The sequence below is a fragment of the Ctenopharyngodon idella genome, chromosome 16, assembly GCF_019924925.1.
Source record: "Ctenopharyngodon idella isolate HZGC_01 chromosome 16, HZGC01, whole genome shotgun sequence".
NCBI classification, from domain to species: Eukaryota; Metazoa; Chordata; class Actinopteri; order Cypriniformes; family Xenocyprididae; genus Ctenopharyngodon; species Ctenopharyngodon idella.
In genome coordinates, this window is record NC_067235.1 from 29,976,082 (window position 1) to 30,120,260 (window position 144,179).

General features: G+C 36.6%; 4 protein-coding genes across 7 annotated transcripts in view; all 4 read left to right on the plus strand.

Moving 5' to 3' along the window:
• otud7b (OTU deubiquitinase 7B) overlaps nucleotides 1–3,531 on the plus strand; it is a 33,128-nt gene extending 29,597 nt beyond the window's left edge. For all 3 annotated transcript variants that reach the window (XM_051865502.1, XM_051865504.1, XM_051865503.1), the window contains one exon: nucleotides 1–3,531. This exon is cut by the window's left edge and continues 3,156 nt beyond it. The gene's annotated coding sequence lies outside the window, so the exon portion shown is untranslated.
• A 5,062-nt stretch (nucleotides 3,532–8,593) lies between these two features.
• mtmr11 (myotubularin related protein 11) lies at nucleotides 8,594–46,676 on the plus strand. The gene is made up of 17 exons (XM_051865815.1): nucleotides 8,594–8,948; nucleotides 17,935–18,004; nucleotides 24,770–24,906; nucleotides 25,096–25,165; nucleotides 25,313–25,452; nucleotides 27,440–27,524; nucleotides 28,447–28,594; nucleotides 29,852–29,939; nucleotides 31,273–31,361; nucleotides 31,458–31,582; nucleotides 36,073–36,151; nucleotides 36,781–36,851; nucleotides 37,846–38,018; nucleotides 40,022–40,192; nucleotides 40,577–40,792; nucleotides 42,272–42,571; nucleotides 43,696–46,676. Exons 1-17 carry the CDS (start codon nucleotides 8,892–8,894, stop codon nucleotides 44,113–44,115), a joined length of 2,439 nt encoding a protein of 812 aa, XP_051721775.1. The 5' UTR covers nucleotides 8,594–8,891; the 3' UTR covers nucleotides 44,116–46,676.
• Nucleotides 46,677–61,581: 14,905 nt separating this feature from the next.
• On the plus strand, nucleotides 61,582–105,849 carry sv2a (synaptic vesicle glycoprotein 2A). 2 transcript variants are annotated; one of them, XM_051865838.1, is made up of 13 exons: nucleotides 61,582–61,749; nucleotides 83,315–84,055; nucleotides 91,015–91,195; nucleotides 91,891–92,042; nucleotides 93,148–93,281; nucleotides 93,401–93,490; nucleotides 94,827–94,937; nucleotides 96,031–96,119; nucleotides 96,202–96,366; nucleotides 98,744–98,877; nucleotides 101,152–101,355; nucleotides 101,466–101,625; nucleotides 102,413–105,849. In XM_051865838.1, the coding sequence occupies exons 2-13, from the start codon at nucleotides 83,458–83,460 to the stop codon at nucleotides 102,594–102,596; spliced, it is 2,202 nt and encodes a 733-aa protein (XP_051721798.1). In that variant the 5' UTR covers nucleotides 61,582–61,749; nucleotides 83,315–83,457; the 3' UTR covers nucleotides 102,597–105,849. The 2 variants fall into 2 exon arrangements, with proteins under 2 accessions (XP_051721798.1, XP_051721799.1); XM_051865839.1 differs by lacking the exon at nucleotides 61,582–61,749 and adding an exon at nucleotides 64,829–64,847.
• A 2,027-nt stretch (nucleotides 105,850–107,876) lies between these two features.
• bola1 (bolA family member 1) lies at nucleotides 107,877–110,456 on the plus strand. Its single transcript, XM_051865840.1, has 2 exons — nucleotides 107,877–108,018; nucleotides 109,815–110,456. Exon 2 carries the CDS (start codon nucleotides 109,832–109,834, stop codon nucleotides 110,282–110,284), a length of 453 nt encoding a protein of 150 aa, XP_051721800.1. The 5' UTR covers nucleotides 107,877–108,018; nucleotides 109,815–109,831; the 3' UTR covers nucleotides 110,285–110,456.
• The last annotated feature ends 33,723 nt before the right edge of the window (nucleotides 110,457–144,179 follow it).

Consider the following 144,179-nt stretch of genomic DNA (forward strand, 5'->3'; position numbering starts at 1 on the left):
AAATGGCATTTGGTTCTTGTGTGTCTTGTAACTAAGCACGACACACCAATGTGAATATGTGAATGAGATTTAGAGAGCTACGTTGGACTGCAAATATGCACTCTGTTATTTCTGAATCTGAGTGTAGATGAGCCAAACCCATGTTACATGTTGGATCATAGTTAAGTTTTTGCTAAATTTGAACTAAATGTTTAGTTAAACTGTTTTGCACAGCAGAGCGCCCCATTCAATTTCATTATATGGAAAAGGGCAGTCTGGACATTCTGCAAACTAGTGTTGAAGTCAAAAGTACCAACGTCGATACCAAGTCGGTACTGAAATTTTAAAAGTGTAATGCTTTGAGCGCTGTTGAGCGGATTCGTAAACACCTCTGATTGGCCATTGTGTTCAGGTGCTCAACAGATATGTCTGTGATTGGCTACAATGATCAACGCACAGGAGCGTTTGAAAGCACACAAAAGTGTTTGAATTTGAAAGCAGGCATCTAACAGCGGACCGGTCTGCTGCTAGATGCCTGCTTTCAAGCTCCTGTGTGTATCTGTGTATGTGCTCGGTGAAGAGTGTCAAAGATGTCTATTTACAACATGTTTTTGAAGCGTTGATCATTGTAGCCAATTACAGACATATCTGATGAGCGTGTGAACACAATGGCCAATCAGGGGTGTTTACTAATCCGCTCAACAGCACTCAAAGCGTCACAGTTTAAAAATTTCAATATCGACTTGGTAGTTTTCAGAAGTCGGTACTTTTGACAGCACTACTGCAAACATCTCATTGTGTTTGACAGCAGAAAGAAAGTCATACAGGTTCATAACGATATGAGAGGGAGAAAGTTTCTGGTAGATTCTTTATTTTGGGGTGAACTATCCCTTTACCCTCTCATTGCTCGTGTTAAATGGGCTCTATAGTTCACTAAGAGGATGTTGCTGATTTGATGTGGGTAAGTGTTCGTGTGCTGCAGATGTAGAGCTGTTGTCATAGCGAACCCCTTCTGCTTCTGAAACACTCAATACCAATGTAATCAGTCGTATGCAAATATTTGTATAACTGTGTCAGCTCAAGGCACCTTGTTTCTCCAATGTTCACACATTTGCATTACTGATTTGCACAATTAAAGGGTTAGTTCATCCAGAAATGAAATTTCTGTCATTAATTACTCACCCTCATGTTGTTCCAAACCCAGTAAGACATTCGTTCATCTTCGGAACACAAATTAAGATATTTTTGAAGAAATCCGAGGGTTTCTGAACCACACATAGGCAGCAATGTTATTGCACCTTTTGAGGTCCAGAAAGGTACTAAAGACATTGTTAAAATAGTCAGCGTGACTACAATGATTCAACGTTAATATTATGAAGCGACAAGAATACTTTTTGTGCACAAAAACAAAATAAAAATAACGACTTTATTCAACAATTTCTTCTCTCCTCTGTTATTCTCCTACAATGTTGACGTTGTATAGACAGTGCAGCACTTCCAGGTTCTACGTCAAAATGCCGACTCATTATTGGCCGGCTTTTGCGTCAGCATCACACGCATGCGTTGTGCTGCTCGCATGTACAGCGTCGGCCAGTACTAAGCAGGCGTTTGGATGTAAACACGGAGGGGCTGCACTGCGTTCACTACGTCAAGAGCGTAGGAGACTGACATAGAAGAGATGATATTGTTGAATAAAGTTATTTTTGTTTTGTTTTTGCACACAAAAAGTATTCTCGTCACTTCATAACATTAAGGTTTAACCACTGTAGTCACATGGACATTAATACCTTTCTGGACCTCAAAAGGTGCAATGACGTTGCTGCCTATGTGTGGTTCAGAAACTCTCGGATTTCTTCAAAAATATCTTAATTTGTGTTCTAAAGATGAACGAAGGTCTTATGGGTGTGGAACGACATGAGGTTGAGTAAATAATGACAGAAATTTCATTTTTGGGTGAACTAACCCTTTAAAAATATGCCAGGCTAGTATCCTAACAATTTCAACATACCTCTTTATATGGTATCTCCCATGTTTTTGAAGTGTAGATTAATTTCATTTTTTAAAGCACTAAATTTCCTAATATTGTCCAGCAAGATAAGAACATAGAGGGTTGATAGTTTCATTTTTTTTCTTCCCAAATGAAAGATATTTTTGACATGTTATTCACTCGTATAACCAATAGATGGCACACTTGTTTAGGTTTCGTTTTCATTATTTCTACATCAGTGCCTCCCTAGTGACCTTTTGAGACTGGCTCACATTTTCAGTGTAAATAAGGGACAAAGAGTACGCTGCTGCTGCTGCTTTATGATTCAGAAAGTTTTTTTTTTTTTTTTTCATTTGGTCAGGCACATTTGAATATAAAATGCAAGCAATTAACTTTTTTTTGGTCTTATGTAAGGTATATACCATTTACCCAGATTTCCACACTGCTAAGTCGCAAAAAGGAATTCAGCGTGTGTGTGTGTGTGTGTGTGTGTGTGTGTGTGTGTGTGTGTGTGTGTGTGTGTGTGCGCGCGTCTGGTAAATTGTGCTTTTGCAAACATATTGCAGCTTTAAGGCACAAACAAGAGGAAATTGTCAGTGAAATGACAGCTACTCTCTCCGTAGGAGTTTGTTCTCCTTCCAGTGTACTTGTAGTTTGCGTTTTAACGGATTCATTTATTTGACAAATGGAATGGTCATTCAGCCACCCAGAGCGTTGGACTTCAATAAGAGTGCAAACATTTTTGTATTAAGAAATAAAAAAAAAAAAATGTATAAATACGTTCAAGTTATTTTTGTAAATCAAAAGCAGTTTTACAGTGTTTTTTAAAGATACGAATGTATGCTGTAGGACCGTACCCTGAGTTGAAGTCAGCTGATTTGGTGGTGGAGTCAGTATTCTGGTGCGTACGGCGCTGTCTTAAATCAGAGAGTTTCTTGTGAACAAACTAATTTCTCCATCAGTGATCTGACAAGGTTTGATTTGAAAATATATATTTGTAGTAAGATTTTTCAAAAGACTGGGATGTTTAGTTTCTGAAACTAGGATGTTCTTTCTTACATGGCTAGTTGTCAAACAGACGGGCCTCCTGAAGTTTCCTAATTTCTATTTTGAAGCGAATTATGCTACTTAATCACATTTTGAGTACATTTTTTAATGATGGTGGTGGCATCCACCATCAGATTTCACACACTAAATTCTCTTATTTAATACAGTGGGCTTTGTTTTGTTATGAAGTAGCTTACTTACTATTTTTATATGGTATGTTTTCATGGATGTGACAGAGCTACAGTCATCAGCATTCTCGAATTTGCATGAGACTGAAACTGTTGCATGTACAGAACTGGCAGATGCAATTTATCTAATCATATTTGTGCATTACTTCTGGCTAATTGGGCAATTTGTGTTTGTTTTCAGCCGTTGTACCTTTCTCCTTGTTTGAGAGGTGACCCCAGGCTGTGTGACAGTGCAATCTAGGTGGAAAGAACATCTGATTTTTATGTTAGTTTTATTTTATTTTTCTTTTCTTTTTGCACCGTTTTAATAAAATTCTCATTGTATTTAAACAGTTGTTTGTATTGATTTTATTTTCCACCCTCACTCTCTACATTTGACTATACATTTGAGTCTTTGTAATAAAACCGAATTTTTACAGTGACACAAGCTTTCAGCTGCATATACAAGGTTCACACAGTCATGGAAGATTTTAATGGGAATTAGTAAGGGCTTAATTTGCAAAATAATAAATAAAGAAATAATGGACATTTCCGAATATACATTTTACTGCTTAGCTCTAAAAAATATAATCCAATAATTTAATGCAATCTCAGTTTTTCCAGTAATCCCAATATCCAGCATATATATATATATATATATATATATATATATATATATATATATATATATATTAAAATTAAAACTCTTATATATAAGTTTTAGTAATTTCGTTGTGTTTTTTTTTTTTATTATTAGTTTTTGTTTTTATATGTGTCTATATCGGTTTTTTTATTTTAGTTTTAGTTCACATCAAGTTAAACTAAATTAAAATTAGAAATATTGCCTTGGCAACTAGCTGGAATAAATACGTTTAAGGTTTTTTTTTTTTTTTTTTTTTTTTTTTTTTAATTAATGTTTATTTTATTTCAAGTAGCAAAAAAATTTGTTATTATGATTTTACTTTTAGTTAATAACCCTGAGGCCTGTTGCATGAAGCTAGCTGAACAAACTCTGAGTTTTAGACAAAACCATACAAATCCAACCTGGTTTAGAACCAGACAGTTGATGGTAGCCATTAAAGGGTTAGTTCACCCAAAAATGAAAATTATGTCATTAATTACTCACCCTCATGTCGTTCCACACCCGTAAGACCTTCATTCATCTTTGGAACACAAATGAACTGAACCACTGTACTCACATGAACTGTTTTAAATATGTTTTTAGTAGCTTTATGGATCTTGAGAGAGGAAATGCCATTGCTTTGAATGTAGGCCTCACTGAGCCATCGGATTTAATCAAAAATATCTTAATTTGTGTTCCGAAGATGAATGAAGGTCTTACGGGTGTGGAACGACATGAGGGTGAGTAATAAATGACATTATTTTCATTTTTGGGTGAACTAACCCTTTAACTTACATAGTAGGAAAAAAGATACTATGGAAGTCAATGACTACCATCAACTGTTTGATTACAGACATTCTTTAATATATCTTTTGTGTTCAACAGAAGAAAGAAACTTATACAGTTTTGGAACAACACGAGGGTAAACGATGACACAATTTTTATTTTATTCTATCCCTTTAAGAGATCATTATGAAAAAATATGAATTTAAATGCATTTGCAAGAATAAACTGCTGCTGCCACAAAAGTTTGAGAAGGCAGCTAAAAGAAAATATCTGAATATATCAATGTATGTGAATCAACTGAATTTAAAGGTTCACAAAGAGCTCAAAAGAAAAGCTTAATCAGTTGAAAAGTTTTATATAATAAAGCTTTTATTTATATGTATATATTTATATTAATTTAAATGCAAAGTTTAATATTAATTGTCAATTAAATGAAGACAATATATAAAAGATGGGCAATTTTGCCTCAAATTTTTTTTCCCACTATAAACTGCTTTCATTTAATAATTTAATCTAATTTAATTTGGAGCGAGAGAAACGGGGTCCAGTTTCGGTTTGCCATCTCTAACCCAGAATAAAAATTGGGCAAAGGTCAGCGTGCAATGTGCGTGGTGCGAATTTCATGATCAGAAGAGTATGCACACTGCCGGATTTTTGTAACCATGTGTATTTGTACACGCAGGTACATGCAGTGTTTAATTTTTTTTTGCAGTTATTAGTTTATCCACAAGGTGGCAACCGTGCCCTGGGGGCGTCGATTCACAAGGTAGTCAATCAAGTCAAAGAAAAACTGAACAGACGGGAACACATGCAAGCTACAGCGACAATAGAGGCCTACATAGACAAGAGATTGTGCAAAGAGGTTAGAAAGTACCCTCATTTGTACAACTCTAACATGAAAGAATAGTATAAGAATAAGAATAAGTTGTTTACATGGGTTGTAACTCATGGTGAGAGATTGTTTAAAACTGCATGCGTCTAAAGCCTGTGTATGCGTACGAGTCAAATTTCCAATATAATTATATTTTTAATTATATTTTCCAAGGCTGTGCATTCGACTGTGTCAACGCTGTGTTACACTAGCGTACGTGTAAAGCGGACTATACCCAGGGCTTTAGTTACCATATGAACACCTCTAAAACCAATCCAATTTCTTCAGCCTGAAAAAAACAGTTTGCTCAAACTAATCTCAAACTTACCTGGGTAGCAACAGGCCTCTTGTATCCAGTCAATGACTGGACACTTAACTCTTATTTAACTCTGAACTAAATTAATGAGAACAAAAACTATAGCCATAAGCAAGCATGCAACTTGCTTCCTCAAAATGCAGCTGACATCTGTCCTTCCAATACTTTCAAAATGTCTGGAAAAGTTACTGGAGGGTCATTTAAATTGAATTCCTAGAAAGCACTGTCTGCCATTTAAGACTGCTAATTGCCCACAGCATGTGATCTTTGCCTTGTGTCAGGACACAGTTAACAGGGTAAAGAATAAATAAAGTTCACTCTCCTTAATTCAGCTGTATATTTGATTACTGAAAGCTATTTGCTTTTACAATGTGAGAATGTATACCTTATATATTAGTAGTTGCTGGATTAGTGCTCAGGACATGTGTCTTATTCATGAGGTATTTTTGTGGGCTATTGCTTGTGAGTTCTTTTGCTCCAATAAATTCAAAGTGAGAGTCTGATGAATTAGTAATAGCAACATTGATATCTTTGGGATCAGTTTTCATTTGTTTTTGCTTTGCAGGTATCCATTTCAAGTGGAAGCCTTTTCCACAGTGCAGACTGCATCAGTTCATATCCGTCTGAACACTGATGCTGCACGCTCATCATAATCTAAACCCGCCTGTCTCAGTCTCTCTGCTGGTTGGAGGTTGCTGTGAAATGGTTCTTTGATTCTGCAGTAACAAGGTAATTAAGTGTCAAAAACTATGGAAATGTCAGGTGTTTGCTCATTTGTGAAGTGCAATATGTATTTGTGCAGATGGGAATTATAGTGCAGCAGTCTGAATTGTTTTTTAAACAAATATGTAAATATTGAATGGCATTTTTCTTGCATTTAGATGCATTGGTAAAGCATAGATTAAAAAAAAAAAAAAAGCTTTCACTACCTAATGTCCATTAATAGGCTTGGCAGAAGTTATTGCAAAACCTTTCCAAGAATTGGAACTGGCGTAATGTTAGCTGGTTTCACATTTAGATTTCTAAACTCCTCTAGTTTAGTATTTTTTTTACTTGTGATAACGCAATGAAACATGCTGAATTGTGCAAACATAATTTTTTGTCCATGGCTGTCATACTTTATTATGAACAAAATAACTGATTATGTTGTATGCATCTGCATAGTAAAATAAAACCTGTATTGTAGTTTGCCAAATAATTTTGTCAGATAAATACCTTAACCAAGTTTAGTGTTTTGTTTTTCTCGTTTAATCAAACTTGTAGGGTTAAAAAAAAAAGAAGAAGCAAATATCCAATTTTTGGCCACTACTGTAGACAAACGGATAGAAAGACAGATGATCGATAGATAGACAGACAGACCGACAAACGTTAGACAAACAGACAGACAGACGATAGACAGACAGACAGACAGACAGACAAACGTTAGACAGGCAGACAGACAGACGATAGACAGACAGACAGACAGACAGACAAACGTTAGACAGGCAGACAGATAGATAGACAGACAGACCGACAAACGTTAGACAAACAGACAGACAGACGATAGACAGACAGACAGACAGACAGACAAACGTTAGACAGGCAGACAGATAGATAGACAGACAGACAGACAAACGTTAGACAAACAGACAAACGATAGACAGACAGACGATAGACAGAAAGACAGACAGACAGATAGACAGACAGACAAACGACAGACAGACAGACAGAGACAGACAGACAAACAGACAAACGATAGACAGACAGACAGACAGACAGATAGACAGACAAAAAACAGACAGAGACAGATAAACAAACAAACGATAGACAGACAGACAGATAGACAGACAAACAGACAGACAGACGATAGATAGATAGATAGACAGACAGACAGACAGACAGATAGATAGATAGATAGATAGATAGATAGACAGACAGACAAACGATAGACAGACAGATGATAGATAGATAGATAGATAGATAGATAGATAGATAGATAGATATGAATGGATGGATGGATGGACGGATGATTAGATAGATGCATGGATGGATGGATATTCTCAAACTGATATATACTCAGTGTTATACACACAAATATTCTATATACCTAATAATTTAATCAAACAAATGTTCAAAATTAAAGATACTGGCTCTGCTTGGAATATCATTATGCCATACTACTGTCAATATTAATATTAATGGGAACTAATAAGGTCTTAATTTGCAATAATAATAATACAAATGGACATTTCTTAATGTTCATTTTTATGCTAGTCTACTATTTAAACATCTACTATCATTATAAAATAATAGCCATACTGAGAGAAAAAAAAGAATATATAGCTAATTTTGAATGGATGTCAATGTAAAAGATGCTTTTCCAAATGATGTATTGTGTTTATGTCTATACCAGCAGAGGCTAACAGGGCTATGCTAACCAACCAAACCTGGCTTAACCCCTTGGAATGACCTTTTATTAGACAAGGACCTATTAGCAGGAGCTGATATTAATGTATCACATTCACACTGTAAATGAAAGTTCAACACGAATGCACTGCATTGTGCAATACATTACCCATTGCATCGAGCTCTGTTGTGTACTGCACAAATATCAGAGGTCATGTGGGTATTTCACTCAGAAAATGTTCATACTATTTACAGTAGGCTGTGTGCATACTATATACAATGTGTAAATAGTAAGAGCACTACGGTAGTGTGCTACTTCGAGGATAGCCACTGATGTCCAAAATGCTGCAGTTCACTAGGTTGAGACCTGATGGAAGCAGCGCACAGAAGCGCATTGAGTATATTGCGCGGGACTGGCCCTTTAAGAGACTCGGTACTGGTTTTTGTTACTCAGTAACACCCGTGTCATTTCACTATGGCGAAGGGGCTGTAAACAAATGCCGTGGAAAAGCTCGTCCTCTGTGTAAAAAATAGGCTAGAGTTGTTTTAGCGATGATTTTGCGTTTAGTTGGATATGTTAACATAGTAAGGACGCAGAAATGTGTGAAAGTGATGCAGACAAAACGCGGACCATCCGAGTAACATGGACATCAACATCAAACCTTCACCACTAAACCTCTCCCAAATACACCATTTATCCCGTTAGTCCGGATCTGTTTTAGGTTGAAATCATGTTGACAGGGTCCAAAACCACCTTTAAAGTCAGACAGATGGTACCGGACATGAAGGTAAGCGTTAAGGTTAAATAATAGATATAATTTATTTAGGAGTTTATAATTGTTTTCTCGTGTCTGTAGTGTCTACGTGTACTGTAAACATTATAATTCGTATTAAAATATGTAAGCAAAATCTTGAGAAAGGGTTTCTGTGTAAAAATTATCTGTTTCATCTGTCAGTAAGTTTGTAAAAGATGAGTAAACGTTTATGTAATGTTTGTGAAACTTTCATGCAAATGTGATTAGTCACTTTCCCAAGAAAACTGCATCCATTAAATTCATTATTTTACCAGAAACACTTTTAATGGATGTGACCACAATCTGCAGTTTTGGTAGGAGTCAGTTTTCCACTTTTCCATGACTTATTTTGTCTGGCGTATGAATTTGAACTCAAGTCTATTTGAAGAGCTGAACTAGCAGGTTTACTGGTTTAACTTTTGGACCTGAACTAATGCTGTGATTGTTAATGATAAAATATATACTTTTCAGTTCTATTCTACTCTATCCTTACCATATTGTATTTAGAAACTGCATTCACATAGATTCAGTTTATCTGAACAGAAACTCTAGTTGAGAATCTCTGGTTTAGGAGTCAGTTTTTCCATTGAGAATAAATATAACTATAAAAATGCTCTTTAAAAGGAACAAGAAAGCATAAATCTGCTTTAGTGGACAAGTTATGTCTGGCTAATTTATATTTGTTACTTTTTTGAAATTTGTACAGTCTAAGTATGTTTGAACAGAGGCTTCTTGGACTTTCAGTTGGGATTACTTTTCCCTTTTTCTTTTTTTTTTTTTTTTGGTGTACCTTTTATCTCAGGGTGTGGTGAGTTTAATTTTTGTGATTTTAATCATGCGTTTAGCATGCTGGGAGTCATACACACATTTATTCATCTATTCATACAGTTACGTACTGTTTTTGGAGATTGCCAGTTTAAATTGCGTTTCATTTTTGTTGTATGGAAAAGAGGAGATCAGGCATTCTGCCTAACATCTTTTGTTTGTCATGGAAGAAAGAAAGTAAAGCATGGTCTGAAAGACACGAGAGTGAGTAAATGATGATTTCTGGATGAACTAATCATCTTTAGTTGTAATGTGCTGGTGTTCACCTCTGCTGCGTAACTTTTTATCCTCTGGCTATTTTAAGCTGCCTCGGGGGAAAAACGCTAGCAGATGCTTCCACCCGCGGATTCTGGAGAGCGTAGAGGCCCTGATGTGCACAACATCTGGCTGTTGCCATGGAAACAGCCTACCCAGAGCTCACTAGGTGTTGGGATCGTGAATATACATCGTGTGCAGTGTCAGACATGTAATGCCAGTGGCTGATCCCTGCACAGAAAATGAATCGGAGTGTGTAGATGGTGTCAGATTTAGAGGATGGAGCCCACCCAAGCTTGTGTGTTTGAGAATGAGCCGACCTATATTTTGGTCCAGTGCTGTAAATGAACAAATGGAAAAGGAATTGTGAATGTAGCAGTTGTGGCGAGACTTTACCACATTGGCGTTTTCATTTAAAAGTCCTTAAACCAGCTCAAACCAGCCATAACAGTCATCTTTCAGAGCAGTGGCGGCTCGTCAGGGGAGGCACGGGGGGGCCACAGCATACCCAAAATTTTGAGGTGGAAAATGGGAGAAGGACAATTTAATGTTAATAAAATTCCCAGTTATTCATTTCATGTCTCAGAATGTGAATTTCTTGTTGTAATTTCACCTTTGTAACAACATAAAATATTACTGAAGTTGGAAGTACCGCTGCTCTTCCCTGAACGTGCCATATCTGCCATTCGGAAAACTGTAATAAGGCGAGTCTGAGAGGACAGAGAAGGCAGATCCATAGCCAAAGGCTGTGTCTGAAAGTGCCCACTGTACCCTTAAATAGGACACTATTTGAGGGGACTGCCATTTGTAGTTGTGCCCGAAACCCCGTGGATATTATTGAGTGCACTCATTCATTTTCATAATGCACCACAATAACGAGTGTACAACTGATATAGGCTGCATCCAAAAGCTTAAAAATACGGAGGACACATTCCAAGGTAGGAAGGCATCAAAGCACATCTGAATCCAATGTTAGCTTCACTTCCTGTCTCCTGAGATACCTTCATCTGATTGATTTTTGAAGGCAGCATAGATGTATTCTTTGCTGCCTTTGATATCCCACAATCCTGTGCTTCCATTCTGTGACAGTTGAGCTAAAAAATAAAGATGGCATCTGAAAGTTGTGATTTCTGGTCAGTTTGTGTGTAAATGTATGTTTTTGACCAACGTTTTCCACTTCTGATGTCATTTCTAGCAAGAAGTTACTACTGTAGTAATTAAATATTCGCTTAGTTCTCACCAAAGCTTGCGTTATTTTGCTGTAGGTCATTAAACTGTTACGCTGCCTCAGAAGTTTGTCCGAAATCTTGTGAGGTACCTTCGTGCGCAAATGCTGCCTACAAAGTCATTGCATGATAAGGCAGCGAGGCAACAAATCAGCTGCTGAAAGCCCAAAGTATACTTCACTTTTTACGCGTACGCGAGGGTCAGCGTACAGTGTGCGTGACGTGAATTTTGTCATCAGCAAAGTACATGCACCGCCTGATTTTTGTAATCGCGCATATTTGTACGCGCAGGTCACACATGCAAATGTAATTTTTTTTGCAGTAATTAGTTTATTATTAGATGGCAGCTGTGCCCTGGGGGCAGTGTTGCCAAGTCTGCGGTTTTCCCATGGAATTGGGCTACTTTAATACCGTTGCCGCGGGTTTGTTTTTCATGTCCACAAGTTGAAGCGACCCCAGATAACATGATATTTAATCCCTGGGATGCGAATTTTACCTGGGAAACCCCGCCCCAGAATGTGATTTTTTTTTTTTTTTTTACCAGGGGATCCCCCCGAAACACCATTGGGCTAGTTTTGAGTAGCAATTGGGCGGGTTTTGGTGTAAAACCTGGCAACCCTGCCTGGGGGCATTGATTTGAAGGTAGTCAAAGAAAAACTGCATAAACAGAACAGCCGGGAACGCATGCAAGCTACAGCGACAATGGAGGCCTACATAGATGAGAGATTGTGTGAAGAGGTTAGAAAGTACCCTCATTTGAACAACTCTAGCATGAAAGAATACAAAGTTGTTTACATGGGTTGTAACTTGTGGCGAGAGATTGCTCAAAACTACGCGTGTGAGTTAAATGAAGTATACTTTCCAAGGCTGTGCATTAGACTGTGCGCGTACACTAGTGTATGCTTAAAAAAAAAAAAAACGAAGTAGGGCTTAAGTTTTCAGATGCAGCCGTACTCAATGGGTAGAGAATTCCCCTAATGCACTGTTGAGGGTCGCACCTAGTGAATTCCCGCATCTCGCCAGAAGATGGCGCCTGCAGCTGAATCATCCAAACCACTGGTCCAAAATGGATACAGCATAATTCCTTTTTAATTGATTGTTTAATTAAGGTTTATAGTTTCCATGATAAATCTTTTCATTACTACTGGAGCTGCCAGTTTGCTAAGTTTCAAATGAGTATTATTAAACAGCAAGCACAAACTATGCAAAAGCTGCTCCCCTGAATTTGCTCGCTTGTTTTCATTCATTCCTTCAAGTGGACTATAGGGATTGTATTGTAGGGAGTATGTAGGGAATGTAGGGAGTATTGGTGCCTCCGTTGGAAAAAAAAACATTAGCTAATTAGCATTGAGTATTTCACTTTTTAGTGGTTAGAGTGTTGAAAAAATACATGGTAGAGGAGACTAGCCTCCCTTACTATATCAACCAGTCATCGCAGAGATATAAATTACATGATATTAGTTTAAACGGCTCCCGCTTATAATCTAGCAACTACCTTAATTGTGGAGAGTAGAGATATTGAATATTTGATCGCCAGCAAATTTACCAAGATAGACTATTCGAGCAGCTACAAATAAAAAAAAAATGAAGTAGACATATAGGCTTCAGAAATCAGCTTCACTAAATGGCCGAACATGCTCTTTTAACACGGACATTTAGTGATTGGCTAGGTGAGTGAAATTATATTTATATTTTCATGCTGTATATGGTTTATTTTTTATTTTTTTTTATTACATTTTATGTCTAAAAGTGACCCAAAAAGCCATTTTAAAGCAGTTTAAAAAAAAAAGAAAAATCCTCTGGAGAGAATCTCCAGACCGCTACAATTAGAGTGCCTCCTCTATTTTAAAATCCACGAGCCGTCACTGCTTCAGAGTTTTAGAGCTCTTCAAATGGGAGTCTTGGGATCAGACTGTCTGGAATGTCGATGGTTTAAAAAAAATAAAACTGTAGCCCTAAATATGACTCGCTGCATGGTTCCCCCATGGGTCAAAATCAAATATACTGCTGTAGGGCAACTTCCTAGATCAGAAATATCTCATTCATTGTTGCTCTGTTTGGTTTGAGCGGAACACGCCATGTGGTGTATATAATTACTGTAGTTTATGTTATTGAAGTGAACGCCGTCATCTGGTTTTGGTGCGAGATGACGGGTTGTTTAAATAAGGGATTTGCTGAAGGTTTGTTTTTAAAAAAATACTTTAAATTATTTAAAAACATGGTGCATAACATAAACAAGACTATGACACACCCTCTAATTGACCTTGGAGCTTTTCCAGCACTGCTTTTTTTTTGTATGAGACATGGGTTTCTTTTACCATCTTAATAAGCTCCATAAAAAGAGCATGACAGCACTGTAAGCTTTGTAAGACAAAAATGGCTAGAATACTGGCTGTTTGTGCATATACAACTAGATTATTTTTGCAGAATAGATTTTTAATAAATGATGTGTTCTGCTGACCTATGGTTTTTAGATATATGGCTTTTGTCCGTTTTGTGAGATTTTTCTTCACCATTTTTCTTTTCTTCAGCAACAGAAGTTACATTATTACGCCATTAGTTGATGGCAAAGACTGTCTTTATGAGTGTGTCAGTCAGTAGCAAAGACTTTTACATTGAAAAGACTGAATTGTTGTGAACACGGAACAAGACACAACTGACAAATGCTTTGACTAGCGCTGTCAGTCACAGGAAACCCCTTAACTGTTAAAAGGACACGATAATACATCGGACATTTAAACAGATTTTTTATGATGAACATAGGACTGACCTGAAGGAAAATGCTAAATCTGAATGCAGGTAATAAAATTGATCTCTTTCTCACAATACTCTTCTACATAATACAGTAAACATCAATGAACAATATCAATTGAGAACATACAGTTTACGTTGCTAAGGGTGTTGTGTAGTGATACACAGAACCGTTGGGTGAGACGGTCATAGTCGTGTTTAATCGTGAAATAAACACAGCTATTGACCAGAATCAAGGACAGGAACTGTTTTATAATTGAATATAATTTAACATGCAATTTATTCCTGTGAAACAACACTGAATTTTCAGCATCAGTACTTCAGTTTTCAGTGTGTCACATGATCCTCTAGAAATCATTTTAATATGCTGATTTACTGCTCAAGAAGAAAAAAATTTTTTCAAAGAAATTATTTTTTCATGGTTTTAGTATTAGTATTTAGTTTTAGCATTCGTATTAGTTTAGTGTTATTTGACCCTTGTAGTAATATTGATTGTTTTCCCACCTCTTTGCACTAATGATGATACAAGGTGTTTAGTTGGGAAATATAGACTAGGAAAGGCAGAGTCATGGCTAGACGGGAATGATTTTTCATTTCAGGTATGTAAGTTTTGGAAGAACAAAGGTGCTATTTTTAAACATCTGAACTGACATGCAGAGAAAGTACTTCAAACGTTTTATGGAAATAGATGCATTGTTCCCATTTGTTGACATTTCTTTGCTGTAGAGAGAATGAGAGATGCACGCATGGAGCGTATGAAAATAATGAGCCGCTGAACAATAGCTCAGCTCTTTAAAGCGTTATGTTTAAGCGTCCCACCGGGCCTCTAGTTGCCTCATTTAGCTCTAGATTGATGCCCAGCACAAAGGCTTATTGTGCCTCTAGGCAATGACTAATAAACTTAACAGTGTGAGGTTTATATGGTGGCTTAGTGCATCCCAACATTCCCATTGGCCGTCCTGTTTCTGCCTGATTCAGGGGAGAAGACGCCTGTATGTTCCCTCAGCTGCATTCTCTGGCCACAGAAACCAGGGGAAGCCATGAGCAATGGAAACTGCAATGAGTGTTGGCTGCCTCTGCCCTCAGAAGCTGAGAGGAGGGAGGGATGTGTTTAATGAAGAAGAAAGAGGCAATGAAAGAGATTACACGATAGTGGTGGCAACCATGTGACTCGAACAACTAACCCCTCAGCAGAAATGTGCTGCTGAGGGTTTTTTCTTCCCCATTTATCTGTCCTGCACTGATTGCACTTTTATTCACTTCCTCTGAGGCGGTCCAGTTCACTGGGATTTGAATGCGTAATGACTTCTGTCTGGAGATCTATATTCCTTTAGGAATGCTACAAGGGGGAATTTTGATTATTGGAGTAAGTTTGAAAAATAAAATCCCCATAAATACAGATGCAAGAGTGTGTTTGTTTGTTTTGTGCTTGTTTTGAACACATTGTTGCTGATCACAGGGAGATAAAAGCTTAAGCCTGAACAAACAAACAGAGTAGCACTTTCTGCATGCCTTTGTTCCTGTCCTAGTTAAAACTTAAAATGTAACCTCTGTTTAGAAACACTTCGTTGTGTTGTTGTTTATCTTCAGGTCTTGGCCCGAACACTAGCCATTAAAAGTTCAAAAACAAAAACTCCACTCCAGATGTTCAAAGGAAACCCGAAATGAAACATTTCATCTTGTTCCGGATGATTTTATTCTGGTGGGCTTCATGCAAATAAATGTTTACAAACTGAACTGAAACTTATGAGCCAGCAATATATGATTCAAAATGTTTCCAAAAATTAGGGATGCACCGTTATGAAAATTTTGACCGATAACAATAACCGATATATTGGCAGATAAATCTAAATCAAAATTTTTGTATAATTTTTGAGAGCCTGATTACAAAAACAAAAGTCTCACCATTAAAAGCCATGTCCAAAGCACACAATTATAATGTTCTCGTTGTAATTTTATGTGGCCTATATGACAGACTTGCGCTGCACATGTTGCACTTAACTGTATTTTCCTTTTTGAAGCCTTTCCAATCATATTTCAAGCAATTCAAAACCATCATGGCAAACAGTGCACATCTGAAGTGTCTCAGCTGAAGGAAATAAACCATTATTTATCGGCTTTAATATATTAGCCAAATATTCTTATCAATAAGAATGTCAATATCGATAAAGGTAACATTAAAAATGAAAATGTATCAGCCGATACCGATATGGTGCTCTATATATCGTGCATCCCTACCAAAAATAATGGAATATCGTCATATACAAAGTTGTCTAGGAAAAACTTTTCCTGATTGTTGAACTGGATTTTTATTTATTTATTTATTTTTATTGTTTGATTGGTTTTAATTTTAATTAATTTATTTATTTATTTGCTAATTGAACTCACTGTAATGTTGGCTATATTAAAAAAATATATATATACAGTATATATTTGCTTTTTTTTTTTTTTACTTTGGTTATTTAAGAAACTAATGTTATTTAGCTGGTTTTATTTATTTATTGTTATTATTTTTTGTTCATTTAACGAAAAAACTTTTCATAGAGAAATGGGTAACACTTTACAATAAGGTTCATTTGTTAGCATTAGTTAATGTATTAACTAACATGAACTAATCATGAGCAATACATTTGTTACTGTATTTGTTATTTTGTTTAATGTTAATTAATAAAAACAGTTGTTCATAGTTTGCTCATGTTAGTTCACAGTGCATTAACTAATGTTAACAAATACAGCTCTTGATTTTAATAATGTATTAGTAAATGTTGAAATTAACATTAACAAAGATTAATAAATGCTGTATAAGTGCAGTTCATCATTAGTTCATGTTAACTAATGTAGTTAACTAATGAACCTTATTGTAAAGTGCTACAGAGAAATGGAAAACAGTGGTAGGATGTGTTAATTAAACTGCCCCTATTATGCTGTTTTAAAGGTTCCAGATTTTGTTTTGGAGGTCTCCTACAATAGGTTTACATGCATCCAAGATCAAATACACTTTATTTTTCTCATAATGTACATTGCACATAACCTAATTTCTCAAAGAGTCTGAAAATGATTCATTCAAAGATTCTGTCTCTCTAAACCTCTCCTTTCTGAGAGCTACTCTGCTCTGATTGGTCAGATGGCCCAGTCTGTTGTGATTGGTCGACCGCTTAGAGCGAGTGTCGGAAACTAAACACCCATTGCCATATATGGGTTTAAGCTCTGGAGGCTTCCTCAGCACTTGTCTTGCAGTGATACGAACAGTGACTATGGTGTCTGTTTTATCTGCATGATGTAGCCAGATGCTTCTGGATCAAACTCTCAATATGGAAAAATTACAGAGATTCTGAAGAGCTTTTCTCCATTGCGGTGTGTTAAGAGCTGTGGGTTCAGACCCCAGGAAGTATGTCACCCCTGTTATACTTCTGTTCTACTCAGTAGTGGATTGCAAATGAAAGACGCTTTGTTTTAAAATGTGTTGATAACATCAATGTGTGCAGTTTTAGCTTCTTGTAAATGAAGCTACTTTTGTGGTTCAGTTGCACTATGAGAAAGGAAATCTGAAAGTCTATTTCAGACAAATAATGTAAATAGCCAGGAAGTGCTTTCTTGCATCTTGGTAAAAACAAACTACCAGTTTGATCAGTGCAGTGCATATGAAGACCCTTTTTCTTGTGTTACAGTAACAGATGGCATATATATATGCTTAATTAGCGTGCATCAACCAGACCAATCAATCGTCCAGTATTTTGACATTTTAAATTTTTTGCATTAACATGTGTCTGCTTAATTAGGTTGCTATTATTCTGAACTTACTGAACCAGATGATTTGAATGAACTTTGAGATAAATATATTGTGTAAATGAATTTCACCAGTTTTGTATTTGACAGCATGTGATAAGCTTCATTTCTTTGTTATCTCTGTGTGTTTGCTGCAGGAGAGGATGATGAGCCACAGTAGCCTTCATGCACGGGGCAGAGATGTGCTTGGCCTCTGCTGTTTACCAGGTGAAGTCCCACAATGCAAGCTTATTTTTATAGTATATTGAAATTTATTTTCCATGTTTTTATCTATGGGTTTTATGATAGGGACCCAAGCAGTCACAAGGAGAATCACACCATGATGTAAAAACAGAAGCGATTTTGTAGACCAGCAAGATGTTTATTAAAGCAGATGTGCAAAATGTGCAAATGAATATGGTTAAGAGAAGTAAAACAGCTTATCAATAAAATCAGTCTAAAACTAGAACTGTTATGTTTAAAACAGTACAAACTCTGCTCTTCATCTGAGGACAGAGTTTCAGTAGCTTAAGCAGCGTTTCTATAACCTAGTTCACATTCTCTCAAAAACCATGATAGGGTCAATGACGTGACGGGTCATTTTTTTGTCCGAAGGCCTTAATAATAATAAAAAACAAAGCTATGACATCCAAAGTATGTAAGGTAGTACAACTAGATCTCTCTTATTGAATCCCAAAGGTTTTAATTATATTTTGCTACATATAAAGGTATTTTAAAGATTTTGAAGTGTCAAAAGGTCATTCGGTTTAACCGTCCAAAGGCCAATACAGCCATTTAATTTGTGATTAAAATATCTTAAAATATAATAAATGTATATATTTTTTATTCTGGCATTATTTAATAACATCATATATCAACATTGTGCAAAATGGTATTAAAATTATGTGTAGAAGTTGTTGCTGTGTTATGAGAAAGAATGTCCGGAAAAATTATTTTCATTGATGTCATTCGGAGTAACCAATATAAAGGGACCATTTTGGATCAAGTCATGCAGTAAATATCATGTGACAGGATGTGACATCACTCAGACGCCTGCAAAGGACCACATGGTCATGAAGCAAAGTAACTAACTCTCTTTTAACTGTTTGAAACATTCATGTTTTCACTCATACGCATGTCCCAAAACATCAGGTCATACGGTACAACCACTATAAAACATGGAAAATGTTGTAATATTTTAAAAACTAAATATAAAATGTTTAATTGTCCTTTTGTTAGCTAGATAGCAAGCTAACTAGCTAGCTAGCTAGATATCAGCCTGTTAACAATATCGTCATTCGGTATAACCAAAAGTGTCATTCCGTAAAACCGAAATTTTGGTTAAACCGAATGACTTTTTTGGTGACAAATTTTGTAAAAAATGAAAAAAGCAGTGTTAATTGATTATAAAAACCACATAATCTCATTGTTAACACTTAATAAAACTTCAAAATTAATTATATCTCCATTATGTTTTTTTACACTTTTAAAAACCTTATTCGTCAATGACCCGATCTGTCCTTCAATTCCCCCTTCCACTAATGACGGCTGCCTTAAATACACATTTTCCCGCTTACTAACTGAACTGGAGTGTACAATTTTTTTTAAATGAACTCTTGCTTCACCATTAATAAAATACACAAGATGATTAAGAACAAGAGTTAAAACAAATCAATAAATACAATAAATAGGATGAATAAAACCAACATAAATTTCCATAAATTGCTAAAATGAACCGACACCCACTCAGCTAAAACAGGAAATATAATACAGCAAACCCCATGTAAATATTATTATAAAATGCACAGGAACAGTAAGAACATGAGAGAAGGGAATATTCTAGGAGAGTGTGTTTATTTAGTATAGTGTGACATACAAAAACAGTGATGTAGTGTTTTGGCATGTGACTCCGCTCTTTGTTGGAAAAGTTACACTGTTTTGAAAACCCTACTGAAAAACGTGGTCACATTAGTAGCTTCGCTGCTTTTACTCTAGGTAGTTGATCCTAAAAGGAAAGCGCCAAGTCTGGATGGTTGTGGTCTGTGCGGGAGAATAACAGTCTGTCTATGTGGGTGTGAATGGACTCAGAAAACAATCACTTAGTGTGCTGAGTGCGTGTTGAACCCCAGCAGCCCCTCATCATAATCTCAGCGTCAGCAGTGTGTTTAAGCAGCAGCTTTACTCAGGAATGTTTGCCGGCCGTAAGTCCGACCCGGACAACCTAATCTGTAACGCTTCATATCAGCACTTACACTCTCCGGCCCTTTGGGAGCGCAGAGCATTTCTCACCGAGTCAACATTTAATAGAGCCGCCAACCTCAACGCTGTACTCGCACACAGCTCAGTCTTTGTTGTTATTCAGCTTTCATATTCTCTTACTGTTTGGACTCCAAACACACACACCTGTCTGTGTTTCTACTTTTCACTGTTTAAATTTGTGAATTCTATAACATTCTCAAGGACATTTAATACAGTGGCCCCCAAAACATTGGACACTTAATTCACTTGAAATGTCTAAATATCTAAAGCTATTGCAGCATTTTTATATTTTATTTTCTCAGAACTAATTTCACTTTTTTAAACAATATTAAAGGGTTAGTTCACCCAAAAATGAAAATTCTGTCATTAATTACTCACCCTCATGTCGTTCCAAACCCATAAGACTTTTGATTATCTTCGGAACACAAATGAAGATATTTTTAATGAAATCTGAGAGCTTTCTGTCCCTCCATTTACAGCCTGCAACTACCACTTTCAAGCCCCAGAAAGGTAGTAAAAGACATCATTAAAATAATCCATGTGACTCCAGTGGTTTAACCTCAATTTTATAAAGCGGCGCGAGTGCTTTGTTTGCTCAAAAAAATAATCATTTACCGCTTTATTTACAAAATATTAATCTCCGACGCACGTTTACGAGAACACCATGGCGCATGCGTGTTGTGTTGACATGAGAGCAGACGTTGTTGCATAAACGCGGGTTCGTTTTATTGACACCTGCAGATGTACTGTTAGTGCTGAAAACATTCATTTGAAGTGTCATATTACTTTTATGTCTTCAGTTTGAACAGTATGTACTACAGTTGAAATGTTTGGAGTCAGTACTGTTTTTTTATTAATATTTTTTTGTTCAGCAAGAATGCATTTGATTTGATAATTTGATTGTTAATTAATTTTTTAATTTTTTGATTGTTAATTTGTCAAAAGTGACAGTAAAATTTATAATCTTACAAAATATTTGTATATTAAATTAATCTATTCATTAAAGAATTCTGAGAAAAAAAGTTTCAGTTTCTAAAAAAATATGAAGCAGCACAACTGTTTTCAACATTGATAATAATAAGAAATGTTTTTTGAGCAGCAAATCAGCATATTTTAATGATTTCTTTGGAAGCTTGTTTCCGCCATGAAATAAAAAACAAAAAAGGTAATAAAGGTAAAAAAAAAAAATTTATGACTGTTTTTTTCTCAGAATTGCGAGATATAAAGTAAAACTGGAGTTTATATCTCTCAATTCTGACTTTTTTTCTCGCAATTTTGGCTTTTTTCCTCAGAATTGTGAGATATAAAACTCGCAATTGTGTGTTATAATGTCCAATTATGAGGGGAAAAGACTGATGTTTTGCAATTGCATGTTATAAAGTCAGAATTTCAATATATAAACTGATATAAATTAAAATGTCACTTTATAAGACACAATTATGAGTTTATATCTTGCAATTATAAGAAAAAAAGTCAGAATTGTGACTTACAAAGTCATAATTGCGAGGAAAAAAGTCAGAATTGTGAGATAAGTCGCAATTACCTTTTTTATTTTTTTATTTAGTGGCGGAAACAAGCTTCCATAGATTTATGAAGAATTTTGTGACACTCAAAATTCTGCTTTGCATCACAGGAATAAATTACATTTAGAAAATATATTCAAATAGAAAACAGTTATTTTACATTTTAATAATATTTCACAATATTACTGTTTTTACTGTATTTTAATCGAATAAAGCATAAGAGACTTCTATTAGATACTTCAAAAAATTGTCCGACTTTAAACTTTTGAGTGGTAGTGTATAGACTAGTACAGTATAGGCATAAATACAGTAGTAAAATACAGACAGTATAGATAATTCTTGAGTCTGAAGCAGCACATGTCATGACTGCGCTTTTGTTTTGGGATCTCATTCATTTGAATCTTGGAGGCCTAAGCTTATAGATATCACAAGCGTCATCCATCCACAGTGGTTTGAATATGGAGCGCACAAACACAGATTAACCATTCGGAGTGAAAGGGCTCACAAAGGGACACGCGCGCGGTCTCATCGTCAGTACGGTCGTGTGTAAGACTCGACCTCCATCTGCACCATCTCTGATAACCCTCCAACGCAAGACAGAGGAAACTGAATCAGTCCCTGGGGGTGAAGAGGTCAGAGGATTTTGAAAGAGTAGATTATACTGTATATACTGCTGACAGCCTACTGTTTAAAAGAAATGTATGTAATGCAATGATAAATTATTCAAACATGTAGTACACTGCATTGTTGTAACATGACCTCATTATGTTTAATTCAGAGAATGCATTTTGCACTTTTTATACCAAGTGCACTACATTGTGTGATGCAGCATTTTTGTGGGGTGCTCTGGTTGTACTGCTCATTTCGTCAGATGCATACAGAAAAATCACATGGTGCACATACTGCATATTGTAAAAAATAGTATGGGTAGTATAGTAGTATGCAATTTTAAACATCATATCCCATGAGATGCTGTTCAGTGTTTAATTGTTATATAGCATTAGCGTGTTCTTATTGGTGTTGTGGGGTGGGTGAAAAGAAAGGAATTTGTTTTTTGGCAGTTTCTGCAACAGATGTTATTATTTAGCTGTGTTAGTGTATTTTTTATTTCATTTTGTGGTTTATTCCTGTAACTGGGACAAAACCCCAGTGAGTTCTGAGTTTTAGCAGCAAACCAGCTCAAAATGACTGACAGGCAGAGAAGTTTTGTTATTGGCTAAACGATTAGCATACCACATATTTATGTAATGTATGTATTTATGTATTTATTTATTATTTTTTTTTTTACATTTTATTTATTTATTGTTGTTTTATTTTTATCATTTATTTATTATTTTATTTTTATTATTTATTTATTTTTATTTATTCATTACTTATTTTTTCATTTATTACATATTTATTTTTATTTATTACCTATTATTTTTATTTATTACTTATTTATTATTTAATTTATTATTTACTTTTTATATTTTTATTATTTATTTATATATTTATTTATTTTTTACATTTTATTTATTGTTGTTTTATTTCATTATTTTTATAATTTATTTTTTCATTTATTATTTATTTATTTTTATTTATTACTTAGTCTGATTTCTCCAGAAGTCCAATTATGTGATATCTATCAGAAAGTAGGGAAATTTTCTGTGCTTTTCTATAAAAAAAATCATTGACCGTACCTTTAAGGGAAGTGGTCAGAGCTGTCCTTTTTTATCTGGTTTAAAGTAACTTACCCAGTCCTACTAGTCACACCTTGCTGGCAATGTTTTAAACAGAAGCTTATGAAATAATAAGATGGATGTTTGCTCTGTTTTCATTGGGAATGTAAGATGTGACCATGCTTGATGGTTTCTTATTCACGTGACGTCATGCAGTAGCCTAAAACCTGGAAAAAATCAGACTGATGTGAATCTGAGAGATATGATCAGCATGGCATGGCTCTGGTAGCTCACGCTACTCTTGCCTGTAAGTGAAGAACAAATGGAAAACAAATGCTGACAAAAACAAATTAAATTGGATGTGTGGTTCAAATTAGCACAGCAGCAAATCTTGAACACGAGCCAGGTGATATGAATTAGTGTTATTCATTATGATTGAAACTGTTTAATTTTGAGCTAAACTGAGAAATGAAAGACTGGTGGCTGCTACATTACGTTGTCGCTAACAATGGTTTGAACAATGTAAGGCTGAACACCGTTACTGACAATCATCATTTTGGCTGTGTGAGATTCTCCAGCTTTGTTGTTGTTGAGCAACCGAAGCATGATCTGTTAAAGCTCCACCCTCTTCTGGAAAGGGGGCCGGGAGCAGCAGCTCATTTACATTTAAAGGAACACACACAAAAACGGCATGTTTTTGCTCACACCCAAATAGGGCCAAATTTGACAAGCTATAATAAATGATCTGTGGGGTATTTTGAGTGAAACTTCACAGACACATTCTGGGGACACCAGAGGCTTATATTACATCTTGTAAAAGGGGCATTATAGGTCCCCTTTAATATGCCATCCCGTCATACATATATATATATATATATATATATACTGAAAACAATGAACAACAATGAAACAGTTATAAGTCTTGTGAAACTGAATGCATTTTCATTCCTCATGAAACTGGCCAGTGAATCCTAAACGCTCTGTTTTTCTAATAGTCCAGTAATCACCGTGACAGTCCGATCTCTCTGCCTCCGTCCTGTTCTCTCTGACATCTGGGTTCATGATGCCTCAGGAATGAGCTTTAAGGTCCAGCGCACCCTTGAGAGTCATAAAATTAAGAAACTCGCTTTTGAGAAGTGACCATAAGAGCAACCCGACTCATTTCATGTGTTGAGAGCGTGTTCATACCTGACTCTGGCGGCTTTAAGAGGCTTTACCAACATTAAACTTCTGTCCTATGTCTTTATTTTTTATGATTGTGTGAGCTTTATGTCAACAGAGTCACAATTTCCCTCAAACTATTTTTGAAATACCACATATCCTTTATATATGTGGCCTACAGAGCCTTTGAAGATTTCCTTTGAATTAAAAACCAGATGTTTGTGCAGTTCCTCCCACAGATATTAGTTCACAGTTTTATTTCCACATTTTAGTCACATTTTCCTGTTGCTATAGTAAACTTTAAGTAGTATAGATGGCTCCAAGCTAACAAATATGGACTAAAAGCCACAAAAGTCCAGTTTTCATCATGTGTGATGTGTTTGTGTCTTCAGGAGAGTGTGTGCTGCAGCGGGCCGTGCTGGTGAGGAAGAAGCTGTCGGCTAAGGAAGGAGGAGGCTGGTTGTCTGGGACTCTGTTCTGCACTCATTTCAGAGTAGCCTTTGTGCCTCAGGACAGCCAGAAACCTGACGTAAGTGCCACAGATTGCTGAGATGTTTCCGGGATGAGAATCCCAGCACTGTTTTCCGTGTAAAGTTGAGCGTTACTGTGAATTGTGAAGTGCTTTTGGCGTGCTGAGGTTTATAAAGACTCTGGCAGTCTAGTGTAACATCCTCTGCAGACATATTCATCTTGATGGCTTCTTTTTCTCCTTATTCAGGATAATGCAGATCCCGTGCTGCTTGGAGATCATGACGTAGCCCTCGCCTCTATTGACAAAGTTGTGGCAGGTGAGGCAATCTTTACTGATAGATAGATAGATAGACGATCAGTCAGTCAGTCGGTTTTCATGAAATCTGTCAAGAACATATCCAGGTCACATTTTAACCCAAAGGTTTTTTTTTTTTTTTTTTTTATACATATAATGTCTGTTGTAGTGGGACCATCTCGCACCAAACTCGTGACCCCTACCTGCTCTCTGAAGTTCACCCCGGAGGAACTGGTGTTGTACTGCCGAGACTTGCGTGTTCTCTGCTTCCTGTTCGACAGACTCACACCTGATACTCAAGCTGTGGAGGTTTGTCTTAATATAATATCAGACATACACTACTGTTAAAAAGTTTGGGGTCAGTACGATTTTTTGGAAAGAAGTCTCTTATGCTCACCAAGGCTGCATTTATTTGATCAAAAATACAGTAAAAACAGTAACATTGTAAAGTATTATTACAATCCAAAATAGCGGTTTTCTTTTTGAATATATGAATTAAAATGTCATGTATTCCTGTGATTAAAGCTTTTTCAGCATAATCATTACTCCACTCTTCACTGTCACATGATCCTTCAGAAATCATTCTAATATGCTGATTTGCTGCTCAAGAAACATTTCTTCTTCTTATTATTATTATTATTATTATCGATGTTGAAAACAGTTGCTGCTTAATATTTTTGTTGAAACTGTGATACATTTTTTGGGGATTCTTTGATGAATAGAAAGTTCAAGAGAACAGCATTTATGTAACATTATAAATGTTTTACTGTCACTTTTGATCAGTTTAATGCATCCTTGCTGAATAAAAATTTTAAAAAATCTTAATGACCCCAAACTTTTGAACGATACTATGCTTTACCCAAATGCGCAAATGCAGACGTGAATTTTTTGCCAACTTGTGCCTATCCTGAGCTGAGTCGTCAAAGGCAGCAGGCTGGAAAAATAGATGTCCATTTCATCCAAAAAAGAATGTACATAGGCAAAATATCTTCTATTCTTAAAGGGGTGGTTGATTATCCACTAACCATTCAGAAACGTTCAATTGCATTTTAAAAGTTGTAACTTCTTCCTGAGTCCCTCCATCAGTGTCGACTCCGGTTTGAACAATGTAAGGCTGAACACCGTTACTGAAAATCCTCATTTTGGCTGCGTGAGATTCTCCAGCTTTGTTGTTGAAAGCTCTACCCTCTTCTGGAAAGTGGGCTGGGAGCAGCAGCTCATTTGCATTTAAAGGGACACACATAAAAACGGTGTGTTTTTGCTCACACCCAAATAGGGGCAAATTTGACAAGTTATAATAAATGATCTGTGGGGTATTTTGAGCTGAAACTTCACAGACACATCTGGGGACACCAGAGGCTTATATTACATCTTGTGAAAGGGGCATTATAGGTCCCCTTTAAATTAAATAAAATTAAAAAAACGTAATTCAATGTCAATTAATTTCATTTAAAATATTTTATTAAAACTTTTATCCCTTAAAACTCATCTTTGATCACCAAAATGACATATTTGAATGTTTTTTTTTTCCTGTGAAAATAATTTCTTCATGTCTTTAAATAGCTTGAATGTAACTCTACACCCTTGCCTCATTTATTATACGTGGAGCCATAATTATCTAAATTGGTCCCCACCTACACTCAATCACACCAGCTTCTTTCAGTTTCAGCCTTACTGTAGTAAATGCTGCACAATGGCAAGTGGAAATACTGGTTTAATTCACCCATATAACATTGTAATATACATCATATACATAATTCACCCACTATATTGCTACATAAATCTGATTTTTCATATCAACAGAAAAATATACCGGGATAACCTGGATTCTCTTAATGACATATTAAAACCCACCCGCACATTGACGGGATTGGTTACAACATATTTGTTATGTAGAGAACAAGGGCGATTTCAAACCGCATTTTTGAGACAGTCTTTGGTTCACTGCAGTTTTACGGAGAAAATTCTAAGTAATGGTGTCGACTGATGAATTTGCACATGGTTTGTCTTAAAGCATATTAGAAACACCACATAGACATATAAACAACATTTTAAAAAATGATTTTCACCACAAGTGGTCTTTAAAAAGTTATTTCATCAGAATACATGGCTGTTTTTGAATGGCTGTCAATAAAAAAGTTGCTTTTTTAAACTAGATTGTGTAGTTACAGCATCATCCACCAGGGCCATACTAACCATCCCAACTGCTAAACTTGAGCTTGAAGTATTTGCACTTATGTTTCAAGCCTTTATTGTTGATGAACATAGTAATGACGCTACTTTAACTTGCTTTCAGATTACGTATACGATTGCTAAGACCTACCAGCCACTGAAACCTGGGACCATCCTCTCCTTCCAGAATGCTGCTTTGGGTAGTATTGGTGAGTTGTTAATAATTATAATGCAACAGATAGAAGCGAGGGAGGAGAGAAAATCCTGTGTTTATAGATAAAATTATAGACATAATTTTTCCTTATCTGCAGTACGACTCCTAAATGTTCCCTGAGGGTTGTCAGCAGATGTTTTGCAATGTTTATAATTTTGAATAATATGAATATGAACTTTTTAAGATGTTTATCTGATGTTTGTACATAGTTAGAATGTGACATTTTCCAGATGATGCCCTCATTAACAGATTAAAAATTGAAAGTAGAAATGCACAAATGTGTAGGAATTTCTTGTACATTTCAGTTGTTTTTGTCAGGTTTTTAAGCATCAGCAAGTGAGGAAATGAGTTTCAGATCTGTATTATAAGAGTGAGCAATATTGTATTAATAAAAGTATGTGTATGTGTATGAATTAAAAGTCTTAATAAATAAACAGCGATAATGAGCTACATGTAATTTACTAAGTATTATTTTACAGATGAATATAAATGAAATGATGGTTCTTTTAAAAAGAATTCCATTCATTTTTTCAAGCGATTTCAGAGCGAATACATAAATACTGTGATTTATATCTTCAAAAATTTTGAAATATAATTGTTTTCGCCCAGTCCTAGCTTTGTGACCCACGCATATTTGATATTCAAACGAATCATAGCAGGAAATGTGAGCTAAGCCACATCTCCGAGAAGGAAAGTGACTGTCAACCAGATGAATAATGGAAAGTAATCTGAAACAGGTCACCTTCTAGCCCTTTTTCAACCTTGTCAAGGTTTGTTTGTAGTCAGTTCATGTTCATTGCACTAGTCCGCTTGCTCTCTAGCAAACAAATTGAGTTTGGAGCTCTCGGGAGGTTTTGCACATAAGTCGAATTTTTTAACCAATCCAAGCGTTCAATACCTCTCATTGCTGTCTATAGAAATGAAGCAGTTTCTAAGCAACAGGCGGCGTGACCCTACCATGAACTGGTTCGAGAGTTCGTTGGGTTGGGAGCAGGAGCTGGAGAGGACAGGTGCCACCGGCTGGAGGGTCAGCTCTGTCAATGACCGCTTTGAGATGTCCACCAGGTAGAGATCCTCTTTCAGACCTCCTGTGCTCAGATTAGTTTTGACTTTAGTGGCTGTTTTTAAACACGACTGATGTTCAGGGTTCCATAACATTTTACTAAATACTTTTCCCACACATACTTCCTAATGAATAACCATTGGTGTGTTCAAAACAGTATATTAACATCCTATTTTTGCTGTGTGCAAATTGACCAAATGAACCAAAGGTAACATCAACTGAAGACATTTTGCACAAAATTAGATGGGAAAAAAAGCAAAATAATAATAGTTATCATTTCAACATTACTGGCCACACTTGCTGATTTATGCATGCAAAGAAGTAAAGTTATATAACAGCTATGTATTTACAGTAGTGGCCAAAAGTGATGTCCAGCATAAATTTACTAAAAATTAGTTAAAGATAGTGTAGTTGTGCTTGGAGTCAATTGTTTTAGTTGTGATAACGCAATGAAATTATGCGGACGTAATTTTTGGCCAGGCTGTCATTCAAAGAAATTATGTTTTTTTTTTTGTTTGTTTTTTTTGGCATAGTAAAATAAAACCTGTCGCTGTAGTTTACACATTTTTTGCCAAATAATTTAGTCAGATAAAACCAAGATTAACCAAGTTCCCTCATATTTAAAATATTTAAAAATATAAAATATTTGCCTCATATTTTTTAATGGTTCATTTGAACTTGTAGGGTCATTAAAAACAAATCCCCTCCGGACATCACTTTTGGCCACTGCTGTAGTTGCATATTACATGCTTATTCAAATGTTTTATACACTTAAGTTGAAGTTTGGGGTCAGTAATTAATTTTTTTGTAAAGAAATAAATAATTTTATTAAGCGAGGATGCATTCAATTGATCAGAAGTGACAGTAAAGACACTTATAAAGTTACAAAAGCTTATATTCATCAAAGTATCCTGAAAAAAATGTATCAGTTTCCACAAAAATATGAAACAGCACAACTGTTTTCAACATCGATAACAGAAAATCAGCATATTAGAATAAGGATCATGTGACACTGAAGACTGGAGTAATGATGCTGAAAATTCAGCTTTGCATCACAGGAATAAATCACATTTTTAAATATATTAAAGTAGACAACAGTTATTATCTTCTAGTGTAGAAACTTAAGTCTATATCTATTTGTGCCTGCAAGTACAGCAAGCTCACCACATAATATCATGTTTGCACAAGCGTATCCAATCATAATGTTCCATGTTCCATGTGGAAACTGCTCACACTTTTTTACTTCTGTGTTCTTGTAGTCTGCCCAGATTCAATGTGGTTCCTCAGAGGGTCTTAGACACAGAGCTCAAGAAAACATTTGCTCACTTCAACGAGGGACGCATCCCAGTGAGTTCATTCTGACATCCCGACCCTTTTAAACACAACATGAAATTAAATGTGACATTATTTACTTCTTCGAATTGAATGTTCCAAAATGGAATGTTCCTAGCTTTTGTTTTCATAATACTTTATATTGTTATCATAATCAGAATGTAAATACTTTCTATCAAGGCCGCAGAGCAGGGCAAAATTACATTAACTTAATATAAAAGCCCATGCTGTTAATTTTTCTTGGAACACAAACGGGGAATGTTTGAAGAATTAAAAAAAAAAAGCTCTTTTCTGTACTTTGACAGTTTATAAAAAGTCTGTCAAGCTTAAAAAAAAAAAAAAAAAACATCACCATAAAAGTAGTACATATGATTTAAAGGCACAATATGTAAATTTTTGCTAGAGGTCGCTTATTCAAAACAAAGGCGTAGCTTGATGACGCCTTGATTTCGTGGGAATCATGGGAGGTGTTGTCTACAGCCGGTGGAAAAGAATCGGGACGGGACGGGACGCAGAAATCATGTTCATGGATGAGATGATTAACGTTACTATAGTATGAAGCCGAGCAGGGCCGAGTGCTGTGCGAGCAGAAATGAGGCCGCTGGAGTGATTGCTAATGAGAAACGAGCATGACACATGTCTCGAAGCTTTTATTATGCCATAGTCGCTTCTTCCGGTCAAGCGTATGTGGGGTAACGCAGCACTGTTTTATCATGTTAGATACATTTGTGTGTTGAAAGTTGTTATAGTGCTACTCTGCGTTCGCTCGGCGACTACTACGAGACTCTAGAGCTAGATCGATATTAGGCATGGTAAAACATGGTACTTGCGGTAAATCAAGAAAACGAGATTTAGACTTACTGTGTTGAGCTATATAACAATGATTCGTTTTCTGTCGATGAATGTATCCCAACAGTTGCTCACCTGTCTAATAAAACACATAATATATTAAAGCGTCTTTGGTGTTTCCGTGGTTTCTACAAAAATAAAACCAAACATCAACGTGGGTATGATGTCATTGATAGGCGACGCACGTACGCGGTCCGTGTCCTGGTTAAAATTGCTTATTTCTCTGGATTTAAACATTCTTGGAAACATTTGGGATAATGTAAGTGCACAAGTCAACAAAATATATAACATTGTTCTAGTGGTTTTTGGATATTTTAATCCAAAAATCTTACATATTGTGCCTTTAAGTCTTCTAAAGTCATACTATAGCTTTGTGCGTGAACATTTATCTTCAGGGTGAGCTGTTTAATATGGCACAGCTTGGTCTACTGAATGTCAAATGTTTTTTAATATTGAAGCCTATTTTACCATTTATAATAAATAATTGAACTCCTTTCAGCGATGGTGCTGGCGACATCCACATGGCAGCGACTTACTACGAATGGCCAGCTTCCAAAATAACATCTACCATGAGAAGGACGACATCAGGTTTGTCATTTTATTTTTTCTAGATAAATTAGACATCCCTTAGCAGCAGTCAAGCATTCATCGATAAACAGAGCCCTTGTTGTCTGTGATCTTCAGGAACCTGGAGTTGGTGCTCTTTGGCGGACAGCAGCTGTGTGTGATTGTGGATCTGGGAGAGGAAATGCCGTCACCTGCAGATATCCAACTGGCTCACACGAGACTCCGGACTCTTTGTCTAGGCGGTCAGTACTTTTAGTTGATTTTTGAAGGCCAGATTTAATTTCCAGACTGGTTTATGCTGGTTGTTGCTGTTCGACCTTGGTGATGCTGGCCAGGCAGGCTTGATGGGTGCAGCAGCACATCAGCATCTAAAACAGATTCCTGTTTTAGTGATTCCTGCTGCACTACATATGATTCTGCAGCTCATGTTGGATGAGCTGGATGGGATTGAAGCGATCTTTATTTCTATAAAAAGCAAAACGACAGTGGAGGTGTATTGTAAACATAGCGGTGGCATTTGCTATTCTAATTAATGTAAACGTAGCGGTGGCATATTCTATCCAAATTTCACCGTCACACTCTGTCATGGCAATATCGCGAGACAGCTTTTCACCTCGATGAAAAATCTCATCACATTTTAATCTTGCGGCATGAGATCTCGTAACACCCCTAGTTAGCAGTGTGTTCAAACTCGCAGTTATGGTAAGGGGTGTGACTTTTCACCCTTGAAGCAGTTTGACCAATCACAACACACTGGTCCAGCCGACCAATCAGAACACATTGCGCTTTTCAGAAGGAGAGGCTTCATAGAGACAGGAACTACACAGAGCGTTACTGACAGACTGGGAAGAGAGGAGCCGCAACAATGTAAAATATGGGAAAAATAATGTTTTTTTTGTTTTTTACATAAAGCATGAAAACCTATTCTAGAAGATACCAAAAACAAAATCAAGACTTTGTAAAAGGGCATAATATGACCTCTTTTAAAGGATTTGCAGCGTGGGTGGTTTCCACCGCGACCTCATAACTCTATTTTAGTCACAAGCCACTTCCTCTGTTCTACTCAACTCCTGTAAAAGGTTTACCTTTAAAGATTCAGGAGGAGTCAGGTAGGTGTATAATATGCTATTCTTCCATTATATTATCTCAGTGTCTACTCTGGTCACCACCTTTAACCTATGGTCGAGATAACAGCCACACCTTCCGTTCAGTGCACCACAGCTGGCTCTTCACCCTCAGTTATGACAGCTATGACCTTCTTATGCACTCCCATAACCCACTCTGTTGCAACTGGTTGGCAACTTTGACCGACTTTGTAAAATCTGTCAGGATATCGCTATAAAAATCTATCTTTTTTAGACATTCATCTCATGATGAATGAGCAATGAACAGACTGGGACAATACTATCAGAGCTTGAGGGCAGTCATCATTCTTATTTTATTATTTCTTGTAGAGGCAAAAGCTAAATACACCACTCTGTGCCAGCTAAGCTGGAAGTTCCATGGGCCAGAATACACAATTACATCTTAAATCTTACCTTTTCCTTTACTCAGTATATGTAGAGTTCAGATCATATGCAAAAGCCGCTAAACGCCACCTCAGTCAAAAATGAGATAATGATATTGAGCAAATGCTCTCTGTATATGAGAACATAGTATATGTTCATCAAATACTTTTGCTTCAAATCCACTAAATCTCAGCCTCAGCCCATTCAGAAATACAAGTTAATTGGCAGAAACCGCTAAACGCCACTTCCCTTTGTCAGCAAAAGCCTCTAAGTCCACAGAAGAACCAATCGGAAGACGCAAATCGAATCATATGATTTCAAGATGAATGACGGTGTGTATGAGCATGATTTTATCATGTTTTGTCCATCGTTATAGTGGCAATGACAAGATTTTGTGAGTAGCACGTAAACACAACAGTGTTCCTTTTGCTGCTGTTAAACTGACAGAAACTGACGTTTTACTATGTCTTGTTGTCCAAAGAGGTGGACTTAGAGGTTTTTGCAAAAAAAAATAAAAAATTGTCAAAAACCAATCTATTGATTAAAGTGAAATTTTTTTAAAATAAGGCATTTCAATGACTGACTAATAACTTTTCACTGCCATTAAAGTGAAATTACTGAACCTAAACATAGGAGCCTGGTAAAAAATGTCCATTTAAAGCTGCAGTCCATAACTTTTTTTGGTTAAAAATTATCTAAAATCAATTTTTGAGAAAGTACATCATAACCAGCCAGAGTTTAAAACTAGCCCCTTATCTTAGCTCGATTCACAATGGTAAGCTTGTAATAATGTTTTCTAATTCGAGTGGTACTGGTGGATTTCCACGGGAAATGCCGACGTTCATCTGTGTGTCGTTACATCACGTCTGTTTACATAAAGAAGGAGTCCCAGCTAGTAGGCTATATCACGTCAGGATGCTGCAGGTGGCGGATCATTTATAGCCTTTTCTCACAGCAGCTGGAATAATTAAACTTATCATTTTGATGGCGGATTGTACGGTATGACAAATTAACGTTAGAGATTAGACTGTACAGAAATTGAAACCTACAGGTAATTTGAGAACAGAGTATAACAATAATAATAATTTGCACGGTTTGATGTGATATGAGCTAAGCAATCGTTAGATTTAATCATTATTGGCAGCGCGATTTATTGTAATGCTTTTTTTCTCAGTTGGTCAGAACAAGTGGCAGACATGTTACTTACTTGTTCAGATGACATTTTCTGGTGAAAATTCTTATTTTAGCCATACTTCCGAGACTACAATCTGTGATTCCGAAGTACAGTATCCACCGGTGTGGTGACTGACAGCCACACATTCCCCTCAAAACATTAAATTCATGCCGATGCACAACCCACGTAAAGATAATTCCGCAATTTACTGCAATTGCAGGTTTCAAACAGAGATGGCGAGAAAGAGGCAAAAATTACAGACTGCAGCTTTAAAAGAAAACATGTCAGACAGACATAAAGGTTTTTGCATCTGAACTCTTCATATGTCAGGTGTCTTCTGTGATCTTCTGATGTTGTGGTCTGTGGCTGGCTTCTGCTTGCCACTTACTTAAATGCTCTCTCTCTCTCCAAAAGATCATCCACACAGAGAGCTCTAAAGGCCCCCCTTTTATAATAATCACTATTGATGCACACTATTTCTACATTTACGCACGTTGCTTCTACATAACAATTTGTACATTACATATACATTAACATATTTCCTGCTTACGTTGTTACATTACTCGCATCAATTGCTCTGTTTACCAGCATCAACACATTTCTTGCTTGTGTCAGTGGCATTAGCAATACACACATTTTTTTTATTGTGCATTTTATCAGATTTCTACCTTTCTAGACATTTCATTCCTAACTGTCTTCATATTTGGCAGTTACACACAACAATGCTCTTGTCCCCCAGAGCCCATGTTCACCCACACAAATAATGCGACGTACGTCATCTTTACAGGATGTGGTATACACGTGTGTGTTTTTGTCACCCTATGTAAACTTCATCATGGCCCCTAGAGAATCTCCAAGATCTTTGATCAATCTAATTGTTTGGAAGAGAATGCTCCATTTCTTTTGACAAGGAATAATCCACCCAAAAATTTATATTTCTTCATTTACTCACCATGCTTTTCCAAACTGAGACGATTAGTTTTTTCTAAAATGTCTTTTGTCATTTGTGGTTAAATGTTGTGACTTTGTGCAACAGCTGTTTTGAGACTCGGAGAATTGGGTACAGATCTGAAGATTTTGTGTACAAAGGTCAAGAGCTTCTATTGTTTGAAAAGATAAATTTTAGTCTTAGAGAGATACAGTCTTGTTGTTTTGTCTGGCTTCACATTCCTCCTGCGGTTGAACCCACACTGGCCCGCAACATTCCTCATAGTGGTGCGAGTTCAAAGAGCAGCTCGCCCAGTCCCACCACAGACTTTTGTTTCTCCACATTTTTCTTGAATGCGCTGCATTTTTGCATAGTCTGTTGCATGATACCATAGAATGCTGGAAAATTCCAATTGGTTCAGAGTAGAAGGTAGTGAAATGATAGACTGATATTTCAGTCAGGCTGATATTTGGCCATTGCGAGATTATTGGCATAGACTGTGCAAGAAGGACATTCTAGTTGCTCATTGAGTTAAAAAAATATTGGCCAGTGTTTTCATTTTTTTTTTTCCAGTTTCGAATACCTAATGTGTGGTAAATAAGTGTTTAATTTAATTTCAGCAATTTTATATACGCGTTGTTAATTAACTTTTGTTATGTGAATTGTGCATTTTATGTTTCTATTTATTTATTCTACACATTTGTTGCTTTTTTGTTTTGTTGGATTTGTTTGATATAATTAAATTTTACTATGTAAAATGTGCATTTTATATTGAGATTTATTACATATAATATTATTTATGTTTATATATTTGTTTATTTATTGGCCGCATTTTTGTTTTGTTGGATTTGTTTGATATAATTACATTTTATTATGTAAAATGTGCATTTTATATTTATAATTATTATTTACGTTTATTTATTAGCCATATTTGTTACATTTCTTTGTTAGATTTGTTTGATATAATTTACTAATTTTTACATCATAAAATTTAATGATATTTCTATTTATATATTAGCCGTTGACCAGTTGTTGACTATTGTTGTTGAGCCATTGACTAATGTTGTTAAGTTTTACAATGTGTCAGTCAATAAAATTTACTTTTTTCTCTCTGCCCTGCAGACATTTCGTCATCTGTATCGGTACCTGATGACAAGTGGCTCTCCACACTTGAAAGCACTCGTTGGCTCGACTATACCAGGTATATATATATGTGACCCTGGACCACAAAACCAGTCATAAGGGTCACTTTTTTGAAATTAAGATTTATACATCATCTGAATAAATAAGCTTTTCATTGATGTATGGTTTGTTAGGATAAGACAATATTTGACCAAGATACAACTATTTTAAAAATGAAAGTTGAAAGTTTAGGTTTCAAAGTTTAAGTCCAAATGAAGTCCTTAACAATGCATATCCGATGCATATCCAATTGTTTGATATATTTACAGTAGGAAATATCTTCATGGAACATGATCTTTAGTTAATATCCTAATGATTTTTGGCATAAAACTTTGGGTGCATCATGAAGAAATGTTCTCTCATCTATTCTTGACAGCGGTTGTTCTATGACTATCATATCACTATTACTATTTCTGCACTGTATAGTATGCATACTATGGACAGCATGTGAATCTCGTCTATGCTAGAAGACCTACACTTCATTTGCTAAAATGCGCAGTATGCAAAAGAGCATACTGCATCCCACAGTGCAATGCACTAAATTTGAACTTTATTTCCAGTGTGATGTATTTGATGTTGCGTTTATCGGTGAAACACACTGTCTGTGTGCTTTAACCCGCTGTGTTTGATGTGATTGTGTTTCCACAGGTGCTGTCTGAGAAAAGCCGCAGAGGTCGCTTGTTTGCTCAGAGGAGGTCACATGACTGTTGTTCTCCAAGGTTAGTCACACTGATCATTAACGGTCATCTGACCCGACTCTGAACTTTGCACCCCACTAGCACACAATGACTTGTGTGTCTTTACTGTTTACACACATACAGCAAAATCCAATATGTGCTGAATATCAGTGAGAAAAACAGAAATTAATATAACCTTTGGCCTTTGAGTGTGCACTACTGTTCAAACGTGTTTTAAAGAGGCCATATTATGCCCTTTTTCAAAGTCTTGATTTTGTTTTTGGGGTCTACTAGAATAGGTTTTCATGCTTGAATGTTCAATAAACATGATTTTTCTCATATTTTACAGTGTTGCTGCACCTCTATTCTGAGTCTGTCAGTAACGCTCTGTTTAGTTCCTGTCTCTATGAAGCCTCTCCTTCCAAAAAAAAGCAATGTGCTCTGTCTAAAATCTGTCAGTCTTGGGTTTTTTTCAAAATGCACTCAATTGCAAATAGTTTTTTTCAAAGCCAATTTTGATGCTACTTGAAATCTGACCACTAAGTGCATTTCCAAAAATCAAGAAATATTACAGTTAGTAACAATAGGATTTCATCTCTTTTTAACGACACACTCTTAGCAGAAGTTAAAACATACCATACAGTTGTGATTTATTCTTTTTCCTAACCCATAAACCAACAAACAGTGACATCTGGCAGTGCCCTTCCATTCTTTAAATTCTCATTTCATTTTACAGTCTTCTAAAATGTTTGTTTTTCTCCACGTGACCCGCAGCTGCCCTCCAATGAACATCAATATTCTGTGTGTCTTGACAACCAGTGAATAACTTCAGGAATGAGTTTCTCAGATGAGACTGACGCACCCATCTATCACTGTAAAAACCTGTTCACCACATGTGTGCTGAGCAGAGGCACTGAGAAACTGCCACAAGAGGGCGATGAAACCCCCTCATCCACTGTTTATATTTTAGGTTCAAAGCTGGAGTGTATTGCGAATCATCAGATGATGCATTGGTTTTTGCTGTGTGTTTCCTCAGAGCCAGAGGATCGAGACATGAACTGTGTGGTCTGCAGTCTGGTGCAGGTGATGTGTGACCCTCACTGCAGGACTGTGGCTGGATTCCAGGGCCTGGTTCAGAAAGAATGGATCACGGCCGGACACAAATTCCTCAGCCGGATTAACTACCACCGTGAAAGTGATAAAGAGGAGGTAAAAGAAAGAGAGACAACAAGTTCTGTTCTGAAACGTAGTGATCTACCCACATACATTCAGACTATTCATATAACAGTGTGAGACAATAGCCCCTTTCACACAGAACGATGATCCCAGAAAATTGCCTTCTGTGTGAAAGCAAACACGTCCCAGGGTCGATCTCGGGATGGGGACCTAGTAACATTGCTGTGATCAGTCCCGGAACATGCCCTGTGTGAACAAAAGGCAGGACCAATGCCGTAAGAGGTGTATTGTAGTGATGACGCTGAAGCTGAGATCATTCGCCAGCTTAGTGGAAAGGTACGCAATGCGCTAGTTTATGTTCGATTCAGAAAAAAAATGCACAAGCATGGTTTCTCAAGAGAGAAATCACAGATCATAAGCAAACTTAAGATGCTGCGGGGACATTACATGTCACATCCTGATGTCACATGTCTTTACGGGATGTGTAAGAATGCATGGAAAGATTCCAGAAAATCACTGGCATTGTGAATAAACCAAATTTAAACGATCCTGGGACAAATCCCGGGACACATTATCCATGTATTTTCCAGAATCTCTGTAAAAGGGGCTTATGTAGACAACTGTTCAAAAAATTTGGGGTCGGTAAGATTTTTTAATGTTTTTGAATGAAGTCTCTTATGCTCGCCAAGGCTGCAAATAATAGAAGGGGGAAAAAAACAGTAATATTGTGAAATATCATTACAGTTTAAGATAACTGTTTTCTATTTGAATATATTTTAAAGCTTAATTTATTCCTGTGATGTCAAAGCTGAATTTTCAGCATCATTACTCCAGTCTTCAGTGTCACATGATCCTTCAGAAATCTGATTTGCTGCTCAATAAACATTTCAATGTTGAAAACAGTTGTGCTGCTTAATATTTTTGTATGCAAACCGTGATACATTTTTTCAGGATTTCTTGACGAATAGAAAGTTCAAAAGAACAACATTTATTTGAAATATGAATCTTTTGAAACATTATAAATGTCTTTACTGTCACTTTTAATCAATTTAATGCATCCTTGTTGGAAAAAGTATTAATTTCTTTCAACAAAATATTTTACCGACCCCAAACTTTTGAACAGTAATTTACAGGGTGTTCCAAATCGAATATCACATATACATTTCAGTTCCATTTTTAGAATGCTGTCTTAAAAGGCAGCTGCCTATGTAGGCAGAAAGACAGAAAGGCAGATCACTAGGTTTTGGACAGAGCCAGAAGATCTGTTGTTTCAGCAAATCAGTTTGTCGTCACATTCCTTCCTTTCAATGTTTTGGCCCAAATGAAACCTCATAACAATAAAACACAGTTCAACAAACTGGTGAAATATGATGCAAAATTAATGATAGTGTACTAAGCACAAAAAAATACACTACACACCCAAATATAATTCTCTGTTGATACTTGAGTACTGAAAAAAATATATATTTCCCTCAAATCCATCTACCTTCTTGAATGGTACTGCCTTATCTACAAAGCATGCATGTGATTTTGATAACAGTTAATAATAAAAGGTCCATTAGTTAATACATTAACTAACAATAAACAATACATTTGTTACAGTATTTATTCATCTTTTATAACAATAGTTAAAACTTTTACAACTGTTCATTGTTTATTCATATTAACTCATGTCTAATAATTAATATAAACAGATACAAATTTAGATTTTAATCATATATTAATAAATTATGAATTTAACATTAAGATTAATAAATGGTTTAGAAGTATTCCATTTGTTTTATTTCATTGTTAGTTCATGTTAACTGTGTGTATGTTTTGACAATTCTCATTTATTTATGGAAAATTGCAGTATTTATTATAAATTATTTATCTGTGCACATCTTCTTCTTTTTTTAATTCATGTGGTCTTTTATCAAAATAACTTCCCCTCCCTCTCTCAGTGATATCTCTGATGACGTGCTTACTGATGTGAGGGCGGGGCAACCTGTGGGTAACCTAAATGGGTTGTATAATGTACCTTTTCCCTTCGGCAGGCCCCTGTATTCCTGCTGTTTCTGGACTGTGTGTGGCAGCTGTGGGCGCAGTATCCCGCACGCTTCCAGCTTACTGAAGACTACCTGCTGGCGCTGCATGACAGCGTGCACCTTCCACTCTTCAGCAGCTTCCTGGCCAACAGTCAGAGGGAGAGATGCCGCCGTTCACAGGTATTTGCGCAGATAGTTTCACAACACATGTCAAAAAGCTGCAAATTACATTAGATCTATTAAAAGCAGCAATATCTTTGCTTGTTATGCCTTGCATCACCCTTAATGGGTTAATTTTACAATAAAGCATCTTACGTTTGTACATTATCCTCCTTTTGCATGGCTACTTGCCAAATACATACACTACCATTAAAAAGTTTGTATATTTGCAATATTTATCTAGTTATTATTTTAGAATTTGAGAGAAAGAAAGAAAACATTGAGTGATGCAAAGACTGAACTAGCTATTAGAAAACAGTTGCCCCTGTAAAGCCTAACTATTTTCTGTTTATTAGATGCTCTTTTAATCACATTTCTATGCTGTATTACAATATTTCCTCGCAGCATCTTCCCCAGAGTTACACCCCAGTAAACGGCCTAAGGGAATTGCCCATGGGTGCCCCGGAGGAGCCGGTAGACCCACCTTTCCCCCCGGTGTGGGACTGGGCCCTGCAGTACAGCAGCCAGAGACGAGCCCGCTTCACCCAACCCGTGTCACAGCCCGCCTGTCCTCCACCCGTCCTTAACGGAAACCTCAACACCAACCTGGACCGCAGCTGGGTAAGATTTATCTGCCGCGAGGACAACGTTAACAGTCACATTTCATGAATGATACATTACTCATGTGTAGGAATAGGGATGTTGTTGCACAGTGGTTAAAGGTCTGGGCTGTTAACCAAAAGGTTGTAGGTTTGAATCCTTCTAGAGGCAATCTTAACTTAACTAAAGGCAGTTAAAAGCATAGTTCACCCCAAAATGAAAATGTTGTCTTCATTTATTCACCCTGATGCCATTTGGATCCTGTTTTATTTTCTGTGAAACAAATAAGGTGATCTGTTTTCCATACAAAAAAGTCAATGATTATTTATGCCGCCAATCGTCAAAAGGCTTATGAACTACAGTGTATTCCATTTCTTAAAGAAAATCACATGATAGCTGTGTGCAAGTAACAGGCTGGTTTAACTCTCAAATCTCATTTGCAGTCACGTATAGCCTAGTGCACAGCATATAAAGACACTTTAAAAAAAAAAAAAAAAAACACAAATGAGATTTAAGTGCCATGTTGGAAATGCAATATCATTCAAAAAAAAAAAAAATAAATTTTTTTTTTGCTGAATCATGCTTTTATTCAGCAATTGATAAATTAGTCAGATGTGACAGTAAATATATTTATAATGTTACCAAAAAAATAAATAATAGATAGCAATAAGTAATGTATCTGGAGCAGCAAATCAGCATATTAGAATGATTTCTGAAGGATCATGTGACACTGAAGACTGGAGTAATGATGCTGAAAATTCAGCTTTGCATAACTATATTTTAAAATATATTCAAATAGAAGACAGCTATTTAAAATTGTAATAATATTTCACAATGTTACTGTTTTTACTGTATTTTTAATACAAATAAATAAAAATAAAATTATTCAAATAAAAATATGGAAGACTTGGTGAGCATAAGAGACTTCTTTCTAAAACATTAATGAATATTAATGACCCCAAACATTTGAATGTGTTTCACAGAAGACAATAATACATAATAAAACAGGGTCAGAATCACATGATCACTGTAAAGCTGCTTTGAAACAATCTGCATTAAATATAAATCGCTATAAAAATAAAGGTGACTTGACTTGACATGAAGGTGAGAAAACGATGACAGACTTTTCATATTTAGTTAGAATTATTCCTTTTAATCTCAGGTTTTCCCAGAGGGATTGTCCCTGTAATAAGTGCACTGTAAAAGTCTCTGATATGATTACTCTCTTCCTCCTTCCTTTATATAGAGGAGCAATATTGAATAGGGAATTGATAGTACAGGACAGAGAAATTAATTATCACATAATAGGCATTGCTTGTGTCAAGTTAATGATCATTGATTCATGTTTTCTGGGCTGCCCTAGATGGCTGGAAATCAAAAGGGAGGTTCTTTAAAAAGGAGGCCAACTAATAAACCTGTGCCAAAATTAGTTCATTTTTCTAATTGGGCTGTCAACTGAGTGTACCGCTTCATTATCCCCTCTCTCTCTTTCTTTCTCAGCACAACGACGGACTGCCAGGTTCTGTGTTCCTGCTGTCCCGTAGCACATTCTCCCATCCCTCCAATCTGCTTCCCTGGAGGAGCGGCAACTCTGGCTCTTACTGGAAGAGCCACCGCAGGGCTCCTTCCTCTGAGAGTCTGTCTGGTCTCGAACGTCTCATCAGAGCCTGTTCGCTGTCTGAACCCTCGGAGAACAGCACAACCCTCCACGATCCATACGAGCCCCTGCTGCCCCTGCTCTTAGGGCCCTGTGTCAGACTATGGAGGGGCTGTTATTTACGGGGCGCGCTACACGCTCAGGTACACTGTGAGGGTGTTCATTTTTGGGATGTGACCAGACAAAGTTATTCGTTGGAATGTGAATTTAATGTACACAAATAATGAAAATACAGTGAAAAGATATAGTTGGATAGATAGATAGATAGATAGATAGACAGACAGACAGACAGACAGACAGACAGACAGACAGACAGACGGATATATGGATGGATGGATGGATGGATGGACGGACGGATAGATAGACAAACAAACCGATAGATAGACGGATGGATAGACAGACAGACAGACAGTTGGATAGATAGACGGACAGACGGATGGACAGATAGATAGACATACAGATAGATAAATAGATAGATAGACAGACAGATAGATAGATGGATGGATAGATAGACAGACAGACGGATGGACAGATATATGGATGGATGGACAGAAAGACAAACAGATAGATAGATAGATAGATAGATAGATAGATAGATAGACAGACAGACGGAGGGACAGACAGATAGACGGATGGATAGATGGACAGACAGATAGACGGATGGACAGATATATGTATGGATGGATGGATGGAAGGATGGATGGACTGACAGAAAGACAGACAGATAGATAGACTGACAGATAGACGGATGCATAGATGGACAGACGGATGGATGGACTAACAGATAGACGAACAGACAGACGGACGGACGGACGGACGGACAGATGGATGGATGGACAAACCAATAGACAGATGGATAGACAGACAGACAGATAGATAGATGGACGGACGGACGGACAGACAGACAGACAGATAGATAGATAGATAGATAGATATATGGACGGACGGACGGACGGACAGATAGATGGACGGACGGATGAAAGATGGATGGATGGATGGATGGACGGACAGATAGACAGATGGACCAACAGATAGATAGATAGATAGACAGACAGACAGATAGATGGATGAAATGGATGAAAGATGGATGGACGGACAGACAGAAAGATGGACGGACGGATGGATGGACTGAAAGACAGACAGACAGACCGATAGATAGATAGATAGATAGATAGATAGATAGATAGATAGATAGAGACTCAGGTTGTTAATGGCTTGTGATTATGAGTGAGTTTTGGTAACATCTGTCTCTCTCCACTTCCTGTAGGCTTTCTCACACCCCATGTCTTCCTGCAGTCAGCATCCTTTAGAGCAGCTTTCCTGGGAAGTGCAGCAGCTCCGAGAGAAACTGGCTCAGGCTTCTGACAGACGCCCCGAAAACCAGACTAAACGACAGGAGCCACGCCGACTGGAGTCCAACCTCAACCAGAATGCCAACAATGGGACCTTCCTCTTCTCCTCTTCCTCTAGAACGTCTCAACAACAGCCGTCACCCAGCCGAAGTCCGGCCCACCCCTCCGTCCCCCCCAGAGCACAGCGGGCAGCATCTGATCCGCCCAGGCCTGCACAGAGGAATAACGGCAAGCACACGTTTCTATTCGGCCACCAACAAGAGCCGCAATCAGGGCAGCGTTACATTCCGTCCTCCAGTGCCAAACTTCCCAAACGCCCAGGAAACACACACTGATCTGTAGGGAGGAAGGAAAGGGCACCCTCTGGTGTTTGTGTTAATAAAGCAAAATAATACGGTACAAACAGAAACTCCTCGAGAAACATGAAATTTATTTACACTACCATTCAAAAGTTTGGTGTCAGGAAGATTTATTCATGTTTTTGAAAGTCTCTTGTACTCACCAAGGCTGCATTTATTTGATTAAAAAGACCGTAATATTGTGAAATAATAATACTAAAACAACTGTTTTCTATTTTAATATATTTTAAAATGTAACTTATTTCTGTGATGCAAAGCTGAATTTTCAGCATCATTACTCCAGTCTTCAGTGTCACATGATCCTTCAGAAATCATTCTAATATGCTGATTTGCTGCTCAAGAAACATTTCTTATTATTAACAATATTGAAAACAGTTGTGCTGCTTCATATTTTTGTGGAAACTGTGACACATTTTTTCAGGATTCTTTGATGAATAAAAGAACAGTATTTATTTGAAACAGTCAAACAGAAACCTTTTGTAATATCATAAATGTCTTTACTTTTGCTTTTAATCAATTTAATGCAACCTTGATGAATAAAAGTATTAATTTCTTTAAAAAAAAAAAAAACTTTTGAATGGTAGTGTATGTGCATTTGAAAAATGACACTTTTTGAATGAGCAGCTATGTAAGATTTAGCACAAAAAAAAACGCCTAGCAAAAAAGACGTGAAATTCTTCCTCTACTGTTTTTTTTTTTTTATGATTTAACTTAAGTTTGGCCAGTGTTTTAAAAGAAAAGTTCACTAAAAATGAAGTCTTTCATTTACTCACATTGTTCTGATCATATAACGACAGAATTTTCTCTTTTATTACATTAACTATTCCTTTAGGTAAAACTGAAAAACAGAAGTAGATTGCGATAGTAAGCATGTCTGCATGTTGTGTCTGAGGTTCTTGCCAAAATATTGATCTGATGACTGTGTGGGTCAAGAAACATTTCTAGCTTTAAGTAGTTTATGCGCTTCATGTAGCAGTAGTTCGTGGTACGGTAGGCTAGAAAAATAGTGATTTGTGTTTCCTCAACCAGTGGGAAAATGGCTGCTATCACGCTAATAATATAACAAAGGAGGTTTGGCAGTTCCCTGAACGGCCACAAGATGGACACAAAATAATCTTCAGCCTCAGTTTTGAATGCAAATGAAGCATTTGGACAGAAACAAAATGCTGTATTGCCTCAATATTCACAAGCAAGGCACAGTGCTGTCCGGTGTGTTATGCATTTTTGTATTTTATTAAGTATTAATACAAAATAGGAAAGAAATGGATTAGATGCAACGTTGTTGACATTTCAAACATTATTTATATGCTGCCTCTGCCGATTTAGTAGATATGTACTGTGTGTTACTTCATCATGAATGTATGGTGATGTGTTTTTATAATCATTTTTTCATGAGTGAACTCATTTCGTGTAAAAAGGAAGGGCAAAAAAGTAGTGATCACATGCCCATGTTGAAGGACATTTTATATTCTCATTTTTATATTTTTATCTTCTGCACAATACACTCTCTCTCCATTCTGAGTCACTGTGGATTTCCAGCACTTCCTTCAACATGGTTTTTCATTTCCTGTGGTTTATTTACATGATTTCTTTTGTAAGATTGATGGATATTCTCCAAATTACAGTGTTCAGAACTGCTCTTAAAAGAATAGTTCACCCAAAAATGAAAACTCTGTCATTATTTACTAATTTTTCTTAAAAATTCTTTGTGTTCTAAGGAAAAAACATGAATGTGACTGTTTTCATTTTTAGGATAACTATTCCTTTCAGGTTTAATGGAAAGAACTCGCACACCTCTGTGATGTGGGTTACAAGACAGACCGGTTCTTTGTGAGACTTTTTCCTGAAGAAGCGTTACGCCACAGTGACAACAGTGACGTTCCGAAATTGAGAGAGTAGCTCCAGAGGTTTGTGTCCTACTTTTATTTCCCCTACGGGGAAAAGGTGCTGGTAACATTAAAGGGATAGTTCACCCAAAAATGAAAATTTTGTCATCATTTAATCACCCTCAAGTTGTTCCAAACCTGTATGAATTTCTTTCTTCTGCTGAACACAAAAGAAGATATTTTGAAGAATGTCGGTAACCAAACAGGTGATGGGCCCCACTGACTTGGAAAAAACAAAAGAAAATACTATCAAAGTCAATGGGGTCCATCAACTTGAGGGTGAGTAAATGATGACAGAATTTCCATTTTTGAACTAACCCTTTAACATATGGTACCGTGTTGAGATTTCACCTTATTGTTTCACTCGCATATCAGTGATTCAAGAGTTTCAGTAGAAGTGGACTTGAAATATATTGCATCAACATATTTCACAAGACTGAATTTGAGCAAAACTGTATTTGATGGCACAAGAATTGCTTGCATTTAATGAAATGATCCAATGCTTGTGCCTTAAAACTGATTTCTGTTTGTTTTGTACTTTTCATGACAGGGATGAATCATTACTACTTGTCATTTTTTTCATTCCTTATTCTTTTATAACAACCTTTATTGGCGCATTTTAGATAAATAAATGCATCTTATAGTTCTTAACTACAATTTTTGATGTTTTTTCTTAATAATGGTTATTCTGGCTTATTAAAAATATATATGACAAATGAGCCCAATAGTTCTGACATACTCAGATCTTATCAAAATATAGTATTTACAACATGACCACTTTACAACAAGCATTACAACATTTAAAATTCATGAATTGACTTAATAAATAATTGTTTACATCAATGGCACTCATTACAAAAATACTTGTATAGGCCTACAGATAACACTAGAGCTGCACGATTAATCATTAAAGATCGCGATCTTGAACACCCACGTGACCTTATTCCTAAATGACAATTTGTGTCTATTAAACCTTTGACAAAATCTCACCGGAACATTCAAACCGTCTTTTCAACCACACAGTATCATTATTTCTGTGTTACAGATATTCAGATAATCACAGAAGTACTGAGATAAAAGTTTATATTTCCGATATAAACACTGATGTCATTGGTAGCGCTTCAAATAACGATTATATCATTGCATTTTTACGCCAGTAGGTGGCGACAAGTGACTTAAAAATGTATTTGTCACTTAATCATTCAAGAAATTCATTTAAAAACACAGACTCATCATGAAACAAGTGAAATATTTATGAGTAAGTCATTGAATCATTCATTCAAACAGATTTTTAAAAAAAATTATGAATTCATATTAATGAAACATTTTTAAATAGACTGCAGTAATTATTCTGTCAGAACCTCTAGTAAATTACATGTTTGTTTAGTTTTCTGTTCAGAATCATGGGAGAATCGTGATCTCTATTTGAAACCAAAAAATCGTGATTCTCAATTTACCCAAAATCGTATAGCTCTAATACACACGTAGGTAAGCTTCACTAGTGTATATCATCTGGCATTAAAAACACAAAATACAAATTGAATCTAATATATGAACAGCCAGTAGTTTGTGTAATAACTTCCACCACTAATGGAATAAAACACTATTACTTTTCCTCAATTATGGCATTGGAGAGCATATGAAACCTATTAAACGATTCACTTACGATGCAGGTCTCACTTAACAAAGTATTCTCATGTTACAGATAATAGATTCAGAATATTGAACCACGATATGAAGCCCAGTCCCTTTAAAGCAGTAGATCTCAACTGGCGCATTACGACCTGAAAATGAGTTATTGTGTATACGGTTAGAAAAGCAAGCATATAAACTTTATAAGAGAGGAGAAAATGTTTCCAATATCTTTTGTTGTTGGCATCTTTTGGTACAGGTTTTGTTTCTCAACATGATGTCCAATGTAAAATCTGGGTCCTGTTGAGAACCACTGCATTAAAAGACACAATCATTCCCACAGGCCTCCTTTCTCTTCAACTAGCTGCTGCTTTTGATTTTCGAAGGGCGAACAGTGGGTCATGCCATGGTAGCTGTGGGCTGGAACGAAGCCTCCCAGGTGACGGAGGGTTTTGCACATTGGGCAGGGATATTCGGCCAGGCCTTCTATGTCCTCAAAAGCCAGGTTGACGATCTGATCGGAGCAGGGGTCGCAGTAGAGATGGCCGCAGGAGAGACGCTTCAGCCTGGCCTCGTAGGTGATGCAGCACTGGCAGTGAGGAACATCAGAGCCCAGAGACAGACTACCGGTCAGAGAACTGCTCTCCATGCTGGCGGCCTGACTCGAGCCGAGCTTTGTGGATGACCTGCAGGAACACGGGAAAGAAAAACACAGATGAGATCTTTTAGTATTTGAATGGTTTCTCTGTTGCTAAAGCATGAGGCAAAATGTATAGCTTGAAACATACACAACTGCCAAAATTTCTGTATATATACAAAGTTCCGTCATGAAACTCTAGATGGCGCAGGCTAATAGGTCCTTTAATTCAACCTGCTCGTAATCACATCATTATCTATAGAGCACAGCTGATTGGCTCCTGCTGCTCAGCCTTCAAATACCTGGGTAGCATTTGACTTAGAAGTTGTAGCACGCTTCAGAAACCCTCCACCTTCCCCAGCTCCACCTGTATAGATCTGCTGCGGGTAATTCGTGTACGCTATATTGTCCAGCAGCAGCATGTCTTACTTGCTCACTGTAGCGTGTCATGTATGTATTGGTAGTAGCAAGTCCCGAACTTGCTCCGAGAGTTGTCATGACAGAAATTGTAATTATTATGATCACGTCTTGTAACAATTGCTTTAATGAGCTCATTGTTTCTGCCTAAATTAATACATGTTGACTAACTGCATGGTTTGAATTATCTTAGAACTGTACATTTCTGACAAATGGACATTACTTGGACACAGTCACTTCTGATAACAGATTACTCTAAATTGTAATGTAGTGAATGTGAAAGCTTTTTAAAGGGTTAGTTCACCCGAAAATGAAAATTCTGTCATTAAGTACTCATGTTGTTCCACACCCGTAAGACCTTCGTTCATCTTCGGAACACAAATTAAGATATTTTTGATGAAATCTGAGGGTCTCCCATAGAAAGCAAAATAATTACCACATTCAAGGTCCAGAAAAGCAGTAAAGACATCGTTAAAATAGTCAAACAGACTACAGTGGTTCAACCTTAATGTTATGAAGCGACGAGAATACTTTTTGCGTGCAAAAACAAAGCAAAAATAATGACTTTATTCAACAGTTTCCTCTCTACCCTGTCAGTCTGTTACGCAGTTGGCGCAGTGCAGTGCTTCCAGATTCTATGTCCGAATGCAGAGTCATTATTGGCCGACTCCTGCATCAGCATCACACGCATGCATCGCGTGATGATGCTCATGTGAACATCGTCGGCCAATACTGAGCTGGCGTTCGGACGTAAACACAGAAGCGCTGCACTGCGTCAACTGCGTAGGAGACTGACAGAGTAGAGAAGAAATTGTTGAATAAAGTTTATTTTTGTTTTGTTTTTGCGCACAAAAAGTATTCTCGTCGCTTCATAACATTAAGTTTGAACCACTGTAGTCACATGAACTGTTTTAACGATGTCTTTACTGCTTTTCTGGACCTTGAATGTGGTAATTTTGTTGCTTTCTATGGGAGATAAAAAAAAAAATAAAAAAAACTCGGATTTCATCAAAAATATCTTAATTTGTGTTCCAAAGATGAACGAAGGTCTTGCGGGTTTGGAACGACATGAGGGTAAGTAATTAATGACAGAATTTTCATTTTTGGGTGAACTAACCTTTTAAATTACCATATTTTTATCATTTAAATGCCAGAGCAATTGCTTGTTTGTTTGTTGTTGTTTTTTCGTTTGTTTTTTTGTCCCCAGAGATTTCAACATAAATTCAGAACTTTCTCATTAAAAACTAGGGTCCAAAAGTCTGAGACCGCACTGAAAATATGGCATTCAAATTTCAATTTAAAATGTATTTCAATAAAACAAATTTATTTCAAATTCTAAATAACATTCAACATTCTTTAATCTTCATTTTAATTTTTAAATGACATTTTTAAATGGATTTTTCTTTCTTTTCTTTATTTTTTTAAGTCAGTAATTTCAATATAAAATCAAATACAGTGGGGCCAAAAAGTCTGAGACCACAATTTAAAAAAAAAAAAAAGGCTTTCAAAATTCAATTTAAATCTGGAATAAATGTATTTATTGTACATTAAGAAACATTCGTAAATATTACTTTTTAAAAGTTTTCCCTCAAATTATGCTGATTGTAAATATAACTTTAGATCCCCATATTCCAATATACTACAATATACCCATACTGTGTGTATGTCTAATTTATATCTTTTTTATTTTAGGAGACAAAGCTGAAAGTGACAACTGTCTCTTTCCCCTCCATTTAGGAGGAATATGACATGCTCACAATGGATGGTAGTGTTACATAACCTGTAATGTGACTCTGGCATGAATCTTACCTTTATCAAATACTTCATCATTTCAGTATCTACTATCAGCTTAGACCAGCCTAACACGGTTTGTTGGTCTAGTTTAAGCCAGTCTAACAGCCCGATCAAGCTAAAAGTGCCCCCAAACAGCCAGACAACTAGATCATCAAAACATCTTAGTCTATGATTAAGGTAGATGATTATTGTTTTGTTTTAGCAGGGCATGTATGTCATGCATTGGGTTTTTGATAAATCATGCATCATGTACATGCATCCTACTGTGACAATGCACAATCTCTGTAAAGATGATGTTCGGAGCAAGTATTGCCATAGCAACCCATTTATAGTCTGCCATTGTTCAGTCCGCCAACACGAATCCTGCATATGCATGCAAACACATTCATACAAAAATAATGCGCAACACTGACACAGTTTTTGAGACATGACGTACCTGTGCGAAGAGGACGGAGAACCTTTAAAACAGTCCAAGCTCAGTGTCGCAATAATCTTCCAACACATGTTCAATCCTCTCATGGTAAATGACTGGAGTGATGTGACATCTGTGCAACCGACTCATAGTTTTTAAACATGTTTATGCACGCAATCAGACACCCAGAGCTCCGCGCGCGGCCAGTAAATAGGTCATTAAAACGCAGTTCACGACGCGATAGGCGGTTTATCGTTCTCGAGGTGGGAAGCAGGTCGATAAATCAATAGGAGACGATTGCTCTCGATGGTCAGCGCGAATGAGATGCAGATAGAAACTGAGCGAGAGAAAGAAAGGGAAAATCTGCTCGTCGCGCGAGCGGTAGGCGCGAGATTCTCTAGCGAGCAGCGCTGCGCGAGCGTCTCTACAGGATTCTGTTTTCAGAAAGTTTCAGTCAAAACACGCAAATGAAATCATAATTCGATCCCTGTGTACTTAAAGATGTTTTATGGCAAGATGTTTTAACATTTGTTAATTCAAACTAGCATCTTTTTATGTTACTACTAGGCTCTTTATTAATTATTGCTATTAAGTAATCGAGTTGCTGGTACCTATTACCATTTTACACTTGCTCCAATTATTCATTAGGTACTAGTACTTTTTTGTAGTTACTAGTAACTATTTTAATACTAAATCGTATATATATTCCTAGTATTAATCTAAATAGTATTTCAAATAATACTTGATGTGAATTCCTATTATAGTAACATATTTAAGTGCTATTCTGTCTAGTCATTACGACAATTGTCTTATTTAATATTATCATAAACTGCATAACAATATGCAAATATGCTGACCTGGAAAATGAACAATTTGAAGTTAATGTTTAGATTACAATGTTTATCCTCACTGTAGGTCTGCCTACACCTTTTTAATACGGTCTGGATCATATCTTCTCTTTTACCTTATTTAGTTTGGTTTTTGTTTTATAACCTGTCCATGTTTACATCTGTTTTATTTGACTAGCTGCTACCAAATGATAGATGAATTTGCATCAAAATGCTGAGTTTGATTGAAGTCAACACCTCAAACTGGTTGTTGTGCTCCTCAAACCATTCATGAACTATTTTTTCTTTGTGACAGGGCACATTATCCTGCTGAAAGAGGCCACAGCCACCAGGGAATACCATTTCCATGAAAGGGTGTACATGGTCTGCAACAATGCTTAGGTAGGTGGTACGTGTCAAAGTAACATCCACATGGATGGCAGGACCCAAGGCTTCCCAGCAGAACATTGCCCAAAGCATCACACTCCCTCCGCCGGCTTGCCTTCTTCCCATAGTGCATCCTGGTGCCATGTGTTCCCCAGGTAACGTAAACGTGATGCATCAGACCAGGCCACCTTCTTCCATTGCTCCGTGGTCCAGTTCTGATGCTCATGTGCCCACTGTTGGTGCTTTTGGCGGTGGACAGGGGTCAGCATGGGCAAAATGTTCACTTGCTTCCTAATGTATCCAATCCACTAACAGATGCCGTGATGAAGAGACAATCAGTGTTATTCACTTCACCTGTCAGCGGTCATAATGTTATACCTAATCGGTGTATATACATACACACACACACACACACACACTCACCGGCCACTTTATTAGGTACACCTATTCAACTGCTCGTTAATGCTGCCAATCACAAGGGAGCAACTCAATGCATTTAGGCACATAGACATGGGGTGCATCTCAATCAGCTCCCTAGTTCAGTAGTCAGGGCACTGATCAGGGAGTCGGCCATTTTAAGGGCGGTCTTAATCACAGAATCCTTCCAGTGCACTGAAACATTCGCTCCCTAAAAAGTCCCACAATGCACTGTGAAAACCAGGGAGCATCGATGCTCACTATGCTCCCTTAACCCAAGTTCTGAAGCGCGAAACTTAAATCACGTGAGCCAACTCACTACACATAACGATGCTCAATAGATGTTTTTAAAAATACAAACCATTATATTATTATATTTCAGCATAAACCTACATCGCTAGACAGGTAATGAACATAATTTAGCTAACATTTATAATTTATTTACGGCTAAAATGTTGCATGTATATGTAACAAGCAAAGAATTTATCATAATGTACTTTAAATAACATTACAAGTAATGTCAGAAAGATATCAGCTCTGCTTTTGTTCATAATACCAGTATTGATGTTGTACAATGAGGACGTTGTCACGTCGCCGGAAATAGAGTCATAAGTGTCCCAATGTGTAGTGAACCAGCATCCTTTACTGTCCTTACCAATGCCTGATTTCACAAGCTCGGCAGCTGGGGAGCTGATTGAGACACACCCATGATCAAGACGATTTGCTGAAGTTCAAACTGAGCATCAGAATGGGGAAGAAAGGTGATTTAAGCGACTTTGAATGTGGTTGTTGGTGCCAGACAGGCTGGTCTGAGTGTTTCAGAAACTGCTGATCTACTGGGATTTTCACACACAACCATCTCTAGGGTTTACAGAGAATGGTCCAAAAAAGAGAACATATCCAGTGAGCAGCAGTTCTGTGGGTAAAAATGTCTTGTTGATCCCGGAAGTCACAGGAGAATGACCAGACTGGTTCGAGCTGATAGAAAGGTAATAGTAACTCAAATCATTACAACCGAGGTGCAGAAGAGCATCTTTGAATGCACGACACGTCGAACAAGATGGGCTACAGCAGCAGAAGACACACCGGTGCCACTCCTGTCAGCTAAGAACAGGAAACTGAGGCTATAATTTGTATGGGCTCACCAAAATTGGACAATAGAAGATTGAAATAAACGTTTCCTAGTCTGATGAGTCTCGATTTCTGCTGCGACATTCAGATGCTAGGGTCAGAATTTGCTGTAATCAACATTAAAAAGCATGGCTCTATCCTGCCTTGTATAAATATTTCAGGCTACTGGTGGTGTAATGGTGTGGAGGATATTTTCTTGGCACACTTTGGGCCCCTTAGTACCAATTAAGCATCGTTTAAATGCCACAGCCTTCCTGAGTATTGTTGCTGACCATATCCATCATTTTATATCCACAGTGTACTCATCTTCTAATGGCCAGCAGGATAATGCACCATGTCACAAAGCTCAGATCATCTCAAATTGGTTTCAGTGAGTTCACTAGACTCAAATGGCCTCCACAGTCACCAGATCTCCAATAGAGCAGCTCTGGGATGTGGTGGAACGAGAGATTCGCATGATGGATGTGCAGCTGACAAATCTGCAGCAACTGCGTGATATTATCATGTCAAAATGGACCAAAATCTCTGAGGAATGTTTCCAGCACCTTGTTGAATCTATGCCATGAAGAAATTAGGCAGTTCTGAAGGCAAAAGGGGGTTCAGCATGGTACGTGCATGTGTGTGTGTGTGTGTGTGTGTGTGTGTTTGTCTCATACAGTATATGATGAGAATTACTATTAAATGTGTAAATATTAAGTGGAAGCTTTAATAAACAACATGCCATCACTGTTAAAGTTTTAAAAGGATTTGCCTTTTCTGAATAAGTATCAGTATAGGTGCTTACATTGAGACTGCAGATTCTGCAAATTAGATGCTATGCAAGTCTAAACTGAAGACTTCCATCTGTTTAATGTTTAGGGCTGTCCTGTGCAGCTGGAACAGCTCTGATATGGTCTGTTTGTTTTATAGCTGGTGTTCATTTAGACATACAGCGTGTTTTGTTGTATTTTGCTGATACTGTAGGTAGACCGGTCTAAAAAAAGGATAATAATATGACATGCCAACAGGCCCCTCGGCAACTGGGACCAAAGAAACTTAAATAGTTGTTTTCCTTGTGCTCATTGAGATTTCAGAGACATTTTACTTCTTTTCACGGCGGTGTGGCACTTTTAGGGCACTAAAAAGCCAGTCTGCAGGGAGCAGTTAACAATAGTTAGTAGTACATCCTCTATCTTTATACACTGGTGGCATGAATGAAACCCAGAGCACAAATTAAGATGTTGAGTCAGAAGCATCTGCTGGAGCTTTCCTGCTTTAATAGCTGAAAGGTGCTGTATCCTCATGAGGCGCAGAGGGGTAATTTAGCATTAATGAAGTAATCCATTGTTGTGACAAGGTTTCGAGGAATTAAATAGAACAAATAATTTGGTAGGACAAATAATTTACTCATCTAATGGCTTGTTACAGCTTGATGATGATTACCCTATAAGGATGTAGCAGCATATGGGTGATTTAGTTTCTTCATTTCCCTAACATTCGGATGAGGCGGAATCATGTAAAACACAATGTTCTTGATTAAATTGTTTACTCGCTCACAAAATTTCAGCCACTTCTAAAGGACCACAACATAATTGAGTGCTTTTCATACTGTTAAAGTCATCATAAAATACAGTTTGCAACCCATTTTTTAATTTGGAGTAGTGTGCACCAATAAATTATGCACAATATGGCCAGAAACATGCATTAAAAATTAAAATTATCCCATAACGGGTCAGAGGTCACTCTTCCACCAGAACTTGACATGCGTATGACCATTATCGTAAGCGAATGATTATAGTTTTTATAAAGTTATAAATATGGATATTTTTCTTACAAAAACGCATCGCTTCACTTCAGAAGGCATTTATTAACCTCCTGGAGCCATAAAGATTACTTCTATGATGGATGGATGCACTTTTTTGGGCTTCAAAATCTAGGGTACCATTCACTCCCATTATAAAGCTTGGAAGAGCCAGGATATTTTTTAATATAACTCTGATTGTGTTCGTCTGAAAGAAGATAGTCATATACACCTATGGCTTGAGGGTGAGTAAATCATTGGATAATTTTTAGTTCATTTTTGGGTGAACTAAAATTCATGCTGACTTTAAAGAAGAATTGTCACAAAAAAAAGTTGGTAACACTTTACATTAAGGTTTCCGTTGTAAAGGGTTTATAAAGGTGTTTGTTAATGACTAATATTTACTAATGCATTATAAGTCGTTGATAAGCAGTTATAACTGCATGAATAACTTTAATGTAATACCTGCCAAATAGTGAGCCATTTTTAACTTGCATGTTATAAATGCTTAATAGATGTATTTATTCACACATATTTTACTCAGAACCAGATTTCTGGTTATTTCATGATGCAGCAAAAATATACTGTTATGGTGAGACTGAAGGATGATTTATTTGTGGTTTTCTCTATAATATCTCATGACTTGTGAATAAATACATTTATTAAGCATTTATAACATATAGCAGATATTACGTTAAAGTCACCCTTTTTATTCATGCAGTTATAACTCCTTACCAACGACTTATAATGCATTTGTAAATAAGTTATTAGTCATAAACAAACACCTTTATAAACCCTTTACAAAGGGAACCTTAAAGTGTTAGCAAAAAAGTTCTGCGCAATCCAATATTGCTTGGCCCATAGCTGTTAGATGGAGATTTTAGGAGATTTGTTGGCAAAATAAGATGGACTAAGAGCAAACGCAGATGGCTGAGCAGCATTACAGTTATTTCTGTAAAGCAAATTTATGAGGCCTCTAAATTATCAACATGATCAAATATTTGCTGTTGCACAAAATCTACTATATGCCTTCTGTCAGCAAGTAAGTCATTTTATATAATTCTAAAAATGTCCACCTTCGAGTCTGTGTTCACGTTCACAAAATCTTTACAGATTTTTATATTGTAAACATAAGAATTACTTTTATATTGTTAGTATTTCAAGATGAACACTTACTGAAGCAACTTATGTTTACTTAATTATCAATACATACTTTTTTAAGAAAAATCATGTTAAAATATATTATACCATGCTTTTGAAGAACGTTTATTTGTTCATGGCTCAGTCATCATTGTATTTCATTGCATTATTTTTTGCCCCTACAATAAACTACAACAAACTACAGATCTTTGCTCATGAACTAAGCATTTAAATATCATCTTACTAAGACATATTATTGGCAGATATACAGTGACGACTGATATTTATAGGCATTTATTGTTAGTATTGTAAGTTATACTGTTATAAATCTCATTGATTTACATTACAAACCATCAGAATTTCTTACTTTTTGTCCATATAAATATCAGCAACTGCACCAAATTGAATATTTTTGCTCAGTTTGGGCCTAGTTTTTTCTTTCCATATGAGCTCCATATTATTATTATCCATAAAATGTGTTAAATATGATACTCAACAAAAAACACACATGCAAACTTTTTTTTTCTTTTCTTTTTTTAGATTTTGTCTAAAGGTTCAATAAACTGTTCCATTAAAAAAAAAACAAATTATTTCATGTCAGGCTTTACAAGGTTAAGAAAAGTGAACCGTTTTGTCTGTCTCTGTTTCATCCAGCCATTGAGATTTTAGAAAAGGTTTGCAAGAATGAATTAATTTCCTGTTGTTTTGATGTGGTACTGTGATGCATTAGCTGCTTGAGAATCCTGGACGCCAGCAGATGTTCCTGTTGTCAGCAGGAGAATGGTGACTTGCAGTCTTATTTGAAAACCAGTCACATCGTCATACTGCCTGTTGCTAAGCACTGCATTAGCCTATTATGTCCAATAATACTGGCACTTCTGAAACTATGTCTGACAGTCACAGGTTTTGCAGCACAGGCTTCATTGCAGATACCTAGCAATTCCACAACAGATTGCAACAAATAACCCAAAATGATGTGGAACCAGATTTTTCCAGTTTTGCGGAGCTCGTGTTTCATCTTTACAGGCAGATGTTATGATTCATACGAGGTGTACTGCAAAACAGCTTTTAAATAATGCTGAAGGAATCAGCAGCTGTGTGGCTAATACAACCAAAGCACCTCATCATCTAAAACTGGGCATTAGGAATCTGCTGCCAATTATGTGCCAGTTACAGATATGTTTGTTTTACAATAATTACACTAAAAAATAAACTGTTGTTCATAATATCCAGTTTTTAAACTGATAGTTCTGACTCTAAGTTCTGATTGGATGAGATTGTTGTAAAATGCATATTCTACATTAATATGATAAGCTGCTACATTGCTTTCATTCGCATACGGCCTACAGTTAGACTTATATACAGCGATCAGGCATAACATTATGACTGCAGACAGGTGAAGTGAATAACACTGATTGTCTCTTCATCACGGCACCTGTTAGTGGATTGGATATATTAGGCAGCAAGTGAACATTTTGTCCTCAAAGTTGATGTGTTAGAAGCAGGAAAAATGGGCAAGCTTAAGGATTTGAGCGAGTTTGACAAGGACCAAATTGTGATGGCTAGACGACTGGGTCAGAGCATCTCCAAAACTGCAGCTCTTGTGGGGTGTTCCCGGTCTGCAGTGGTCAGAATCTATCAAAAGTGGTCCTAAGGAAGGAACGGTGGTGAACTGGCGACAGGGTCATGGGCGGCCAAGGCTCACTGATGCACGTGAGGAGCGAAGGCTGGCCCGTGTGGTCCGATCCAAACAGACAGAGCTACTGTAGCTCAAATTGCTCAAGAAGTTAATGCTGGTTCTGATAGAAAGGTGTCAGAATACACAGTGCATCGCAGTTTGTTGCGTATGGGGCTGCATAGCTGCAGACCAGTCAGGGTGACCATGCTGACCCCTGTCCACCACCGAAAGCTCCAATGTGAGCATCAGAACTGGACCACGGGAGCAATGGAAGAAGGTGGCCTGGCCTGATGGATCATGCCTACCTGGGGAACACATGGCACCAGGATGTACTATGGGAAGAAGATACACACATATATACTATACTGATTAATCACAATTAATCGATTTGGCAGCACTAATTTAAATAACACGTGCTGTAAAATAGCCTACTGGTGAGTAGAAAAAAGTAACATAATAGAAACTAAATATTTTCCAAATATATTTTACATTTATAATATATGATTCACACAGTATAAATTGAGTCTTTATACATGAACATAAAGGTTAGCTGCATTTTAGCCTACTAGTGAGTAGAAAAAAAATGTAACGGCCTGATAGAATCTAAATATTTTCCAAATATATTTTACACACATAATATATAATTCTTATGGTATAAATTGAGCCTTCTTATGGGTCATTGATCACTCAAAAAAATGATTTTTTGATGCTGTTCACTTTATTTAACAACTTATTTTGATTCAACACCATTGTATTAGGTTTCTGGTTCAAATTGAACTGCTTCATGTTAAACTGATTTGAAATGATTACTTTTTGACTTAACAATGTTTTCATATTAAAAATAACATGTTTCAATCAAGTAAACTCAACCAGGACTCAATCAAACAGGACTTTCACTTCCCATCATGCTTTGCAAAGGGGCTGATCTGGGAGAGTAGATGTTGAAATAAAGTGTTATTTTAAGCAGTTTTTAGCAAGATGAGAAAATGGAGAGACTTTTTAATGTTTACTGTTCTATTATGTTGGTATTTAAAAGTTTCTCTTATGTTAATAGTTGGTTACCATTGTGGTGAAGTGTAGAACATGTGCTTGGGTTGAGGACCTGCTTGTTAGCAGTTAAAGTTGTTTTAATAATAAAAACAACTATTTTGGGCACCATCTTCTGGCTGACACCTAACAATAAGAGTCTTTATAGAGTAAAGATTTTGTAAAAGTTGTGGAAATTGTTCTTGAACGCATCCACTAAATAAACTCTAAAATTAAACTGGATTACTTGTTTCAGTTTTTGTTTGATATTAATTTTAGGATAATTAAACTTTTGGACAAAATTAAGAATGTTAACCTGATTCAACTAAGTGGCATTGAGTTAACCTTATGTAATAAATTTAAGTTAACTGAAATAAATAATGTTAATTAAATGCAACATAACCAAATTACATGGAACTACCTGTTGACATAAAAAAATTAAGTAAATCCAATGTATCATTTTTTTTGAGTGATGTATAAGGTTTTTAAAAGTGTAAAAAAAAACATAATGGAGATATAATTAATTTTGTATAAGTTAACAATGAGATTATGTGGTTTTTATAATCAATTAACACTGCTTTTGTCATTTTGTACAAGATGGACACAATTTGTCACCAAAAAAGTCATTCGGTTTAACCAAAATTTCAGTTTTACCGAATGACACTTTTGGTTATACCGAATGACAATATTTTCAAACATTGCTAAGAGGCTGATATCTAGCTAGCTAGCAAAAGGACAATCAAACATTTTATATTTAGTACAAGTTTTTAAAATATTTCAACATTTTCCATGTTTTATAGTGGTTGTGCCGAATGACCTGATGTTTCGGGACATGCGTATGAGCAAGTGAAAACATGAATTTTTCAAATAGTCAAGAGAGAGTTAGTTTGCTTCACAACCTTGCAGGTGTCTGAATGATGTCACATCCTGTCACATGATATTGACCTAATGACTTGAACCAAAATGGTCCCTTTATATTGGTTACTCCAAATGACATCAATGAAATTCATTTTTCTGACTTCTACACATAATTTTAGTACCATGTTGCATTATGTTTGTATATGATGTTATAAATGCCAGAATAAAAAATATATACATTTATTACATTTTAAGATATTTTAATCACAAATGAAATGGCTGTATTGGCCTTTGGATGATTAAACCGAATGACCCTTTTGACACTTCAAAATCTTTAAAATACCTTTATATGTAGCAAAATATAATTAAAACCTTTTGGATTCAATAAAAGAGATCATGTTGTACTACCTTACATACTTTGGAGGTAATATCTTGGTATTTTATTATTATTATTAAAGCCAAAAAAATTACCCATCACGTAACTGACCCATACATGAAAATAAATAGGCTAGCTTCATTTTATGATGTGGTGGTCCTTTGCACGAAGATGATCATATTTGGGGGTCAGTGGCATCTATGAGATTGCAAACTCCTGCACTTACCTCTAGCAGTCAGTTATTAATTGGCAAGAGTATTTTAACCTTTGATAAAGGCAGGTTATGTCGAATTTACATTAATAACAGTCGATGGAGATGGAGAAAAAAAAGCGCATCACGGTTCCGTCCTTTTGGCCAATTATGTGCACGAGTTAGAGCACGTGCAATCATGCACAGACCAGTGATTTCAGATTCAGTGCATGTTCTTAAAAGGCATATATGTTAAACACAGACAACATATGACATTCGTCTATAAAGAATCACGACTATTTCCACAATCAATTGCTCGACTGGCGTTTTAAAACCTGCAGCTTGGATTAAACATTTGACGTTTTTTAAAAAAAAAAATCATAATAGAAACTCGTTTTAATTATATCATTGCTGATGCTGATAGCAGATTAATTTCGGATCACTCGCACATTGGAGAATGCTGTTCTCGAGACTAGGGATGAAGGGATCGCTCCAGGATGCTAATTAGCTAATCCTACTATGGCGACGGCTTGGCTTATGAATATTAATTACGTAACAACGCGTTCGCCCAAATAAACCTAAATGATTGGCCCGAAGGCAGAGAGTGCGAAGAGTGCAAGTCTTATGAATATTAATTACGTAACGTGACGTTCGCCCAACCGTTTGGCTGATAGACAGTTGAGCGAGCGATAGTAGGTTGGCCTAACAACGGATTTTACACACAGAAGGCTCGGTTAAGAATACTAACTAGATTACGTAACCGGACGCTCCAGGAAGGTTACCATGCAACGTCAGCGTGCTGATTAATATTAATAAGTCAAGCGTTCGCCATAGTAGGAATCGTTAATTTTGGCTGTGTGGAAGGGTTGCACCCCGGTGCACGTCACACGCGCCTTCGTTACAGGGTGAAGATACAGGCAATGTCACACAGCCCTCCTCATCATCACGACTAAAAATTCACCGTATCTTATATACAGTTATTCTCGACAGCATCTGGAAAAAATAATAACCGAATCGCACTGGTAAGTGAGGTTTATTGCTAATTAATTAGTGTTTTGGAGCTGATTTATAATTAGCGTGTCTATATAAATAGGCTATTATTTAATGCTCATTCATGTTTTAAATTGCACATTTATATATACACACGTGTTTTATGTTATATGTTGCAGTTTTAAGCTTCTATAGGCTGTTTTAGGGAGGAGATGAATTAATTTGAAAAATAATGTGAGCTCATCAATGATGGATGCAAACGTAATCTTCATCAAAAATACATCTTTATGATTACAACACCGTACATAAATGATATACAAATCTGTTTTAAGGCAATGTTTTATCATTTTACACGGCTCATGCATCATCTCAAAACATTAAAATTCATTTTTTACGGCGAGCAGATTTTTTTGTGCTGCATTTTGCACTCAATACGACATATTGTTACTTATTTACTGTATTTATGTTCATCTTTATTAAAGAGCAATTGATAAAAGCCATATTCCCATAGAGACATAAGGCACCTTAAGCCTCGCCCCTTCACCTAATATATCTATCCATCAGAATAACACTGAAAGGGCTTTCACTGGCTGATTTTAGGCTGGTATCGGGTTTCATATTTTCTACAATTGATTAATCACGATAAATGTAGATTAAAATGAGATGTGTAGCTCGTGATATCTTGAAGCATCAAAATGACCTTGCAGCAGACATGAAGAATGGAAACCTGGTACATGTGTGCGCGTGTGTGAGTGTGAATCTCCTCGATGATTTATTCCATTGCTGATTGCATTCAGTCTTGTCACGACAGCATGTGCCATTTGGTTTGACTGCATTCACAGTAATGATGCTCTATGGATCTACATGTGTCCGTATTGCTGCTCCTCTTTTAGTGAAATAATGCCTTTGAGCTGGAAATAACCAACCATCACTGGTGAATGCATGCAAATAATGATAAGTGCGCTGTTTACCGTTTCCTTGTGTAGAGCTGATGGAATATGCAAAAATGGTAGTATTTCTAGAGCTTTATGTTGTATGATTTACGTTGTCATTACTGCATTGATAGTAGCATATATAGCTTATTTGTTGGTATTGATTGTACATTCCTATATGCAGATCTTTGTTTATTAGATTGAGTTTTTCAAAGGGATAGTTCGCCCAAAAATGAACATTCTGTCATCATTTACTCACCCTTTGTTGTTCCAAACCTGCATGAGTTTCGTTCTTCTGTTGAACTAAAAAGAAGATATTTTGAAAAATGTTGGTAACCAGACAGTTGATGGTAGCCATTGACGTCCATAGTCATTAAATATCTTCTTTTGTGTTCAACACAAGGTTTGGAACAACAAAGGGTGAGTAAATGATGACAGAATGTTCATTTTTTGGGTGAAAAATCCCTTTAATTAGTTAGTTTAGTTAGTATTACATGCAGAGCTGTATATTTGATAGTATTTCTAGTATGTAGAGCTTTGTGTTTGTGTTTAAAAATAAATTAAAAAAGCCAGTAATTCATTTAAATTAGGCATGGTAGCAGTATTTGTGATGTTTTCTCAGTTGGAATAATCACTTCTGCTTTTTTTTATTTATAAATGTTTGAGGCATTTTGGATAAAAGTGTCTGCTAAGTGAAGACTGTAAATCCAGATCCTTTTTTTTACATTGTGACTATATTCATAAGCACACAATAAAAAATACTTTATCACAATCTAATGAGAATTATCATTATCTTTAATTGCCCAAAAAGCATCACAATGCAAAAAAATATTAAAGGATTTGTTCATGTCAGAATTTAAATTTCCTGATAATTTACTCACCCCCTTGTCATCCAAGATGGTTATGTCTTCCTTTCTTCAGTCGAAAAGAAATTAAGGTTTTTGAGGAAAACATTCCGGAATTTTTCTTCATATAGTGGACTTCAACAGTTACCAACGGGTTGAAGGTCCAAATTGCAGTTTCAGTGCAGCTTCAAAGGGCTCTACATGATCCCAGATGAGGAATAAGGGTCTTATCTAGCAAAATGATCTGTCATTTTCTAAAAAATAATAAAATTATATACTTTTTAACCACAAATGTTCACCTTGCACTAGCTCTGCGATGCGGCACGCATTACGTAATCACGTTGGAAAGGTCACGCGAGACAAGTACCGCGGTAGGGCGGTATTTTCTCCTCCAACTTCAAAATCATCCAACATCGTTGTTTTACCTTTTTGTGTAAAGGGCGTTTGACTTAGTCTTTGCACGTTCGCTTTGTAAACACTTGTTTGGTACTTCTGCCTACGTCACGCGTGACCTTTCCAACGTGATTGCGTAATGCATGGCGCATCGCAGAGCTAGTGCAAGACGAGCATTTGTGGTTAGAAAGAATATCATTTTTATTTAATTTTTTTAGAAAATGACTGATGGTTTCGCTAGATAATTTCCTCATCTGGGATTGTGTAGAGCCCTTTGAAGCTGCAATGAAACTGCAATTTGGACCTTCAACCCGTTGGTAATTGTTGAATTCCACTATATGGAGAAAAATCCTGGAGTGTTATCCTCAAAAACCTTATTTTCTTTTCGACTGAAGAAAGAAAGACATAAACATCTTGGATGACATGGGGGTGAGTAAATTATCAGGAAATTTGAATTCTGAAGTGAACTGATCCTTTAATAGTACTTGTGGCTTAGTGATACGCAAAAGTCTGAAAGTTTGATGTGCAACGACACAGGTCATTGGTAGGATGAGCGACTGTTATCATAACTTTGATCTGTTTGAAAGTGGCCAAGCTCATGTCAAGGACTTTGCGAGAAGCTGTTTCTCCTAATGTGAATTGATTTGCAGGCTGTTTGTGGTACGCAGCTTCAGCTCCGCTCCTCCGGTGACTCCGTCAGTGGAGCTGCTGCTCAGGATTGCAGTTGTTCCTCAATCATTGTGTGCTTTCTGCGCTGCAGTGCTCTTTTCAGAGTAACCTTGAGAGGAATCCTCAGAGGAGTGATGTGGCAAAGGAGGAAGAGAGAGAACAGGGTCAGAAAAAGGGTTTAACGGCACAGCTGGAGCGTTAGTCTCTGATGTCTGCTGGTGCTGATGTCTTATCTGACTGGGCCATCATTCAGAACTCATTCAGGAATCAGGAATAGGATTATCACTTGAGGTTGGTGCAGCACATTTTCACGGCCATGTATTGGATAACATTTTTAAGGTTGGAAATCATGTTAGTTAGTTTTCTTTTATTACAATATTGCAATTTTCACAATATTTCCATATCCCCCGGTGCTGCTCTGATTTTTAATATATATGCAATTTGTTAAAGTCGTCATGAAACGGAATTTGCGATAGTATTTTCTTCATAATTGTTATGTATATCTGAGTGAAACGGCTTCTCGAATTAGAAAAAAATTGGGGTGGGACTTGATTTTGTCCATTGGAAATAGAGATGACCTCAGGGATGACGTGTTTTTGTATGCAAAACCCGGAAGCGAGTTATCATTTTGGGACTTCTGGTTCCATCGCACTAAAGTCTATGGGTTTTTAGAATGGGTTTTTGCTAAATCGCCTGAAATAAGGTCTGTGGTTAACAAAGCCTCTAAATATTTTCACGTTTTGATCTATGACATAAAACACACCAGTTATAACTCGCTTGTGATTTTTTAAACCTTTATTGTGTCTTAAAAATGGCGGTTGCTAGCAAGTTGCTAAAAAGGAGTACTTCCTTTGGCGGGGACTTTAGACGTCATCATGACAAACAGGACATTTGGACAGCATTTCTCATGAAAAAGTGGATAAGTATTCATACACATCGCAGATCATAATCAGCGAGCATGTTTTTAAATAAAGTTGTTTTCTAAATAAAGTTTGAGGAAGCTTGGTGGTGGTGACGTTGATCCGCGACCATGGTGTGCTGTAGTCCGTTTATAGCCTACTGTTAGCTTTTTATATCTGACGACTTTATTTAGGCTTCAAAATGTATAAATGTTGTGTTAACTTGTAAAGATTATCTTGATAGACAAAACGTGTAAGTGTCATAACCCTTTGTTAAACACAGAGCTTATTTTTTGCGATTTTCCAAAAGTCTATGGGAAAAATGCATAGGCTTTCGATCGAGGGAACCCGTGCGCCGCTAACTTCTGGGTTGGCCTACAAAAAACACGTCATCTCTGAGGTACTCTATTGATTGGATGGTTGTGGTATGCTATTGGTGGATCTCGTGTGAGTGACAGGTTGCCCCGCCCTCACGCCAGTAAACATCATCAGAGAAAAGAAGAGAGAGGGAGGGGAAGTTATTCAGATTAAAGATTACGAGAGCACATTAATAATAAAATAATGATAAATCATTTATAATAAACTGCAATATTCCATAAAAAACAAAAATGGTCAATTTTGATTTCATGGTGACTTTAAGAAATATTCCAGGTGATTCTTCCTTTTTTCTTTTCTCTATTCAAAATGTTTCAAACAAAACATGTTTTCTTAGGATTGTTGTTGTAATCGGTGATTAGTTTATAGGTTTTTTTGTCTTTGCGTCTTGAATATCACTATCCATTTTATTAGTCTTCAAAATATACTTGCATAACAGCAATTACCCATGTGGCCAATAAAGTTGAATAAATGTTGAAGGCATGTCAATTTTTAGAGTGAAATCAAAAATTGAAGCAGAACCTCAGAAAATTTATCTTTACACACCGAGGTGGAGCCGTGTGTAAGTATATGATTCCCATTCACTCGTGTTTGAAGCAAAATCTATACATTACTCTCCCAGCATGTGTTCGCAGAGAGAAGGGTAAAGGCCAACCTCTTTGAAGTGTAACAAATACAGTGACATCACAGTCCTTTCCTCGATAGATATGTGATGTATTTAGAATGTTTTTCAAGGTTAGATCTGAATGTCCTCAGTTTCACGATGCTGTAATTCAGGGTGAGGGGTTTCTTTGAAACTGCACTATGCTTAGGTTTAGTATACTGCATGAGTCTGCATATAGCTGAATCATACTGTAATCTCACCCAATAATCCCTGCGGTAAAATATGAGCTCTTACAAAGGGAATTCTCATTTCCCCTGGACTTCACTATATACACCATGCAGAATGTGACATGACTACTTCTGCTGTTTAAACCTGTTGAGTTGCGTTTACCACTTTAAAGGGATAGTTCACCCAAAAATGAAAATTTTGTCATCATTTACTCACCCTCAAGTTGTTCCAAACCTGTATGAGTTTCTTTCTTCTGCTGAACACAAAGGAAGATATTTTAAAGAAGGATGGTAACCAGACAGTTGACTGTAGCCATAGACATATTTTTTCTCGAAATTGCGAGTTTATATCTCACAATTCTGACTTTTTTTTCTCAAAATTCTGACTTTATATCACACAATTCTGAGAATAAAAGTCAGAATTGCGAGATAAAAAGTTGCAATTACCTTTTTTATTTTTTTATTTAGTGGCGGAAACAAGCTTCCATAGTTTTGTTCATCGCAACAAGAAGTTATCGCATTCACATCTGTCAACTCCAGTGCAATCCGGAGATATTGAACTCATTTCTTTCTTTTGATATATTGCATGTTCAGATATTCATACAACAAAATATTCTGGGGGCCATGCAAATTTTGTGGAAAATGATCAAAAATGCTGGCAGTGGCTGGCAACTTAAAAAAAAAAAACACTGGCCGGGAAAGAGTTAATTTTCATTTTTAAGTGAACTATCCCTTTAAAGCCATTTGCGACCCATTTTCCGTATATGTGACATATTTCCAAGTGCAACAGGATATTCATCAAGAAATGGCTTGGAGCTTGGTTTTATCAATCTGGAATTGACTGGATTGTGAAAAAGTGAATATATCTAGACCAAAAGCTGTATGAATGGATTTTTGGGGGGAAGAGGAAGAGCAAATCATTAAATTTGAATGAAATTATTTTTCCCCCTCTGGAATTGCATGCACCAAAGAATTGTTCACAATAAGACAAGGAACATGCAATCAGAAAGTAAATAGGGTCAATTTTTAATTCATATTGACCTCATTGTGCTCAGTGGTGAATGTGATTTTACCAAGTACAACATGTTCCAGGATCAACATCCTTCATTCATGATCCAACATTCAAATCAACCAATCAGATATGAGGGACAAGTTTACAGTTTATGTCAAGTTTAGGCTTACAACCATCATTTCCCTCTGATCTTAGAGATTACTTATGGGTAGGGTTAGATTTAGGGGTAGGACTAAATTTTCGGACAAGAATGTTATTCCAGAATCAACAAAATATGTTGATCCAGGAGCATGTCTTACTTGGAAAAATCACAGTGACATATGACCAGTAATGTCATGGAGACATTTCACTGATTTTTGCTTTCTAATACTTCATTTTAAAATGTGAAAATAAAATAATGAATAATGAAATTTGGCATGTTTTCTCATTAGAATAATGTGTGCTAATGAGTCATGCAAAATATGACCAGAAACATATTAAAGAGAGAGTCCACCCAAAAATGAAAATACTGTCATCATTTACTCACCCTCATGTTATTCCAAACCCACAAGACTTCTGTTCATCTTCGAAACACAAATGAAGATATTTCTAATAACTTGTTTACAGTTAGTATCTAGTATATACTTGTAATAGTAAGTTCTATGTATATTGCATGTTGATCGAAGTTCACATGAGAATAAAAGCCTAAATTAATCTGTTCATCATATAAAGTGATCGTATCACTTCATAAGACTTGGATGAAGCTGCTCGATTTATTTTACAATCACTTTATGAACATTTTGAAGCGTCAGTTTTGAGTGAATTGACCTTTAATAGAGGGACAGAAATCTCTCAGATTTCATTAAAAGATTAGTTTTTCGAAGATGAACAAAAGTCTTATGTGTTCAGAGTGACACAAGGGTGAGAAATTAATGACAGAATTTTCATTTTTGGGTGAACTATCCTTTTAAGAAAGTAAATAAGGTCAATTTTAATTTCATGTTGACTTTAAGGATGATGATTTCTTTGCATATTATATATTTCATTTTTCAGTGTTCATTCAAATTTGTACTAGTGGCAGAAGAAGCACTTCCTGTTTTTAATGAAATGTTGCGTTGACAACACCCATCCAAATGTGGCTCAGTCCAGTTTGCGCTGGAATATTTTGGGCTAAAATGGAGGCAGGGCAGAGAGGCTGCTGGTGGTGCTGATGTAGCAGAGGGCAGGAGTGACTGTGGCCATGGTGACAGCGCACACTGAGAGAACGTGACTCACAGCGCCTCTGTCCTTTCCTGGGAGACCGCTGTTGAGATGCTTCTAACCATTCGCTAGCATCCTCCTCTCCTCCATCTATTCCACCGCACTCATTCCCAGAACCATTAACTCAAGGCTTCTGCTGTCACTCTCGCTCTTTGAAATACACCAGATGCTTTGAGCTTTGGCCTTGTTAGCAATACTTTATCTTGCCGAGCGCATGTGTCAAAGAAAGCTAGTTCAAATTGTGTTCGATTTATTACTCTTTGTAAGATTAGACTTCAAACAAATAAAATAGATGGACAGAAGGTGAAGCAAAAATGTTGTAAGAGGCTGGAGCGTAATAATAATTTTTTTTTAATTTTAATATAATTATACAATGTATGTATTATGTAATACAAAATACAATGACGCAATACAATTTGTCCCCCCAGAGATTAAACATTAGTACAACTGTGCAAATACTGTTATGATATATATAAATACTTTACCTAAAATTTTGTGTTGTATATTATACAAATTATATTTTAATTTATTGCTAATACACTGCATTTATTTGATCAATACAGTAGTATTTTGCAACGTTATTACAATTAAAAAAAAAATTCAAATGTTCTATTTAAATATATATTAAAAATCAAAGCTGAATTTTCAGCATCATTACTCCAGTCTTCAGTGATCCTTCAGAAATTATTCTAATATGCTGATTTGCTACTCAAGAAACATGTATTATCAATGTTGAAAATAGTTGTTCTGCTTCATTTTTTTGTAGAAACTGATGCATTTTTCAGGATTCTTAGTTGAATAGAAAGTTCAAAGGAACAGCATTTATTTTTTGAAATAAAAATCTTTTGTAACAGTAAAAATGTCTGCTGTCACTTCTGATCAATTTAATGAATCCTTGCATCCAAAATTAAAACAAAAATTACTTGCTGATTTCAAACTTTTGAACGGTGTACTAGTGTATATTATTAGATCCTTAAAAGTGGTCCTTAAAGCTGAAATGGCAAACCACCTAATGAAATGGCAGGTTTTTCCGAACACTCCACCTGTTTTCCATTGGTTGAACAAACAGATAGTCCCTCCCCAAACTCACTCCATTGGCTGAATTATGCCTTGAACATGTTCTTAACAGGTTTGGTTGATTAAATTCACTCCTGTTTCTATCAAGCTGACTTCATCTCGTTATAGTCCTTGTTATGCCGGGGATGTTGGTATTCTCATGTTTGTCCTCTGGGAAGCCCCTGGGCTGTCTATGTGATCACCATACACATATTCCATCTGCCTGGTGGATAATGGATAACTTAGTTTTAAATTTTGTACAAATAATCATTCACAATGATGAAAATGGCTTCAATACCCTGATAAAACAAGTGACTCAGCTTAGCATGTATTGTTCCTGAAGGGTGCACAGTTAAGGCTTAAATTGCTTTTTATATGAATAATTAATTAGCCTGTTAGGTGTATTAATAGGGATATTATGTGGGATGACATGTAAAGGATTTATAATGCCTTGTGTGAAATGTTGTTAGTAATTTTAAGTCTTTAATTTAGTCACAAGTATAGGTTAATGGCTTACTGTAGGAATAATGTATGCATTATTTTGAATATTTCATTATTCAAATTAGTTTGAAGTGTTTCTTCTCTTCTCAAATCTGCATATTTGTAATAACAAATGCTTTTGCATAGTGATAATTATTTACCCCTCTTTATTTCCTCAATAGACACACGTCCAAGCATATGACTTTTATTTTTTGGTGAAATTCCAAAGTCTGTTTGTTTGTTTTTTTGTCCATGCAATGAAAGTCAATTGGGTACAACATTATTCCGACCCCACCTTTCCTCAAAATATCTTCTTTTGTATTTCACAGAAGGAAATGTTGAAAATGATCCATAGGTGGTAGATAAACAGTCACAGTTCCAGTGTTTGTTTTTGTGTTTTTTGTCTCAGGTGCGTTTGCATGGCTGTCATTAGTCATGATGACGCTCTGGCACTGAGTACAGACTCCTCCTCTCTCTCGACATGTGCTGCAGCTCTGTTCGTCACTGTTGTTGAGCAGGTCTCTCCTCTCTTTGCCAACCTTTGACTGCTGACATTTAACTGGCTTGAGTCATCCACCAAAGTGACCCTTTAAAGAGGCCATATTATGCCCTTTTACAAAGTCTTGATTTTGTTTTTAGGGTCTACTAGAATAGGTTTTCATGCTTGAATGTTCAAAAACACATTATTTTTCACATATTTGACATTGTTGCAGCACCTCTTTTCCCAGTCTGTTAGTAACACTCTGTTTAGTTCCTGTCTCTTCCGAAAAGCACAGTGTTCTCAGATTGGTCGACTGGACCAGTGTGTTGTGATTGGTCAACCGTTTTGAGCGTGTTTTGGAAATGTCACACCCCTTACCATAACCACAAGTTTCACATGGCAGCCACATACTAATGCAACTCAACCAGACCCTGTCCCTCAAGACTGAAAATGGAGGCGTTTCAGGGAGTTCAGAAACATTGCGCACTGATATAGAGAATAACTCCATTTGGAGTTAGGTTTAGGGGACTTTGCAGACCTTTTCCATGCTTAAACAGCAACATCACAAACTAAGTTGAATATGTAAAAAAGCATAATCTTCTTTAAAGCAGCTCATGGTGGCCAAATGTCCTTCTTTAGAAAAAGTATTTTTCAGTCTCAGCTCAACAGTTGATTTTAGTACAGTTTGGCATTAGCCTGTTGCTGTTAGTGGCACAATACTTTAAAGCTGTACTTTGTAATAGGAGTGAACCGTCTTTCTATAGTCTTCGGCTGCATCCGAAAACTTAAAAATGCTGCCTTCGGAGGACACATTCCACAGTAGGAAGTCATCAAAGCGAATCACCGTTAGCTTCACTTCCTGGACCTCCTTTATAAAATGTTGAGCAGAAACCATCCTAAATTTGATCTTACGATCATTTCTCAGATGTGCGAACGTGTGATTCATAGAATGAATGTACACATAGAAAACGAGCGTACGCCTCTCTTTCGCAAATGATCTTGAACTTGCTGAATGGTTTCAGTTCTCTGCGTTGTAAACGACACCTAATTAATGTCAGTTACATATAAAAGATCAACAGTCATCATCCAAATCCTTTAATTTAGAATGGCGAGCTGTAAGAATAGCTTAGATTTCCAAAAACCTGCAGTAAACTAACACGGAAAAAGACAGAGTGGATTAAAGCGTACGCACACTCTAAGATCAAATCTGTGCGTATGCACGCTTTATAAACGAGGCCCCCTGTCTCCTAAAATACCTTCATCTGATCGATTTTTGAAGACAGCACAGATGTATCCTTCGCTGCCTTTGATATCCCACAATCCTGTGCTTTCCATTCTGTGACAGTTGAGCTAAAAAATAAAGATGGCTTCTGAAAGTTGCAGTTGGTGGTCAGTTTGTGTGTAATTGTACGTTTTTGACCATTGTTTTCCACGTTTGATGTTATTTCTAGCGAGAAATTACTATTGTAGTACTTAAATATTTACTTAATCACCAAAGTTTGCGCTATTTTGTTGTAGATCATTAAACTGTTATGCTGCCTCATCGACAGCTCTCTATTGAAATGAATGGGATCGTGTCGCTGGTAGTGTGAATAAGCATAATAAGCATAAAAATACAAAGCACATACTTAAATTTTTATTTATAATCAACATTTCTCTCGCTTTGTCTGCCCTATTGGATTTTTTTTACTAAGCTCTTCATAGGGCATTATGGGATTGCCTTCTCTGGAAAGGATGCATGAGATGCTGCTTTAGAATTTGGTCAGAATAAGGTATTTTAGAAAACAGCATAATCATTTTCTTTAAATGCTAAATGGGCACCCGTGTGTTTATTTTGTTGAGAGGAACATGCCGTGGGTTGATGTTTTTTGGGAATATAGTCATGGGTGCAGATGATCCTTAATGAGACTATACATTTATGTTTTCTTTTTTTTTTTTTGTAAAGCGGTTGACAAACCCTGTTTATCTCAATGAATGTCAACATTCTGTCAAAGCAATTTGATGTGACTCGGCAAACCATCAGCGCTCTGATCCTAAACATCTGCTTTAGGGATTTTCATTGGCATTAGCCACTTGATGGAATTAGTGTAACATGATATCAGATCACCAGAATATACACCCAAACAAGATGACTTTATAATCCCTGATGGTGTTTCTCCATACAAGCAGCTTAAAGGGATAGTTCACCCTGTCATCTTTTACTCACCCTCAAGTTGTTCCAAACCTTAATGAGTTTCTTTCTTCTGTTGAACATAAAAGAAAATATTTTGAAGAATGTGGGTAACCAAACAGTTGATGAGCCCCATTGTTCCATAGTATGGAAAAAATACCATGGAAGTCTATGGTTTCCATCAACTGTTTGGTTACCAATATTCTTTAAAATATATTCTTTTGTGTTCAGCAGAAGAAAGAAACTCATACAGGTTTGGAATGACATGAGGGTCAGTAAATGATGGCAGAATTTAAGATATATATGATGGGGACAGTAGTCATTATAAGGGTGCTTGTGTCAAAATGATTAATGACTTTGACCTCTTGACCTTTGACATACGATATTTACCCTCAGGATATTTCACCTCCCCCCATGGTTGACCACTGTATTACCCCTGACCTTGGGGTTATGGATATGACAATTAAAATAATGGTTGCTCTATGGTCCCCATTAGGGTGTCTTTTTTGGGAATGAAATGGTGATGGATGATTTTTGGGAATGAAATGGTGATGGATGATTTTTGAACTTTGACAGCATATTTGAAGTCCTGAGGGTCATTTTTGAACTCTGGCATCCGCATTCCAGCTCATGGGCACTCCCATCTCATTCTCTCTGTGCAAGTTTTATGAAGTAGATTACACACACTCACACACACACGCACACACACGCACACACACACACAAACACACACACACACACACACACACACACACAAGATACATTTAGCTATAATGTAAACATAATACAGAAAACCTCTTTTCTGATCTATTGCAAAAGATTGTAAATGCCATTTTTTTCCACTATCAGACTATCACCCTGTTTACAAAGGTCAAGAGGTCAAAGTCATTAATCATTTTGACACAAGCTCCCTCATAATGACTACTGGGGACATTAAATTTGTACAACCCGAATTTCAGAAATGTTGGGACATTTTTTAAATTTGAATAAAATTAAAACTAAAAGACTTTTAAATCACATTAGCCAATATTTTATTCACAATAGAACATAGATAACATAACAAATGTTTAAACTGAAAAATCTTACACTTTTATCCACTAAATGAGCTCATTTCAAATTTGATGCCTGCTCAAAATAGTTGGGACGGGGGCATGTTTACCATGGTGTAGCATCTCCTCTTCTTTTCAAAACAGTGTGAAGATGTCTGGGCATCGAGGTTATGAGTTTCTGGAGTTTTGGTGTTGAAATTTGGTCCCATTCTTGCCTGATATAGGTTTCCAGCTGCTGAAGAGTTCGTGGTCGTCTCTCGTTTAATGATGCGCCAAATGTTCTCTATAGGTGAAAGATCAGGACTGCAGGCAGGCCAATTCAGCACCCGGACTCTTCTACGACAAAGCCATGCTGTTGTAATAGCTGCAGTATGCGGTTTTGTATTGTCCTGCTGAAATACACAAGGCCTTCCTGAAATAGATGTCGTCTGGAGGGGAGCATATGTTGCTCTAAAATGCACTTATGCACCCCCATACCATCAGAGATGCTGGCTTTTGAACTGAACGCTGATAACACGCTGGAAGGTCTCCCTCCTCTTTAGCACGGAGGACACGGCGTCCGTGATTTCCAACAAGAATGTCAAATTTGGACTCGTCTGACCATAGAACACTTTTCAACTTTGAAACAGTCCATTTTAAATGAGCCTTGGCCCACAGAACACGATGGCACTTCTGGACCATGTTCACATATGGCTTCCTTTTTGCATGATAGAGCTTTAGTTGGCATCTGCAGATGGCACGGCGGATTGTGTTTACCGACAGTGGTTTCTGGAAGTATTCCTGGGCCCATTTAGTAATGTCATTGACACAATCATGCCGATGAGTGATGCAGTGTCATCTGAGGGCCCGAAGACCACGGGCATCCAATAAATTTCTTCGGCCTTGTCCCTTATGCACAGAGATTTCTCCAGCTTCTCTGAATCTTTTGATGATGTTATGCACTGTAGATGATGAGATTTGCAAAGCCTTTGCAATTTGACGTTGAGGAACATTGTTTTTAAAGTACTCCACAATCTTTTTACGCACTCTTTCACAGCTCATCTTTACTTCTGAGAGACTCTGCCTTTTACAGCTAATCATGTTACAAACCTGATATCAATTAACTTAATTAGTTGCTAGATGTTCTCCCAGCTGAATCTTTTCAAAATATCTTGCTTTTTCAACCATTTGTTGCCCCCGTGCCAACTTTTTTGAGACCTATAGCATCAAATTTGAAATGAGCTCATTTAGTGGATAAAAGTGTAAAATTTCTCTGTTTAAACATTTGTTATGTTATCTATGTTCTATTGTGAATAAAATAATGGCTCATGTGATTTGAAAGTCTTTTAGTTTTCATTTTATTCAAATTTAAAAAAACGTCCCAACATTTCCGGAATTCGGGTTGTACTCCAAAACAGAAATGAGCCCCTCAGGGCTGTCAGAGGTTTGTGTTTTCATTGGCAGTTTGTATTCACTAACACTGAGATTCTCCACTGTAGTCCCACGAGCCTCTTCACACTCTAGCTGATGCGCTGCTTTCCTGTCGTCTCTCGTTGAAAATGATGATCTACACTCCCGCTGGCATCGTCTCTGCTTCAAAAACTGAATTACATAATTGGGTCTTTCATCACTGGTGAACAAGAGGCAAGGCCGTTGCCTACCCCTTATATCAGAGTTAATTCACAACCAGCTTGATCCTAAAGAGATGTTAAGAATAACAATGCAAGCTCTTTTACTGATATGTTGCAACTTCTGAGAAACGACAAATTAACAGCTACAACATGAAACGTGTTTCACAGCCCATTTTACTTTGATTATCTGACATATTTCCAAGTGCAACAAGATTTTCAATGAGAAAAACTGTCAGATGGGACTCATTAGAATTTGTTTGGTTATATAGTATATAGTGTACACTACCGTTCAAAGGTTTGGGGTCAGTATGCTCACCAAGGCTGCATTTTATTTTCATTAAAAATGCAGTAAAATTGTGAAATTGTATTATGAATTTAAATAACCTTGTTCTATTTGAATATATTTTAAAATTTAATTTTCTCCTGTGATGTCAAAGCTGAATTTTCAGCATCATTACTCCAGTCTGCAGTGTCACATGAATATATGAGTTTACATAATATATAAAGTGTGCCATCTCTCTTGATTCATAGCAGATCTAGAGGAAATCCAATTTTTATTACATTTAAGAAGGGCACTGTGTGTTTTACTCCATTTTTGATCTACTGCAGTACTAAATCACGTCTAAATGGCCTATAATCTCATATAGTTATTAGGGCAGTGTATCAGAGAGTAGATATGACAGCTCTGGGCTAGGCTTTGGTTCACAGAGCTTTTAGGCCCTGTTCTTTAGCGCTGACATATGTTCCTGTACAAGTCTAATTAAAATGCAAGTGTTCCACCAAGAGAAGGACTGTTGTTCCCAGCAGAGACATCTCACACATGCCGCCACTATTGCTGTTCTGTCTGCAGACCTGAATAGAGATAAGATGTATTTGGGAACTGTGGGGTGAGACAGTTACCATGGCACCGTACTGCAATGGAGTCTGTGTGCTCTGCCTGCGCAGGACTAGTTACACAGGTTGTTTACAGGTTTAATGGTTTGACATTGAATGTCACTGAGAGCTCTTAAAAGGTTTAGTTAACCCGGAATTTCTGTTGTCATAGACTCACCTGCCTTTGAAGAATGTTTATAATAGATTTGTGTGAGGATCGGACTGACATTTAAAGTCTTATTTTCAATTATTACTCTCAAATCTCTTTGAAGGTGCTATGCCAGAATAGCAGAGCGAATTACAACTTAAATATCAGTTTGTTTCTCACTTAAAGCTATTGTATGGTTTCAGACAACTCGAAATGTAGCGTACAAGTTGTGTTGACTGCTTTAGTGATCTTTTTGTTTCTTTTTTCTTTCTTTGTTTTGTAATCACATTTGCAGTGTACTTTCATTGTGTGGAAGTTTCATTGTATGTAATGTTTTGTGTTCCACTAAATTATATATGAAGGTGAGTACATGACAGTGTTATTTTAGTATTATTTATGCTATTATAGTTATTATTAATATTCTGAATTAGGTTTTTTTTATTTTATTTTAATTTTAGTTACATTTTTAGCAATTTTGTTATGTGCCTTTGTCATTTTATTATTGTTTTTTTTTTTTCACTATTAGGTTTAATTTATTTTTATTTCAGTTTTAGTTCATTTATTTCTATTTAGTAAATTTAGTTCTTTAACTTAAACTTATTTCAGTTAGTTGCCAAGGCAACGTTTTTATGAAACATTTTCAAAATATCTTTTGTGTTCCATAAAAGCCATACAGGTTTGGAACGACATGAGGGTGAGTAAATGAAGACAGGATTTTCTTTTTTAGGTGAACTATCCCTTTAAACTTTTATGGGGATCATCCCTTGAAATCGTCTCTCAATTAACTATCAGTTAATGATTATACTAATGTATTACTTATGTATATAGTGCATAATAGAACAAATGGTAACACTTTAGTATAGGGAACACATATAAACTATTAACTACGTCTTTTCCCTTAATAAACTCCTAATTTACTGCTTATTAACAGTTAGTAAGGTAGTTGTTAAGTTTAGGTATTGGGTAGGATTAAGAATTTAGAATAAGGTCATGCAGAATAAGGCATTAATATGTGCTTAATAATTACTAATAAACAGCCAATATTCTAGTAATATGCATGCTAATAAGCAACTAGTTAAAAGACCCTAAAATAAAGTGTTACAGAATAAATTTAACATAATTTCTTTCACTTGATAAACTGTTAATTAATTAAAAGTAATAATAATAATAATAATAATATGAAATGAATAATTCGACATCACATTGTTCTTTTTATAACTGAAATTTTTGAACATTTAACATTTAATTTAACACGTAATTACATTAAAGATGATTGTGAACACATAAGTGCAAATGCGTAATGTCTAAACTAAGCTATCAGGCTAATTTGGTATCTCTATGCTATGCTTGTGCATATAAGTTAACTAAAACAGACATTAATGATCATTATAATGCAGTTCAAACAACATTTATAAATTGTAATCAGGCGCTAAAGAGAGTACCTAAAAGCAATTTGAGCCAATGGGATCGCTTGGGGTCCTAATGGAGACCCAATTTCGAGGGATGACCAGATTTGTCAGCACACCTGTCCAAGGAACAAAAACAAACACCAGAAACAAACTAAATTTTAACCTTAAAAAACGAAATCAAGTTTAAACGTTCTGAACAGAAATGCTTCTTAGAAATTACCTCTAATCAGTTTTATAACATTATCTTATCATTCTGTTTAAAGGCACAATATGTAAGATTTTTGGATTAAAATATCCAAAAACCACTAGAACAATGTTATATATTTTGTTGACTTGTGTACTTACATTATCCCAAATGCTTCCAAGAATGTTTAAATCCAGAGAAATAAGCAATTTTAACCAGGACACAGACCATGTCCATGCGTCACCTATCAATGACAACATACCTGTGTTACCATCGGTTTCCGGTTTTATTTTGTAGAAACATTGGAAACACCAAAGACGCTTTAATATATTATGTGTTTTATTAGACAAGTGAGCAACTTGGATACATTCAGCAACAGAAAACTAATCATGTTACGTATATAGCTCAACACAGTAAGTCTTATTGTTTAAATCTAGTTTTCTTGATTTACAGCGAGTACCATGTTTTACCATGCCTAATATCGATCTAGCTTACTGCAGTGTGCAACAAGTGTCTTATAGCAGCTGCCGAGCGAACGCAGAGTAGCATTATAACTTTTAACACACAAATGTATCTAATTTAATAAACAGCACTGCTTTACCCCACATACTCTTGACCGGAGGAAGCAGAAGCGGCGACATAATAAAAGTTCCACTGCTCTCGAGCCGTGTGTCCCACTCGTCTCTCATTAGCAATCGCTCCAGCGGCCTCGTTTCTGCTCGCACAGCACTCGGCCCTGCTCTGCTTCATACTACAGTAACGTTAATAATCTCATCCATGAACATGATTTCTGCCCGAGTCCCATCCCGATTCTTTTCCACCGGCTGTAGACGTGAAGACAACACCTCCCATGATTCCGCAAAATCAAGGCGTCATCAAGCTACGCCTTTGTTTGGAATAAGCGACCTCTAGCAGCAAAAAATTACATATTGTGCCTTTAAAATACTGCTTCTGCTCGGAGTGAACCGATTGATTTTTTTCCTTTTTTAAGCCTTGGTTCAGTGAAAGCAACTTTGTTATTTGTGTTGTTTTGAATGAAATCTCACTTCCCTGAGCTTAGCCATAATGTTGGTGATGCATTTTCATCATGTCTCTGCACTTTATCGTTTAAATACTCATCAAAACCCACTTATGCATAGCTTTTTCTATATCAAACACTATCTAACCAGCCCTGAAAGCAATCAGTATTAGAAATGATTTCCCCAATAGCAGTGCGGGCCACTGTATATTGGCAGACATCCAGAGAACATGCAAGGATTGTATGAGAGAGAGTGAAACGACTACAGAGGACAGCATATTGCAGATCCCTGCCTGTTGCCGCCAACTGGGCCATTTCTCCCTTGGACCAATCGCAAGTGCTGATGAGCTCATAGCGCTCCAGATTCACCTTTACAGACATTTATAGTTTTACAACCGTCTCCTCTATTGCCCAGTGTTTACTTTGAGTAACAAGGGAAGCACGTCAATTTGTTTTATTGGCATTTATGGCTCTACAATCCACATGGCTGTTCTGTGTCTGTGTATTCACTTATCAGTGCCGCGATAACGTAATAGGACTTGTGCCGAGGTGTTTAGAGCAGCTGCTGACAGATATCCGAGATTGCCCTTTTTTTGTCTGTCACTCAGAAAGCCGAATGTCTGACCGGCTCATTATCTTCACAGACACAGGGTGATGTGGATGCTGAAAGATGGGCGTCTGGATGATGAGTTCTATTCAGAGAGGAAAACACAGCAAGAGAGAGAGAGAAAAGAACAGGCAAATTAGATGAGAATGCTAAATATATATGTGTGTATGTGTGTGTGTGTGTGTGTGTGTGGTGTGTATATAGATTTATTTTACATTGTGGGGACCAGCCAGCAGTCCCAATGGGGGAAATGGATTAATAAACATACTAAATGATGGTTTTTTGAAAAAGTAAAAATGCTGAAAGTTTTCAGTAGGTTTAGGGGTAGCGTTAAGGGATAGAATATACAGTTTATACAGTATAAAAACAGTATAAAAACCATTACGTCTATGGAGAGTCCCTACAAGAATAGTGAACCAGACGTGTGTGTGTGTTTGTGAGTGTGTATATATATGTGTGTATGTGTGTGCGCGAAATTAAGTAATTATATTATTTATTAATTAAATAATAATAGTGTTATTCCAGTAAAATGGAATGTTCAGAATGATTATTTTATTTTATATGGACATGAGCATGACAAATTTGGTACTATTTGCCTATTTTATATACAGGATATATTAGTGTTGTCAAATCGATTAATCGGATGTGATTAATCGCGATTAATTGATTTGACAGCACTTAGGAATATATATATATATATATATATATATATATTCCTGAGTTGTACATGATAAAAGTAATGACTTGTGGTTTAGTGAGTGAGTCAAGATCCACTCTGAATGATTCAGTGAGTCAAAAAACTCATATTCTTATTGACTCACTCATTTTGATTAAAAAGAACCAGCTCGTTCCAAAAATCATACTACTGCTGTGGTGAGGACAACTTGAGATGAAAGAGGTGTTGTTTTCATCAGTTCCAGTTCTTGATTCCAAACCTTAAATATGATTCTTTTCAGGTTTGCGCAGTGAAAGATTTCTGTACAGATCAGTGTTGTAGAGCTCCTAAGTACCCTCTGAGATATTATTAATATGGCTCAATTACATATATTAGATTATTAATGCAATAACTGGATCCAGACCAATTTCAACAGATTGTACGAAGCAACACAGACTGATGGTTTCATGAATTTCCCTCGGGAACATTTTAATCAGCCTTTTTTCAGGGAAGGCTCAATTGGTTTCTTAAAGTGTTTTCTCCCAGAATGTAAACTGGAGGAAACGAGGTCACTGTGAGAGTCGCTGCACCTATTTACATGCTGTCAGTGTTATCCATGTAGTCATTTGTAAGCTTGCAAGAATTTAAATATTATATGTTTTTTTGCTGTTATCACAAGAGTGATTAATGATAATCAAGATTATACAGGTAATGTTTCAGCTGGAAAATCCTGCTGAAGCCAAGCTAAGTGTAGTAGCTGGTTTTACATGATTTCTAGTTGGTCCAAGCAGGTCATTATCTGATCCAAGCTAGTTTAGATGGTTGATCAGCTAGAGTAGCAACCTGGTTTTTACATGGTTGACCATTTTTTAAACTAGTTTGGGTTAAGCTGGTATGACCGGTTGCATAAACTAGACTAGTCTTAAAAGTTAGTCATCTATTTTTTTTCTTTAAGACATGTCCTAGCTTTTTAAAGTCAGCTATATAAAAAGGTAGATCGGTTTAATTTGAATTAGAAAAATAAGACTGATTACCTCTTGTCTAACTAATAGTTGCTTAAACAGAGTCTTAACATAGAGGAAGTTTATGCAACTGTCAGCTGTGTTTCTTCTAGCAGGGATATAATTTATTTGACATTGTATATGCATTGTTTTAAGCAGGTAAACTGTGTACAGAGCAGTCATCTATATAGTTCAAGAGTACAAATAATGTCTTTTGCAAGTCAATATGAAAAAAATAAGTCAGCCAATATTGGTATATTGTTTGCTTTCTTTGTATATCATCAAAATATACAGATTACCTGTAGGATTCAGCAAAGAGTAAGATTTAAATGAGCAAATCATGTAACAATGTAACAAATAACACAACATTTTATTTACAGAAATTACATTTAGCAAGACAATAAAGCCTTTTTGGAGTTTTTGCATTTTTATTAAATTTTGCATTTTCACAATTTTTACACTAAAATTTTTTATAATAATAATAATAACTGTAATATAATTGATGGCAATGATTGCTTTATATTTAAATGAGCATAAATGCAGCACAATGAAACCACTACAACCATTATGTAAAAATACTTTTAAATATTTAATACATTTTATACATTTATTTTATTATTTTATAAATGATTTTGAAATAAAGAAAAAATATTTAATTTTATTTTATTATTTTATTTTATTTTATTTTAAACTGGACATGATCATGATGATTTGCCAATAATTTCATATTATACATATTATCCATTATATTGAAAATGGACAAACCCAGTGATGGGTTGTTTTAACCCAGCGGTTGGGTTAAATGTTTGCCCAACCTGCTGGGTAGTTTTATTTAATCCAACTATTGTTACTGTATTGCTTGCTTAAAATGAACCCAAAATAGGTTGGAACACTTGGGAATTAAAAATCAGACACATAATTACTAAGAGGCAACAATAATTAAAAGGTGAACATTTATTAATAAACAATTTAATAAATGTTTATTGTTTAATTATTATTATTAAACTTATTAATAAATATTAATTTATTAAACATATTGTCACAGTCACCCTCAGGTTCTGTTTGTTTTGGTTCTGTCGTCACACGTGCTTCCTTGTTCCATGTTCCCGCCACTCATCAATCACCATGGACACTAACCACCATCACAGCTGCACGTCATTAGTTAATCTCCCTTTGTGTATATCAGTTCCTGTTTGTGTTCAGTTCTTTGTCCGATCACTGTTCGATTATGTTGTGTTGTTCCTGCCTGTCTGCCTGCCTGCCGGATTAAACTTGGAGTATTTTGTAGTTGACCTGTTCGTCTTCGTCTTCCTTCTACACAACCTGACACATATTAATAAATGTTAATTTCCAACATATTTTGGGTTCATTTTAAGCAAGCAATACAGTAATTTTTAAACAATAGATGGGTTAAATAAAACTACCCAGCAGGTTGGACAAACATTTAACCCAACCGCTAAGTTTGTCTATTTTCAACCCAACTTGGGTTGTTTTTAACCCAGCATTTTTTTAGAGTGTTGACTATTTCACCATCATTTCACCATAAATGATAACAATGCACCTTATGCTACATATGATGCATATATTTGTAAATTCCAGTATTGCTGGAATACCTCAGTGTGTCGTCTTGAATAACAGCATGTGTTCTTCTATATTTTCAGGCTGTCGTTTAGAGCTCTGTGCTCCAGTAGGTGCTGTCCAAGGTCCTGAACTTCTCTAGCCCAGTTTCACTCTACTACATGCTAACAGGCAGCTCCTGACACCCGGTTCCAGCACTCTTTACATCAACGCACAACTTTCAACCATGGATGAGGGTTACAGAGACCGTTCAGCCTTCATTAAAGGCGCTAAGGACATTGCCAAAGAAGTCAAAAGGCATGCAGGTAAAAAGGTGGGCCGCCACGTGGACAAGGTGGCTGATGAGTACACCAAACGCTCTTATACTCGCTTCGAAGAGGAAGACGATGACGACGACTACCCCGTACAGGCCCAGGATGGCAGCTACTACCGCAGCAATAGCAGAGCCAATGACGACGAAGGGGCTCACAGCGACTCTACAGAAGGCCACGATGAGGATGATGAGATCTATGAGGGCGAGTACCAGGGCATCCCCAGAAACGACTCCGTGGAAAAGGCTGACAGACAGGTGGGCGGAGTGGGACAATCTCAGTTCCGGGACCCGGCGCAGTTAGAGGGCGAGAGGAGGAAGGACCAGGAGGAGCTGGCGCAGCAGTACGAGACCATCCTTCAGGAGTGTGGCCACGGCCGCTTCCAGTGGACCCTCTACTTTGTGCTGGGTCTGGCTCTCATGGCTGACGGCGTGGAGATCTTCGTGGTGGGTTTCGTCCTGCCCAGTGCTGAGAAAGACATGTGTTTGTCTGAGCCCAACAAAGGGATGCTGGGTAAGTCAAGAACAGCTTATTAGCTTTTATTAGTGGTTTCTGCTATGGAGCGCAGCAGTACCCCTCCACTTTTTCAGCGATCTTGGTTCTGGAAGTATTGTTCTCATTCATATTTCCAGTAGAGATTTTAAGAAAGTCTTTGCTTAAAGAGTTGAACCAAACCAAACAGTTACGATGTGAATTAAAATACTACAAACCTGAAGGGATAGTTCACCCAAAAATGAAAATTATCCCATGATTTACTCACCCTCAAGCCATCCTAGGTGTATATGACTATCTTCTTTCAGGCAAACACAATCGGAGATATATTTAAAAATATCCTGGCTCTTCCAAGCTTTATAATGGTAGTGAACGGGGGGCGTTAAGCCCAAAAAATGCATTCATCCATCATAAATATAATCCATACGGCTCCAGAGGGGTTAATAAAGCCCTCTGAAGCGAAGCGATGGGTTAAAGTAAAATAACTAGCTTCCGCCAGGTGATCGTACACATACTGCGCATGTTGACTTGCACCAAATGAGTAACCCCTGACACGATGTATGATGTAGGATGTAGGAGTACCGTAGACGGCTTTCGCGGTTTAAACAAATACAGCTATGCAACAAACTCAAGCTCCTCTTCTCTTATATTGAAATCCTCCAACATTTCTTTTTAAAATTTCTCATTTTAGACTTATAAAACGAGAAATTTTCCCCCTGTTCACTACCATTATAAAACTTGGAAGAGCCATATTTCCGATTGTCTAATAGAAGTTAGTCATATACACCTGGGATGGCTTGAGGGTGAGTAAATCATGGGATAATTTTCATTTTCGGGTTAACTATCCCTTTAAAAAACTTAACAGCTTTAATGAGGAAAAGATTACTATATTACAATTATTGTTGGCTCTTGATAAATTGCTTTTGTCAAAGTCATTTTGGATTAAAAACTTTGGATAAAAACCTCCAGCCAAACAGGCTGACCAGGCTGGGAGACCAACTAATACCAGCAAAGATAAGATGTAAGATGTTTTTTTCAGTAGGGATGTATCAGACCATGCCCAATGGTCACTTTTGCTTACAGAAAAATGGTTTTCTGTGACATATAAATAATATTTATCTTAAGGCTAGTTTCCACTGTCATCTTGTGCCCAATTCACCATCTGTCAGTCCATCCAGCAAGGACACTCGACCATCCTGGTCGAACCCAAAGCAGCATTGACGCAGTTTGAGCTATAATTAACTGACAATAGACTGCTGAACAGCACAGTGTGCTTTCATTCCTGTGGTGTATGACACTAATGTTCTAGTAGTCCGTTTGCATGGATAGAGTCCTTGAATACCGTGTTACATCTCCCCCCCACCAAAAAAAAAAAAAAAAGCCCAAGGTATTATCATTAGATCATGTCCACAAACAGTTTTTTGCTGCACTCATCAATGCACATAAGTGTTGCTGCTGTTAGACCATATTCATTATGTTTTTTATGTTGTCTCTTTGTTAACTGATCTTTATATGATTATTGTGACATCATTATTTATCTTAAAGTTCACGGTGTCATGCTATTGGGTTACAATGTGAGCTAGTATGGTCATGTCACTCAGTGCTTGTTCATTGATATATTCTGCCTGGGTCCCAGCTTGAGCGTGTGTATGTTCAGAGCGCCATTGGGGAGCAGGGCCCTTGGTCTCTCCCCTGTTACAAAACAGCCCTGACTCACGCAGGAGTGCCGTCTGCAGCTCTGCTGGGTCCTAGTGCCGAAAGTTTCCATGCATGCGCAGCTGCAGCTCTGCAGCAAAAATGCTTCAGCCTCTGTCACATGACATGCTCCAATCAAATCCAACAGCGTGGATGTGTGGGATGAAATGGCCCGCGGAGGGTTTTTTTCTGCTCGCTGCACCCAGCAGTCAACCTACTGATGGCTTTAAATGCAATAAATGAGACCTACTACAGAAGAGACAGTGTAATTTGTTTGTGTAATATGAAAATAATATGAATAAAACACTATTATTATTTATTACGGCGCTGAAAGTAAATTAAATGTTAATGCAAATCAGCTGTCAGGGAGATTTTATGGTTTGATAGATTTATAATCATCATTTGGATGGATGGATGGATGGATGGATGGATGGATGGAAGGATGGACAGACATGGATAGATAGATAGATAGATAGATAGATAGATAGATAGACGGGCAGACAAGGATGAATGGATGGATGGATGGATGGATAGACAGACTGACAGACATACATAGATAGATAGATAGATAGATAGATAGGCAGACAGGCAGACATGGATGAATGGATGGATGGATAGACAGACTGACAGACAGACAAGATAGATAGATAGATAGATAGATAGATAGATAGATAGATAGACAGGCAGACATGGATGAATGGATGGATAGACAGACTGACAGACATAGATAGATAGATAGATAGAAAGACAGACAGATGGATGGATGGGTGGATAGAGAGAGAGAGAGAGAGAGAGAGAGAGCTCTAGATGACAGCAGCTTCTATGTCAGAGTTTCTCTTTTGCCTTGTCTTTTGTGTGTTACTGTGAGAATGGTGAGGGTGAAAGGTGACGCCGCTTTACTGTTGACAGAGAGCGTTTAGTCTGCTTCTCACCAGAACACCGGGTGCCAAACGGCACATTAGTCCGGGTGAAACTGAAGAACAGAATACACAAACCTGCCACAGTCCATTGCGCTCCCCTCATCTGTGACGCAGAGAGACACTCGCAGAAAGAAAAAAATTGCACTAAAAATAGTGTCCCAGCCCCTCCCCCGCTTTCTGTCTCTCTTTTTTCCTCACTTCCTCAACCCTGGAGCCTGTGTGCTTTCCTGTCAGTGTGCGGAAGAATCACAGCCTCCTCTCTCGCCCTTCCCCCTCTGCTCTTTCTCTCTATCTCTCTCTCTGAGGAGGCGGAGGTCAGCTATCTCCAGGCATTTGCCCCACCCCTTCCCTCTTCTGCATCTCTGAGACCCCTCTGACATAATGCAGTGGGCCCCGCCCACTCAACCATCACTGAGCCCTAATTGGCTGGGTCGTACTTTCCTGCCCATCCATGCAGCATCAGTGCAGCAGCAGTAGCGTAGAACACACACCTTCCCTTTCAAATACAAGGCATGTGGTTAACCGCAAACACAGCTGTGTTTATTAATGCTGTCAGCTGAGCAAGTTGTGTAAAATCGCACAACACGTGTTTAGTGTTGTCATCTCCATTGTACAGATCTTCCTTGCAAATGTGCTTTGCATCACTGGCTTTGAAGGTCATAAACAGGCCTGCGTGAGAGCAGAATTCAGCAGAAAGCTCTGCAGATTTCCACAGAAAGCAAACGCTACACACATATACAGTACAAATGTTTGTTTATGGAATATTATTGAGAAAATGATCATGCTTTTATCTAGTCTGCAGTTTTTTAACAATTAAAATAGCAATTAACACAACAGAACTCTTTTGTGCACTGCAAAAAATACGTTTTTGTCATGTTTTCCAGGAAACTATATATATTTCTATAGTGTATTTAAAAGTTTTAGATAGACAACAGACAGATAGATACAGTAGATAGATAGATAGATAGATAGATAGATAGACAGACAGATAGATAAATAGCATTCACCCAAAATGTTTAAGATTAAAAATGAATTTTCTTGATATATTTTGGCATTTTAAGGAATAGATGTGTATTTTAAATTTGAAAAATATACTATATCATGTATTTCAATGTAATTCTACATGTATATTGGCCAGAAAAATCATGGCACTGAAAGTAAATCGCCTCAATCAACGTTATGACATATTACACACACATTTATTGGGTAAAACAGACAATTTTTAACTACTTTTATCAATACTGTACTTTTCTTTATTAAATTAATTGAGTTTATAAACATTTCTCTTGCTTCGTTTCACCATCAGAACCAACAGCTATATTCTGGTGACCATCTGTGCTGGTGTTTTCTGCAGGATCTGCAGGTGTTTGAAGTGGTGCTGCAAATGTTTGACTTTGTGTGGCGAGGCAGCTGTCAGCACTACTTTTCCCTCACCTTGGCCTCATAATAGGCCGCTATGGCAGACAGCCGTGATGATGGGCCTTGATAGGCATCACTGCAATGCAGCATAGGGGTCTGTTATCTCAACCCCTCCTCTCCTGGGCCCATCGGCTTACACTGCACAAACCCTGCTCAGGACCACAGCTCTCAACACCTTCTGAGTGTGCCAATGAAGCGCTGTGTCCGCTGGGCAATGCAGTGGCAGTCAGGAGTATGTAGTAAAATGGGACACTGGGATTTAAAAATGACAAGTCCATACTCTTACTAGCAGCTGAAAGTTGTGTATGCACTATGGGTTGAATTTGAGGACATAAAAGAAACACAAAAACAACATGAACACCATAAAAACAAAATAAATTGATGAAATGTTTTTTCATATACTGTTTTGTATATATATATATATTTGGGGTGTAATGGTACACAAACATGACGGTTCAGTACATATCTTGGTATTAAAGTGTCACGGAACTAACATGCTGTGGACACTAATTGACTTGCCTGAGGTAAATGTAATGCTACATGAGATATTATTCTCAAGCTATTTTATTGATGTCTTTCCGCGGTTGAAACACTGGTTGACAGATTACAAGTAAACATACACCTATCAGGTATAACATTATGAGCACTGACAGGTGAAGTGAATCACACTGATTATCTCTTCATCACAGCACAAGTTAGTGAGTGGGATATATTAGGCAGCAAGTGAACATTTTGTCCTCAAAGTTGATGTGTTAGAAGCAGGAAAAATGGGCAAGTGTAAGGATTTGAGCGAGTTTGACAAGGGCCAAATTGTGATGGCTAGACGACTGGGTCAGAGCATCTCCAAAACTGCAGCTCTTGTGGGGTGTTCCCGGTCTGCAGTGGTCAGTATCTATCAAAAGTGGTCTAAGGAAGGAACGGTGGTGAACCGGCGACAGGGTCATTGGCGACCAAGGCTCATTGATGCACGTGGGGAGCGAAAGCTGGCCCGTATGATTCGACCCAACAGACGAGCTACTGTAGCTCAGATTGCTCAAGAAGTTAATGCTGGTTCTGATAGAAAGGTGTCAGAATACACAGTGCATCGCAGTTTGTTGCGTATGGGGCTGCATAGCTGCAGACCAGTCAGGGTGCCCATGCTGACCCCTGTCCACCACCAAAAGCTCCAACTGTGGGCATGTGAGAATCAGAACTGGATCACGGAGCAATGGAAGAAGGTGGCCTGGTCTGATGGATCGCGTTTTCTTTTACATCACGTGGATGGCTGGGTGCGTGTGCATCGCCTACCTGGGGAACACATGGCACCAGGATGCAGTATGGGAAGAAGGCAAGCCGGCGGAGGCAGTGCGATGCTTTGGGCAATGTTCTGCTGGGAAACCTTCCTGCCATCCATGTGGATGTTACTTTGACACGTACCACCTACCTAAGCATTGTTGCAGACCATGTACACTCTTTCATGGAAACGGTATTCCCTGGTGGCTGTGGCCTCTTTCAGCAGGATAATGCGCCCTGTCACAAAGAAAAAATGGTTCAGGAATGGTTTGAGGAGCATAACAACCAATTTGAGGTGTTGACTTGGCCTCTAAATTCCCCAGATCTCAATCCAATTGAGCATCTGTGGGATGTGCTGAACAAACAAGTCCGATCCATGGAGGCCCCACCTCGCAACTTACAGGACTTAAAGGATCTGCTGCTAACATCTTTGTGCCAGATACCACAGCACACCTTCAGGGGTCTAGTGGAGTCCATGCCTCGACGGGTGTTTTGGCAGCAAAAGGGGGACCAACACAATATTAGGAAGGTGGTCATAATGTTATGCCTGATCGATGTATGTATGCATAGATTGTCTGTCCTTTATCTTCTGCACTTTTTTACTTTTGTGGCGGTTAGCATACAGTGTTGCATTACCACGCGTGCCCCCTTCTGGATTGGAGTGTGGATTGCCTGTGACTGACTGTATTCATCGTTTGACTGCATGCACCGAACTGCGACATCCGTACCGTGACCGTTTGGGCCGAATACATGTACCTTTACACCCCTAATATATATATAATATAAGAGACTTCTTTCAAAAACATAAAAAAAATGTCAGTGATTCCAAACTTTTGACTGGTAGTCTATAGAGAGAGAGATATGAATCATATAAGGAGTAGAATTTGTATAACCCAGAGTAGTCGTCTATGTAGTGGTTTCCATTTCAGATAGGATGCTTCCTATATAGTCTGCAAACAGTAAGACAGCTCACTTTAGATTTTGTAACAGAGCCATTGTGTTTTGGATGATGGTGTGCTGCTTAAATAGCTTAGCCAACAAGACCCACGGTGTAAAAAGATGTTAATCTATAGTTAAATGTAGCGTGAAAAACATAACTGAAATCTCAATTAAGTCTCCTCAGATGTGAAGGAGCAACATCTGAGGAATATCATTTTCCATGGGTGATTTATGTTGTATCAACGGACAATTCATGCACTGCTTTATCATTGGTGTGGCAGCACATCTATGCCAGCGGTGCGAGCAGTCTGCTGTGGTGCTGCCGGGTGCCGCCTGTCTGCGTTCACACTCTCAGTCACATGACCAGCTGCTGGTGGAGCTGTGAAAGAGTCGTCATTCAGCAGTCTGTGTGAATTCTCTAAACCAAAGAAAACCTCTGAAATGAACAAAAGACAAAATGAATTTGAGCTGTCAGACACAAAACAACGAAAGCATTACATTCTACTAAAGAAGCAAAACTTTGACATTTTAATCATATTTTAGCTCCTGTAGCTCTAGCAACAAGCAGCAGTTCCAGAAATGTAATTTTACCCAAAATACTGCTCTATTGGTCACTTTGATTTACTGTCTGTATGGAGTCATCTTGATCTGATGCTATATGATATGGACAGGATGTTGGTATGGATATTGATCTCTCTCTCTCTCTCTCTCTCTCTCTCTGTCTTTCTCTCACAGGTCTAATTGTGTATCTGGGTATGATGGTGGGTGCCTTTGTGTGGGGCGGTCTGGCTGACAGAATCGGCCGCAGACAGACCCTTCTTATATCTCTCTCCATCAACAGTGTCTTTGCTTTCTTCTCCTCCTTTGTCCAAGGATACAGCTCTTTCCTGTTCTGTCGTCTGCTCTCCGGAGTGGGGTAAATGCACATTTCACACCACCACTGTCTCTTTTATATTTATTATTAAAATGAGTGTTTAGATATGAGGGTAGAACAAAATTCAAACTTGGGTCCCTTTTAGATAACTTTATAAAAAATAAATATGACATCAAAATAGCATATATATATATATATATATATATATATATATAGTATATTTTTGCAGATTTTGAATTTGCTTATTTTTATAAATAAAATATATTTATATATTTTATTTTATATTTTTAGTGTAAGTTTGAGTGATTTTATGTGCTTTTGTCATTTTATTAGTTTTTTTATATATATATATATATTTAGCTTTAATTTATTTTTAAATTTTAGTAATATCAGTAGTATTTGTACTTGACAATATATATATATATATATATATAAAGTTTAAGTCAATTTTTAAAAAATTTTAAACAAATTATTTATAGAAATATCTTCTAATAATTCTGGAAATACCCCATATACTGTGTGTATGAGCATGTTTATAATAGTACTAAAATTAGTTTAATTTAAAAAAAAAAAAAAATTCATTTTAACTTACTGAAATGTTTTACTGGCTCAATTCAAATTTAGAAATTTATTTGATGTTTGAGTTTTTGATGTTTAATATTAATTGAGATATTTTAATTTTAAAAAATTATGCACAATATCCTAATATTGGAGTGCCACTCTGTTTCATGCTGTAGGATCGGTGGCTCTATTCCCATTGTGTTCTCATATTACTCTGAGTTTCTGGCTCAAGAGAAGCGTGGTGAACACTTGAGCTGGCTCTGCATGTTCTGGATGATTGGAGGCATCTACGCTGCTGCCATGGCCTGGGCCATCATTCCTCACTACGGTAACCATCACTCTTACATCGTTGGGGTGGTGTACTGTAGCTTAATGGGTAATTGATCTCAGCTGGTAGCTGAAAGGTTGTAGATCCATTAACTCACCACTGTGCCCTTGAGCAAGACACTTAACCTCAGGTTACTCCAGAGAGGACTGAACCGGTAACTTAAGATGGAGATGTCACAGAAAGTAAATCCACTAATTATCGTGTCGTGTGGTGATCAATAAAGGTTGTATGGATGTAAGAACAATCCAAAAAGAGGTTATAAATCTCATCAACTTCTCTTCGCAAATAGACTGATTTTGAATGCCAAAAAAAATTGGTGTAAGTAAATTGATAGTAAATTTCACAATTACAAAGAAACGGTAAGTAACACATTGACATTTCGAAGTCTAAAATAGTAGGGGTGTAACGATAAACATATTCGTACCGCAAACAATGTCAGTTTTGGCTTGGGTCATGCATATTAATTATAGTATATGTGAATATTAATATTGTAAATTAAGTGGTACTTTTAGCATTAGCCTTTTAAAAAGTTTACAAGGATTAGAGGAATTATAGATGTATCTTTGGTGGATACATTTTGATATCTTGAATTATTTTTGACATTTATGACTTTTAAATGTGCATTCAGTTCTGTCATGAAACTCTAGATGGCGCAGGCTGATAGGTCCTTAACTCAATCTGCTTGCAATCACATCATTCTCTATAGGGCACAGCTGATTGGTTCCTGCTGTATCAGAAGCTAATGAGCTCACTGCTCAACCTTCAAATCCTGTTCAGCATTTTCTGTAGCAGATGTAGCGCACTTTCAGAAACCCTCTACCTGTATATATCTGCTATGGGTAATTCATGTATGCTATTTTGTACAGCAGCAGCATGTCTTACTTGCTCACAGCAGCGTGTCGTGTATGAATTGGCAGTAGAAAGTCCTGTACTTGATCTGCAGAAGCAGCAATAACCAACAGTAGCAGTAGCAGCAGCAGTGTAGCAGATCTATTCCACCGAGACCAAACATATTAACATTGTCATATCCATTACCATGCCAAACACTTGAGAGTTATAATGACAGAAATTAGTTCACTAATATGTGGCCTTTTCTTTAAACCAGGCTGGAGCTTCCAGATGGGATCAGCCTACCAGTTTCATAGCTGGCGAGTGTTTGTGCTGGTGTGTGCGTTTCCCTCTGTCGCGGCTATAGCAGCGCTGACCACCATGCCAGAGAGCCCACGCTTCTTCTTGGAGGTTAGTGACGTCCTGCATCCCAGCTTTGACCAGTGTTTTTTGGTTAACTCTGTAGGTGAAACATGCAGAATAAGCTACTAATCAAAGATGACATTAATGCAATGTGTGTGTTTTAACAGAACGGGAAGCATGATGAAGCTTGGATGATTCTGAAGCAGGTCCATGACACCAACATGAGGGCTAAGGGCTACCCAGAGAGGGTTTTCTCTGTGAGTACAGCCCTCATTCCTTCAGAAAGAACAATAACATTAGGACAGAAGTGATTTGTGGGGATTTTAATTTCTCAATATGAATTAGAAATGAAGTACGCAGTCACGATAATAGGTTTCCATTTATATGACTTAACTGGGAGTCAAATTGGCTTTCATGCACATTTAATGAAGTTATTATTTACATGTAAATTATGCAAACATGTTTCATTTAAATATTTTGGGACATTCTATAACTATAATTAGCATTGTAAATTAGCATCGTATTACTTAATTAGACCCTGCTCTTGGGGGAAAAAATAGGCCAAGCCAAAAATGGCTAAATATTTAGTGGTCTTTTAATGGTCTTAACCATTTTAATCACAAATCACTGGTCAGGAAATTAGCAAGAATTGCACAAATACTGTAGATTAAGTAATTTGGCATAGAATAGCCTTCCCCAACTTGCAGACCGCTTTTTACAGGAAGAAGTGTCAGTGTTGTTCCACTCAAGGTTAATGGCTTCAAACAGTCCGTGAGTAGTTGAAAAATGTCTCCAAGTTCTTTTGAGTTTAATGTGAGACCAAATATTCACTATAGGGTTCAAATCTGGACTCTGTCCAGGCCAAAACATGGGCCTGATGGACTCGTTCTCAAGCCACTTCTTAGTTTTCTTTGCAGTTTGGGCAGCAGCATTGTCTTGTTGAAAAATAACATCTGACCATTCCTCTTTACATATCAACTTTTCATTAGTGGGAGCCAAGCCATTCTGCATTATTCTCCTGTACTCCAAAGCATTAAATGACTTTTCACAGTGAAGCAGCTCACCAACACGAGCAGCTAAAAAGACACCTCTTCCTCCATGCTTCGCTGTGGTAGAGATGCATTTATTATTATATTTCTCAGCAGATTTTTTAAGGCCCCGCTCTGGAGCATCACTGTGCAACTCGTGTTTCACTGTGATTCATCACTCCATACACAACTTCCCATATTCTAACAAAAACTTAATTCTGTATTTGATGTTTTTCTGAGACAGCAATGGCTTTTTGAGTCATGCATTTCCTTAAATTTTGCTAATTTCCTGACCAATAATTTGTGGTTAAGACAATTAAAAGCTTACTGTTTTGCCTTTTTTTTTTCTTTGCCCAGGACAGGAGTGTGTATATATATATAAACACTCCTGTCCTGGGCAAAAAAAAAAAAAAAGGCTAAACCTATATTTAGCCTATATTAGTATATATATATATAGGGTAAATATAGGCTATTCATGAGTAGATTCCTATTAATTAACCATGCAAAACTGAGAATATTAGTAAAGTATCAAGGCACTTTCTCAAGCATGCTGTGAAACCCCCAGGTCACCACCATTAAGACGGTGAAACAGATGGATGAGTTGGTTGACATGGGTGGAGAGGCCACAGCCTGGCACCAGCGCTGGAGGATCAAGCTGACCAACCTTTTCCATCAGGTAGAGTACGAAAAACACAACCAAAGTCACGAAAAAGACTACCACCATACAAAATTTCAGTTTGAAATGGTCTTCAGGGGACATATTCTACACTTTTGTACCATTTTATTTTATATCTGTCAAGGTTTCTTGCACCAAAAAGTCATAACCACTTTTAACCCTTTCTCTGACCCTAACCTTTAACAGGCTGGACTCTATTGTTCAAAAGTTTTTTTGAATGAAATTCATATTTTTATTCAGCAAGGAAGCATTAAATTGATCAAAAGTGACAGTAAAGACATTTATGATGTTACAAAAGATTTCTATTTTAAATAAATCCCGTTCTTTTGAATTCAAGAATTCTGAAGAAAATGAAAAGATTTAAGTTGAAGCACTAAAATTACTAACTGTAAATAAATAAAAACTAAAGCAACTAAAATTAAACCCAATAAATAAATAATAAATATAAATAAATTAAGTGTAAATAGAAATATTTGAAAAGAACAAAAACTAATAAAAATGACAAAAGCACTTAACAAAATTGACTAAAAAATTAACTAAAATTAAAATGAAATATATTGAAATAGAAAACTGTTATTTTAAATTGTAACAATATTTCAGAAGATTACTGTTTTACTGATCAAATAAATGCAGCCTTGGTGAGCATAAGAGACTTGTGCATTATGTACATTATGGTAATGATTGTTGTTATGATTGGCTAACCTCTTTGCAGGAAATAAATAACAATGTCCTCACTGATTTCCTGAATACCGAACAGGCATTGATTTATGAATGTGGATGGTCATATATTAACTTGCTTATGTATTAGTGACATTGTTACCATGGTGATTCTGATTGACATATATTTGCAGCTTAGTTTCCATCAGTTGTAAACGCTGAAGTGTGTCTACATACAGTGAAAATTTTCACTCTGAAATTTCACAAATAACTACAAAGAAATGGCAAGTAACACATTGAATTAAACATGAAATTTTGAAGTAGAAAGACTGAAAATGTATTTTCTTGTAAAACATACTCCAGTAATCTTTGTTTTACATTTTTTTTTTTTACAGTGTAATACATCGAACTCTATTTTTTTATGTTGTGTTTCCAGGTGTGGGGCAACTTCCTGACGGTGTTTAATCCAGAGTACCGGAGGATCACCTACATGATGATGGCCGTGTGGTTTTCCATGTCCTTCAGGTAAACTACACCGAACTTTTCCAGACCATCCAATGACCTGTCCCTCTGCATTGTTTCATGGCTTGTTTCTCTCTGCCTCCAGCTACTATGGGTTGACCGTTTGGTTCCCTGACATGATCAAATACCTGCAGAAACAAGAGTACTCCGCACGCACAAAGGTCTTCATCAAAGAGAAAGTGGAGCATGTGACCTTTAACTTCACCCTGGAGAACCAGATCCACCGGAATGGAGAGTACTTCAACAACAAGTATGAGCTGCTCACAAACATATTTCAGTAAATAGAGATGACCTTTCTATGAAAGGTGAATTGTGTTGTGACATTCCGCTTGCTTCTTAAAGGAATATTCCAGATTAAATGCAGTGTGATAAAACAACCTTGAGTGTCTATTAAACATGCCTCTGTTTTTGTTAATTTTTTTTTTTTTTTTTTTGTCTTTTTTGGAAGAATGTAACTTGGACAAAGTAAATTTGATTGCTATTGTGTAGTTTTATAGTAAAGAAAATTTTAAAATGTCCCACACAATATTATCTCTGTTCCAAGTCAGCTGACTACCAAGACAGCATTTTAAGGCATCATATGTGTGAAGACAGCTTCTTTTTTATTTATTTATATACTATTATTGTATTTATTAATATTTTGAAATAAAGGGTTCACCCAAAAATGAAAATTCTGTCATTAATTACTCACCCTTATGTTGTTCCAAAACTGTAAGACATATGTTCATCTATCGGGAAAAAAAGGAAGATCATTTTGATGAAATCTGAGCTTTCTGTCCCTCCATTGACAGCAAAGCAACTACCATTTTCAAGGCCCAGAAAGGTAGTAAAGACATCCTTAAAGTAATCCATGTGACTCCAGTGGTTTAAACTCAGTTTTATGAAGCGATGCGACGCGTCAACACAACACAAATACGTTAGTAAATGGTAAAGTGGTAAATTGTTTTTGTTTTTTTGCGCAAACAAAGCACTCGCGTCACTTCATGAAATTGAGGTTAAAACGCTGGAGTCACATGGATTATTTTAATGATGTCTTTACTACCTTTCTGGGGCTTGAAAATGGTAGTTGCAAAGTCTGTCAATGGAGGGAGAGAAAGCTCTCAGATTTCATTAAAAATATCTTCATTTGTGTTCAGAAGATGAACGAAAGTCTTACAGGTGTGGAACGACATGAGGGTGAGTAATTAATGACAGAATTTTCATTTTTGGTCGAACTAACCCTTAAAAATTTTATTTTTATATTTCCAGTTATTTTGATTTTAGTTTCGGAATTTTTAGGTGCTTTTGTCGTTTTTTTTTTTTTGTTATTATTTAAGTTTTAGTAATTGTAGTACTTTAACTTAAACTAACTTATTTCAGTTAGTTACCAAGGCAGCATTTTAAATTTAATTTAGTTTTAATTTAGTTTAAAACTATTTTTAGTATTTTTTTTTAGCAGAATGTATTTCTAAAAATCTTCAGATGGCAGACAGTTTGAGAGAAATATGGTTATAAATATACTTCTATTTCATTAATTTCAGTTCAGTCTATGTAAACAGTAAGGCGACTGACTGGAGTTCAGAACAGAGCTACTGTCCCTCAGACGCTTTCATGTGAAGCCTGTGATAGTGTGATCACCCTCGAGCTCTGTTATGGAACCATTAATCAGTCAGTGTCCTACAGTTTTGTTCAAATAATGTGTCCCAATTATTAGCAGCTGTTCCACTTCAGCTAGATTTGTGGGAAAGACTTAATCTAGTTTATTTAGCTAATCAGCTAGGCAGTATGTTCTATGTACATCTAATCTTTTTTATCATGTATGTATGTAACATGCAGTTTTAATGACTTTTAAAAAAGTACAATAAGGTCTCATTTATTAATATTAGTTAATGAATTAACTAACATGAATTAACAATGAGCAATATATTTTTACAGCATTTAATTTTTGGTAATGGTAGCTTAAAAAAGAATTTTGTTCATGTTAGTTCACAGTACATTAACTAATATTAACAGATACAACTTTTGATTTTAATAATGCATTAGTAAATGTTGAGATGAACATTAACTAAGATTAATAGATGCTCTAGAAGTGTTGTTCATTGTCATTTCATGTTAACAAATGAAACCTTATTGTAAAGTGTTTCCAAACATGCACAACATATCCCATAGAAATGGGACAAAGAACATTTATTAACATCTATTTAATATCCTAATTGTTTCTCCTAGAGAGCGCTGAGATTAAATAGAGACCTGATGGAGACTTTTACTTTGGCTTCTCATTTTTCTCCTGAATCAAAAGACCCCAGTAGTCTTTAACTCTATTTTCTTATTGCACGTCAAATTGGTCGTCTCATCTGTTTATATTTTTATTTTTCCTATAGAATTTGAGGAGAAACATTTAACATTTCTCAAAACATATATTACTTTATGTCCCTTTATTTATTTTTTGGCACTTAATATTTTTTATGTATATGTTTACCATCAGGCAAAAAAAAAAAAAAAAAAAAAAAAAAATTGTGTTTTAGTGATTGCACCAGTTTTATCCTTTATACAGTTATCTTTATATTTTGTATTTGGACCACTTTGTGAAAGCTAAATGAAATCTGAAAACCTCTAAGCAATAAAAAAATTTTTCTTTGCCATTAAAGGTTCTTGAATCTGAAGATGAAGTCTATGGTATTTGAAGACTCCCTGTTTGAGGAATGCTACTTTGAGGATATCACGTCAAGCAACACCTTCTTCAGAAACTGCACCTTTATCTCTACCCTTTTCTACAACACTGGTGAGAAAACCACAGGTTTCGCCCTCCTGGCTATAAATAAATATAGCACTGCTGTTGAATGTATTTGAATGTGATCGACGCATTCAGATGTATAAAATATTTGGGTTCAAGGCATAGTCACTCAAAGCTATGGTCCTTTATAAGACACTCATGTGGCATGTTTTGCTATGGTTAAAATGGCCACAGTTTCTAGAGCTATTGAATGCATTAAAAATATGTTTCAGGTATCCTAGCAACACCAGCTCAGATTCTTCCTCTGCCTGTCTATGACAATCTGATTTTCCTGATTCAGTTGTACTGGGCGTTTATGATCGTTTCTCTGAGCAGCTTGCAGATGAATGATGAAACTAAGAAACAAAAGCTATGTTCCAAAATCTAGTAATCTGCCTACCTAGACAGCATTTTAACTTCCACATTTACTTTAATTGCAACTTTTATTGCATTTAAGGTGTATTTTATCAGTTCGTGCATTCCCTGACATGCATCATATTGCTGTTTCAAAAGGTAGACAAATCCCAGAATGTATTGCAGTGAGCTTAATGAATAAATTAAATCAAGATGGCAATGAAGTGAGAGACTATGGCCTGGTTTCACAGACAGGGCTTAGATTAAGCTAGGAGTGTGCATTAGTTAAATAAGGATATTTAAGTAGCTTTTACAAACATGCCTTAGAAAATCACATTACTGGTGTGCATCTTGAGACAAAGCAGTGGCACTGAAGATATGTCAGTGCAAGTTGTTTTCAGTTATGACAGCTCAAACATGTATTTTAGGCCCTGTTTACACCTAGTATTAAGATGCGTTTTGGTTGATTGGATCACAAGTAGACGAGGGAGACACATACCTGTTTTAATTCATCTGTTTTGTCCACTTTCAACCACTTCTGTCCTGATTTCTTCTAGGAGAGGGTCTATGGGTGGGTAAATGTATGGGCTTTTTCAGATCTAATTGACAAAATAAGCTTGCGCAATTTACATACAAACACGACCGGAGATGATGGAAAAACATACAGAGGGCTTTTGTTTCTGCTCGGATATCCGCAAAACCACGCTGAACGCTGCGAGTGTGTGTTAGAATCAGGTACATGTTTCTTCTCCAAAACAAACTTGGGTCTTCAGCCGACAAAGTTTAAATCTTGTCTGTCTAGAGTGCTTTCCATAATGTTTATGCTTTAGCTCAGTAGGAGAGTAGGCGGTCTTTTGTGGTGGTTTGAAAGCATTCGACCACATGAGCATTTCCACTACGAAAAAATCCCGTTTACACCTGTGTTTAGCATCGTCCACTTGTGATCCGATCAACCAAAACGCATCTTAATACCAGGTGGAAACAGGGCCTTAGGGACTATAGGCTTAAATGATTAGTTCACTTCAAAATTCAAATTTCCTGGTAATTTACTCATCTCCATGTCATCCAAGATGTTTATGTCTTTCTTCAGTCGAAAAGAAATTCAGGTTTTTGAGGAAAACATTCCAGGATTTTTCTCCATATAGTGGACTTCAATGGCTACCAATGGGTTGAAGGTCCAATACAGCCTCAAAGGGCTCTACACATCACGCGTGACGTAAGGGTAAGTACCGCGGTAGGAAGAAAAACTCCATCTCATTTTCTCCTCCAACTTCAAAATCATCTGACATTGTTGTTTTACCTTTTTGTAAAGGGCGTTTGACTAAGTTTTTGCACGTTCGCTTTGTAAACACTTGCTCGGTTCTTCCACCTATGTAACACATGACCTTTCCAACGTGATTACGTAATACGTGGCGCATCACAGAGCAGAGCAAGACCCTTATTCCTCGTCTGGGATCGTGTAGAGCCCTTTGAAGCTGCATTTAAACTGCAACTTAGACCTTCAACCCGTTGGTAGCCATTGAAGTCCACTATATGGAGAAAAATCCTGGAATGTTTTCCTCAAAAACCATAATTACTTTTCAACTGAAGAAAGAAAGACATAAACATCTTGGATGACATGGGGGTGAGTAAATTATCAGGAAATTCTTTCTGAATCCTTTAAGCCTTGTCTGTGAAACCGGGCATATATCCATATCCTGTGTGAATGGCCCTTTGAAAGAGGCTCACAAGGTTTAAGTGCAGAGCCAAAATGTCAGAAATGCTGTTGTCTTCTAAGCCTTCTAAGTAGCTCAATGCTTTAAAACACATGCATAAATATGTTATCTATCTACTGATTCTTATAGCAGTCTGACCTAGTGTTTACTTGCATTAACTGTTGTGGAGGGATAGTTGCTGTGTTGGTTAACAAGAGCCCTCATCTGTTTCTAGACCTGTTCAAGTACCGGCTGATCAACAGCAAACTCATCAACAGCACCTTTCTGCATAACAAAGAGGGCTGTATGCTGGATTTCAGCGATGAGAACAACGCCTACATGATCTATTTCGTCAGCTTCCTTGGCACACTTGCTGTCCTGCCTGGGAACATTGTGTCTGCTTTGCTCATGGATAAGATCGGACGTCTAAGAATGCTGGGTAAAAAAAACCAAAAAAAGTTGCATCAGAGATGAACAAATTTTGGAGCATTGAATATGAGGCAAAAAAAAATAATACACATTTGTTCTCACTCTCCTCCTCTGGTGCAGCGGGTTCCAGTGTGATTTCCTGCGTCAGCTGCTTCTTCCTGTCGTTTGGAAACAGTGAATCCGCTATGATCGCCTTGCTCTGTCTATTTGGGGGCATCAGCATTGCATCATGGAATGCCCTGGATGTACTAACGGTGGAGCTGTACCCCTCGGACAAGAGGTGGGCCAAGTTCATATTTCTGTGATTACTGCATCTACCAAAATTGCCTCCTTTTCTCTCTGCATTGTATTAAAACAATGACCTCAGTAAGTATTCGGACACTTGCGTGTTGCACCACACTTTAAAATATAATTGTCATGGAATTAAATAAAAAAAAGATTCTCTTCTCCTTTTATATTTTTTTTATATACTGAATGAAAATGATTAGAATGATTAATAGATCAAACGTATGTCAGCAATTTTGTGCTGCATTGCCACTGCAGTGCAGATCAAATACATCATATTTTAGGGGATATCTAAAAATTCTCAGTCAAAATGAATGAAGTCTCAGTGGTTCTGCCACAGAGTCCTATGCATTATTTCTAAGAAAATATGTTGACAGTGCCTGCTTAACAATGTGTGCTCTTTAGCACCCCTAAGAGGACATTTGATTTCAGAAATGTTTTGACAGATTTGAGCAGCAAATCAGCATATTAGAATGATTTCTGAAGGATCATGTGACTGAAGACTGGAGTAATGATGCTGAAAATTCAGCTTTGCATCACAGGAATAAATGACATTTTAATAATATTTCACAATATTAATGTTTATACTGTATTTGGATCAAATAAATGCAGCCTTGGTAAGCATAAGAGACTTATTTCAAAAACATTACACAATAGTACTGTGCCCAAACTTTAGTACAGTAGTGTAGATATATAGATAGATAGAAGGCCGGATGGATGCATAGATGGATAAACAGATCCCTTTTATGTAATTTTTAATCTTTTTCTCCTTTTTTTTCCAGAACTACAGCCTTTGGGTTTCTGAACGCCCTGTGTAAGTTAGCTGCAGTTCTGGGCATCAGCATCTTTCAGTCGTTCGTGGGCATCACTAAAGCGGTGCCCATCCTCTTCGCGTCGGGGGCTTTGGCTGTCGGAAGCTTCTTGGCTCTCAAGCTCCCTGAGACTCGCGGTCAGGTGCTTCAATAGTGCGGTATCCCAGCCAGCAGTTGGCAGCGTTTGAGTAGGGAATGCCCGACTTTGTCGCCCCCAAACCCTGTCCGTGAGTGAGCAATGCTGGAAGCAGCCGAAAACAAATCCCACATTTACCGTTATCTTCATTCCTCCGATATGTGCAACTGCATTATTATTTCATTTTAATTTGATTTCATTCAAATATGTTCCCTGCTGATATCTCATTGTCTCACAGGGATATTGAAGACCGTGTGTGTGTGTGTGCGTGTGTAGAAAAACTGCCATGTTAAACACATTCCAGATTTGCGTTATGGTACAAATGTGAAATTTAACGTTCATTTTGACTTTCCCTTTAATCTTCATCCAAGCAATCATGCGGTTTGAAAACCATCACTGAGGACCAGTGAAATCAGTAGATAGACATATTTGAATGGACAGTGTTGATCTCGTGGTGCTGGTGATGGTTATTGTTGTTGATTTACTCTAGTCCTTTGTGTCCCAAGAACTCATTTTAAAAAGTGTGCGATGCCGCAATTGTCTGCTATATCGGCTCAAGCACTCCTCACTTTCTAGATGTTTTATGGCATTAATGCTAACATCACATTACTATAGACAGTGTATCATTGGTTCACTCATTTTTTGTTGTACGCCAACTGACGGATTCGGTTGTTTTTTCAAAATGTCTGAATTTTGACAGTGTTGTGCATGCAATGAAGCGCGACAACTCGTAAGAATATGCTTGAAGATAACTGATGACAGTGCTCTGTATTACGCTACTCTACCCATGATTCTTTGAACATGATGTAAAATATGAGATGAGTGACATGATAGGTTGTCATTTGTATGGTTTAGTATGCCATTATTCATATTTTGCATTATTGTTTTATGCTATCAACATGTGTTTCCAGAGAGTTTGCAGTAGTTTCAGTTGCGTCCCTTTTGAATGTGCACAAACATTGAGACGAACGTTACATTCGCCCTGTTTTCTCATTCAAAAAATCCATTGAACACGTGAAAAAAATCAAAGGAAAAAAAATAAATGAAGCACAATGTGATTTGATTAAAAACAATAGGTTTATTTTGATGATTATGTAAATTATGTATTGAATATAAATATATAAAAATTAGCTGTAATTCAAGTCTGTCTGTTTGAACACTCAAACTATTATTAAATATACAAACATATATATAAAAGAAAAATATTTACATGTTTTGAACTAGTATCAACATAATGTCTTAGATAGATTCCATTTGATGTATGTATATACAGTTTTTCTGTTCATTAAGGGATTTAATTTTTTATCAAAGCAAATATATTAAAAATATCTGAATAAGTCCACTGATTTGCAGCACACACAAATGCCCTCCTTCATGTTTTCTCTTGTGTTCTTGTAAAGAAACAGAGGTATCGTCTGTATGTGGGTATGTGTGTAAGTATGGAAGTACGTGTGCTTGCATGTGAAATGTTGAGTGTTCTCTGAATATTTGTATTTATTTATATAACTGTTTATGAGAGTTTGATTTTATAGTATTTTTTACTTTGAGTATCTGTAGAAACAGATGTAGTGCCACATGCAGGGTGAATTTTTTGCTGTATCATTGTTGACCTGATGTTCAATTTTTTGGTGACTTGGTAGCAGTAACTGAATATAGCATCAAAAAGAAGCGAAAGTCAAAACTCAATGGATTTTAAAAACGGTGTGTTGTAACGTTTGATGGGAAACAAAAACCATGGATATCCCATTGGGACAAGCACTGAGCTGTGCAACTTGTCCAATTCTGCTATATTTTACCAAGCACAATTAATACAAGTTCCATGGAGTATCATGGAAAACTGGTTTAATAACCAGATATTAAAGCAAAAAAAAAAAAAAAAAAAGTCAGAGAACACATAACCCCACCCGGCTGGAAGCTATATTTCAGTCCCGTCTCTTTTAAACACAGCCAGCGCTTACACAACAACAGTTTTTGGTGTCATTTAACGTTCTTTACTGCCATTTTGTAGGATAGCAGCCATATTATGTGCTCAGAGTAGTAACACAATACAACCAACCATTTTTAGATTTAAAAATACTTCAACCAAAGTGGTTACCAAACACAAACTATTAATTTTAGGCATAAATGTAACTTTTAAGCGCTTAAAATGTTTATAACAGCCTTACATATTATTATTTCAATTGGAGAAAACGGCATTGCGCAGTGCCACGCGTCACGTATATTTAAAATGACCTGTCGTAGAAACTGCCATCCCTGCCGTGACCTTCGGTCACCAGTAGTGTCACAGATGCTGTAGTGACAATCTGTATGTGTGCCATGTGTGACCGTGTGCATCTTTAATTGCCAAATATTTTCTACTTCCTCGGTTTGTACTGGCAGATCTCTCATCACGGCAGAAAAAAAAAAACATGATTTGTAATACACTGACGTTCTAGCAGGGTGTGGTGATCCAAGCAAGCGAATAAAGAAAAAGTTTTAAGGCTTATAGACATATCTCTCAATCAGGTGTTTTACGCACTTAACGCTCTTGCAAACGGTTAAAATAAGCCGAAAGCTGGTTACAATTAGAGAACGCTTGAAAAAGATAACTATTAAAGATTTGGTTTGTCATTGAACTCTTTGTACGCACAACCAATCATTCGTTAATATAGAACTTATTTGATGTCACCATTGAAATCATTTCCAAACAGTCCTGCAGTTTGTAGCCCTTCATATGGTCACATCTCTTAATGTGTCGCTGTTGTTCCCTTACGTCATAATTGCTGTTGTATGCTGTGAATTACAGTAACTAATCTCAGTGAAGCTATGACTTATCTCTGTGTACAAGCAGTCCTGGATTTGGTGCACGTCAACACTTAAGATTGTGTACTGGTTGTAAGACATTTGGGTTTTGTTACAGGGTCTTTTGTATTTCTAAACGTGCTCACTTAGCAACAATCAATCTTGTGTGCAAAAAGAAATCAAAGCAATAAGTGGTAAACATGTTCGCTCTGCCCCCAAACTATTGGGCAAGAAAGGACCTTAAAATGTCCGCTGGCCATATTTGATGAAACAGCAGTTGAAAGAAAAACAGGCCAACATCCGTGTACTCTACAAATATACCATAGGTCTTCTGATGCTTTTGTCAGTTTCAATGTATTGCCATAATTTAAATGTGACAGAGAGTTTATCACCTTATCATTGTACTGTGCTGTAGAGATTGTAGATGTTTGTATGTAAATGAATAAATATGTGGAATAATAAAACAAAAAGATAAAAATGTTCAACATGAGACATAGAGTACTACTGTATGTTGTTCATTTTGTGATTTGTTTTTTGTACATGAGAATGGAAATGTTGACATTATCGCTGAATATAGAGACTATTCCGTCCTTACCAAAATGGTTCTGTATTACAGTTTGTGAGAGATTTACTTTTCGTTTTTTGATTCAGGGGGTTGGACTGCGCTTGTGCAGTTAAAACTGTCCCTCGGTGGATTTAAAACATACATACAAATAATAAACAAATGGTATAATGCTTGAATAGATTATTTGAGTTCTTGATGCACCACTCAGACAAACTAGGTGTGTCCTAATTCACGTACTTAGGCACTATTCCACATTTTGTAGTATAAATAGTGCGAGTAGTGTTCACACTGAAAATTACAAATAGAAAAAGTACAATTTAAATACCTGGATGATGCACTTAATTAACCGTAAAAACAATGTCTGCGTCCGAAAGCTTAGACAGCTCACTTGTTGCCTCATTGCCCTATAACGGTTTAATGATCTACAGCTAAATAGAGAGAGCTTTGGTGAAAACTAAGCGAATATTTGATTACTACAATAGTAATTTCTCGCTTGAAATGACATCAAATGTGGAAAACGTTGGTCAGGAACATACTGTACATTTACACACAAACTGACCACCAACTGTAACTTTCAGATGCTATCTTCTTATTTTTTAGCTCAGCTGTCACAGAATGGAAGCACAGGATTGTGGGATATCAAAGGCAGCGAAGGATACATCTGTGCTGCCTTCAAAAATCGATCAGATGAAGGTATCTCAGAAGACGGAAAGTGAAGCTTACTTTGGATTCGGACGTGCCTTGATGCCTTCCTACCTTTGAATGTGTCCTCCGAAGGCAGCATTTTCAAGCTTTCAGATGCAGCTGAAGTGTGGAATATTGGACACTTCGGCTGTGTCCGAAATCACATACTCTCTTGAGTACGTACTTATTTTGAGTAAGTAATTACTTCTCGACCGCTAAAAAGTATGTTCTATATAGTATGAATGTAATCTGGACGTACTAGATTTGTCATGTTGTCATTATCAAGTAAACTACCAGCGGCAGTTGCGTCACTTCACTGCCAATCACAAATCCTCTTCCATGGCCTCATGGGATAGTAAAGTGTTCATCATGTGATGAACGTAGTAGGTCATCCATGTACTTTTTGTCTACTTTTATATGAGATACTGTGAATTCGGACATACTTCTTTTACTGTTTTTCACCTACTATAGGCAAGTATGCGATTTTGGATGCAGCCTTCATGAACTCAACTGTCGAGGGGGAGGGGCTATCAGACTTCAATGTTGAATAACAAAATAACCTTATAAAATTCATACACTACATGGTTGAGTACATACATAGTGCATAAGTACATAGTGTATAAGAGCATATAGAGTGTCATTTGGGACAAATTTTATTTGCATACTGAAAAAAAATATGTTTGTTCACTCTTTTGTGAAACACAAACATACGCAGAAGGTCCAAAGCCCTATTTCAATATGAATGAAAATATAGCCATGCTCAATAAAAGGGTGGGAAAACAGCATAAAAGTATGACATATCTGCTATATTCCACGTCTTCTGTATACTAAATAAAATAAATAAACTGAGTGAAGATCAGACATTTATATAGGTAAAATAATATGGTAATTTTTCAGACACAATCAATGTTACGTCTTGTCAGCGTTTGGTTACGTTACGCCAACTTTGAATGGAATCGCTATTTAAACAAACGGTTTTGTGTATACAGTATGTACTTTTAACAACCAAACAACTGCGTATTTTAGTATACTTGTGATATTATACAATGTAGTAGCGATAAACAGCAACCTACCGTCTGATATCATGTTGTTGCTATGGTAACCTCAGGCAAATTGGCGCCAGATTCAAATACGCGGTATCACCAACTTGTAACTGAATTGTGAGATGAGGCGTTTTCTGAAAACGATGTTATTTATGTATACATATATATAAAACCAAAACGGATTAGTATTGTAACTAAAAGAAATGAAGAACAGTGCCATCAATCTCATAAATTTGACGCAACTCTCTTTCTAGCCGCTAGACGGCAGTAGAGTCAATTCTGCCGCCCTGCATCTAAAACAGTGAAGGAGGATCTGAATGAATCGCTTCCTGTTTGTTATACAAAAACAACACGTTGAAGGCGAAAGGTGAGTGAAATCATTTTGGCCATGTATTTTATCGGTCACTTGTCATTTGCTTAAATAAACCTGTGCTAGAAATTTTATTTTAAACAGCAACTGTGTCGGCAAATCTAGAACATATAAATTCTAACCATTTCTGCTGGGTGTCATATGAAGCTGCATGAACTTTGCGACATCAGTATATACATTTTATAGAGCATGACATTTATTTATGAGATTGAGACGAGCATGAGATTTCAACCACATGTAAACAAGCATAAACATACAGGGTTTCTCAGTTCTGCTGTAGGAATTACGGGTGTTTAAACCGTTTCAGTTCCCTTTTATACATATTTCGACAGAGTTTTGAGCAAGTTAGTCCGTATTGGATTGGCACGTGCAAGATTAGGTTACTATAGCAACAGCTCGAGCTGTAAATGACTTGGCATTTGGGTCATCATGGCTACTATGTAGGCCTACTAAATTTTCATGTCCCCAGTCAAATAAAATAAACTCACAGGGTTTATATATATATATATATATATATATATATATATATATATATATATGATGATAATATTTATTTGTTTTCTTTAACAATTAATAGAGCAAACTGGCGAATTTTAAATAATTTTATTGATTTTCTTTGTTCTGAGTATATGTCTTTTTTGCCAGTTTCCTCTCAGGTGGTGCACATTAAACTTGTGACACGAATAACTGTCAGTTTATTGTTCAAGTGTTTCTTCGTTGTTTTCGTTTCCATAATCAAAAAGTTTTAAACACAGCAGGTTGGAAATATTGGGAAAATTATGGTAATTCTTCTTCATCCTCAATATCTCAAAAGAGTTACCATCTTTAGTAAAATCTCTAACAAAAGCTGACAAAGTAAATTATCTCTAAATTATTTATATATAATATTCTCTCTGTATGAGGCTTAGATTCTTGGATTTATTGCGTTTAACAATGATAATGCTTATTTGAAGAGGTTCAATAAAGGTAAAAAAAACAGTATTTATGATTAATTCTGTGATATTTTGATGTCTTAGTTTGTCTCAATCTAAAACATCCAACCTTTTTTGATAAAATTTTTATAATATATACTATAAACTCCTCACTGATGACTAGCTTTAGCTCTTTATTTTATTCCTGCTCATTTTTCTTTCCATTTTGTTAATAATCACATTTAAACGTTTGAGCTTGAACAGTATATTTCTGAAGGTCTGGTATAGCTTTTTAAAGAAATACTTCCTTAAAATTACAAAATGGTTGTGAACCAGATGGAAAAGATATCTCTTTATTTTAGACTTGCATATCACAAGTATGTTACAGATTGCTTAAGTTTCTATCTCTAGTTTTTAAGTCCTTAAAGTCGGCATGAAATGGAAGTTGCGATCGTATTTCTTCCCTATTGAGATGTACATCTGAGTAAAACAGCTTTTTGAACAAGAAAAATGTAGGGTGGGACTTGATTTTGACCATGGGAAATTGATTGGATGGTCGTGGTTTGCTATTGGTGGATCTTATGTGAGTGACAGGTTGCCCCGCCCTCGTGCCAGTAAACGCATCATCAGAGAAGAGATGTCACTGCAAAGGGAGGGGAAGTTATTTTGATTGAAGAATATGAGGCCACATAAATTAAAAAAGAAAAAATGACGTGAACAGATAAAACATTTATAATAAATACTGCAATATTCCATAAAAATAAGAATTGTCAGTTTTGATTTCATGGGGACTTTAAGAAGGCAAATTGTGCTTGGGGTGCCAAATGACAATCTGGGTTCAACAACAGAAGTCTTTCATTGATCCGTCATGTTTTCCTGCAGGTGGTCTCCTGTGCCTGATGCTGTCCAGTGCTCTCCGCTGCCTGCGTCCCTCATCCTGCACCCTTGCCTTATCCAGACAGCTGGCTCATCACCGGCCCCACATGGATCCCAGTAGTCCCCGTCCTGTAGAGACCACCATACGGACCAAACTGACCCAGGCCCTCGCACCTGAGCACCTGGAGGTCATAAATGAGAGTCACATGCACGCTGTGCCCCCTGGTTCAGAGTCCCACTTCAGAGTTCTGGTGGTGAGTCCTCAGTTTGAGGGTCTTTCCCTCTTACAGCGTCATCGGCTTGTAAACGAGACCCTGCGGGAGGAGCTCAGCACCTGCGTTCATGCCCTCGCCATCCAGGCTAAGACGCCCCAGCAGTGGAGCAGCAACCCTAGCCTGGCCAAAAGCCCCCCGTGCATGGGAGGATCCAAACATGATGACACAATGACTGAGAAACTGAAGGCGGGTCGAGACTGACTGTGTTTCAGTTCAGAAACAAGAACTGTTTAGGGGTATTATAATACTTGGATATGAAGTGAGTTAATTAGTTGCGCATGCATATCTTTCATGTGGAGCTGACCGACACTAATGCTCAATATTTAAATGACTTCAATACAAATATTAATAAATGAAAGTTGTTTTTATTGGCTTGGACGTGTTAAGTACTTTATTTATTTATAATTTACATCAAAAGGAAATGCTTATTTCGTTTTATAACTTGGAATTCAAAGAAGCACCAAAGTGTAATTTTTGGTTTAAATTTGAAAAAATTATGAAAACTTAAGGAATTATGTGACAATTATTTCCAACTTGTTATATGGTTACTTATCAAGTTGATACAGTATCGGTCAATCTATCTATCTATATGGATATTAATCAGTATTAATATGGATGCACAATGCATTAAATTGGTCAAAACTGACTGTAAAGACTTTTATTTTATAAAAAAAATAAAATATTACAAAAGATTTTTATTTCAAATAAATGCTGTTTTTTTTTTTGTTTTTTTTACTTTGTTCAACAACAAAAAAATTTTTTTTTTAAAAATGTGTCACGGTTTCCACAAAAATGTGAAGCAGTACAACTGTTTTCAGTATTGATAATAATAATAATAATAATAATAATCAGAAATGTTTCTTGAGCAGCAAATCATCATATTAGAATGATTTCTGAAGGATCATGTGACACTGAAGACTGGGGTAATGATGCTGACAATTCAGCTTTGATCACAGGAATAAATGATATTTTAAAAATCTATTCAAATAGAACAGATCTTTTAATTTGTATTTATATTTTGCAATATTACTGTTTTACTGTGTTTTTGATCAAATAAATGAAGCCTTGGTGAGCATAAGAGACTTTTTTCAAAAACATAACAAATTTTAATTATTCCAATCTTTTGATATATAATATTTATTTGTGTTGAAACTGTTTTATTAAATTGCTTATAGAGACCACATAGAAACAGAAGACGGGCACGACCGGCTATACAGTTTTGCTATGGACAATGGTCATTATTCAGAAATATTTGACTGCTGAATACTGCAATTGACCAGTCAGAATCAAGTATACTAGAGAGTCACCTAACAAAAGCAGGTAATTTTATCCTTATGGCTTCTAAAACTGGATGGAATTATCTCAAATCTATACAGTAGCTGGCAGAAATTGTACCACCAGAGGGCAACAGAACATCAGCGTGCAGCAGTCATGTGTATAACATGATATCTTTGGAGTGGTGCCTCCTTCACTTAAAAATGACTGGTTATGTAATTCAATTTAAGCAGAGCTTAATTGGTAGCAAAACAATCTCGATCTGTGTCTGACACCTCCAGAATTGATCTGGCCCACCTCAAACACATCTGAAAGAAGTTTATTTATTTAGATAAACAGTGTTAAAAATGATTCATTATAGCTACAAATATACTATGTAGGCTCACATTCCTTAGGTCAACTTTCATAATATAATACATAATACAAAGATCAACAAGTTATAGATGATGGTGATGAAAATGTGTTAGACAACCTGCAGAGAAACACTAATCTGTCTGGGGGGGGGGTAAATATACATTTAAGTACACTCAGTCATTCATTATGGCAAAATTAACATCCACTTTGTGTGGGGGTCATGCTTGTTTTGTAATAATAATGGGCTAACTGCATCCCTTACTTATTTTCTCTCAGTGATACTTAGTAAGTTCTGACGATGAGGAGATTTTGTTATGAACGTGCATAAAGCAACACCTAGAGAATAATCTACAGTAGATGTAGAATTTAGTATTAAATGTACGCTACCTTTCAAAAGTTTGGGGTCAGTAATTAAAAAAAAAAAAAAAAAATTCTTATGCCTATCAAGGCTGAATACGTTTTATCAAAAATACAGTAAAAACAGCAATATTGCAAAATTTAAATACAAATTAAAAGATCTGTTCTATTTGAATATATTTTAAAATGTCATTTATTCCTGTGATGCAACGCTGAATTTTCAGCATCATTACTCCAGTTTTCAGTGTCACATGATCCTTCAGAAATCATCCTAATATGCTGATATGCTGCTCAAGAAACATTTCTTCTTATTATCAATGTCTTTTTGAGGATTTTTTGATGAACAAAGTTAAAAAAAACAGAATTTATTTGAAATTCAAATCTTTTGTAACATTATAAAAGTCTTTACTGTCACTTTTGATAAATTTAATGCATCCTTGCTGAATAAAAGTATTAATAATAAAAAAAAAAATTACTGACGCCCAAACTTTTGCACAGTATATACTTGTTCGCTGACAGTGACAGTGTAAGTAGATTACTTACAATATGTAATCCATTACAGATTACAAATTACACGATGAAAATTATAATGTAATGTATTACGTTACGCGTTTTTGGTAATGTAATCTGATCATTTTTTGACCTAACTAATTTATCACATTGATTTCAATAGAATAATCTTGTAGCATATTGATATAAAAATGTGAAGAGAAAGAAAATTAATTCCACTCTTTATCAACAACACAAAATGTATTAAACATACATCAGACTTTCTCAAACTGGAGTTTGTGTAGAACCTGCAGGGGGTTTGGAAATTGTAGTTTAAAATAAAGCAATCAAAATAAGACACTTACTAAAAATATTTTACCTGTTTATGTTGTGTGGCCTCTCAATTTTCCATGTAATTATAGCTGCCTAAGTAGTGGCCATTCTTGTGTGTGCAATTCCACAAAACTAGAAGACTTTCTGAACATTTAAAAGCAAAAGGCTTTTTTAGAAAGGAAAATTTAAACCATAAGTTTAACCAAGATTTTTAAAAATGAGAAGAATTGGGGAGAATCAGTGCCATTTATAATCATAATTGTCCTTTTGTGAATATTAAGTAGTCATGTAATGAATAAAAAAGCAACTGTAGTCTGATTACGAGTATTTTAAAATGTAATATAATCTAGTTACAAGTATTTAATTTTGGGAATCTGATTACGTAATCCAGATTACATGTACTTCTAGACAAAATAACCTCATAATTTGGTTACATGTCGTTTTTGCCAAAATAACTTGTGAGATGTATGATATTCCATTATGTAAGCAAAGTCAACAGCGATTACATGGTGTTTGGTTTAATTTCTTTGACATGTTCTATGCTATTTGCTAAAATTCATTGTATAGTTTTTGGCCAGGCAGCACATGAGATATCCCATCATGTTTGCAATGTCAATAATATCTACAAGATGCAAGTCATGGTTGATCTGTAGTCACGATTTAGCTATTAACCGGCTATTAGACAGCTATTAGATGCAAAATTGCTTGCTGGGATCAGTTACTAGCCAGCGCTGTTCACTGAATTTAACCTGCATTATTGACATTTTGGCTTCCTGAGACATGTAGATGGTTTGTTGTCAGTCACTGCTGAGGAGTGGACCAAACTGTGCTTCATCACTGGAGTATGGAGTCAACGGAAGGTAAAATAGGTTTCCCTCCCGAGTTCCTCCATGTGGAACAGATGACTCCGATCACAAAGCCAACAACTGGTGTCGTCGTTTGGCTGGAAAAACAGCAACACGATCATTTTATGGCTCTGTCCATTAGAGAGAGCCCTGGGGTGATCCCACACAGGTCAAACCAAAGCGTGTTTAACGTTCACCATCTCAGGAGTGCACAGACGTTCCTGAAAGTGTGATTTGTGTGCTTGAGTTCCAGGTGCGGCGGTGCCTGAAAGATACATGATTGTGATGCAAGCCAGAACAGGAAGCTCTGTAACGCAGGTGGGGCCTGGGAGGGTTATATGGCCGAACGTTTTCCATCCACAGAGTGGCCGAAGGCTGATGTATCCCGAACGGGGTCACGAGGGCTGCCAGGGTGGCATGGTTCAGTGGGAACCGGCCTGGTAGTGCGTCACAGCGGGGAGAGTGATGGTGCCAGGCCTGGCTGGGACCCGGGACGGTGCGCCGTTCCCGCCAGCGCTTGATTTACAGGCTTGTGCTCGATCTGGGCTCCCTGACACAGCTGACCTCTCTAGGTTGAGGGTCAATAGGTTAGGGATGGGAGCACCAAATGGTCGTCTGAAAAAGCTCCTATAGGGGCTGGCTGTCTCTATGGAATAGTCGTCTGTACCATTCCTCCGTCTGATGCAGTGTTTGTGTACTGTGGGGGGTGACGCGTACACCATTTGCTGGGAAATGTTCACATTTAATGTGAGAAAATCTCACTAAGTCTGTCGTGCTCAAAGGTATAGATCACTCAGAAATTCTCATTCTCTCATGCTTATGTAGTTCCAACCCTGAAATGAGAAAAAAAGTACAATAAAACAATTTTATAAGTAGTACTTTCGTGCTATATACTTCTTAATAATATTGTTATTTGCTGATGATCTTCTCCCTCATCTTATCTCTCAAATCTCATTCATGATCTGGCATGCATACTGTAATACAGCAAATTTCTTATACATCTGTAATGAAATACAGTTACATTTTAAATGGGTGGTAATCAAACTACAGTTACATCCGAAAAGTATTTTAGATTACCAAAGTGATTACTTTAAATTTTAATGTCATGTAAACATTAATGTAAACTGTGACGAGCAATTAATGTAAAGAGCAATTGGTGATTCTCCAACTCTTGACAGTCTGCAAAAGCATCCTAAGCTACAGGTCTGCTACATTTCTGCTCATAAGTTTCATACCCCATGCAGAATATGCAACATTTTTAATAATTTTAACAAAAAATCATGAGGGATCATAAAAATTGCATGTTATTTTTATCTAGTACTGTCCTTAATAAGCTATTTCACATAACAGACGTTTACATATACTTTGCAAGAAAAAATTAATTTATAAAAATTTACATAGGGATTTACATACCCTTGAATCTTAACTGTCCTGTCATTACCTGGATGATCCACGACTGTTTTCATGTTTTGCGATAGTTGTTTGTGAGTCCTTTGTAATTGTAAAAAAAAAAAAAAAAAGTAATTGCGACTTATCTCGCAATTGCATTTGCATCTCACAATTCTGACTTTTTTTCTCAGAATTGGAAGATTGTTTTATAAAGTCAGAATTGGGAGATATAAACTCACAATTGCAAGTTCTGAAGTCAGAATTGCGTGATAAAAACGTGCAATTCTGACTTTTTTTATCACAACTCTGACTTTTCTCTGGAAAATTGCTAGTTTATATCAGAATTCTAACTTCTTTTCTCAATATTGTGAGTTTTGCGTTTGCATCTCACAATTCTGACTTTTTTCTCAGAATTGGATGATATAAAGTTGCAATTGCGAGTTATAAAGTCAAAATTGTGAGATAAAAACTCAAAATTACCTTTTTTTTTTGTTACATACTTAGTATTCCAAAGTATTCTAAAGTATTTAGATTAAGTTACAAAACTTGGGTAATCTAACAAAATATGTTACAAATTACTTTTTAAAGCATGTATTTTGTAATCTGTAGTGAAATACATTTTAAAGTAACCTACCCAGCCCTGTTTGTGTATATATACACACGTCTTACTGACCTTAAAAAAGTTTAAGATTTTATTCAGAAAGGACACATTAAATTAATTAAAAGTGTCAGTAAAGACATTTAGAATGATTTGATTTTAAATATTTCAAATACATGCCGTTCTTTGGAACCTTCTATATTTATCAAATAATCCTGAAAAAAATGTCCAAAAAAAAATATGAAGCAGCACAACTGTTTTCAACATTGTATTAATAATAAGAAATGTTTGTTGAGCATCAAATCAGCATATTAGAATGATTTCTGGAGGATCATGTGACACTGAAGACTGGAGTAATGATGCTGAAAATTCAGCTTTGATCACAGGAATTAATTAAGTTTTAAAATATATTCAAAGAGACAACAGTTATTTTAAATTGTAATAATATTTCACAATTTTGCTGTTTTTTTTTATTTATTTATTTTTTTTTTATAAAATATCTTACCGACTCCAAACTTCTAAACAAGGGTGTATACACACATAATATAATACATGAGTGATACTATTTTTATGATGATTTTTTTTCTTCTTTTTTTTCATTTTAGAGCTGGACTATTTAAATCATCATCCACTTCACTGCATGGCAAAGAACAGTTGGGACATCTGCATAACATCTAATTTTATGTTTTACAGAAGAAAGAAAGTCATACAGGTTTGAAACAACATGAGGGTGAGTAAATCATGACAGTTTTCATTTTTGGGTGAACTATTCCTTTAAAAAGAATGTAGATGCTTTGTATCGCATTTTCCCATCATGATCATGTGTATCTTTGCTCAAAGCAAAGTTTGCATTGTTTTCAGATTTCAAACAAAGAGTTGAAACAGTGCATTCAGAGAGGATATTCTCCGCACTGATTGTTGTTTTGGAGGCAAAGTAGACAATTAGATTTAGGTGAGGGTAATAGCTCATTAAGTCTTTTTAATTTAAAGGATTTTTTTTTGTCCGGCTGCTCGGCAAACGAATGAGACTAGTGAAAGAGAGGAAAGACAAAGCTGAAATGGGGAGGACAATATCCTTGTGTGGGAGAATTAGTTACACTCAGTAGTCCAAGTATTCAAAGCAGAGAGGAGATCAGCAGGGATTAAGACAAAGTCTACACAGGTGGGTGATGGGGGTCACATGACAGGACATTACCTCGTTTGGGACATTAGCGAGTAAGACAGGATGATATTTGAGTGTTATTTAATGACATGGCTCATGGTGAAACTCAATCTGAAGCATACCACACTAATAAAAACAACAAAAGACTTGTAAATCTTTCCCTAAAATGTAGTTAAAATACAATACCTCTTTTAAAGTCTACACAACCCATAGGAAGAGTTCATAAAAATGTGAATGTGTATGGAAAATTTGCATTTGCATTCAAAATGCACTCAAATTGAATTAAATTTTACTACATTTTTACTTATTTTATAAGTGTGAGTGATGCTTGTTTCCTATGCAAAAGTCACATCAGAGTTAGGGGTTAATAGTTAACCTTAAATATGAGAAATAGTTTATCAGTCTAATTACTTAAAACTCTCCACGTTGTAAAGAAATACATCTATTTGAACTCTGGGTCAAAGTAACACAGCCTAGTCAAATGCCCTTTAAATACCACCATTTTAACGAAATCTCGTTATACAAGCACACTTCATAAGAACACAAAAGCTAAGCGATGACCCCTATTTGAATAAAGAGCACACAAACGGTGACTGTCCAGAATTGTGAGGGAAAAAATTGCAACACATTAGTGATGGTTTCTAATTCCCCTCATTAACTTTGACCCGAAAGAGCCCGGGATAATGTTCTTCACCTGGAAATCTCCCACTCAGGGTCTAATTGTGTGGACGCAGTCAGCAAAGGACAGACGCGGAGGTCATCTGGCAAAAACAGGCCAGTGAATGGAGGGTTAATCTGCGGCGGTCCAGATGCGTGGCCCGTTGAAAAGAGTCAAAAGCGCCTCGCACCAGCTTAGACAAAAAACGTGATCTATTGTTGGCGTGTCAGCCCCGCGTGATATATTTTATCCTACACGCATGGACAAAACGGATCTGTGATTATACAAGCGCCGCACTCTCTCCCCAACTGCGTCCGCTGAAGAAGTTCTGGACACCAGGCCATTTGACCTCTGGGTCTTCTGGTCTTTGTTCCAGATGCCCTCTGTTTTTCACCCCGCTCTGAACCCAAGGCTCCAGTGTTCCCTCTCAAAATAAAGAGACGGGGGCCCTGCGGTTTATTTTCATTAGTGCTTTAAAACGAGGCCTTTGAGAGCGTAAAAGGCCAAATGAAAGAAAGCCTTAATGTGGTGATTAGGGGTTAAATAAAACATTTGAGCAAACAAACCTTGAGGTTGGCTGAGGATTTAATACATTTCCTCTCAAACCTTTAAGTTTAACACATGATCTGCTTCTCCGTGCTGGCAGCTGATCTGATGTAGAGATTGTCAAAGTGTTCAATGAGTTTGTGAAGGTGAATTGGGAAATACAGCACACACACACATCTCCTGTTTCTCACTTGCCATACATTAGCACTGGTTTGGTTAGGAAGAAGTCCGCTCTGGTTACAGCCCTGAGGTGGTTCACGCCACACTACAACCCCTGACCCTAAGCATTAAACTTTGGCACATAATGCACCCCGCACTGTTTGTGAATGATACTTCAAATCAAGTAGCCAATTGAGGATAAGTGTGTACAATTTTCAGCATAAAATCAGTATACTTGTTGAAGGAGGTACCTGAGCCATATCTAAAGACATTGAGATCCTGATATTGTAGAGATTTGAGGGTGGGCTCTTTTGTCAAACACCTAGCAACAATCTAAAACATCTTAGCAACCACGTAGCAATGTCATGCAACCGCCCAGAACACTCTATATGGTTAAAAGTAAGGGTTCCAAAAAGGATGTTTTTTTTTTTGTTTTTTTTTCAGTGAACCAGTGATGTCATACATTCTTAAAAAATAAAGGTTCTTTAACATCCATGGAACAGAACTTCATGTTTGAAAAAGATTTTTAAAATGTTCTTCAAAGGTTCCAAAAGAGAGTGATGGACAGTGGACAGTTCTTAAAAGATCTTTTTTTTAGCGTGAAGATGCTTGTAGTAATTTTAAAGACCTGTCAAAAGCTTTTGATAGTTAATCATTACATCTTATTGGAAAAGGAGTATAAAAATGTTTTTAATGATATTACATTTAAAAATTAAATTTTTAATAGAAGACAGTTTGTTTGTTTTAAAGGTTGCTATTCTCGCAAAGCAAGATTACTCTGTGGGGTTCCTCAGGGGTCCGTTCTTGGACCCTTACTATTTCTTATTTATATAAATGATTTGTCAAATGTTTCAAATATGCTTACTCCAATAATGTTTGCATACACAACCTTAGTACTCTCTCACTCAAATTTTAGTTAATTGATTAAAAATGCAAATAATGGTCTAATAACTTATGCTAATTGGTTTAATTTAAATAAATTATCTTTAAACATAAAAAAAATCTAATTTTATTATTTTTAGTGGTAAATAATTATACCCTAAGGATTAATCAAAAGTAACAATTGAATCTGTTGAGGTGCCTCAAGTGTCAGCTACAAAATTCCTGGGAGTTTTTGTTGGCGAGAGTTTGAGTTGGAGGGAACAAGCTGACTGAAAAAATACATAAATCTACCCTTAAAGTAAGGAGGGATAGGCATCTTGTTACTACAGAGTGTACTTTTTACTATAGTTTAATTTATCTGTATCTTTAATTTATCTTGATGCAGTCATATACATTTATATATTTGTTATTGCTCTTTAATTTCTTTTTCTCGTTCTTTGTTTTTTAGGTGGAGGCTTTAAATAAGCCCTTTTGGGTTTTTAGGGCCTCTCCCTGCATAGTATATGGATTGTACTTTTTTGTTTTTATTGTATATATTTTATATTTGAGCAAATGAACTAAAACTATTCTAAAAAAAAGAACATTTTACAAATCGAAAGAACCGTTTTCCACTATAAAGAAACTTTTGTGCAATGGAAAGGTTCCATGGATGTTAAAGCATCTTCATGGAACCATCAATGCCAGTAAAGAACCTTTATTTTAGAAAACATGTTTTTTTTTGTTTTTTTGTTTTTTTTACAAACTGTTCACTTACAGGTTCTTTGGGGAACCCAAAATGGTTCTTCTATGGCATCACTGTGAAAATCCCCTTTTAGAAGCTTTATTTTTAAGAGTGTAGAAGAACCATTTTGGGTTCCCCAAAGAACCTGTAAGTGAACAGCTCTTAAAAAAAACAAAAAAAAAAAAAAAAAAAAACATTTTTCTTAGTGTGAAGAACATTTTTCCATTATGAAGTGCAAGTGCTTTTGTGTATTGGAAAGGTTTCATGGATGTTAAAGATTCTTCATGGAATTATAGAAGGCAATAAATAATCTTTATTTTTTAGAATGTAGCAATATATTAGCAAATGTAGATTAGTTATCCGTTTTTTTTTTTTGTTCAGAACACACTTTTAGACATGACTGTGAAGGTTGTTGACCGTTTGCAAAATTGACAAACAGCCCTTCTCGGAAACCCTCCACCTCACCCTTCACACACACAAACTAAACCTCCCCACATTCATGGCTTTTTGTTTGGACTCGTTTGACCATAAAATATCCTGCATCCACCAGCAGAAATGCATCTTGCTCTTTGACTTGCTCTTAAGTGCATTATCTGCACAGCTTTCTGACAGCCTGCAATCTTCTGGTCTTATACCTGAGGCTCAACAGCTCGGCAGTCAGGTCTAGGAGCGGTTGAGTTGTTTATTCCAGGTCACTGATGATGGTAAAGAGGAAGATGAGACAGATATGGAGTTTTAAGTTTGAAGCTATTTATTGTTACGGCCAGATGCCATATTGTCATGTGCCATATTGTTAGATGTCGTTATTGACATAATATGGTATATATGATGTACTGCCTATTTTTATTATATATATATAATATAAATATATAAATAAATAATGTTAACATTCAGAAAATGTCTCCTTTTGCGTTGCATAGGGAAAAATAACCACATGCTGTTTTGGAATGGCAGGTGAGTAAGTAAAGAAAATTTGAAATGAAACAAAATAATGATAATGAAAGTTTTAGGTTTTGTATTTCTGAAGTGAACGAAGCAATAACAAACAATTGCTTCTGTTTCTTTTCAATAGCAAGAATCAAAATATAAAGTATTAGTATTCGCTGACAACAAGAAACATATGTGAGCGTGTCCTACAGAATTTCATCTCGCTCTTTTAAGTGGCTTGCTCCGGGGCGACCAAGCAGGTCAAGAGAATTGACATGAGGTGAAGAGGTTCACAAAAGCGTGAGGGGAAGGTCAACCGTAAAAATCCCCCCCACTTTGGTGTGGAAAAGGGTGGGACACAGAGACAGGAGACATGGAGGCTGAGTTAGAGCGAACACTCTTGACAATGTTCTCTGTCGACCCCCAGTCAAAACTACTCACCCCTGTCGCACCCCTGCTCAGCGCTGGCAGCAGTGGGCAGCTTTCTCGCACTTTCCTCGCGTCTGCACCGGCTTTCGGTATGAGTAACTGTGAGCCCAAACAACAGGAAGCATGTCTTCTCATCCCAGCAGAACAGTGGAAAGAACTGACCCATGCTAAATGTCAGATATCAACTGCACATGTCCTCCCTCCACTTTTAGAAAGTGCATTTGTGTGTGTGTGTGTGTGTGTGTGTGTGTGTGTGTTTGTATATATACTCAAAAGGTACACCTTTGTACCTAAAGAGTACAGATTAGTACCTCAAAGGTACATATTGGTAACAAAAATGTACATATTAGAACCTTTTGAAAGGGTACCGCCCCAGTGATGGCTTTTGTACCATTTTTTTCTGAGAGTGTACTTTAAAATAATATGCTAAGAAATACCAGTTTACATTATCAAGCAGCATAACAAGCTGTTTTGTAGTGAATGACACCGAAAGCCAGACACATTCAATTTACAAATGGCTGCGCCCACTCTTACGTTAAAAATAAGGTGGATATAGTACTATTTAATTTTATATAAATGGATAAATATAATATTAACATAACATGCATACTAATTTCGTCTATTTTTTCTGTTCTATTTTATCTAAAGCTTACTTTAAGTTTAAAATTTTTTAAAAAACACTAATAATTTAATAACATGGTTAAATGTAATTTTTTAGCAAATATCAGTCCATTTTTTCATACTTAACATTATAATGTTAATGCATAAAATCATATTTTAAATGGCATTTAAAATTATTGATTTTATTTTTAATTGAGGAAAAATGAAATGGAATTTTTTTCCATTTATTGCTTTATAACTTAAAAGTTGGCTTTTTTACCAGCCATAATTGGTAATTATGCAATAATTGGTAATTACCAGCAATAATCTGTAGTAAAGTGTGTAATTCATGTGCAAAAAATGTTTTCAAACAGGTTTCCCGGACACTCCCCCTAATGGTCGGACAGACAGATGGCCCCACCCCAAACCCACACCATTGGTTAAGGTATGTTGCCATTTTTCTCTGCCCAAACAAACAGAGCAACGTTTTGTTTTGACTTTTCAAGTGAATTAACCTATGAATTGTTCATTTATAGTTGTGTCTGCATATTAAACTGGCGGAGAGTTAACAAGTACTGCTCTGAGTTTGGTAATTGCATTTACCCTTTAGTGAAAGCTTGAAATGCCTCGACAGCCCAAAACTGTCACCCAAAGCGATGACAGTGTCATTTACTGTAAAGAGCTGTCACATCAGACCCTAAAGTGAGAGCCAGCACTTTTTGGGAGGTGTGGAAAGGGGAGGAGATGTGAAAGGAGGTAAAAGAGAAAGGTGGTGGGTTAGCTCCTGCTCCTCCTTTTTGTCAGGGGAAAGAGGATGAAACCTGTCATTAGGAAGGTTAAATGAAGAAAGCCCTCAATGGGGAGGCCATTGTGTTGGAGCAGTGAGGAGGGTTAACTCTTTAGTGCCTCAAATAACGTGGCTTGCTGCTTTGTGGAGGGCTGAAAGAGACAGAGGGGGGCCAAACGGAGGCCCCGGCGCTAGAGAAAAGCCCTGTAGGCCGGGCCACAGTGGGGGTTGACGGGGAGGACAGGGACCTTTGGGGATTTTTTCATCTCTTGTTTTTCTTTCTTTCTTAGCAGCTCATCCAGAACCTGCAGTTTTAGAAACTCCCTGAGATGGTTCATTCTCGGGAGATTCCGCTCCCTTGTGTTGAAAAAACGCTCCGTGAATGAATGCATAGTTCACATTTAAGCCTTCCTTCAATGCACGGCTTAGAGATTTGCTCATCCCAGTGTTAAATGCTGTTTGGGGTCAAAAATCTGTTGGACTGTAGAGTGGCATCATAATGACCTCCTTCACAAACTGCTGAAAATCAGATTGAGCTAACGAACGTAAATAAATATGCACCCATTCAGTTCTCTGGGGTTTTGGTGTGCCACGGGTCCATTGTAGTCGCTGTGTTCAGTGTTTGTGTAATTGTGCGATTAACTAGTGGACTGTTTTCAGAGGTTGAAAGGGCCATCTTAGCAGAAATAATTATAGATTTGGAAGATACAATCATGCCAAAAAATCTACAGCTTTAGCAGTGGAAAATGAACCGTGAAATCTATCTGAATCTTAAAGAGTTAGTTCACCCAAAAATGAAAATTCTGTCATTAATTACTCACCCTCATGTCGTTCCAAACCCGTAAGACTTTCGTTCATCTTCAGAACATAAATGAAGATCTTTTTGATGAAATCTGAGAGCTTTCTGTCCCTCCATAGACAGCTACACAACTACTACTTTTACGCTTCAAAAAGTTCATAAAGATATCATAAAACTAATCCATATGAATTGAGTGGTTTAGTCCAAATTGATCACTTTACATGATGAACAGATTTAATTTAGTCTTTTATTCACATGTTTGCTTGACGTGTGAGAACCAATGAGGTTCATTCTCGTTTGTTACACAGCAAGTATGAGCTTCGGAAAGATTTTGTTCTCACGCATCAAGCAGGTTCGGTTGAGCTTCTGTTTATGTTCACTGGTCAATATTTATATGTAAATAAAAGACTAAAATAAATATTTTCATCATATAAAGTGATCGAGTCTCTTCAGAAAATTTGGACTAAACTGCTCAATTCACGTCAAAGTGTTGCGAAGCTGTCAATGGAGGGCCAGAAAGCTCTCAGATTTCATCAAAAAGATCTTCATTTGTGTTCCGAAGATGAACGAAAGTTTTACGGGTTTGGAACGACATGAGGGTGAGTAAATGATGACAGAATTTTCATTTTTTGGGTGAACTAACCCTTTAACCTTAGTATTGCTATTACTGTAGCTATTTGGAGTTTTTACTAGTAGGCCCACACAGAATCTGCATATTTAGTCAATTTTTTTGCTCATTTGAGACTGAAATGAGACATTCATTTACATGTACGTGTATTCATTTTCCATACATTTCTTCACACACTTTTGCTTTGTTCCTGCTAAATGAGTAAATGTAAATGCAAGCCTTTACATTTACAAGGCTTCTTTTAGTTTCTCCTCTTGGCTTCACAAAGCTTTGATTCATACCCCCTTTTGAAAGCCATACTCCATGATATTTTGGCATATCCGCTTTAACTTGACCCTCTTTGTGAAAAAAAGTGTTTCACAAGTTCACATAATCTATAAGAGTGATAAGGGTAAACACAAATGTGTTTGGCACAATGGAGGGGCTTTTTTCCCTCTAAATCTAACGAGGAGTTGTAAAGGATAATGGATTGTGGCAGGATTAGATGAATAGTTCTGTCCAAACTTAAATTTGCAATGTCTTTCATGCCTCTCAATGCAACTGAAATTTGCATTTAGAAGTAAAACTAAGGTAAAACCGGTCTGTTTACTCACTTGGATGAGTTTTATTGTCCTAAACAATGTCTGAGTTACATGTGTTAAGTGGTCATTATAAACAGTTTTTGTGGTTGGACTCTCCTTATTGATTTACTCTCATATTTTTCCCAGAAATTTAGCAAATTGGTCCAAATATATTAATAAAGACTGTAAGATCCAAAAAATAAACAAGGATAAGTTGTGTTGTTGAAAATTTGTGTTAATCTGCAATCACAGATATTTCTTTTGATTTCTTGGAGAATGCACAAATTAGCCAAAGGTAATTTAAAGAAAACAAGGTGTTTGATTCGGACTGAAACAAACTAGCCCCATCCCAAAAAGACTTTGGTTTAACATCTAGGGTCACACTTGCTTATCCTCCCTCTGTACCAATTTGCCTTATAAACCTATTTGGCCAATTAGTGACTCCATTGAATGGCGCTCATTCAGTGCTAGTGCAGTCAGTGCTTCAGTAGCTCAATAAAAGCCCAGTTTAGCTTGATCAGGATTTGCTCCTACAGAGAGCAGAAGCTGAGGTCATCAAAAGCCCATTTAAACCATTATGCAGTGCCAGCATTCTCATCATGCAAAATAAAGACATCCGAGTCTTGCAATGCTCTGATGTTTCTTGTTAATGGCAACCTTTGTGCTCTGTAGATGAATTACCAGAGACAAATTGAGGATCAAGTGGATGTTGGTTAATGAATACTCGCTGCGAGACTGGTGCTTTCTTAGTTTGTCGACACGCCGAAAATTTTGAAATGTCAAGTCAAATGTATTTGAGCTGCATGATAGTATAGTTTACATTTTACGACACAACTGTTGAGAGATGCTACATAGTATATATATCTATATCGCCCTACAGTATACTGTATAAAGTTGGAAATACATATATGTACAACTTTATATAAAGAGCTGAGCGATAATATAGTTACATTTTGCAAAATCAGGCAGTTATAGTACATATTGCTTTACGTGAGTGTGCTGTATGTGGAAAAAGTTGGATATAATCTATGAGCAATATCACACAAGTACCCATGCGATATGGCTGTTTATCAGCACAGCTATATAAATGAATTATACAAAATAAATGAATTATATTTCATGTTTAACTACTATAAGAGCAGCAGAAAAATCCCCGAAGCACTGGCCGAGATGAAGCTGTTTTCGGCGGGTACACGAGCACTGGACGCCGGCCTGGAGCTCACATCTCCGAAAACGTCTAAACAAATTGTAAAGTAGGCGCTATGATTAAATATGAGTAACATATTTCAGGTCTAAACAACTACATTCTCGCCTAAAAACCTCTTAAAACTACAGTTCGTGGTACAACAAGTGTAGTATTTGTAAAAAAATATGGTGGATTTGCTTGGCCGACATGACAGTACCTTCAAAAGGTAGGAGTGCTGTTATCACTAGAATATTGCACGACTCTCAGCCAATCAGATTCAAGAACCAGAAAGAAATGTTGTATAAACAGGTATATCCAACTTTATACAGCTGTGCGATAATACAGTTTACATTTTGAGGTGATATAAACAATCACGCTATATTATACTGTTTGTAGGTAAAGTAAGATGTACTATATATCCAACTTTTATTATATCGCTGATTTGGCCAGTATAACAATCAAGCAGTTGAACTTTTGGGTAACACTTTATTTTACAGTGTCGTTGTTACACTTGTTACATGTAATTACTGTAGTAATAACTAGAAATTATGCATAATTACGTGCAATTAACCCAAAACCAAACCCTCATCCTAACCCTTACCCTATAGTAAGTACTTGTAGTTAATTATTATTACTCAGTGCTTAAATGTATAATTACACTGTAATACTGACACCTTAAAATAAAGTACAACCAAACTTCGCAGTCAAACAGTCTTTGTAGGTCAAATATAACATATTTATGTTAAAAATTCAATGTGTTTAAATCTGTTTCTTTGTAATTAATTGTGAAATTTACTATCAGTTTCTGAGTAAAAATTGTTTTGTTTCAGTGTAAGCAGTTTAACTGAGGAGTTAATTGAAAGTAGTGATGGCATTAGTACACATTTAACACAGTACAAATGTCACACTTGCATATTGTAGGTTGTGTATTGAGTGTCGTATCTCCATTGAAAAGGTTGCACCTTTCCCCGGTGGAGGTTGTTGTGTGTGGCTGGCTGTGAGAGGAGGGTAGCTAATCACTTTCCCTTCTGCCTCTTCACTGGCTGGAGTGAAAGATCACAGCGCTAGCGGGCCGTCCGGCCCACTGGAGCCCACAGCTCCTCCTCGCCCTATTCTCTCGCTCCTGGGGAGGCTGGTTGAGGCCGCTGAGCCATTGATCGGGTGAATGATGGCTTCATAAGGCAGCCTGTCGCGGGTGGGACTGTCGTGAAGGAATGTCATCCCACTCTCCCTTTAGGCAGGAGACAGATGCGGAGGCTGAGCTGCTTTCCCATGATTCCCCGGGGAGAGCGTTAGGACAGGTTCTGATGCTCCTATTGTGAGTCGTAGTGTTTGTTTCTGTGTGCTTATGATGCACAGGCGTGTGTAGCCATGTGTCGTTTTGATTCTGGCTATGAAAAAAGGGGGGCAGCTTGAGGGGAAAATGCCCTCTGTGATCAGGGATGGCCATAATAACCAGTTTGCGGGATCCTTCTCTTTCCCTTCGGGGCTTTTTGGGGCGACGCCACACACTGGTTTCCCTCTGGCTCTCCATTCAGGCTCTGGCTCTCTAAGCACAGGCGTAGAAATCGGCTACATTTAATCAGACACGGTGTGGAGGATCAGGAGAGCTTTTCCTTCATTGATTTTCCACAGTTAAGGATCCACCACACTTGGTTACTGGGGTTGAAAGGATTCCTCAAATAACAGAATAAATGAAACCACATGCTGTCTTTACAGATTTTCTACTTTTATTAATCCAAACAGCATAATTAAAGGTACATTTTATTGCTCAGCGGTTGCTCTTTCATAGTTCAGGAGACTTAATGAAGATCTCAGATCTTATGTTTCATTTAGGTATCAATGTTTCTCGTAGAATTCCCCCCAAAAAACACTTAGTTTCTCAATCTTAAAGATGAAACCATTTAAGGATTGTTTGATTTTAAGTTTAGTTGAAAAGTCATTTTAGTCTAGTCAAAGAGAAAAAGTTAATACTTCAATGTAACGTAAATGAGAACTCTTTTAAGTCTGCTATTTTGGAAATTGTTTTAAAGTATCAGCTTTGTCTGAAAAACAAAAAACAAAAACACTTTAGAATTCCGAAAGTCTTGTGACTGTTTCCCGATATTAAAGATTAAACCATTTAAGGATCATTTGCTTTCAGGTTTAGTTGACAGGCCATTTTTAGTCTAGTCAAAGAGGAAGTGTTAACTGGTTGCTCATTCATAGCTCAAGAGATTTAATGGTGTTCTCAGTTATGTTTTAATTATATCAACTTTGTCTGAGATGTTTCTCCTTTAGGGATAAATAAAAATAGATGCAAGTAAAGTGAGAGCTATAAAATTAATGTGGATTTTAATTGCCTCAGTTTTGACAAAGTCTGCAATTAAAAGTCAAAGATCTCTAAAATCTTTTTTGTTTTTATTTGTCTTTTTAGGAATAGGCAAAGCTGATGTTTAAAACACACCATCTCCAAATTAGTAGACTTAGTTCTCAGTTATTCTTCATTTAGGTATCAACTTTGTCTCAGATGTTTCTCCTAGAATTGTTGTGACTGTTTCCCGATCTTTAAGATGAGTCAAATAAGAAGAGTTTATTGCTCAGCGGTTGCTCTTTCATGGCTCAGGAGACTTAATGAAGATCTCAGTTATGTTTCATTTAGGTATCAACTTGGTGTCTGAGATGTTTCTCGTACAATTCCAAAAAACACTTGATGGTTTCCCAGTCTTAAAGATGAAACCATTTAAGGTTTGTTTGATTTTAGATTTAGCTGAAAGGTCATTTTAATCTAGTCAAAGAGAAATAGTTGATACTTTAATGTAACATACCTGAGAACTCTATTAAGTCTGCTATTTTGGAGACTGTCTGTTTAAAAGTATCAACTTTGTCTGAGAAAAAAAACAAAAAAAAAAACACTTGAGAACTCAGAAAGTCTTGTGACTGTTTCCCGATGTTAAAGATGAAACCATTTATAGATCATCTGATTTTAGGTTTAGTTGACAGACCATTTTAGTCAAAGAGGAAGAGTTATTTGGTTGCTCGTTCATAGTTCAAGAGATTAATGGTGTTCTCAGTTGTTTTAATTATATCAGCCTTGTTAATAAATAAAAATAGACACAAGTACAAGAGAGCTATAAAATGAATGTGGATTTTAATTGCCTTGGCAGTTCTGAGCACAGTTTGACATTGCTGTGATGTGTTTCCTTTAGAGTTTAAGAAGACATCTACATCAACAACATCTCAAACTGTGCTCAGTTTTGACAAAGTCTGCAATTAAAAGTCAAAGATCTTTTTGTAGGAAAAACATAGGCAAAGCTGATGTTTAAAACAGACCATCTCAAAATTAGTAGACTTAGTTCTCAGTTATGTTTCATTTAGGTATCAGCTTTGTCTCAGATGTTTCTCCTAGAATTGTTGTGACTGTTTCCCGATCTTTAAGATGAGTCAAAGAGGAAGAGTTTATTGCTCAGATGTTGCTCGTTCATAGCTCAGGAGACTTTTCAGTTAAGTTTTATGGTTTAATTGCTGACTTTGGCTAATCGAGCACAGTTTGCTTGACAATGTTGAGATGTGATAGTTGATAGTTTCAGAAGATGTTCAAAGTCTCAAACTGTGCTCAGATTGTACTGCAAGTCTGCCATTAAAAGTCAAAGATCTCAAAAGGATCTCAAATATTTCGCATTAAAAATCGAATGATCTGAGCTGCTGTCCAAATCCATTTCTAGGTCTGTACTGTAAGACAATTGTCTTATTTTTGTATTACACTTTTTAGAAGAAATATCTCAGACAACTTAAAACAACTTTAATTTTAATCTGCATGAGAATACTGTTAAGTCAACAGTTTTTGAGACTGTCTGAGCAAATGACCCTATAATCTTAAATGTTTCTCTTCTGGAGTTTCAGAAGTTTTGTTTTTAGGCTCAGCTTTGAGATGTTTCTCCTAAAATTCCCTATAGGAGAAATAAAAATAGGCACAAATGAGACAATCGTTGCTACAATTGAGCTATAAAATTAATATGGATAGCAGCTCAGATCATTTAAGTTTTATGAGGAATGTTTAAGCTCATATTGAGATCTTTAACTTTTGATTGCATATTTTGGTCCATTTGAACACAGATTTAAACGTTGTTTGTAAACAAACTGCCAAAGTCACATGATTTCAGTAAACGAGGCTTCGTTATGTCATAAGTGATTCGAAATTTCAATGGTTCACCACTGGGGGGGCGTGACTTTGGCAGTTTGATACACGCTCCGAACCACTGATTCAAAACAAAAGATTCGTAAAGCTTCGAAGCTTCATGTAGCAGTGTTTTGAAATCCCCCTTTACTAGATTTTGTTGAATAAAGTTGTTATTTTGTTTTTTTTGGTGCACAAAAGGTATTCTTTTCGCTTCATAACATTAAGGTTGAACCACTGTAGTCACATGAACTGTTTTAAATGCGTCTTTAGAAGCTTTCTGGGCATCTGAAAGTGTTAATTGTCTTGCTGGCAATGGAGGCCTCACTGAGCCATCGGATTTTATCAAAAATATCTTAATTTGTGTTCTGAAGATGAACAAAGGTCTTACGGTGTGGAACGACATGAGGGTAAGTAATAAATGACAGAATTTTACCCTAGAACTAACCCTTTAATGCATAAAATGTCATTGAAATAAAAAAAATTAAAACATAACTCGAATGATCCTATGATAGGAACCCCTAAAAGGATTTATATCTGAAGCGCCTGACAGAACCCTTTAAGGTTCCCTATAGAACCTGTTCTTCTAAGAGTGTATGTGTTTGTCTGTTAGGTATCGACCGCCCAAATTTCAAGTAAAAGGGAAAAGTAACAAAGCGAGATAACCGCTTGACAAAGTGAGGCAGTATATCAAATGGCACGACACTCACTCAACAGTCAGTTTGTTGTCGTGCACATGAATGGAACTAAAGCTGTGCGCACACACTCGCAAGGCAAGAATTACTCAGACGCAGTACAAGAAGCCTTTTCAGTCAGGCTCAAACACTGATTACATTGTAATGGTGCAATCAAAGAGGAAAATGACAGAGGAGCTCCTTAATACACCACTCATAATGGTCAGATGGTTCAGAAAGCATTGTGCGAAGCTTTTAAGTTGCACTAGTCTGTGGGCAGTTGAACAGGAGAGGGGGAATCGCACTTTTAAAACGCTCCCTTGAAGTCACAGACTATTAGCCAGATATTATACGTAATTGTGCTCCGTGGATCACAGGAACAAGGGGTATACATTGGTAGAAGTCATCCCGAAAGTGTTTCTGTGTGTGTGTGTGTGTGTGTGTGCGAGTGTGTGGGAGGGTTGCAAGAACAGGAGATTTTTTGTGTTGGAGAAAAAGAGCCTTGGACACTTCATCTTCTCTTCTGTGCGCTGCCAAAAAGGCCAGAGGTCAAATGTCAGGGTGAATGAAGAATTCCGAGCTGCATGCCGACAGATCGGGTTTCAGGGCCGGGGGAGGGTAGGGAACAGCCCTAGAGCAATAGGTGCCAGTATATGTGTGAGCTTTTCTGAGCAACTTTTATTTAAAACATCTCCAAACTGCCCTTTAGGTCTGAGGCTTTATGAGGTTTCACTCAAAGTTGCACATATTTTCTCCAGACAAGAACATTTTTGCCTCCGAACGCATGATTTCCCAATAACCACTGACCCTCATGTTACGCGTCGAACTCTGTTAAAACAACAGAAGTAATTAGTTTAAACGTGCGTTTCAGTATAGTTGAATTACATTTTTGTTGACGTTTTTAGAAGCAGTTCTTATTATATTCAGAATACTGAGCATCAGTTTGAAAAAGAAAGCCAAACTTATTTCTATGATTCCTCACTGATCAAACACTTTGAGCAAACAATGCGATTTTTGGTCACGCTTTAGTTTAGGGTCCAATTCTCACTATTAACTAACTATTAACTATGACTTTTGCCTCAATAAACTCCAAATTGCTTTATTAATAGTTAGTAAGGCAGTTGTTAAGTTTAGGTATTGGGTAGGATTAAGGGATGTAGAATATGCAAAATTAGGCATTAATATGTGCTTTATAAGTACTAATAAACAGCCAATATCCTAAAATGCATGTTAAGAAGCAACTAGTTAATAGTCAGATTTGGACCCTAAACTAAAGTGTTACCGATTTTCATTCCTTTATTGGTAACACTTTAGTATAGGGAACACATATAAACTATTAACTACGACTTTTTCCTCAATAAACTCCTAATTTACTGCTTATTAATAGTTAGTAAGGTAGTTGTTAAGTTTAGGTATTGGGTGGGATTAATAATGTAGAATAAGGTCATGCAGAATAAGGCATTAATATGTGCTTTATTTGTACTAATAAACAGCCAATATTCTAGTAATATGCATGCTAATAAGCAACTAGTTAAAAGACCCTAAAATAAAGTGTAACCCATTTATTTATTTTTAATTTTCCCAATGAAAAAGTTGAAGACATTTAAATAAATTCTATTTTTTTTTTTCTTTCTACAAATTAAGTTTTTGCTTTAGTGGGTTAATTTTTACCTTTCTGCTTTAAAACATCAAACGGAGGCAAACAAAATCAATCTTGTAACTCAACCCTGTCTTTTTGTTTGTTAGAAAGCTTAGTCTTGGGCTCTATAAAGGATAAACAGCTTCAGTCTTCTTTACTAGTCTCTCTATTGTGAACTCTGTAAATGATCATCATCCAACATATGCTCTGTGTCTCAGGAGTGACTCCTATGCCAGAATAAGATTTTTTTTTTTTTTTTATACATATTTCTGTGTAATATATTTTATGTAAGTCACTCATCTAAATTACATCTGCATCTATATGTGTGTATGCGCGTCTGTGTCTGTATATATAATTTTCAGATTACTTATTTATGACTATTTATTTATTGACAATTATTGTTTTAATTATCTAATTTGGTAACACTTTATTTTCATGGTCCACTTTAGACATTCTACTAACTGAGTAACTTTGCAACTACATGTCAACTAACTCTCAGTAGAGTATTAGAAGACTGTAAGCTTAAAGGGTTAGTTCACCCAAAAAAAGAAATTTCTGTCATTTATTACTCGCCCTCATGTTGTTCCACATCCGTGAGAACAGATCTTCAGAACACAAATTAAGATATTTTTTCAGATGCACAAAAAGCTACTAAAAACATATTTAAAACAATTCATGTGACTACAGTGGTTCAACCTTAATATTATGAAGTGACGAGAATATTTTTTTTGCGCCAAAAAACAAAATAACGACTTTATTCAACAATATCTAGTGATAGGTGATTTCAAAACACTGCTTCATGAAGCTTCGAAGCTTTACAAATCTTTTGTTTCGAATCAGTGGTTCGGAGCAAGTATCAAACTGCCAAAGTCACGTGATTTCAGTAAACAAGGCTTTGTTACGTCATAAGTGTTTTAAAATTTTAGTGGTTCACCACTGGGGGGCGTGACTTTGGCAGTTTGATACACCGAACCACTGATTCGAAACAAAAGATTCGTAAAGCTTCGAAGCTTCATGAAGCAGTGTTTTGAAATCGCCCATCACTGGGTATTGTTGGATAAAGTCGTTATTTTGTTTTGTTTTTTGGCACAGAAAAAGTATTCGCGTCGCTTCTTAACATTAAGGTTGAACCACTGTAGTCACATGAACTGTTTTAAATATGTCTTTAGGAGCTTTCTGGGCATCTGAAAATGTTAATTATCTTGCTGGCAATAGAGGCCTCACTGAGCCATCGGATTTTATCAAAAATATCTTAATTTGTGTTGCGAAGATGAACGAAGGTCTTACAGGTTTGGAACAACATGAGGGTGAGTAATTAATGAGGGTGAACTAACCCTTTAATACCTGCTAACACTTTATTTTGATGCTCCCCAACAGACGTTCTATTGACTACAAGTAACTTTGCAATTACAAGTCAACTTATTCTACTAACCTGAAACCTAACACTTAACCCCAACAGGCTACTAACAGTTAACTATAGTCTACTAACACTCTAATGAGAGTTAACTTAGTTGACATTTACTTATAGTTAGTCGAATGTTTAAAAGTAGACCATTGAAATAAAGTGTAACCTTTTATTTAAATAGTTTAATAATGAATAATATTCCCAGAATAATTCGTCATGAAACATTTCATCATCTTTGACTGTTCTTAACCCCACTGCTGTGAGTCATTGCCCTGTATTATGTTTTTCTCAACCCCTCTAGAGAGTGTAATGTTATTGTGGAGTGACATCGGCTCTGTTCCAAAAACGAGTGAGCTGCTTGCTTTTTTACTCTCTATATACCTTCTAAGGTAGCATCCTAACTCAAATGGAACCTCATAGGTGACTGATTTGGAGAACTTTACGTGGAAAACAACCTATAAGTAACAGAAAGAAGATTTTTGGGGTGTTTTTATTTGATTCTTAATCAGGTAAAATAGTAGTTTTAATTAGATTTAACTATTTTATTTTTACATAACAGGTTTCAGGGCAAAAGCATGCAAAATGCTGCCTACATAGGGAGCTCACTAGGTTTTGGAACAGAGCCATCCTCTCCACCCCTCAGAGCATTGCATCCTCCACTACCAGTACACACTGCCAGAATGAATCGCCTATAATGGGGCGTTTTACTGTATCACATATTTAACCTCTTTCATGGACCACCTGCTCTGCAAATGGCCGTGGATCATGAAGGACCCAAACAAGTTGTTGACGATTCAGATTGAGGTCCAAACCACAGAGACTTGGCTTGACACCCAGCCCTCGGGGGCTTTGAGTTCCATCCCTTCGAAGTCCAGATCTCGGACTAATGGGGCAGTTTGTGGAGTGGAAAAGCTTTGATGCTGGCCTTTTTAACAACATGTCCTTTCTATGATTGGGGTGAGAATTGGCCAGCAGGGTTCCAGGAGGAAAATGTAAACCATGGATTAGCTGGACTAATGACCCCTTGCCTGTCGTTGATGTTAATTAGCGTTAATTGGGGCCCCTGTGCGCTTTTAGAGGGTTTCGGAAAGAGATGAGGGGCCGTCCTGCACATGGTGGAGCTTTCAAATCCGCCCCTTTTGCTTCTAACACCAGGGCAGGAGCACTTGTGCGCTGACGGCGTCTCTCTGTTTGTTCTTCACTCATTGTCAGAGCCGATTTGTTTTCGCCACAATGATTCCCATTCACTTGGCTTGATCTTTACAGTTATTCAAGGGGTCAGCTTTTTTTTTTTTTTGGTGGTGGTGGTGGTCGTGAGCTTTGATGCCCCCCATTCCAGATCCAAATCTGAGCTAAGATGCCTTTTTTTTGGAGAGCGTTTGAATTTGCATACTCAATCCTCAATGGATTAGGCTGTACCAAACTGTTGTTTGGCTCTAGCCACTGCCATGCCTTACACACCCGGACGGGGTTCTTAGTGTGAAATGGGGCCCCAATTTGGTGGATTTTTTTGGGAGGGGGCTAGCTAACACCTGGTATCACTTTATTTACCCTTGTCCGTCTCAGGTCTTGAAAGCTCAGGAACAGCGGGGCCATCGGGGCAGCCCCCGTGGACGTCAGGACTGCCTTTGAAGGGGGGAAATGATGCCCCACATTGGAGCCTCACCGATGACTTTACCAGTACCGTGACCTTTGTGACCTCATATCCCCCTCCCCACAGCTGCTGGCCCCCATTGGCCTCCGCTGGACTGCAGTGGTGGAATGAACGGAGAGCATTGGATGGGGGAAGAACGGCGAAAGGTCAACCGGTGGTCAGAAGGTTTTTATTGGGATTGGGAGGCAGAGGGAGAGGGACAGAGAATGTGTTAAAGACCACCGTCTGAGATTTTAACTGCAGGGAATTTGGCCTCCCTTCTACGTGAAATCCAGGCTTCTTGGACACCGTGTCTGATGCAAGCGCAGATTCTTCACACACCTTTTGGTTTTAAGTAGAATCTGGGCTTGCATTCACATGATATACATTAACATGAATGTTCCCTGGGAATAGAACCCATGACCTTGGCATTGCTAGTTCTGTGTTTTACATGTTGAGCAACAGTACATTTACATTTATGCATTTGGAAGACACTTTATCCAAAGCAACTTACATTGTATTCAAGGTATACATCTGATGCATTCCCATGCATTCCCTGAGAACCGAACCTATGAGTTTGCCATTGCTAACGCCATCAGGAATGCTAAATGTTAAAAATTATTAAAATTAATGTAAGCTATATTGAAGATGAATCACACCTCTAACTCTCTTCCACCTCAATTGTAGTCCTATGAGAGTTTAACTATAATAAGCTAGACCAGCTGAGGTTGAACTTTTAATCTTCTCCAAGATCAGCAGTGTAATTTTTCACGATTCTGCACGTTCCTGCTTCTTTCCTGTTTTCGGCCTCTTTATCTACTGCTGGACACAAAAATGACACAAACAAAAATGCTCCGCTAAAGATGTATTGATGCTACGTGTCAGCACTGTTCCACCCAGAGCAGATTTTGAACCTCCATGGGCGGGTAATGTGTGCTTTCCAGGAGGCCGCCATGTCGGAGAAAAACAGTGAGAAAACACAAGGTTATCTGCAGATGTGACCCTCTATGTCACGCTCTCTCCGCTAGAGCCGCAGCACAGAGTCACAAGGACTTTCCCTCCAGCGGGCCTGCTTGAGTAATTTATTGCTCCATCGCATGACTGAAGTCCGGGGGTAAAAATGGCCATAAACATCACATTATGGCAGAGAGGTTGGTGGGGGTGTTTAGCAAATCTGCTACAGCCCAGTATTCTGCCTTGTTAAGCTCATTGGTCACAGTCTTCCAGCCTGATAATTTATAATCAAATATCTTTCTCCGGTGGCGCGCTGTACTTGAGCGCCAAGTTTTGTGTTTCAGTGAGTGGTAAGGTCCATTTCTTTGTCCGAAAGTTCAAAACAAAGTGCAATGAATGTAGAAAACCTCTTTATTTCCCACCATGCGTGTTCTCATCTCTCTCTGCAGGCAGTGGATTCAGTTTCTCTAGACTTTACAGAGGAGGCTGAGGCTAGTCGCCACACTTTGACACCATTAAAACAACAAAACTACAAAAAAGCCATTAAACATTTCCACCTTTACAGTTTATTTACGGTAACACTTTAGTATAGGGAACACATATAAACTATTAATTATGATTTTTCCCTTAATAAATACCTAATTTACTGCTTATTAATAGTTAGTAAGGTAGTTGTTAAGTTTAGGTATTGGGTAGGATTAAGAATGTAGAATAAGGTCATGCAGAATAAGGCATTAATATGTGCTTAATAAGTACTAATAAACAGCCAATATTCTAGTAATATGCATGCTAATAAGCAACTAGTTGAAATACCCTAAAATAAAGTGTTACCTTATTTACATATATTCTGTGACACAAAACAATTCATAAAGCAGCAAAATTGGAAAAGTAACACAAAAAACAATGGTAAAACTTAGTTAATGCATTAAGGTATCATGAACTGAAAGAAATTTACAGCATTTTTTTAATATTAGTTACTTTTATTCATTTTAGTTAATGTTAGTTCATCATGGATCAACTAATATGGTAACACTTTACCATAGAAATTGTAGTGTGTTGTTTCATTTGTTAACATTAGTTAATGCATTAACTAACATGAAATAACAATAAGCAATATATTCTTACAGAATGTATTAACCTTTGAAATGTTCATGTAAGTTCACAGTGCATCTACTAATGTTAACAGCAAAACTTTTGATCTTATAAAAGTATTAGTAAATGTTGAGATTAACATTTACTAAGATTAATAAATGCTGTAGAAAAATTGTTCATTGTTAGTACTTTAGTATGTAGTTACTAATGTTAACAAATGAAACGTTATTGTAATGTGTTACAACTTACTACTAATATTGTTTCCACTTTTAAAGTTAAAATGTATTAGTAAATGTAAAACATTTACCAATATTGCAAAATTCAAGATTACACAAGAGTTGTTCATTCAAAGATATTTAATTTCATAGAAACAGTATAAAATTGCAACATATAAAACATGTCACAACTTGACCTGACCTATGAACATATGAAAAATACCCTTGTCTTGAGAACAGTTTAACCTTTTAAATAAAATGTATCTTTATCTATATATCACCTTTATTGCGTTGTCTTGTTCTCTTAAACAACTATTACAAAAGTATTAGGATCTAATGGAATATTAGTTTGGAGGACAGAAAATTTAAAAACTAAATTATTGAAACAAACATAAAACTACTGCTGAACAAACCCTCATAGTTATTGAAACTGAGCACTTATACCAATCTCTCTGCGTGACAGCTAGCCCCGGTCTCGCGGACACAGTCTACACACACTCTTTTATATCTTCATTATCTCTTCGGTCACTTTTGGTTGCTTTTTCCTTCTCTATAGGCATCTTTTTATGGAACTGACATTCCTGTCTAAAACAGAAGCTCTTGTTTAAGGAGTCACCCTCCTAACCAATCCCTTTTTTCATCTTCCTAGGTTTGAAGCCTGGGAGCAAAGGTCAAGACCCCCTCCAGCTTCAGAGGCATGTCAGGTCATGCTAGCCACATACTGTTGCTCTCCCCGTTTAGCCCAAAACTCCTAACAAGAAATGTGTGTGTAGACAAGTGCCTGTTTTGGTGTTGCTTCAATGAAATTTTTGAAAGTCAGAACCACTTTTTGCTCATTAAACCCAGAAATGAAGAACTAAGGTTCTCAAGACCTTCATGAATGGAAATATGGTGTGAAACTTTAAAACTTGGAGGTTATGTCTTAGTAGATGGCGGTTGAGTCTGTACAATGCAGGACGTCGTGGGTTGTGCTTCAGGCGGGTGTCCTGGTCATGAGGGTCATCAGCACCTTTGCCTGTATTTTGACTGTATCAGCATATTGCAAGAGCTTCATATTGCTACCGCTGTGAAAAATGAGACTTGGATGCATAAACAGGAAAAAAAAATTAGGGAGACATGCAAGACTCCTCAGAATAGATAAACAAATAACCAAATAAATCTAGAGGACATTGGGGTGAGGGCAGGCAACCCCATAAGGGTCAGTACAGGAACAGATAAATCTCAGTTAAAGACGCCATGCTTCACAACGTCTAACCTCTTAATCAACTCTAATCGGACAGAGGAAAGAGCGCACTGACCGAACAAACCGCAATATGAAGCACAAACGTAAAGGCACTCATCCAAAATTTTAATCCATCCTTATAAGAATGTCATATTATAAATTGGCTGTTTTTATAGACAATACTTATGTATTTATAATATGACAATATATATGATACTTATATATGATACTTACATATATATATATATATATATTTACAAACAAATGCCTATGTATTGTGCATTTAAATATATATATATATATATATATATATATATATGTGACCCTGGACCACAAAACCAGTCATAAATCGTATGGGTATATTTGTAGCAATAGCTAACAATACATTTGGGTCAAAATTATCGATTTTTCTTTTATGCCAAAAATCATTAGGATATTAAGTAATGATCATGTTCCATGAAAACATTTTGTAAATTTCCTACTGTAAATATATAAAAAAAATATTTTTGTGAGTAATATGCATTGCTAAGGACTTCATTTGGACAACTTTAAAGGTGATTTTCTCCAATATTTTGATTTTTTTTTTTTTTGCACCCTCAGATTCCAGATTTTCAAATAGTTGTATCTCGGCCAAATATTGTCCTATCCTAACAAACCATACATCAATGGAAAGCTTATTTATTCTTAATGTATAAATCTCAATTTCAAAAAATTGACCTGGTTTTGTGGTCCATGGTCACATATATGTTTATATAATTCGTATATCATTCATAGATTTTCTTGAATATATATATATATATATATATATATATATATGTTATTTTATATAATTATATATGTTATATATAATTGAATAGACAAAGCCATAATAACTTGATTTAAAAAAATATATGGGAATAAACAAATAATTTTGTTTATTTTGTAAAAATTTGATTAAAAGATTTTGATTATTAATTTAGTTTATATATATACATACAATATATACCATACAATACACACACACACACATACACACACACACACACACATTATCTATCTATCTATCTATCTATCTATCTATCTATCTAAATTTTAAGATTATGGTTGATACTTTCGAATTTCAAAACATTAAAAAAACAGTTTCAGAACAATTATTTTGTCTTTGTTCTGAGCTTTTAATTGATCTATGAATAGGTGAATAGATGACAACTGATCATTCATGACTTTGGAAAGTAGACCTTCAGACCATATTTTGCTTCACACTCAGGTTACCTAAGTGATTGTTTATGGGTACATTTTTGGACCGGGCTGTCTTTCACGTCAGAAACAGGGGCACTGAATCATGGGTCACAAACTGTCAGAGCTTCCATAAATTAACCTGCAAACCGGTGGCCTTTGCATTTCCTAGGCCATGCTATGTGGTCATGTTTACTCCCTGACCTCAATCTGGGAGTCACTGTGCCAGTTGCTGCAGTCATCAGTCACCTCATACTAGGCTTGAGATCCCCTGTGCATTTATCTCCACAATCAGTCAGAGCCAGAGATGCATCTGACACGTGGATGCCTGTTCTCGTAATGATCATACATCTACTATATAGTTCAGTTAAATACAAGAGATACCTGGTGGCACCTTTACAGATTCAGTATTGCTCATTAAAGGGATTTTTTTGCCCTATTTACTCACCCCCATGTTGTTCCAAAACTGTGTGTTGTTATTTATTCACATTCAGATTCAGGTTCTCACTTACGTCATGACAGATCACATCATTTTTAACTTTTGGTCTGTTTCTCATACAAAGCTATTTTATGACCACAAAAGATTGATCAGCTCACAAGTTGTAAGGGCTAAGTTTATGGTTTATTTCTTGACAGAAATGATAAACCTTCATAAATCCTCCTTTTTTGTTCCACAGAAAAAATAACAGCATACAGGTTTGAAACAACATGAGGGTGAGTAAACAGTGACAGAATTTTTCCTTTAAAAGTGCTTTAACTGAACCTCTAACCTCTAATTTAATTGAATGATATTAGAAAACTATATTCATTTCAAATCAACATTTTTAAATGCCATCACTGTATAGAATTACACATAATCACCATCCTCACCGAATAATGCCCTTGGTCACTATGCCACAGAATGATCTAATAGCCAGTCAAAAGGCTAATTGGGGGACAGGTAGGGTTACATGTGACAACAATTAGGCTAAGCTAAAGGCCAACTTTATGGCCTCTAGCGCTTGAAGTGCCGTGCTAAACAGGGACAACAATAACATCAAGTTCTTTTCTTTGCATGCTGCTAAATTGGGGACCATATGTTTCGTGAGCATATCTAAATAATTTATTTTTTCTCATTTACATTTATTTACTATACGCTTCATATTTAAAACGTGTTTTAATTCATTGTAAATAATGCTGGCAGTGTTTTGATTGTTTTAATGCTATTGTTTTGCTAAGGCATCAACACAAAATGAATGTTTACTTTGCATGTGACGTTGGACAGAGAGGGAGGAATAACTGTTTAAACTGGTTAATGGAATACTGCACTTACTCAATGGAGGAAATGGCTCACAGTGACACAGTGAAGATTTAGACGGAGGTGGGAAAATATTAATGTTTCTCAATGCTATTGAGGTGCTCTTAAACTGTTTTAATAGACATATTCAGTATTGGGGAAAGCTACTTTTAAAAGTAATGTGCTACAATGTTGCGTTACTCCCTAAAAAAAAGTAACTAATTGTGTAAAAGTAATGCATTACATAATGCATATAACCTTTCAGATGTGCTGCCATTCTGGATTGCAGAAGAATAGGACACAGGAGAAGTTAAACACTCTCACTTCAGCAGTAAAACAACAAAAAACAAATGTGTAATGTTTATCTAAAGTTGTTTTTGCTATTGCGTAAGGTTGAATTGGATCATTGAAGGTCAGCAGCAAAGACATATAAATGGTGAATAAAGTGAGAATAAATTAACTTGCCTCAACACACCTAAGTTTCTAAGACCTTGATGAGCTGGTTCAGGTGTGTTTATTTGGGGTTGGAGCTGAACTCTGCAGGACAGTGACCCTCCAGGAGCAGGATTGGACACCCCTGGTCTAAAACTACAATAACCATCATGTTTACAAAGCGCATACAACCTCACTGCGCTTACTTCCGAAATGTCAGTCAATAAATGGGAAAACACAACCTGATCTCACAGCAATTCGGACGTATTTTACGAGGTGGCTTATTCGTACGAATTCGTATTTTTTTTTCGCTAAATCGTACTTATTATACAAGTTGCCAAATTCGTATGAATTCGTACGAATGACCTACCCCTAACCCCGCCGCTAAACCTACCCATCATTAGGGTTTAGACAAATCGTATGAATTCGTACGAATTAGCCACCTTGTAAAATACGTACAAATTAGTCGTGAGATAGCATTGGAAAACAAAGTAACTTGCATTACTTATTTGAAGAAGTAACTCAGCTGTTTTGTTGTAAATTTAAAAGTAATGTGTTACTTTACTAGTTACTTGAAAAAGAAATCTGATTACGTAACTCGCGATACTTGTAATGCATTACCCGCAACAATTTACATATTAAAACAATATATCTCGCTAACAAAGCTGTCTCATTTAGTGCCTGTTTGCATTATGATTACTTTAAACTAGTGCTGTCAAATCGAGTAATTGCGATTAATCGCATCTAACATAAAAGTTTGTGTTTGTATAATATATGTGTATATATATTATTATTATATTATTGTATATACATATTCACACACATACATATGTGTATACACACACATATTATATTAATGTAAACTTTTATGTTAGATGCGATTAATCGCAATTAATCGATTTTAAAGCCCTACTTTAAACATTTCTGTTACCTCTGTTTAACCTCTTGATTTGGTTATCACTGTATTAGGAATATGTACTCTTTATCATATTTACACTCAGTCCAAATTGATATGTAAAAAGTTAACAAATGTTTTTCCTAGGTACTTATACTCTTAAAAATAAAGGTTCTTTATTGGCATCAATGGTTCCATGAAGAACCTATAAAATGCATAAAACTTTTCCATTGCACAAAAGTTATTTTTAATATTATTAAAATGTTCTTCACACTGAGAAAAAATGGTTCTTTTAAGAACTGGATGTTTCTTTGGGGAACCCAAAATGGTTCTTCTATGGCATCACTGTGAAGGTTCTCTTTTGGAACCTTTATTTTTGGAACCTTTATTATATAATTTTCATGATATGACAGTGTTGGCAAAAAGTAGAGCTTTTAACCATTGTTGTCTGGAATTAGTTGGATTCATTACAAACACTAAGTTGTAAAAGGCAAATGCAGTATTTTAATTAATTAACTTCATTTAACACAACCACAGCAGATCCAAAGTGAGGAATTACAGATTCCTAAAATAATTCTGCAATAAATCCAGTCCACATTTACTACATGACTTTACATGACAATCCCTATATATTCTTGTAATAATGTTGAGTCATTTACAACATATGCACATTTTAAGTGCATATAAACAAGACTTAAAATAGTAAATTATGACATAATTTAGTTCAATGTCTTTAACTTTTACACTTCCTCACAGCTTTAAGATGTAATGTAAAACCCAGTGCATGTCACTGTAATTTACACTGTGGCCTTTTGTGCATTAACAGCTTCCCAATATGCTCATTACCGACTAAACTAACAGAAGTGAAGACTCCTGCGAGGAGCCTTTGTCAAATGGTGTAAACTCCAACACCTCAACGACACGCTAATAAAAACAAGGTAACTAACATGCCATACCATCATTTTTTCCCCTCTCTCATTTGATATCAATGTACATTTATTTTTGTTAATTTATTTGCTTATTTAGCATTATGTATTTCATGCCTGAAAGTGTTTATGCACTGAAATTAAAAGTACACAAAGCAAACATGTTTATCTACTGGATTGAATTTAAATATGAAATCTGTTATGATGTATAAAACTGAATGTACACAATTTGTTAATATTATTATTGAAAGGTAACATAAATGATAGCTGTTTTTTAACAATACATTTTGGGGGATGAACTGTTCTGATGAGAGTAAAAGTGTCAGAAACCTTTTTTTTTAAAATGTGCATAGTTTTTAAAAGTTTTTTTTTTTTTTTTTTTAAAGTGTATGTAACATTTAAATCTTTTAATCTAGAAAATATTGTTAGATTAAAGATTAAAATGGAATAATTCACCAGGGAACTACAATTTTTTGCCACTTTCTGTACTTTTTTTGTCCTGGCAAATAATGATAATGAAAAATAATCTTTCTTTTTGTGAAGATCTCTTGAGATTCTCTCTGCTTGAGATTGTTAAACAATTCACATTAATTGTGCAAGAGCAGCGCCTTTGTCCAATTGGACAAAGAGTTTTTTTCTAGCACCTCCACTGACCAGTTGAGGAGCTTAGCGTATCCA

Coding starts and splice junctions, on each gene's coding strand:
- mtmr11 (XM_051865815.1), top strand. CDS start 8,892: ATGTTGACAGGGTCCAAAACCACCTTTAAAGTCAGACAGATGGTACCG. Junction 25,453..27,439: donor CTGATACTCAAGCTGTGGAG/GTTTGTCTTAAT, acceptor ACTTGCTTTCAG/ATTACGTATACGATTGCTAA. Junction 42,572..43,695: donor GGGGCGCGCTACACGCTCAG/GTACACTGTGAG, acceptor CACTTCCTGTAG/GCTTTCTCACACCCCATGTC.
- sv2a (XM_051865838.1), top strand. CDS start 83,458: ATGGATGAGGGTTACAGAGACCGTTCAGCCTTCATTAAAGGCGCTAAG. Junction 92,043..93,147: donor GGCCATCATTCCTCACTACG/GTAACCATCACT, acceptor TCTTTAAACCAG/GCTGGAGCTTCCAGATGGGA. Junction 93,491..94,826: donor ACCCAGAGAGGGTTTTCTCT/GTGAGTACAGCC, acceptor TGAAACCCCCAG/GTCACCACCATTAAGACGGT.
- bola1 (XM_051865840.1), top strand. CDS start 109,832: ATGCTGTCCAGTGCTCTCCGCTGCCTGCGTCCCTCATCCTGCACCCTT.